This window comes from Tetrao urogallus, assembly GCF_951394365.1.
Source record: "Tetrao urogallus genome assembly, chromosome: 5".
In the NCBI taxonomy this organism is placed as follows: Eukaryota; Metazoa; Chordata; class Aves; order Galliformes; family Phasianidae; genus Tetrao; species Tetrao urogallus.
In genome coordinates this window covers 55,307,254-55,451,432 of record NC_136818.1, presented here as the reverse complement: position 1 = coordinate 55,451,432, position 144,179 = coordinate 55,307,254, and the positions used below count along the sequence as shown (strand labels likewise).

The window sequence follows — 144,179 nt, the reverse complement described above, 5'->3', positions numbered from 1 at the left end:
TCCTTGACTGGGGCCATGGTTACTAATTCATGTCCATGCTGCCCAGCCAAAAGGGCCGTATGTCCATTACAGAATACAGATAATGATCTGTTAAATCATTGCTCTTTCCTTTTGTAAGATTTCCTGTCTGCTGGGTGCTGATGTTTGTAAGCGCTGCAAGGAAAGCAACATTGATTTTTCCTCAGGTGGAGGATTTCAGGATGCCACGTGCCCCTTATTTACTCTTCCAAACACTTCTCTGAGAGCCGTGGCTTTGCACACATTGTAAGCACAGCCTGCATCAATATCCTGAGGGGAACTGTGATTCTTAATTAATGACAGAGTCCTTCTAAAGGTGTCTCAATTAAACTTGTACATCAGGGCATCAGTGTGCTGGGAAATTTCCCATTCCTCTCACATGGAACAAGCTGTTGCCATCTGCAGAAGATACTGACAATAATGCTGAGTCTAAATTGATAAACGCACCACTGCTGGGCTTGTGGAGAGAGCTACCTGTTATACATGCCTTTTCCAAAGGGGCTTGTGTATAATGAGGTCCTGCACTTGCTTTTCAGAGCTGCTAGGTTTTCTAACTGCACTTGTGATCATCATCGAAATCAGAGTGTGCATTTCAGAGGGAGGAAGAAGAGGGGAACGTGGATCTTAAGTTCTGAAATAATTAAAGATGGCTCTGAAAGAGTTTAAAAAAAGATGAGATTGTGAAAATAAGTAACAGCAAAAGTCAACACAGAATTGCTAGCTATCAGAAGATAATGGTGGTTTGTAGCAGTGCTTTTCACCCTGTAACATGACATTGGCGTCGAAAGTCTGGTCTACACTTAGAATTTGCTAGCATAATTATACTGCTAAAAACACCAGTGTAGCTCTGTTTGGACACACTTATTTCAAAATAAGAACATTCATATGGGGTGGAAATACTGGTGTAACATAAGGTATAATTACAGTGGTAAACGTCCCTGTGCAGACAAACCCTAAGGAGAAAAAGTTTGTCTGCTCCATTGTGTGCACTGATTTTAGAAGCCACCTCTGACCCACAGTCTAAAGAAGGAGCACACCCACCCCAAGGACAGGTCCCACTGCCTGCATGCTTCTCTATTTGCCAGTTTTGAAACAAAAAGCTGAATCTTACAGGAAAACTCACCTTTCCACAAAAGTCTGGAAGGAGGAGGTTTATGGCCAAAGTGACTAAGTGACAGCAATGCCTTTGGTCTAGCTCACTGCTTCCTCTTTGCAGCTCTAACGTGGGAACAAAGCTGTGGGATAACTGGGGGTGGGAGAGACGCAGGCATGGTTGGTCCAGGCAGTGCCTTTCCCTCAAAGAGAGAGAATTCTGAGCACAATGCAGCCTGTGCTCCCAGCCTCTGGAGGAGTGAGGGCCGGAAGAGGTTAATGATTGACCCTAACCCACTGCCTGAGAGTGGGCTGGATTGGGGCTGAGGCAGCAGAAATTCCTGCTGACGGGACCAAAGGGGTCACCTACTGATGGACTTCAGCTCTATGCACGCTCTGAAGAATGTCCCTGCTGACAATGTTGCTCAGGCCACTGAAAAGGTGAGTACCTCATTGGGCTGCTCTGCTGCAGGACTTTTCAGCCAGTTTTCCCTTGAAAATGAATTATTTCAGCCACGGAACTTAGGCACTGTAATCCCAAAGGCCATCTGTGAGCAGCCCATGGATCTTCCTGCCAGTGCCTTGCTCAGCCCAGCCCGCAGTGACACAACACGTGGGTTTCAACCACTTCCTTTGCAACACTGCCTCATGGATCTTCCCACCAGGAATGCCATTTCCCTTTGCTAAGCTCTTTGTGTTATTTCAGTCATATCCAAGGAGCTATTCTGCTGTGTGACTCAGCCCTTGAAGACATGCGGCTCCTAAGAGAGGCAGGTGTAGGCTTTTAGTCCCAAGCGTATTGCACCAAAACCAGTAGAAAGTATTAAGAGAAAGGACAGAAATGCTCTCTCTGGACCCAGAGACTTTTTACTACTTATTTGTGCCAAAGGACTCTGGAAACAAAGGAGAGAGGTCACAGCCTGGTTAGAGACAGAATTGGTTCTGCTCAGTGACCTCTCCACTGAGACCTTCAATTGCTCCCTCAGCTAACTTCTGAACAGAGAAAAGTTGTTCTGAGTTCTTCAAATTTTTGGGTAATTTGTTCTCAGAGCTGTGTCTGCCCCCAAGAACTCGGAGGTGTCGGGGAGGCATAGGAAAGAGCCTCTGGCAGAGGGAGTTTTCTGCCTGTGCTCTGGCAAATAGAGCGTGGCGGGACACGGTGAGTGGGAGAGGCCTACAAATAATACTGCGAACATAGTTTTGTGAATTTATCAGTGGAAACCCCTCAGGAGAGAAGTGAGTCACCAGAGGGTTTCACAGCAGGCTGCAGACATCACTCAGCTGTCAGAGAGGAAGCAGATTCCCTTCATTTTACAGCGCTAAGCAAGCGACACATTTGCACATACGTTATGTCAGGAAAGAGCACCTAGAAGGGATGACTGATGCAAGCAAGGCAAAGTTCTGCAAGGGCACTTTTTTAGAGGCCCTCTTACATTTTGCAGGGCTTCTTGACATCCAGAATGCCTCATCTTGCCTCATTTGTTGCCTGCAGAAGGAGCCCAGCTGGAGCACTCAGACTGGGCTGGGCTTCAGCCCCTGGCTGACACCTGTGCTTGTGCTCAGCTGCCATAGGCTTTTATCAGACCAAAGTCACACAGAATATGCACATATTTTTAACATAATCCCTCAGGATAGAAGGGGAAAAGTCTTCTCTACACAGTTATGGCAGCTTTGCATAGCTCCAGGTGGTGAGAAAAATCTAAATTTGCCTTTACAAAAGCAATTGCAGGAGAAAAGTGTCCCATCACTGATGTCAGGCCATGATGAGCACAGCACTCAGACCTTGCTTATTAAGATACTGTGGTTGCCAGGACCATCCAGTAGTTCCCCTGGCTCTTCAAAGGAAGTGGCAATCTCACTGAAGACATTGGCCACTGTTATTGAAACTTCTTGCATAGAAGAGACAAGAAGTAGAGCCATTCCCCACCAGGTGACCCTGTAAGAGGCACCCTGTACAGACATACTTACAGACTCAACAGATAACTTTGCATGGCCACAAACACTACAGGAGCTCTGTCCGAGTCCCTTGTCCCAGCTGTTCACAGCTTGCAAGATGCACAAAGAGCAGCGACTCCTCTTTCTTCAGCTCTGCATGAGAGACTCACAAAGTCACGTCTGTGCAGAAAAGCTGTTCCCATTACACCCTAAATAAACACCTCGACACGATCCTGAGCTGGTCCCCCCCTGCAAGGACAGCAGCACGACCCAGCGCCACCTAGCCACCTGCCGCCGAAACGCGCTGCACCTCCTGGAGCACGAAGTCCCGTGCAGGCAGGAGTCGCCCCTAAAAGCTCGCGGACATCACCAAAACCAACGAGTAAAGCTGTGCTGCCAGCTCTGCCCCCGACGTGGTACAGCAGCTTGGTTTGGTGTTTGTTAAAGGCTTCCTGACCCAGCCTGGCCCCTTCATGTCAGCTCTGCTCACAGACGGACTTTTGTACATCTTTGTTACCAAAAGAAAAGAGATAATGAGGGGCTGTCACAGTTTCAGCTAACTTTCATTTCAGGCTTTGTAATTCCTCTGAATCAGAAGCAAGAAGTGAAACCGTAGGATGGGGGTGCAGTGTAAATCCCCAGATAGATCCAGTCTGGTGAGAACCAGTCTCCCATCACCTCTGCAGTGCGACGTGAGCTACACCACAGCTGGACCTTAGCAAGAAAGTCACAGAATCACAGAATCATAGGGGTTGGAAGGGTTCTCTAGAGATCACTGAGTCCAGTTCCCTGCTAGAGCAGGTTCTCTACAGCAGGTAGGAGAGGAGACTTTGTAAACAAGTCTGAGCAGGAAACTTGGTCGGCACCTGAAGATAGGATGGCTATGACATGCACGGAAGGCGAATCAATGCTAACACACACTAGCAGCTTTCATTAAAGGATTTAATGGTCAGTTTAAACCAATCTGAGTCTGCTTCCTTCCTGCCATATATTGCCATCAGCTCTCTTGTGTGGGTACCAGTCATCATGGGGTTTGGTGCTGTGCCAGACCTGCCTGCTGATCCAGTTGAAAAACAGCCCTGAAAGTAAAATGTCTTCAGGCAGGCAGGAGGCGAATTCTTTCCAGCCCAAGTGCCAGCACTGGGAAGGGAGGTGGCAGGAAGATGCAGCCTGGTGCTTGGGGAGAACAGGACTGCTTCTTTTGAAACAGATCTAAAACATGAATCCACACTCCTGGCAGAGGAGAAATCATTTAGTTCTTAACAGGTGGCTAGTGGTACATACACAAGTGTCCCCACTGAGTACACTTACCTCAGAGATGAACTTTCATGAGAAACATTAGAGATTACATAGAGGAAACAAACTGAACTGCAGTAGCAACATAATAGTACCACCTGTAAAGTCACAGGTCTAGGTGCTGAAAGTTCACTCTGTCAAACCAAAAAATAAATGCAGGTAAAATAAGTGTTTGCTTCATCATCTGCAATCCAGCCTGTTTTGTGTGTACTAAGGCTTCCCAGCTTTGATATGGAACACATCCAAGGTAGAGCAGTTTACTTTAAAAAGTGGCTGAGACAAAAAGTCTTTGGGGATTGTATATATATAAATAAGTGTGTATGAGTGTGTGGGGGGGAGGTGTACAAGAAGAACATAATACACTACACAACTCCTTCTCACCTCACATGAGTAAAGGCTGCCGAATTTTAGTGGAAGAGTCTCAGTGATGTCAGATTTATCCTTTCCATTATAGTGAAAATCAGTGTGGGCAGTTCTGTAGATCTGAGCTGATGTGAAGCACCAGAAATTGGTTTCTGAGTTTACTGATCTGGAAAGACCAAATTTTAGAGAATGTGGGAGTCTAAATGATGCCAGTTAATCACGGATGTTCTGCACTTCTGAAAAGAAATGGCCCAGCTTAGTTCACTGGTCACCAGAAATCAGATGCAAAACATTGTACCCTAAAGCTGCAAGTCGAACCAATACATGGTTTATTGTTTTGCTTCCCAAATGAACGTCATCCTCTTTAGAAGGGAAAGCTGCAAGGTAAACAAAACAGCTACTTCTTTCTGCTTTTTGAAACCATACTTTCAGCACTCACTTCAGAGTCCTGAGCCCTGATGCTCTCTACCCATAGGGCTGAACATAGGGCTTTCCTTTCAGCAAATGATTCAGCTCTGTCTGGATGGTCTCACCTAGCAGAGACATAGCTTAGACGTGAGCCACTCAGGCATTTCCTTTCAGACTGTCAGTACAGATGCCAGTCAGTGCAAGGGGCACAGACAGTTTCTTGCAGTGTGGAAATGCTGCTCCCAAGGAGCTCCGTGGGGGCTGTTTGCACGTTTCACATATCAGTAGGCGCAGCCAAGCCATGAGAGAGTGACTCGGCACGGCCAGCTGTGCTTGTCCCCAGGGCCACAGTTTCTTAACTGTGGGATGTGGATGAAACTGCTTTCGCCAGCCCTCTCTCCAGAGAGACAAGGTAACAGTTCAACTCGTGCCCGTGAACACCCAGGCGATTTTGAGAGACGTGGTTTAATGGCATGGTGGTGGTGGGTTGGTGGTTGGACTTGATGATCTTGGAGGCCTTTTCCTCTTAATCGTTCCATGATTCTATGACTTGCTGGGCTGGCAGAAAGCAAAATGAGACACACCCAATTCAAGTTATAACCAATTGCACATTTAAGAATTTGGCCTTTTGATTTGTAAATGTTTTTTTTTTTTGTTTTTTTTTTTTAATTTGAAAATAATTTTAGGGTAATCTGGAACCTGTGCTTCCCCAAACACTGGAAAATCAGAAACACGGAGTGTCAGCTCCAGCCTATCTCCAGAGGAGAACTTGGTGAGGAAACCACTGACAGGACACAGCATTTCCAGCATGTCAGAAGTCTGAGCAATTGTGGATCACCTCCATGTTATAAGCAGAGGTAACACTGATGGAATTGCTTCTGTGAGTGATCTAAACCCATGCCATTGGAGGAGAAAGGCTCTAGCCTTGATTCTGACATGAAGGTTTGTTTCCATCAGGTCCACAACTCCAAGTGAGCCAGGAGATCTCTCCTAACCACCCATTTAGTTACCAGCCCCTAGCACACCACTTGAGGTAGTGACACAGCAAACTAGCGAGGGATTCAGTGTCACACCATGAATCAGGTAGAGGTTCATTCAGGAGGGCGCTTATTTACAATTACGTCAGAGCAATTCTGTTAGGGCCAATTATTTGAAAGTTACTAAGCAGACAGGCGAGCAAACACAGAGAAAGGCGGACATTTGGGTAGATCCTCTCTATTTAGCAAGAAGGATACAGAAGTATTGGCCTGGCAGCAGCCTTTTCAATATAATAACATCACAGGGACAGGAAATGCATGCTGTTTTCCAGCATTGAATTTCTAATTCTGGCATCTTGCTTCCTTCAAACAGTTTTTGTCTTGTGTGTAGCTGCACTAAAGCATTATTATCTTTTGAAAGCCTGGCTTGCAGCTTTTTGTGCTCCAGCCGAACATGAGCAGCTTTTTGGCTTTGTAAGGAGCAGTATATTATTGCTCTGTCATCAGGGAAAATTGAGAAATTTCTTTAGCGACAGAGGAGTTTCAGAGGGAGAGAGGGAGGAAATACAGCTCTGTAGCTTGCTGTGGGCTCTGCTGGTTTCGTCAGTAACTGTACAGCTCTTATATAATATCTTTGGGTAATAGCCAGCTCAGCCTCACAGAAATGATGCGGTCAATTTTTTCTTTTTTGAAAACAGAGGAGGATTTGAATATAGCTGATAACTTCAGGCAACTGGAAGAAAGACAAAGACAGTGCAGTTACAGTTACAGCTGGCATGCACGGCCTCTAAAGGGAATCTCTGAGAAAGTGATTTTGTCACTGATTCTTCCTTGGCTACAAATGGCACAAGTATGACCAAAGCTATGATGGCTAAGAATCTGAAAACATACTCAGCACACTCCGTACAGTCTGGGGAATCCCACCCATACCCAGCACAGGGGCACAGTTTGCACAGTGGAATGGAAATAAGTATTGCGTTGTACAAAACAGCAGCAGAATTGCAGGAAGCTTTACAATATTACAGCCCTCTCAGTTAAAAACACAACCGAAGGAACCCACATCCCTGATCAGTGTAGTCACACTGGTACCACGCTCCCCTCCTCACATTTCCCCCACTTAGAACACTACACCAGGTGTATATCGGTCAGGCGAGCACCTTGTGGGAGTGCCTGTGACTTGACATGCCAAAGTATTTGGAAATTACTGCATAGCAAGAAACCCAATCTCAGTGAATGCCAGAGACAAAAATACCCCAGCATTGCATCATACCTGCAGTATTATTTATGGCTTGCATATTTACCTAGAGGGAAAAAGGAGGCTCTTCTATTGTGAATTATTATTATTATTATTATTTACTATTTTTTTTTTTTTTAAATTTCAAAATGTCCACTGTTCCAGTGCTGAAAGCTCACTTGAGCTGCCCCTGTTGATGTTCTTCCCTGTTAAAACTGCTTTGGTGGGGTAACTGTCGCTGTATTTGAAGATGGCAATTCCTTTCACTGATCCGTTCAGGCAAACCAAGCATATGGCACTGTAATTTTGGGCTTAATGAGCAGATGACTGATTGGAATAGCCTGAAATCCGTCTCCAATAACTACAGTATCAGTATCAAATTATACTATTCCAGGATATACTGGATATAGATGCTTTCTTGGTCCCTTCAACTGCACCCTTGGCACAACCCAAATCATGTTTGGAGCTGTCATGCTGGCATGTGAGTAGGGTGCAGTGTCATCAGGGACTTTTCAATACCCAGACATATCAGCTGGCACCAGGAAGGAGAAAGGAAGTGGTGAAAAGTCATTCCTTCTGGTGGCATCGAACCTTGAGATTGCATCATGTGAACAAGAACAGCCTCACAAAACCCTTTGTGCCTGCCTGGGGATTTTGATTTCCATTTCTCATTTATGAGCTGCAGCTGAATTTAGTTTCAAGCTATGACATTCCTCTCTTTTATTTGTTCCCATCTATATTCTTGGTTCGTCCCAAATTAGCCTATGGCCCAACCTAGACCATTACAGTCAAGGACTCAGTTATGACCTGTGCTGCAATCAGATCTGGGAACAAATGATTTCCATTTGGTGGTGCTGATGGAAACTGTGCCCCTGAAAACCTGAATCCAGAGAAATCCAGATGGTCCAATCACGGGGTGGGGGAAAGGAGCTGTGCTGGCAGAGCTGTTTCCACGCTGTTGTGTTGGACTATTGCGAGTGCAAATTTCTTTCTTTGTCCTTTAACCCAGCTCACATACACGTTTTTGGTGGGTGGCATGTTTGGCTCTCACACTTATTGTTCCTCTGACTGACAGTTGGCAGAGGTTGGTGGGTGATTTTCATGACAAAAAGGCTTTTGTTTGGTACTCCTTTCCAACTAGCAGATGAGAAGCAAAGACACACAGCAATATCCAATGAACATAGTACAGTTCTTTCCAGGGAATTTTTTTTAAAATCTTTTTCTGTAACAAAAATAGCATTTTCACCAAACTGTACACATTTCTGGAGAACGAATCTATATCTGTATCTATATCTATCTATCTATATATAAAATTGGTGTTACTCCTCCAGAATAAACGTAGATCTTTTTTTCCCCTTTTTTCCCCCTATCTGCTGGGAAGACTGTTCAGTTTGAATAGCTCTCCAATAGAATTTCAGAAAGAAAATGAACAGACTGAACTCAAGTCTCAGCTTCAGATTCCCCTAACAAGTCTAAGCAAATTCAGCTCAGGTATCAATCTTATGAATCCAAACAAAACCAACTTCCCCATAGTGCTATGAAATAGGTGACTACTGCTTGCATTATATAAAAGATTATTCAAATTTTCCTTGCAAGGAAAACTGTTTGCCTAAAGTCACAAGAATATTTTGGTAAAGGCAAGAATAAAATCTGATTTCTCATCTTCCAGTCTGCCTTTTAGGGAGCTGAAACAAAGCAAGCACTCTGGGGATGGAGATACGCAAACTCCAGACCAAACTGGGAATAGGAGGGGAAGCAAATTTGACATTGAGACAGGACAAATATTATCTTCCTTATGGGAACTGTACTGCTAAGTCTCTTTCCAGCAGATGCTGCAGCTCAAAGAAAAAGCTGATCTTTGTTCCTTTACCTTGGAAGTGCTGGGATCCCACAGACAAAACTTGTGCACCAGCACTTCCCAGCCCTTCACTGGCATCCCAGGAGAGTTCTCATCTGACACCAATAAATCCATTCATGCCAGATGGTTTTCAAATATGCATCAGCAAATATTTAAGGTGTGCTATTCCTTTTTAGGAACAACGGTTCTCTACTACTTAAAGAAATGCCAATTAGTGAAGGGATAAAAGATGAACTCAGCAGAGGAGTCAAAGGAGCGTGCGATTTGCTCTGGCATCTCACTTCATAAATCAGTTCAAGATTTTAATGGAGGGAAATGATTCTTTAGCACACTGAAATGCATTCAAGAAAGCTTGATTCCATCCTCCCAGCCCCGGGGGCTGGAGCCCATTGCTCCAGGCTTCAGGACACTGGGCAGTGCTGGCAGCACACCTGGCTCTGTGCTCCTCCAACACCACAGCACTAGATCCAGCCCACAGTCTTGCTTTGTACTGGGGTCCTTGCCATGACATAGTCTGGAAGATATTTTTAAAATCTGCCTTCCTCTGAGCAAAGCTACACAAAATGACTACCTGCCTGCTGAAGGAAGAGCAGATCAGTGATCCTTAATAATGCCGTTTGGGTGAATATTGTTATATTATTTGTCAGGGAACTGACTGGTACTGACAGCACTCTGTTTTTTCAAGTCTGTTTGGGAGGGGCTGAGGACATGCAGTGGGAGGCAACAAGTGCCTCCAAGTGGAAAAGGCGTGTGAACTGCCAGCAGCCACGCTGTCAAGTGATTGATGAAGAACATCCAGGGCTCACCTGCTGAGCAGTGCCTCCAACACTGTCCTGGGCTGAGCTGCCCTGTGCTCCTGGGCACTGTGAGACCAGAATAGAGACCATGCAACACTTAGCAGGGATACCCCTGCCCTCCCACAGGGCCCAGGGTAGCCACTTACTTCCAGTCACTGTTAGAACAGTGGCTTGCTCAGGTTAGGTAAAAAATCCGTCTGTAATAACCTGTCTTCGTTGGAGAAGACCCAGAGCCCCTCCTACACAGCATCTGTAGGAAAAAAATAGATTCAATTGCATTGGTCTCTGAGGATAAGTCCTCAGAATAAAGCCTGGGCCTGCTTAACTTAGCAGGCATTAATACTGACAAGAGTGCAGGGTTCATCAGTCAAGCTAATTTGTTGAACATTACCATGCTGTTGCTTATCTGGGATAATCTTTCCTGCTGGGAGAGCAGCAGCAGGCTCACTCATTGGTGCCCCTCTAACATGAGCTAGCTTTATCTTCCAGCCACTGCTCCGAAGGCACTGTAATGTTTCTGTTAAAAACCAGTCACAGAGAGGGAAAAAACTATACTGGGATCCTTTCTGTTTCTATTCCACGATGCACCAAGGAAGGCTTCTGTTGTCTGTGCTGTAACTGTTTGGTTCCATCAGCAGAATCAGCAGGCATAAGGTGAGTGAAGCAGAGGGGTTGGGAGCAAAATGGCTGTGAATCCTGTTTTTGATAGCCCTCATTTTCATTTGTTTTCCCAATACGCACCTGGGAAAAGAGGTTGTGTGGGAGATTTCTCTATGCCTTCCATCGGGAGCTGAGAAAACTTTTCCTCATTGATTCATTTGTGAAGTTCTCCAGCAAAAACCGCCTGAAGCCTTACACGGAACGTGCAACATTAAAAGAACCCAAAGGTAACCTTCCCTTGACAAAGCCTTCAACAAAGGCAGAGTAAATCATGAGAACAGACTGCTTCAACAGGGCACCATTCATGGCAACAGAGAAGGGGAAGGGCTGAGGGACCATGCATTCGCTGAAGCATATGGTTACCAATTTGCTGGACATACGCTGTAATTCCTGACAGGGCACTGGAGGGCTTTTGGATTAAAGGGTGTAAATCATTGGTTATCAACATAGAATTAAGTTCTATTATAAATGTACAGACTCTAAATATATACCTTTTCCTCCCTGGAGATCTCTTCCCCTAGCTGTACTCAAAAACCACAAATCACAATGTGCATTGCTTTTAAGAAAGAAAATGATAATAACTGTTCACACAGAAATTTTTCCCCTTTGCTGCTTACTTTTGTTGTGTGTGGGGAAGGAAAGAAAATGGGAGTGGGGGGGAGAGGAAGAAGAAAGATAGGAAAGTGTCTTGGGATGTTTTATCCCATAATTTCCACTGGGAGCCATTGAGCACAGATGTGCTTTTACACCACAGCAGCACCTAATTATTTTTCAGGACTGCTGTAATACATGTTTAGGAATCTCTGAATAATAGAACCATATGGTAACATTGTCAGAAGGAGAAAATAGGAACCCAGTAGGCTGGGGGAGGGAGAACGCATTAAAAAGTGCTGGCTGTAAATAGAAAACAATTTGTCAAACAAAGAATGAGGAAAGGGCAGGAATGTGATTTTTTTTTAAGATAAAAATTTTGTTCACATTCTTCAGAAAAGATTCCAAGAATCTTGTTCTTTGTTTCTCAGCCTTTTTGCTAGAGTCGTTCCCAGAACATCTGTCCTGTGAGACTGAATGCAGTGCTATTGCAAAAGTTTTGGAGGACGGAGGAGCTTTACATCAGTGCCAGAGACATGGCTATGAAAAGCACAGGGAGCACTGGATGTGCCTTCGGTTGTGTGAGGTTAGAAAACACCTCTGGAGCAGGCAGCACCCTCAGAAGCACATCCATACAGGAATCTGGTACCGCTCCTCCACAGGCCTTCAGCAACACCATCATTCATGTTCCAGTTGCCAGTTCCAATTCTGAAGCCTTGCCTTTCCCCTGTAGGTGCAGGAAGGCACTTCTCTGCCATGATTGCTGTACAGGACATCCAGGTGTCTCCAGCTTTGCACCCATATTAGTGCAGACTTGAAGCTGGTTTCCTGAAGAAGGTAAGTCAGGACCCACTGAGGGGTCCAGCTGCCAGAGGCACACTGAAAGAGCTCCTTTTGGGCCCAAGAACTTCCTCTTGTGCCTGGAACATGGAGCTCTCATAGAGCTGTGCACGTAACTCTTAACATATACAGAAGGGTATAATCTGATACGTCCATGATGGTAGCAGCTCTACTTTGTGCTGTAATAATGGTTCACTGGGAACCTACAACCTTCCCCTGCTCTGCAGTTCCAGACTACAGAGCACTACAAGATATCCCAAACATTCAAAATCTTCAAACTCTTGCTGGATGAGATTCTCAGGAAGAAGAGAAATGCCCAAGAAAAAAAACACGTTTGGCAGTGAATAAAATCATGCTGAAAGATTACCAAGGCTGAGCTCCATTTCCCTACCATTAGAGACATCCTTATTGCAAAGTGGACAGGTCAGAGCTTAGCTTAAAAGGCAGCCTGGGCCCTAATCTGCATAGCTGGGTGAGAGATAATTTGCATAGGTGGGTGAGAGAACACACACTACAAGCGTGTGAGCACTGGCATAATGGTTCTTTGTCTCAGTGGTTAAAGGATTTAGGGAAGTTTCCCGGATAAACCTACAACACAGCACCAAGCACAAAGGACTCACACACATGCAAGAGGCTTTCTCTTTTTTAACCACTCTGTTTGGGGTTAAGCGACTCCATGTGGTTCTCATGCACACGGGCACTGTGCTGCAGGAAATCCACCAGCTGCAATCAAAGTATCAGAAGGTGACTGGAGCTGCACACAGCAGTGGAAGGAGCCTCATCTGAACAAATGGATGCCACTACAGTGATCACAACGTGCCCAGCATGAGGCTGGGACGGTGGTAATTGTGCAAAGTGCTCTCTATTCATCATCCCTTACCGAAGCTGTGTTTTTGATTGTGTCTTTCAAAAACACATCAGGGCCACTTCTTCCTGGCCCTCAGCAAGATGCAATTTTCTCTCTCCTCCTGGAGAGCACATTTTAATCAACCTGCAAAGGACCAACACATTTAATTGGCCCAAGGAGATAATTTGAAATCTTCATTCCCAGCTTAAGATTCACTCCAAATACACTTTATGAATAAGCAATATAAATGCAGTTAATTTTAGGTTCACATTTTTCCAAGGGGCCCCAAAATCCTCATTGCGGCTATGATCTCCTGTACATGGAAACAACTAAGGTCACAAATGAGAACAGTTAGTCATCTGCCTAAAGCACCAGATCTCTGGACCTCCCTCCAGAGGTCATTCATTGCAGCCACATCTGACTGCAGGAACAAAATTGGAAACTGCTTCCCACACACAGAACCATAACATCACTGATGCAATGGAAAGGAGAAGGAAATACGAGAGCTTCATTCCTCCCTCACCTTAAAGAACAAACAAACACACAAACAAAAACCACAAAGACAACAATGAAAAGCCAGGAGGACTAATGGACAGCTTCTGACAAAGCCAGAAGTGATTGCGCAGTCTATTCAAAAATAACTGCAGATGACACTAAGATAGGCTGCCATCATCTTTTGTTTAGCAAGCTTCAAAGGAATAAGAATAAACTCTTAACACTTATTTCTTTTGTTTTCTTCTAGCTAGCTGCAAAGTAGCTTGTCTGGGCACAGCTAATTACCTTCCCACACTCTAGGCTTGTTTATTCTGCCAAGATTCAGCTTACAACTAGTAATTAAAGCAGTGTAACACTTTGCATAGGCCTGTCTTAATCTTGGCCCACACTAGACTGACCCTCTGCACCGCCTCAGGTGCTGGCTAAGGAAGGTAGTGACCATGACATGGCTAGCCCTAAACTTAATACTCAGAGCTATTACCCTTCCAAGTACTTTCTAGATTGATATTATCTTCCTATTTTTGCATGCTATTGCCAGATTCACCTCCTGGTCCCTTTCACCTCCCTTCAGCAATTACCATTTCATAGAATCATAGAATCATAGAATGGCATGGGTTGAAAAGGACCACAATGATCAACTGGTTTCAACCCCCTTGCTATGTGCGGGGTCACCAACCACCAAGACCAGGCTGCCCAGAGCTACATCCAGCCTGGCCTTGAATGCCTCCAGAGGTGGGGCATCATTTTGCTGATTTTCTCTTTCTCACACTATGACTTCTGGATTATTCTGTTCTCAGATTTAGAGCCTCAGCATTGTTTTCCTCTCAGGTTTTTCATCTAAATCATATTTGTATTGCCTTTTGTCAACACAGGTTGTCAAAAAAAACTCTCCTGTCTTGTCAGTTGTTTACATTGTTGCTCAGGATGAAAGACCATTTAAAATTTCCAGCTCAGCACCAGAAGAGCCGGGCACATTGCTCAGGAAACAAGACAATGCACAAGAAATACATTCCCTATAGACATTCTTAGATGGTAAACTGGAAGTTGCAGGCAACCAAACTCTGTTTTCTTTGTGATTCATGGGGGATTTGCATCTACAACAGACACCCCACATAAGAATAATTACTTGCCTACATCCTTAACAAACCACACAACTGAGAAAGACTTCCCAGATGCATTTTACACGAAAAAGGTTCAAGTGATGGCCTTCTGCTGTGTTTATAAACCTGAACAAGAGGCACTCCTTTGAGATTATAAGGAGAATTTTAGATTTTCTAGCTTGTTTCAGCATTGACTTATTGCTTATTGTTTTATGAGGAGTATCTCAGTGACTGCCAAAGATCTTTTCTGTAGAAATGTCTATATAAAAAGGAGTCATAGCACCCCATGAAATAGTATACATAATTAAAGTCTTGTTGCTTCAGACACAATGAGGTAATAATAATTATATAAGAACAAGATTGTAGACTGCAAATAGAAAAAAGTAATAGGCACTTCGTTTTATTTAAGTTTCTCTATCTGCTTGCAAAGACAGCCCCCTTCTCTAAATAGTGGATTGCTTTAAACTCCATGGCTGTAACACAGCCACCCTAGACAAAATTTAAGGTTTCTGTATAGATAGCAGTCACTTTTAACGATGGTTTGAATTTGAAAATACTAATTTCTTCAGCTCATGAAGGTGACAATTAATTCAGTCTGTGGAATAGTCTCCAGGATGCTGAAGCTGGGCACTTCTACACACTCCCTTGGGATGCTTGGAGCCCAACTGCTCCTGGACCAACTATCCAGCACCTGTTGTGTCCCAGTAAGACAGCCTGAGGCTGAGCTCTGAGAAAAGGCCATATGAAATACTGTATAAGAGAGCCATTTTCAGTCTGCTGTAATGCTAGTGGGTATGCAATAATGGAGTCACATTTTGAATGTGTCAGCTCTGCTTAGCATCCTTTGATGTTTTCCTTTTTGTCACGCTGTTGACTAACCTGACAGTTTAATACAGCATGAAGTGAGGCAACATGATTGAAGAGCTTGAGAAATATTTCACCAAATTCTTCATGATAGAAGTCATCCAAATCCAACTGCTTCCCCTCCCTCCTCTTTTTTATTGAGAAGAGAGTGTGGAGAAATGCGTTACTCAAAACCAAAAAGGGTCTTGAGAACAATTCATGTGCATCCCAGATTTCAGTCATTTGAAAGCTGACCTTTATTTTAGAAAGTTTCCAGACATGAGGGAGAAGGGCAGAGAGAAGCCAGGGCCTTTCCTGTGCTGACAGCACGGGCCCCACCACTCCCCATTGGAGAATCCCCACAGATGACTCACAGATTAGCCTGTACCAATTCCAGTCTTAATTTTCTTTTCTCTCGATTAATCCTTACACAGCTCTCCCCCCAAAATAAAATTAGAGCTGGATCCTCCCCTTTCTTCATTTCCTCCCACTCTCTACTTCAAATACAGCAGTTAAAGCACGATGTCCTAAGACCACCACTTCATTTGTACTCAGTCGTCCACATTTAGGGGCATCGGAAGGAAAATGTTGCTGCCATCCACAGCTTCCAGCCATTTTCCTTGGCCCAGGTTATCCAGTACCAGGACTCTCCAATTCTTTCTTGTCTCGTTACATTTTATATCCTGTGATACAAAGAACACTGGCTGCTAGGTGTGCTATGCTATACATGTTTCAAGTTCCTCTTGTTTTCTTAGCAGTAGGCCTCCTGCTGAGGAACTGTTAATCTTTTCAGCCTTAATGTCACAACTGAAATTGTCTTCTTCAGTCTCACTGGCACTCAGAAATTTTGAGAAGGAAAGAAAGAAACCAGAATACAACTTATTTAGCACTACCACCAAGATGCACTTCAAAACTGCAGAAACGCAAACTCATACACCCAAACCTACCTTTGTTCCCCTCAAACATCATCCTTTCTTTAGCTGGACTTTCTTCATAAAGAAAATTTCACATTCACTGGTTAATTTGCTACATTCCCACTCAGTGCTCTTATGCACACATTTCTGTACCTGTTTGACTTCAGTTAGTGGTCAAAAATGGAGCAGCTTCTCTATAAAATTTTAGCTTTAGAGCTTTAAGAAGGTGCTTATATTCCAGAATGAAATTTATTGATATAAAGACCTCTATCCTCATGCAGCTGCATCTGCTATCAAAAAGATTACACCACACAAAATATGCCCACACGTACACGTACAGCTACATTGGCACAGACCCAGCACGTAGATCAGGCACAAATTTATGGCACTCTGCTTCCCAATTTCCCACTCCACTGCAATGCAGACTTCATGCTCTTATGACTCAGGAAGGAGATGCATTGCTCCCACTAACACTTCTTGTGGAGAAGACTGCTCTGGATATCACATCCATAGGTGTCATACTGGAAGAATTTATGATGAAAATCTTGAAACTTGACAACCTACAAAGCAAGCCTAAAGGCATCACTCCTTATCACCACATCTCTCTGGCCTACAACTCTGAGGAGACAAACTGCAGGCTAACATCATTTAGTTATTCCCATGAGCTGCAGTGTTGGGAACATCCCAAAGCTAGGGATGACAAGAGAAGCATTGGTGACACACAAGGCACAGAAGATGGCTGCAGACCCAATTAGAGCAGGTCTGAGATGGGTTTATGACTTGCCTCACACAGCTCATGGTTTCAGGTTGAGCTAAGGTTTCAGTCAAACTTCCGCACTGTGCTCCAGCCCTGGGGAACTACTTGCTGGTTCAGAAGTCTGGGAGCAAGAGAAACATCAGCCATTGGAGTCAGGTCAGGAATATAGATTGATGCAGCTAGACAACGGGACTGATCCAAGACAGATCTTGTTTCAGAATGGGAAAGCTATAGGGAAGCAGCTTTGCTCAGCAGCAGGTGATGTAATGTCTCTGGAAAGTAAGACGGACAGACAGCTCTGATGAATCCTCTCTCTGTCACAAGGACAAGAGCTGGGGATGGAGGACATCACACAAACGTGGGAAAAAGCAGAACAGAGGGAGGAAGGAACAAGCAGACGGGGAGGAGGAGGTGCTGAAAAACGGCAGGGAACAGCTCTTTCTGGGAGAGAGTAGCAAGGATTTTGCATTGAGAAAAGCTGTCGCCAGTTATTTTCGTACAGATTTTAAAGTTCACCGAACCCAGCTCTGGAAGTTGCATGTTGTGTTTTTGGCTGGCAATATCAACGTACCATATGGAGAAGCCTCAGTTTGAGCTTTACAATATTGTTTGGATTTGATACTGACGTATTTTCATTAGCACATCCACCTTGAATTGTATGTTCTTTTCTTTTGATGGATGAAATAAACCCATGAAACAAAGAAGCAAGACCTAGAACAAAAGAATTGCAGAAGGAAACTCTTCTGTTCTGAATTAAACCTGAAATTCATTGACTTTAGCATCCTGTCACTGACAGCATCTACCCAATATGGTAGATCCCAGACAAGAGGAAGAAGCAAGAAATACTATGCTACGGTAGATACTATAGATGCTGCTTCTCCATCTGTTTATCCCATTACTATTGGACTGCTTCCCTGTTTAAGGGATTTGCTGAACTACTGGAGCAAAGAGTCTAAAGATAGCGCTTATATTAATTGATATAATAATAACTGTAAGGCAACAGCTCCCACCTTCTCTCTGAGAAGATCCTTAGTAGAAAATCATCTAGAAAAGAAATTTGGAATGGATGAACATATGGAGGCTGAACGAAGTTAAACATGTGGAGAACGGTATGAACCCGAGTTCTCAAACACAGAATTTGAAATGACTTTCTGGCTTCATAGGCTTAGCTTTAGGAAATCTCTCCTTGTAAAGCCTTTCTCTTGTTATGTTTTACTCTCCTGCAGAAATTTTGACAAACTTACTTGAAAAGTGTTGGGATTTTGTCACTCAGAACACTGATTCCATGCATGCTGATCTGATCAGAGTGCCTGGCGTCAGCTCCTGGAGACCTACTCTAAGGGAAGGAGAGCCACAGTGCCTTTCAGCTCAGACAGTGTCTGAATGGAGTGAAGAGCAGGAGGAGTCAGAGCAAGGCCACAAGTCTTCAGTCATGGGGACCACTGTCAAGAGAGAAGGGCACCTTAATTTTCAGACCTAGTAGGCAGTAAGGATGCCCATAATTAAACAGATCGTTGTCAGGGGAAACATAAGGGTCCCAAGAAGCATCCTCCGAGATGCACTGAGGAGCTGCAGGACAATAGGGGAAGCCTAGGAAGACCATCGTCATCAGGGCAGTACTAGCATTTGGGTTTCTGAACTGACTGCATTTTGTGGAACTCTTCAGCCAGCCTCTGTCCCTGCATGACGCTTCTCGCTACAGCCTACAGTTTAATAAACTGTACTTTCCTCTGCTAAATACCATCAGCAGCACGAGATCAAGCAGTAGTAAGAGGTTCTCCCACGCATCTCTTCCCCCTTCTTGCAGCCTGTGCTGCACTAAACCACATATTTGCATTTTCAGAGACTGGTTGCCCGAAACGTAATTGAAGACATACAGATCATCTGTTTACAGTAACAAATTACAGTAATTTCACTGAGACTTTCATAACAATTTTACTCCTAAACATGCCTATTTTTCATATGCAGTTAAAACACGAGCAAGAAGATGGTGAGATCAGAAAGCCTGCAAAGATAAAGAAGGAAGACTGAAGTAATCTCTGCTATGGATATAAGAAAAGTGGTACTGAGTGATACACCTGTCTAAGCAGTGTAGATCACACTGTGCAAGGGAGCCTGATAACACTGATCTTGCTCTAAAACCTCTTGAGCATCCCTCCAGCAGTGGTGTCCATACTCTTGGCATCTCCAGCTACTTGTTTGTCATTCCACAGGCTAGAAAAGCAATTCAACTCCTAGGTAGTATTGAAGCCACACAACACAAATTCAAATTGCATTGCTGCTTGACATCTTGGTTCTCTGTAGACATTCACTAGAGGGAAAAGCTCAGTTGCATTCCGTATTTTCAGGCTTTTCCTGTACAAGTGGGGAAAAAAAAGAAAGAGAGACAGCATAGACTCACGTTTATTTGCACTGACTGTCGCAATTAAAAACTGAAACCATGATTTGGAAAACAATCAAAAAGAAATGCCGCTTTTGATGAGATCACTTACATTGACTGTAGTTAACATGACTGATATTCCACCAGCCTGCCTACTTGCTGCTCTGTAGTGCCTCTGGAAACAATTTTCCATCTCTGCTTGTTCTGGAGTTGGAGCAGTGTGAGAGAGACAAAAAGCTGCTGCTGCACCACCACTGTACAGTCATTTCTATTTGTCAGAGCATTTATGCAATATTTACCCAGCTCTGCCTTCTCGTAATCTTTAGAAGTAATTACCATCACAAGCACCACTGAGCTGGGAAGTCATATCACTCTCATCACAGAGTGCACTGAACTGCTGGGTGACCAGGCAACGTCCCCAGTGACAGTGCAGGGCATGGAAAACTCAGGTTTTGCTGTGCCACTCTCACACCAGTTAAGCTGAACTCCGTTCCATTTTCTCTAATGCTTTCAGCATATCCACCAATTTGTTCTCACGTTTAAAGGAAATTAAAACTTATCTGCACAAAGAAAAGTTTTTTCTCCATTAGAAATCACAGCCATGTATGTTAAATCTTGAAAATATTAAAGCCATTCTGGGACCCAAATTCTCCTCAAGTTTCACAAAATGCTTGCATCTCTTCATTCAGTTCTCCCACAAAACGCCTAATTTTCTGGACAGCGACAGCCTGAGTACCAGACAAATTCAAATATACAAATTAAATTAATAAAACTTACAATTTTGTGTTTAGGTCTATTATGCAATCATTGTCTGCAATGGCAACTTCATTTTTGGAGGAACACCAGGAGTGCCAGTTTCATTCAATAAGTATGGTTGTCCTCTCTGAAACCCAGATCTCTGCAAAGCCCCAACCTAATGGAGGCAAAAGAAATCTACTTCAGAGGGGCCAATACAATTTTCTATTTGCATTAATAACTGATATCACATTCACAGAAATGACATCTTCCTCTCTGCGTGAAGATGAGAAAGTGAGACATCTCCATTGTCTTCAAGAGTCAACTATGGAAGAGAAGAAACTGTAGAACAGTGTGAAGCTTCTAAATACAGGCCCTAGTAGAAATCCTATTAGCAGATATTACTGTTGTTAGCAAAATTCTTTACTTTCATCACATGAGAAAGCAGATAAAGCACTGATGAAATTACATAGATTAATGGAAGAAGTCCATCGAAGAAGTCCAGTTCTTTTCACAAAGCTGCTGATCAAGAGGGACAGCCAGAATACATTGCCAACATTGAACTCATAAGCATCTTCCCTGGGCATAACTGACTGCCTCAGGATGTGAAATGTACTTACTGACAAGAATTCTTGCAGCTATAACAAACTGCAAAAAACTTTCTTTATAAAAGAAGGAATAACCTGACAGGACAGAAAGCAACATCTTATAGGAAGATGACAGTTCTGGAGGAAGGATGCTGAATTCTGACACCCAGCTTATAAAGACATGCCTTCACATCTTCTCCTCATGAAGAAACAGGTTGTATTCAGGTGTGATGTAAACACAGAAGAGCTAACAAAAGTCTGTCGTCCCATTTATAAGAAAGATGAATTGACTCAGGAGAAATTCAGTTCAGCAAAAGGGGAAAGTAGTCTCATAAACCCAGCTTTGTCCCTTCAGCTTGACAGATTTCAGTATGTTTTTGAAGCATTTTTCCTCCTTGTACCTGGCCTGGTCAGAAACAAATGCCAGCTGTCCATTTATCAGCTTGCTTGCTTCGATACCTGAGCATTATCTTATAACAATGCCACTTTGTGCAAAACATCTTCATGTTTCAGACATGCAATTGCCACTGCATTCAAGTTCAAGGCACGAAATTTATACCAGATTTCAAACACTCCTCACTCTCAGGAATGGTGTTGCAAAGAGAGTGTTGATACACACAGCAGGTTAAAACAGGCATTGCTCTGCCAAAATTAGTCCCCAAATTTTCATTTGATCCTCGTTTATTTTAGAAGATGCTCAGGTGTTAAGAGAGCACTGAATGCAAATATCGTTCCAGCAGACAGGGCATCACTGTCTATAGACAACAACGTCCATAACAGCCATGGAAAGCAAGAGGCTGTGAATTGTGTATTTCTTCAGGTGTATTTTTACCAGTATCACCTACATGTGTTCCAGTTCCCTATCTCACACCTATCCATATGATGTTTACAAAAGTATGCGAGCTGCTGGTAAGCTCTGCTACCTATCATATTGCAGTTGAAATTATAGATTCCCCTGCAACAAATAAAGGCAGATAAATCCTTAAGATGAGCCAGCATCCTGACAGAACCAGCAAATTGTTCTATTTCTACAGAAATAGCAAACCTTTAAAGAAAGCTCCAGTCCACTCAACAGTTTATTGGCAAGATACTACGTAACACAACAGATGTAGGTGTGCAAGGGAAGCAAACTCATAGCTACATGAAGCATTTGTAGATTTGAAGATACTACAAATGCTTAGAAAAGCGTAACTTGCCTCAACGCCTGTTTAAACTCTTACATTCAGAGCTCTGTTCAACAGAGCATTGTAAGCTACACAAGAAAAAAATAATTACAGCATCATGAATACTTCAGTTAAGAAAGCTAAGTGAATTCCATGCAACTGAAAGGAAGCAAAATTGACTGACATCCCCACGAGCTGAATTCTATTATACTCGCAAAACAGTCCAAAGGCAAACACAAAGCCAGTTCTCCTCCTACACTAAGTATGTTAACCTGAGGAACCTTCCAGGAAAGTCAAGAAAGAATGCATCCATTCATTCATTTATTTGTTCATTTTCTGCCCTAAGACAACCAGCTAAGGAAATATGGCTGGGGAAGAAAGAAACATAAGAACTTTGTACGAGGCAGAACCCTGCCTTTTTACAGCCTTGATAAAGGCCACTATGTGATTTTAGTTGATCTTTAAACCAAAACAAAAGCCAAAACAAACAAACAAACATAACCAACAGGAGGCATTCAAAAATCAGGCTCTGTGTAGCAAGAAAGGGATATGCACAGCTATCTATCCTGCCCTTAGATGCTTCCTTCAAGGAGAAGGGGTTCAGCACAGAAACTTACAGCTGGAGTCACACGAACCTTTTCAGTAGCAGGAGTGCTTCACTCTCCAGATACATTAGGAGGGAAGTGACATTTATAGCTCTACTGAAAACAGAAATAAAGAAAAGCAATGAAGAGACCAGTTGTGTACCCTGCTTTCCTTCCTCTCTTGCCTCCTCCTAGCTCATATACTCTCCAGGAAGAAGGATTTGACTCCCCTTTGACAGCTGGCCTGCCTCTAACAAATGAGACACCAGAAAAGGAAGATTAGGAGTGATTGAGCTGCAGAGGAGACCCAGCTGACCTCAGGCTATCCTAAGGCCTCCCCTCTATTAGAAAAACATGACAGTTCCCAAGGAAGCAAGTGGAGGCATTTCCTCACTAAAGTTCAGGGAAATAGGTCTCATCATGGCTCAAATTGTTTTCGTTTGAGGAAACCAGGACCAAACCCTATCATTGCTGTTTGCTATTACACCACTGACAACAGCTGTGAGCCTTACATATGAGAGACTATGATTCTAGGTAGGAATTTAAAAGTAGTTGTCTCTAACAACTGTATTTTTTCATTTCTTTAGAGATGCATCATTTGAAGATATTTAACCAGTCTTAGGTTTCTTTCTTCTAACGAAACTGAAGCAAGAACTCTACATCATTACAAGAGCTGATGCATTTCAAACCAGATTCACAAAAAACACTCTCATGTCAAATGCTGTGATCGGCTGGGAGAGCTGAGGCACTCTGCATGGCCAAGGAATTCTGTCAGTGTGAGTGTAAATACCAATGGCAAGCCATCCGTGTCGTTATCCCACATTAGTGGTAGTGCAAAATGAGAGCTATGAAAAATGCCAGGGCAAGCAGAGAGATGCTGTGTTCGTTAAGTGTTGCAGATGATAACTAAAACCCATCAGACAGCAAAGTGCTGTGCATTTTCCTTAAGCAACTCAACTCAAATAGCAAATGCGGAACACTCAGGAAACAATTTGAGGAACGTACCATTCCTAAACGCTGGCCTCAGTTAAGAGCTGCAGATCAAAATCTGCTAATGAATGAACATGGTTGGCCTTTAATGCTCCATGCTCAGTGTCAGAATTGGCATAGGGTCAGAAATGTTGTCTGACAGACTGCACAACAAAGGGTGATGCTTTGATTATTATTGATAGAATTTCTATTTTTCTTGTAAGATCCCTCAAGTTTCTTGAGATTTTACCCAGAACCTTTGGGCTACTCAGAGGAGTTGCTCTTTAAAATGCCACGTCTTGAAGCTCTCTACTGTCTCTGCATCCAAGTGGAGTGGAAGTCTCCTAGTAATGACAACTTGGACATCATTGCATGAAGTCATTGAACTCTATACCTGGCTCTTATTAGAAGTGAGCTTGAAGTGGTGAATGTCCTCATGCTGCTATAAAATGGCAGATAACCAGCTGCAAGGTTTAAGTCCTGTCTCATGTTTCCAGCAGATGTGTGGAAGGATCTGAGAGAGTTAAGTGGTGGTAGTCTTTAGTCCAAGCGTGTACTGCCATAACATGCCATGAAATTGTTACCTAGGAATGACTTAATCTGTGACCTGAAAAGTATCCCCCTCCCCAGGAGGGTGAAGTATGCTGCCCAATCAAAGGCTGTCACTCACAAACCAAGTGCAATTAGCCAGAGACATGTTGCTAGATAACAACTGTAATGAACCCCAAGCAGAGACACACCTTCCCTGGCAGGCTGCTATTTGGGCTTGGAAAACAGTTTCAGAATAAATAAAACAAAAACAGAAGCCATCACATTAGCTGCTGATTTTTCACCTCCTACTCAAACACTCCATGCAAATCCATGCTGGGCTCTGTCAAAAGCAAGTAATTACTCTCAATCAGAGATATTTGGCATGGAGGGAGCGAATCAGTGCATTCCTTGGGGTGGGTGGGTATTTTTACACTAATTCAGATAATGGAACTGCCTTGCTGAGTGGGAGAGGACTACTTATTTCCAAGACTACCTCCCAGCCCCCATTTCACTCCATTCCCTGATTTTTAACATACTCCCACTGCTTTATGACTGGTGCATTACACATAACCAGCTCCTGAGCTGACTGCTTCTGGGTAATAGGAGAGAATTGCTCACATTCCAATGTTGGGCGAGTTGATTTTTTTTTTTTTGCACTGCATATAACAACACATATATTACACTGCAACATATTACATATAACATATATTATAGTAAACCACAATTTTTCCCCCTATCTCCTCTCCAGTTACACAATTCAGCAAGGTGGCTGAGAATGCAGGGAACAAACAAATCAGATTACTCTCTGCAGCAGAAGACAGATCTGGCCAGCTTGCCCAGCTGCTCCCAGAAGGTTCCAAGCTAGAGCCCTGTTATCTCAGCAGAAGCCGAGCCAGGACAACTGATGTCTGACTGCCCACAAGGCCTCCAAGCTGATATCCTGGGCTCACAGCTTGTTTGGACACGTGGTAAATTCCTCCTATTTGCTTAAGCTGGAATCTGAATTTCTGGCCCCTTTCACTTCTTGTCATGATAATGTGAGTCAAGGGAGAGCCTGTGCTGTCATGCTAAGATCACTCCAGCTACATTCCTGCCATACCATTGGTACAGGCAGCTTATCCTGCAGGACAGCCAAGACCCTTCCCACTTTCACCTACCCCAAACCTGCCAATTACTGCTAGGATTCATTAAGCTGTGTCTAAACTGATATTTTATCTCCACTGTCTTGCAAGAATTTTGCAGTGTTTTTAAAAAGCTTTTTTGCTAGTAAAATACTAAAAAATAATGTTGCACAAAGTAAACTTCTTTGCTGGTAAGTTGCTTTTGTAATCATGTGAGTACAACCCAAGAAAAAACATCCAAGTAATATTTCAGTGTTAGGTACTGATAAGATGCTCCCCTACTAAGCACACTGGGAGAATTATGTCATGTTATCACTGCCAGCCTCATTGCCTGCATGGCACAGAGATGCAAATGATCTTCCAACAAGCAAGATTTTTTTTATTTTTTTATTTTTTTACTTTAACCCAAGGGTTTCTTTCCCCTCCACCTTCAAGTACAAACTCTCCAGGAGAGAATTAAAGATTTATTTACCCCAGATTGTTGGAGGATAGTATTAGCAAAATCTCCTGGCATTATCAGGGCTGCACAACTGGCAGCTGAGGATGGCTGTGCCATCTAAGGCAAGATGTTCTCAGGGGCTGTTGCTGACAGCATGCTGCAGTATGACAAGCTGCAACACAGCAGAGGTTTTGTAGCACATATTCCTTGCCAGCATAATATTGCCCACCACACAACTGTGTAAGAGCAAATAAATCAGAGGCATATCCAAACCTGAGAGTTCAACGGGGAAACATTGCCAGCAAGCTTCCCCTACGGGATACATTATGTGGTCTTCAGATACATTATCTCTAGAAGTAGACAGCTGGAAGACAGAGAGGAGATATATAAGCCTTTGAGATGCTACACTATACAGATCTGTGATGTTCAACACTTGCTATCATTCCTACCACTGTGTTTTCTCCCCTGTTGTGAATCACATATCTTTCTCTGACACAGGGCGTGCACCAAGCAGGTAGGTTAGCTGGCCAGAGGAAACAAATCTTAGCTCTATGTGATTAATTCTACAATAAGGGTGATTAGTTACATTCTTTCTCGTACCATTTCAAGAGAATGACAAAGAAAGGCAGCACCATCCTATCACTGGAAGTTTATTTAGATTAAGACAGGTGAGCCTGAAGGACAAGCTGGTATTTGAACTCCAGGATAAAGAAATGACTGTTGTGATTTACCAATCTTGAAGATTTGCTTTCCAGGTAAAAGAAGTTAAAGTGAAGGAGGTACAATTTTTCTAAAATCAGCAAGGACATCCCTTAAATTCATCTAGGAATATTGTGCAGGTAAGTCCTCAGATTTTCAGAGAAATACAATTATCTGCTACAAAAAAAGAGAGGAACAGTTATTTCTGAGAGCCTGCTGAAGCATGCAAGAGCAGGGAAACAGGAGGGAAATACAGTGGTGAAAGATAAAAGGGTTTAAATTGAGGTACGCCTTAGGAAACAAAAATTACTCACTTCTCTCAAACGAAGCTGTGCCGAATTTTTCTCTGTTATATATATTTGGGCTTCCAAACCAGTCAGACCTACATTAGCATCACAACACTGAGTCACTGGGCTGACTGACGCAGACACATGGAGCTCTCCAGCTGAAGAACTTCACCTTTTCTGTATGAACAACAGAAACAGGGAGTCTTCCTTTTTTCCTTTTCTTTATTAAATTTTGTGTGTGTGGTTGTTTTTGCTTGTTTCGCTTGCTTATATTTTTAAACACATTCCTCCTCTTAGTAGTATCATCTTTAAAACAGTGTTGTAGTCTAAGTGTTATAACTTAGAATCTCAGTTATCTTCTTGGACAACAACCAACCAGGAACCTGAAAACAAATGTTACCTTCTGTGAAAGCCTGGTTCATTTGAAGTTTAATGCTTTTTTTCCCCCACACAACTTCCCATGAAGTAGCAGACTGTTCCACAGCAGTGGCCATGGGAAAAGCTGCTGCCCAAGTACTACAGTGCCCAGTCAGTGCACATCAGTCCTGTGTATCTTACCACAGCTTAACCAGCCATTTGTCTCTCAAGTCACTATTAATAAGCCCTTCGTCATCCAAGCAGATCAGAGCACTTTGCCATTAAAGTCACTTGCCCATAAATCTAGAGCTTATCACAAGCAGCTTCTGACGTGCATGCAGAGGAGTGAGAGAGGAACTCGGTGAGAAGCAGGCAGAGTGAGTGCACAGATGCATGCTATGCTCTGGACCTAATGTGCAGATCACACAGAGATTCAGCACAGCTAATGACATCTTCCCTTGCCAGCATTAAGGTTCCATTAAGTGATGAATCATTCTGCCATCTGCAAATAGCAGGTCCTCCCCCGTCACCCACCCCACACAGGACAAGGGAAAGGGAAGTTTGAAAACAACTTTCAGCTCTTCTCACTTGTCTGTATGAGCTGCTTCATTGCCTCCTTCGGTGATATCATTGGTAATCTTTCCAGTTCTCTCTCAATAGGATTTTATAACCGTGTAACATTACGCACCGAGACCAGCAGGTTTCAAAACTGCACAAACACCGACATTAAAAATGACAACCAAAATTGACACCTTTGCAGACAGCTGCATAGACAAATAGATGGTTTCATGTTCGTTGCCATTAAGCAAAGCAGCACTCATTTCAGAGCCCAAACTGAATATGAAATATCACAAGAAAGCATCAAGTTGGGAGGCTAGCAAATGAAACTGAACCTAGCTACTTGCTGAGCTCCTGATCGTGATGCAACTTCCAGAGACCATGGAAACCTGGCAGGTCAGCTGCAAAGAAGAGCAGTTTCATTTGCAGGTCAGTGCCTGCCATGTAAGCAGTACTTGGTGGCTGGAGCTCTAAGGCAATATCAAAGCGTAGACAAACAGGGAGCTCACGGCACCTGTCTCCGCAGCTGCCTGTTGACAAACATGTGCCAGGAGCTGCTTCTCTCCCTTGTTCCAAGCAGGCCAAAGACTCAGTCATTGGGACGGCCAAAACCACGACCGTTACAGCAGTGAGTTACTGCTTAAAAGCTGCTGTGAATGTGGTTCCCCAGAGCTTCCTTAGTAGCAGTCCACATTCCACGCCATTCCCATCAGGGAGCTGCTGTGGCTGTTGGACACCCACACTGGCAACCAGTACAGGCAACTGATCCAGATGCAAAAAAAATAAGGTAACTTTTGCTGTGCAAGCAGCATGGGGAACCCAGCATGGAAGCTGCTTAAGATGACTTCAGCAGCACTGCCATAAAAAGCGAAACCACAGCCAAATGATCTGTTTTAACAGTTCCTTTTTTTTTTGTTTCAAGCCAGTTTTGAAAGCTGCAATTTAAACTCCATGTTAGGTAGTATATCCTCCTTTACCATCTCTCTTTTTTTTTTTTTTTTTTTTTTGAACACTCATCTGACTTCCAGATCAAAATGAGACCACTGATGGTCTCCAGATCTTCAGATTAGTTTAGGGGAAAAGAAAAAAAAAAGAAAAAAAAAGCATTTCAGACAGGCTAACGGGCTTTCACTGCTGAATTCAGACTTACAAACGACAGTACACAGCAATCTCTTTTCCCTTAAGTTATCTAAAACCTAAGGCTGCTCCCTCTCTACATTTTTCAAGAATAAAGGGTTTGGTCAGAAAACACCTCCTCACCATGGTCATCCAAGTTCCAACTTCTAAACTTCTATCAAGAGAAATAAGAGTATCACAGTGCTCAACACCTACTGATCTAGTCATCCCTCCTAAATCCCACATGAGGTAAAATAAGAATTGAAACAGGAGAATGGGGCTCGTGTTGCCATTACCAATTTCAAGGGCCTCACACTGAATTGAGCATGACACATACAAATGAGTTGGCTTCCTTGAGCACCTGGAAGATCATTTCTAGCTCAAGAATGACTCTATCAGATTTGGTATTTGTGAAACTAACTTTGTTCTTCTGTATAGAAAAATATCTGAAGAGACAATAAATTGTACACACTATTCAGCTAATGTGTAAATTTATGCATCTGTCATTATGGCATGAAGGTTCTCTTCTTCACTTTGCATCATAAACATCACATTTCTGTTTTGTTTTGGTTTGGTTTTGGCTTTAAGCAGAGCATCATTAAGTGCTTTGCCAAGAAAACTGATTAAGACACTTGTTGCCAAGAAAACTGATTAAGATTTTAACTTGTTTGTTTTTCTAAAACAAATATTCAATTGGCAGCTTTAAGTGGATTACAAATGAACACCTTTAACAATTTAAAAATCAAAGAAGTAAACCAATGTTACCCTGCAAGAGGAAAACAATTACCAATTCATCCATTAGGACTAGTTGGATACATCACCATCCAAGAAAGCACTCAAAGACATGCAGATTGTCGCAGCTGTCCTAAGCAGCAATTAAAAAGAATTATTCAGAAGTACTATCCACTTACTGGCTTAAGCTATCTGGGTTCTTCCACTACTGTCAAGTGAGACAGCAATGCAGTGGCAGGCCCCTGACAGATCCTGCATGTCCACAGCAGGTGGAATGATGACTTTGCAACCTCTGGCAGAAAGCTCCCCAAAACCATCAGGGCCATAGCAGAGAGCTGCGCTCAGAGAGAAGCAACACACTGAAACTTTATTAAACTCTCTGGGAAACTGAAGTTTCCTCCCCCTTCTCTCCTTTTTCCCTCTGCTGCTTTTCTAAGATTCCAGAAATAATGTATTAGTACCATACTCAGTGATTTAAGTTCCTTTTCTTCTGTATTTCATGCTCAAGAGTTTTTTCTGTTTTATTCCTAGCCATCAATGTTCAAATTTCAAGTGTGTTATTGAAGAACAGCTAATCAAGCAACTCGGATGACGCTGTCTCTACTGTCTGATGGAATGAGCACTACATGTTATGGTAGTCATCTCTGAAGCAGCATCCATGTCATCCACATGCCACTGCCATCAGCTTTTCATATGATTACTTCCTTGCCTTCCCTGCCATGTCCTCGATAACCTACAGCTTCTATGCTCTCTCTTCCCATCATATATGGTTTCCCCCCCATAGTCATAACAGCAGATGGATGAGTTGGGGCAGAAGTGAATGAACGTCCCCTTATTCTCTCTGCATGTCAGTACTTTCCCCAAGTCACGATTCTGTTAACTGCATGGCAGTTAAGCTAATGCCTCAGCATTAGACTCATGGGATATTAGTTACATAGGGGGAAGAGGATATGAGCACCAGCAGGAAACGTTAATGTGGCATGTTTAAAGCAAGTCTTTCTATTCTTTTGCACCAGGTATGTGTTAGTAATCAAACAAGATTTCTTATTTATAGAAAAAGAACCGGAAAAAACCCACATTTTCAAGTGACTGTGAAAAACACTGTGAGGAGCAAATAAACAACTTTCTTTGCAACCATACATGGCAGCTCTCCCTCTGGGAAAAGTTTTACTTTTCTCTTCATGATTTATCCACAACTCAAACCTCTACATGCTCCCCACCCTCCAGTGGCTGTCAGTTCACACGGAGTTTTGAGACGTGACTGTCACTGATGCATTTCATGAGGAGACTTTATAATGTCACCTTAATTTTCCACTCTGACCAACTCTCTCCCCCTTAGACTTCCCACAGAGTGAGAATCTGTAAGAAACAAGAGGAGTCAGTCATCTAACTTCATATTTCAAGTGAGTGGCTGCAGCCTGAGCTGAATCAGAGCCTTTGAAATTGAGTCATTTTGTCTAGTTCACTCTAATGTGATAAGCTAGATGGGATAGAAATTCTATATATTATTAACATGGAATTATTTCAAAACATGGAGCTAAGATAAAAGCAGAGTCCAGGGAGGGCTAATCTGTGCCTGGCAGCCCACACTCTAATCACATGCCGATTACTTTGTTAGTCATCTCTCTTCATCAGTGCTCTCAACCCACTCCTGCTCCTCCTGCAGTAAACTTTAATTAACCAAAGAAACACTGGACTTACTCACTGAGAATGGAAAAGCAGAAAAATTGAGGTGCTGAATGGCCTTCATCATAGGGGAGAACGAATTGGTGTGGAGGTAAACTTAACTTTTCAAACCAAATCAGCAGCAATGTCTGCATGCGAGTGAAACAATTTTGATTTTGAAACAATCCAAAACTGAAGATTTTTGTGAAAGCACACAAAATGCCACATTTCTTTCCCTGGCATGCCTTTTAGGATAGCAGTTGGTCTTTTACAATAATTTAAATTGACAAAAAAAAAAAAAAAAAAGGCAAATAAAGCAAAACATGAGTCACCTGCGTGGAGAGTTCAATAAAATCACTGTTCTTCATCTGCCATGCATTATCCCTATTCTGATGGGACAATTGTTAGCTAAATGACAAAAACAAGCAAGTCACATAATAACAATGTTTGCACTTCAGGGTGAGCCTTCAGTTCTTTCTAATTTTAGTAAGCTAGCACCACCCCTACGTGTCATGCTGATTACAACAGCAACAACATCTGTCATGCCACCAGCAAGTAACATCTGAGGTGTTATGGTTTTGTTATGCTCTTAGGGATAATAATTAACCATTGATGGAAAAGAAACCACTTCAGTAGAGCATGATCCTGCTGTACAACTAGTTGAACAAGTTGCTATCACTTGACAAAGAGAATCTGTGATGGAGCGAAGGTTTTATCCTCCTGGATCTCCATCCTTGCATTAGCAGTAGCATTCTTCCTTATGACAGGTAGCATGAGGCCTGGAAGATGAATAAAGGGAAATAAGGTTCTGACTCTTCAGCATTTCCATATCAGTTCTGGAGTGCTTTGCCTAAAGATCCTACAGGGTTATTTCAGCTATTAGGTTAGCACTGGAGAAACAGACTGACAAGCCATAGACTCTACTAGGTTTTACAACAGCAGCTACCATGCCACATAAAGAGCAGTGCTTTGGACTGAAGCTGCCTGTTAGCCTTGCACGCTCTTAAGACATGCAAGACACTGCCTAGTGTCCTGCACCAAGAATGAACCTGGGACATATGCATAATTTGCAGTACCATAGTGGAAAGAAGATTATGTGTACAATAATTCAATCAATATTAGGCAACAAAAGGATGTATGATGTGCTTCAGCCACAACAGACCAAGATCAATTACACAGGGATCCTGTTTTTGACAGTGATCTCTGGCAGAGTTCTGAAAATGACAGTAACATTCAGCGTCATTTTCCTCCACTTGTGGAACTTCTCCTGCCCCTCACCTTGCTGTCAGTTGGCACGTGCTCTCGTGCCTGATCATGTGAGGACACAAAATAACCTAATAAGTAGGTCTGTGAGGAATGAGAGAGTAAAGCTGTACAAGAGCTCACCATCTGGACAGTGCTCGGTACAGAGCTGTCACTCAGTGCTACAGTCACATGCCAAATCAGATCCATGATTAGGAAGCATGGGCTATATTCACAGCTGAAGCAGGGCATATCTCAAAGAATTAATCTCCATTTTCACATACGCTTATCTCAGGCAGAGCTGTAAAAGCAGCACCCTGATCTGGCACTTCAGATGTTACTGCTGCACCCCAAAACAGCAAAATAAGTCTTGCTTCTCCTAAGCACAGTCTGAAAGGCAGGAGATCCTTACCATTAAGGCTCATGCTCTCTTGCAGGCAATTTCAATTTTGCTTTGCAAACTGCTATCTCCCTCCCCTAATCAAAAAACACAGCAGTAGGTGCACTCAGCCACTTCTATATTTCACAGACTAGAAAGAGAATGCCTGTTGTTTTGGCACAGGAAGGACATGCAGGCAGCCGCTCACAGACTTGCTGACCTGGCACAACATTCAGCTGTAACGCAGAACTATTTTCCCATGCAACTCATTGTTAACATTTAATTGCAAGCACTGTAGAAAAGGCTACAGGATTTGGAGAGAGGTTATGGGAAGCAAGGTGTTATCTAGAGTGTTGTTCCATGGCCCAGTGAACAGCCACAGAGAAAGACAGCAGGGGCTGCTCAGCTAGATAGAGGAGACAGAGAAACTGGCACCATGCAATAGTCTATAACCAAGCACAAGAGAGCATCATCATAGAAGCAAGTTTCAGAGCTTCTCTCATGCCCAGTATAAAAGGACATAAAAATTACAGAAATAATAGCGGTGTAATAAATCATGACCTGAAATCCCTGACTGAAGAGGAGTGGCTTTGTTTTGAAGCTGAAGCCCATGTTTTTATGAGTGCTCCCTTTGATTTCTGACATAGAGATGAGCAAATCACATGGTTCAATACAAGCATGTAAATCAAATGCGAATCAAATCAAACTCAACTCTGAATTTCAGGAAAATCACGTAGTAACGTAAAGCCTTTCAGAATGTAAAGAATTGCTGTTTTGCTATCCGTTAAGCTGTGATCTGAGCCTCTCTTTGATTTAGGGTTTTCAATTCAGATATAGGTATGTCTTATGGTCTGATTAACACCAAGAGGTCCCCTCTTCTTTTGGATTGCACAGAAGAGGTGTGGTAACTAAATAATTACTCACTTGTAGAATGAACAGACTCCACATGCCTTCTGTCATGATGCGTTACAATCCTTAAGCCAAAATCACTGATAAATGTTCTATCTAGCATGCCCACCATAGCAGAAACAGAGGAATTCCTATGCACCTTCTCCATTCCTTTACATGCACCCTCATGCCCTGACAGGAGCCCCAGAATAATGACACAACAAATCAGATGTGTAGATCAACAATAAAAGAAATTTCAACTAAGTTTCACAGCCTATTTACTACAGATAAAAATCATGCTTCACTATACCATCCTTACCATCACAACCCACTTCCTTTCAAGCTCAGTAGGACCCTTGAATCCCTTCTGATACCAAATTACTACCAGGAGCTGTAACTTGCCATGCCACCCAGCTGGAACCCTTCTTAGGATATTAAATAAATAAATAAATAGACCCCCACAAAATATATGCCTCTCGATAGCATTCTCTTGATCACCTAATTTAAAATTAACACCCAGCAGCCTAATTATCAGCTGCTTTTCATTTGTACTCCCATTAATTTCACAGCTGCTTTGCAAAGTGACAGGCTGCTGTATGAAGACTGTTCTTCGTTCAAACCCCTTCCATTTATTTCACACAGAATGACGACACAAAGAACTGAAATGCCTGCTTGGTATTTGGCAGATGCCACTTTCATGACACACTATTCAAACAGCAAACTGCAAGAATGACATGATGTTCTAAACAGAAAAGACATTTGCTCTTGAGCTAGTAAAAGTCTTAATTTCCACACATCCCTTCATCTCCTCACTATCCAAAGCAATTCTACTTTGAGCCATATGTTTCAGCTTACCTATCTTGTAACAAACCATGGCTGAAAAGAGGAATGCTGTCAATGCAGCAACTGCTGTTGAGTGGTAGAGGCAGAAGAATAAACAAGCAAGATGTCGGCGTGGCAGGCAGACTCATGGCAGGACACTGAGGCTTTGAAGTACTGTCTTCCAAAACTGATCCAGTTGGAACTCCATCTTGGCAGGGACACCTCTGAAGGAAGAAATAACCTGAAATTACATTTTTGTGGCTTTTAAACACGCTAAACTGACTGAATATATGTCAGCTTTATGCAGCTGATGTTTCAGCTTCTTCAAAATATATTTTCTGACATATTTCTCGTTTGCCAGGGCACTTCTCTGCCAAGCACGTGGGCACCTAAACGATGGAACACAAACCTACACCAAGAACAAGCCTACAGCATCTCAGTTAAGAACATAAATATCATTGCTAGGCAAAGCCAGGCTGATTGCAGACTGGACAGTGAAATGAAATGCAGACACATCTATTATACCCATTAATTACATAGGAATAGCCTCAGTATAACGCAACCTGCCCTAGCTTTAGCCTTTGAGCTATTGTTTATAAATGTGGTTTGTTGAAAGTGGTGCTGTTTTTATGCATGGATTCCTGTTTACTATGAAGCAGGCTGGGATCTGCATACTTGTTTCACGTTTAGCAAGAACTCCCTCTGTAAAATTTTACCTTGTACCTGTATCAGCTGGAACGACTCAAGGATAAACTGCTACTTCATAATCAACAGACAACCTGAGACATTCAATTTTCCAGGGTCAACTAATCAAAATCAGCTGTTCACACCCCACCCAAAAACTTAATTCAGTGCTTCCAACTACAGTGAGAAATCTCCAAGTAATTACATCTTCACAGCAGCCAAACTTATCACCATATAGAAAGAAGTAATTTCTGTCCATTCACATTACCCATAAATAAAGAACCAAGGTAATACAGAATGGGGGAAGTACTGCTTTTAAAGAAGCCATCAAAGGCCAAACCCAGCCCTTGGACTGAGCTGATATTTGTCTACTCCTGAAGTAGATCAGCAGGAAAATGGGATATTTCACCCTTATTAAAATTAGAAGATTCATCAAAGTCACATTGACAGGACAGAGAACAACACAGACAGGCTACAGGGCTGGATAGGTTCAATTTCTGAAGAAATTAGTTGTGTTTAAAGGAGAAAGAATTAATGTGGAGAAAAGGTAATAATCCTTGTCTAAATTCCACCTGGAGTAGAAGATGCTATGTTTGCACACACAGATCTTGGGACTCTGGCAGTTTATAAACCTTAAATGGCCCCACAGTAGAAGATGCAGCCTTAAATACTAACTGGGAGTGAATGCCACAACCTGGACCAAAGGGAGGGAGGACGAAAACTCACACCTGCAATCTCGGGGGTTGGCAGCTAAAAAGCCAAGGGAAAACCTGAAGCCATGATTTTTTTCTGAAATTTTTGGACTGACTCATTTTTTGTTTTGCTGTTAACTTTCAAAGACCAATTGAAGACCTGAAACAATAATTTAAGGAAAAGTGGAATAACCCTAATATCCTTGCAGAAATTTGAGGTAGGATCTGCTTGATTTGGTTCGTATTTTAAAACAAATCAGACAGCAAGTTTGGATCCAGCCTAGGTTCTGCATTTTATTTTTATTTTTAGTTATGCAATAACCAAACTCTAAATAATGTTATTATATAGTATATATATTATATAAATAACTTATTTGAAGTTCTGTTACCAAGTCCATTCAAAAAGACTGTTTTGTCATCCCTTCTAACTGCCCTCAGCCACCACACACAACTTACTGATGATACAAGCCTGATAAATTACAACTGCTGTCGTCATCGTACAGCTCACAGATGACAAAGGAAGCCAAAAGGATGCTTTTACAGATTAAATTGGAGTGAATCAGTTTTTGGAGTTTTAAAATTTAGAAGTGAGAAGCAGCAAGAATCAGGAGGGAACACATGGACCGCAGGCAAAGCACACATTTACTATAAATGATGTTCCCTCTCTTGCACGGCTATAAACATTTGAGTGGTTTATTTTTTGAAGGGGAAAGGAACAGACGACAAAATTAGATTCAGTGATTCTGTTTATTACAGAAAACATGAGGTTTTCATTTATTAGCTTATAATTAGGAGCTCTGGGACCTTTCCTGATAATACGCTTCGCTAGCTGAGTAACAGCATGCGTAGGATTAGTCATGTCTGTAGAAGTGTCCCGAAGTTTCATTTCCACTGGCGTATTTACCTGATCGACGCTCATTTTTCCCTATGAGTTGTAGCTTTCTGAAGTTGTGTGCCTCAGAACCTTCTGCGTCACCTGCCCATGGCTCAGCCCATGCTGGAGCCGCACACACAGCGCTGGGGGAAGGCGAGGGTCAGGCTGCGACAGCAGGCAAGGAGGAAGGACGCGGTAGGGAACGCAGGGCTCACAGCTCTCGCATCAACATATGTTATGTGGGCCACAAGAGAGCAGAGCATGCGTCAGGCTGCCTCGAGACTATTTTAAGCATCAACGGGTAAAATAAATGACTTAGCTGAGCAACCAAGCACCCTCCTTTCGTTATATGCTCCAGCTGAGGAGTCTGAATGCGTGGCATAAGTCACGCGCCTGCCGCCCTCTGCCTTGGGATGTTTCCAGTCTGCAGATGTGCAGCAATGGTAAGATATAAGTGACAAAAAAAAAGTAGCAAAATTAAATCCCTATCAATACCTCAGGCCCCCATGCTGTAAGTCGCCATCTTCATGTAAATCCTAGCAAAACCCCACAAGAGGTGCCAGTAACTGCTTACATCGGAACACCAAATGAGCACCAGTGAGCTTATCTTAGCTATCTCCCCTCACAAGCCTGAACCAAATCTGAATATGGGTGCACAAACAATTAGTTGTGTGTGCTCTTGTTTTCAGAATCAGAAGACAAATTCTAACAGTAGGAGAAATAGCACAAAACTATAAGCAGGACTCCTAAGTGGTTTAACTGTGCAGTAAGCCTTTGAAACCTTAAGGCACCCAACTTTTCTGCACCATATGTAACCTTACATACACCCCAAAAATGGCACAAAGACACAAGCCCCTTCCACTGGGGCCCACATCCTCATGCTAACTGTGTGCTGCTTTCTCCATGGGCAGTTCACTGTCTGCCCAAGGGACATCTCAGTCCTTTGTCTCCAACCAAGTGAACTTCTAACATAGCTGAAGTTAACTCAAATGGAAGCCCATCATAATGGAAAAGAAGGAATAGAGAAAATCATACAGTAAAAACTACTTAAGAATGCAATTCACAAGCATGTTATTATAAGAACAGCCCCAAAATAAGGATATAACCTTTGTTAAATTTTTTTATATGCAAAAGCAAAACATAGTGAGGCAAAGATAGCTAAGCCCAAGCGATGGCACTTAGCTGCTCTACTGTTGGCAGCTTCAAAAACAAATCCAAGCAGAGGCAGATTAGCCTAATGAAAACAAACAGCTCCACAAGGCTGTTCTGGTTTTCTTTGGTGTGTGCGCGCGTGAGCCAAACGTGCATTTAGCTTAGTTCAGTTTGCCCGTGCCATATGCACTATACATTGATTCAAAGTCATTTCTTCCTGCAGCAGAACTCAAATTGTTAACCCCCATCTGCAGGTTAAACCACCCCTAATTTCCTTCCGTCTATTATTTCATATTCTCCTTCCTCTCTTCCTGTTTCTACTTTAAGGATATTGACATGTCAATAATTGGTCTTATTAGACACACAGAGGGTTTTAATGCCATGAAAATGGAAATATGCTCTCTGGAAGCTTGACTGGCTCCAAAAGAGAAGCGAATCAATAGTTACTGGATACTCTGTGCTAAAAACACCTGTATTATTAATACAGCCGATGATAGCAATAGTCCACAGAGACTTGAAGAGTTCCAAAAACAATACTGTTTCCCTGATCAGATCTGTTCAGAAGCTCCAAAGAAATCTAGATGGAGTATTTCCCAAGAGGTTTCACTAAATAAATAAAAAAGAAAGGATTAGCAAGGCTGATCTAATATTTCAACCACTCCGAACCATGGTTTCTGACAACAGCTCCCTCAAGGTTAGCCTTAAAATTATATCACAGCCTAATTTGATCTTGCTTTACATTACTCTGAAATCATGTCTATATTTTATTGAGCTCTGATTCTGTTACTGGTTTTACATATTAGCCAGATTAAATTTTTAAGATGGTTTCATGGTTTGAAAAGCATCATCATCTTCTGGTAGGCAGTTTTTAGTACAGCAGGAAATGGAATTAGGAAAGATCTACTGACTTAATTGAAGACTCCACTAAAAGCATTTGTCAGCTGTGAACGCGCTGCCCTCCCATCTCAGCAGGGACCCGGGGCAGTGCTGAGCACACAGCTACTCTCCGAGCACAGAGCGACTCTGCTGCATGGATGTCTACTGCTGTCAACATCATTTCGGAACGTGCAGTAATTTGGTAATGATAATGATGTTGAGCCTGCTCTCTAACTCCAAAAGGAACACAGGCTCTGGAAGAAAAACAAGTCTCTGTCTTCTCCTCTTTGGCAGTGTACGTCTGAATGCCAGAAGTGATTTAAAAAGAAATTTACTATGAAAAGTCAACTAAAGACGTTGAAATAAATGCTTACCATACTCACTATTCTGGTTTACCAGGTAGTCAGTTTCTTCGTTTTATTACAACAAAAGGGAAATTGTGAATGCTCTAAATCCAGAAATGTTAACATTCTGGGTGTCAGGGATGTCAGTCTGCTTGGAGATACCTCCAGAAAGAGGCAGAAGGCAAAAAAAAATAAGAGACATTTAAGTTTTGCTACTGTGCTTCCTCCCTGTGGCTAAAGGCATCAGCATCGTGACTCACTCCAGGGACAGAGCTGCTCCCTGGGCAACACAACCCCCTCGTGCTGGCTTTGTTCCTCATGCTAGCACAGATTGGTCATTCACTGACACCAAATGAAGAAATTTCCTTATTAGTCATATCTGGATCTATAATACCGGCAAATGATGTTGAAACAAGCCCACTGCTGCTTCAGGTATGCGGCCTCCCGACATTTCAGAGCTAAGTAGTTTCATCAGGTGTGGGAGGGAGGGCAGAAAGAGGAAAAAATGTTAGACATACAGCCATGTTGTGACTCGTGTTGAAGCCATGGAGCAGCACTGCTCGCAGGCAGCTGGGATCCATATGCGGCTTTTCACGTTTATTTGCCTGCTTGGCAAATCCCAAGGAGATTCTGAGACTGATGCTTAAAAAGTTCAAGCATAAAACCCCACCAAGCCTTAAAACCCAAAAGGCTCAGCTTGCACTTCAGCTGATTAGTTGTCCATCCTTGTCCATCCTTCCTTAGGATGTCCCCCCATTACGCAATTAAAAACCACACATCACATCACCCCGACAAACACAAGAACAGGTGTTGATCTAAACATGCTCTGGCCAGCACCTGTGCTGTGAGCGTACAGCACATTACTGACCTGGTGCAAACCTCAAAACCGTGAGAAAAGCAGCCTGCATCTAAATAATTAGTGTGATTGGACACCAAGTTAATTCATTCAAAAGGTACTGCAATAGTATCAAACCAGACAGTCACTACAAATCAAATTTACAAGAGAAGCTTACTCCACTAGCACGGCATGCTAAGGGTGGTAGCAGAGATCTGGGAACCTCTGCAGAAATAATCTCAGGTTTTCTCCAGTGGCAGTGTTTGAATTTCTGACAGCACTTTGCCCACTGCTGGATACAAGCATTTCCTCTATCAATTCAAGAGTTATTTTCCTTGGAAAAAAAAATAATCCCATGAATATAACAAGAAAATTTATTACAAGGGATAATGCCCATTGTAATGGTTGCTGACCACAGTTACTACCTTCTTGTTCCCAATGACAAAAGCTGCTTTTCATTTTAAGCTCTCTCTGCTGGCAATAATTCAGGGTCCACTGCCATCAAACAGTGTGCTTGACCCACTCACCAAATCATGCCAGTAGCCTTGACCAAGGAGAGGACAAACATCCCCATTGATTCTAACGAGGGGACCTCATTAGAATCCACCACCCATCAACAAAGTATCAAGCCAAGCTGCAAATCCTCCCGCAGCCCTGAAGCTTTGGGTCTACAACCACACCGAAGAGCTGAGCTCCCTCCCAAAGGAAGCACAGCATGGGGAATCCAGATCTGCATGAAAAAAAATACAGCATATGAAACTGTATAACAAATCAAGCCCACATTTATTTCCTTTGTAAGTCAGGAGTGTCAACAGCACCCATGAGAGAAAACCTTGAAAGTAAAATTTTAGAAAAGCATCCAAACAAAAGGTTCCTGTCTTTCTGCTCAATGCACAATGAATAACAATCATCCCGGTGCCCAGACGTGTTGATGCCTTTGTGTGAACAAGAATCATGTAGTTAAGCCTGCAGAGCTGCTGTGTCTTAGTATGTTTCTGATAACCTGCAATATCGGTTTCCCCATCATATTAGGATAGATATTGCAACATCTTAATATGAAAGTTAGCATTTGGAGAAATATCCGCTAGTAGCTCCACATGCTTTTCTCTTGCAAGCGACATATAACTGGAAATATTGATAGAGAGTTTTAACTGCTCAAGTGAGACGCCCTCCTCTCATCATTAGCCTCTAAATAATGATATTTGCTTGCCAAGAATCCAAACTGACTTTGTTTGGAGACAGCTGCAGTGACATGCACAACAATTACTGTAAGAGGAATTTCAGTTTCATTTTCTGAGGAAACATCTGCAGGAATTTCAGCTTCCCTAAGCATTGCATCAGGTGTAAGACAACATTACCAAGAACAGGATGTTAAACCACATGAAAGCAGCCTTGCGGCTCAAGTAGTGACTAACTCCATGAAGAAGGGAACATTTAACAAGTCCACTCTTGCAACAAGAGGGGCTGTTGCCACATCTTGCCGCTATATGTGTCCTTCAGAAATTCTCTCACTTAGGAGAATGCGTCTCAAAGTCTGTCAGTAAAAGGAATGATGGAAGAGCTTGGAACAGGGATGTGCATGTTCGGGATGTTATGCAGACCATAATGTTTACGTTGGTGAAGAAAGTACATGGGGCCATGTGAATTCTGCAGCTACTAAAGAATAGCCGGCGTTTCTCCAGAGGTTCACGTGTGCTGTAAACAGCAAAAATAACCCCAGCAGAGTTCACCCCTAGAAATGTTGACTACAGGCAACCTCAAGGTGCTCAGCATGGAAGTAAAACATGGCATGAAAAGTGGCCTTCAGTAGTCATTCATTCTGCTCACATCCTGGTTCAGTGTCAGCAGAGCTTGCCAGAATAACCTCAACATTTCCACCTCTTCTTTCAGATGAAGTCTTTGCTAAGGACTCCTCAAATTCTATTTTAGAGAGAATTCTCCTTTTCCTACTTCCTTTCATTGATACTCATCAGTATTGCATCTCAGCGTTCTTTAAATATTAATTTCCATAATACAATGTAACTTTATTATCCTCTTTTCTACCGGAGGGCAGAGAAACAGAGATACAAATAACCAAAGGTGTCTGAGGGACTAATTAAAGTTCTGATCTCATTAACTTTAGAAGAGGCATCAAATAAATAGTACTCTTTACAAATAAATTAACCTGTCTCAAATTCCTTCATTCTGTTTTTGATGACCCAAAACAACAACCCAATACAGCTTAGGGAATGCCGATGAGGAATGGTGACTGCTGCAGGTCAAGACTTTACGATCCTTCATAACCAGGAAAGTACAGAGTTCCTGAAGGCAATCCAATCCTGCCCCACTGGCAGCAGAATACCTCCAGCTGAGCCTGAGTTCCTTCAGTCAGTTCCCATTGTCAAGTCCCATGGTGGAATCTGCTCTGCATTTACACTCAGCTTTATTTTTCTACACACGAGTTCCACATCGTTCACACAGTGCAGACATTCCCACACAGGAAACTAAACTCCAATCTCTACAGCGGCGCTCTGTTGCCCTCTTGCAAACCTCATTTTCTCTTCTCTCATCTCACTTTCCTTTAAAATGCAACAAAAAAAGAAGCAGAACTTAAAAGCATCAATTTTTTTTTTACTATTTTGACTACACATCCTTGATTGCTGTAAATCCCGTGTTCTGAATGGAACAGAGATTAAGAGGAAGAGGATGAAGGCATTTGATAACGTAATTAAAGACCGTAGCCTAACACACAAGCAGAAGTGGTCAAACAGACGTGAAGGCCAGGTTCATGCTCGGATTTCAGGTGCTTGCTTCGTATTAATTCTCACAACATAACGTGCTTGCATTAACAAAAGACAAAAAGCAAAGTGGGTAACAAAATGAAAGCAAAGTCACCCAAGGAGCACTGCCATTGCAGCACTGACACCAGCAGGGGTGGGTGGGCTCGGGGCAGCAGCACAGACACAGCTGAGGGGGCACTGCTGTCAGATGCCAGCGCAGAGCAGGGGCTGCTGGCACACAGCAGAGCTGCTGGGAGCAGAGCGGAGCTGCTGCCAGGCTTTTGTCTCCTGCCCCCACACCAATCCCTCCGTTCATCACAGCAGCACTCCTTGTTCCATGCTTCCCAGGTCTCTCCCCACACGTAAACACAAAGTACCCCTACGCTGTTCCCATGTTAACCTCGAGTTCCTGCTTCCCAACCCTCCCACGCTGCTGGCTCACTGCTTCAGGCTCCTCTAATCCTCCCAGGCACTTCTACCCACTGCGCTGGCCCTTGCTCCGTATTTCCAGCCTCCCATCATCTTCTCAGCTCAGCTCTCATCCAAACTTCGTGTGAACAGAGGCAATCTCAGCCACAGCCTTCCCAGCACCCTGAGCTGCAGAACCAGCATCTCCAGCAGCCTGCTGAAGGCCCCAGGCAGCCAGCACTGACACGCTCACTGACACGGATGGTAGAGTGCCTCACAGAGAGAAGTCACGCCTTGACGTGGCACATTCCTCTCCATACTGGAGGCTGAAAAACCACCTGACAATCTGCCTGTTGTAGTCCTGATGCAGACCCATCCAACAGACCAGCGCCACGCTGGCAGGTTGTGATTTCCTATGGGAGCCACCATTTTGTCAAGTTTCACAAAGCTGTCAACAGCAGGTGAACAGAAAGCCCAGAACCTCAGGCTCTTCTGGAGCAGGTGATGCCGCAATGGATGCAGGCTTTCTGCCTGTTCTCCCTAATTCTGACATTTTCTTCTTATCTCCACGATGCTCCGCCCTGTCTCTTAATCCTCATTCAATTCTGATTCACCTCTCCCCCTCACTTTGAGTCACTGGGCCTTTTCACTGATGGGACATAATTACTGTAATCATTCAGAGTACAGAACATGTCAGAACTCTCAGTTTCTCTGCTTAGCACCATACCTCAGGTTGGGTACCGGGGTTACAGAGAGTTTAATTGTGTTCAGAGCTGTGGATGCTTACCTAATTCACTTCTCAAACAAACTCCTGTAAGAACAGGTATTTCAAACGCCAATAATTAGGCCAAGTTTCAAGAGAGTGTAACAGCAGAAACAAACAAACAAACAAGCCAACAAGAGCCAAACCATCCTTAAAACAAGAAGAATTTCTGTATGAAATTTCAACTCCACGATTTAGAATGAAGAGACACTGGAAACTCTTAACTTGCTGGCTTGTAATCTCATGCCCAGCCCACGAGCATTTCTTTCTGTAATTCAGTTTTGTAAGCTGAAGCTGCTGAAGTTTTCTGAAGTCTTGTCAGAACCAAAGAGCCAGGGCAGAAAAAACAATTCAGCCCAAACTTTGCAGGAGCAACAAAAACAACGCCTTGCAGTAGCAAATATCACAAAACTGCATCTATGGACAAACTGGATAGCTCTGCCTACAATAACAAACAGTTATACAAATAAACAAAGCAAAACAGAATAACCAGCAATCTCACACACACACACAAACACAAAAAGCTTTGCTCAGAAGCACAGCTCAACTAAAAGGAAAACAAAAATGTCTTCAGGAAAGCAATGCTTGTAATTGAAAAAATAAAAAAAATACTTGGCAGTTTGATCCCGTGGAACCACCCACCAACTTTCAAGCTGGACATGCTGTACTATGACCAGGATAATATCAGAACTTCCAGCTTCTCCATTTGGGCCTACATTTAGATTTTACTTTCTGTGACAAAGGCTGTTTTGTTTTCAAAAGCCACATTTTTACCAGGGACAAGGTCCCAGCAGTCTGTCCATATAAAGCTGAACAACAAGGACATGAAGCCTTCGGGTATGACTGTTTCTGCTAACAGCATGACAAACAGAAATGGTTTTGAGAGAGGGAAGATTTAGGTTGGATGCAAGAGGGAAGTTCTTTACTACGAGAGCGGTGAGGTGCTGGAACAGCTGCCCAGAGAGGTTGTGGATGCCCTCGGAGGTGTTCAAGGCCAGGTTGGATGGGGCCCTGGGCAGCCTGGTTTAGCATTAAATGGGGAGGTTGGTGGCCCTGCATGTGGCAGGGGGTTGCAGATTCGTGATCCTTGGGGTCCCTTCCAACCCTGGCCATTCTGTGATGGTGCGCTGAGCACTCCAGCCCTCACCTCCTGTCTCACCCTTTACTGCTTCAGGATTTAACGTTAGAGAACGCACACGCCAAAAGACTGGATAGATGCAGATGCCTTCGAAAATAAGTTCAGATATCTGTTGCTATTAGTGCCAATTATAAAAATCATGTCAAAAGAGCTGTAATTCTGGTCGGACAACAGAAGTTTCCCGCGATGCCCGTTATCGGGGCTCGCCGTGCGTGCAGCAGCAGCGCCACCTATTGGACAACAACCGCCAGAGGCAGCCCAGAAACGCCCGTACATCAGCTGGTCGATGGCCGCACACCTCCCAGCCAACTCCAGCACAAGCAAAGCTCAGCAAACCTGAGGATTTGCGAAGTGAGGAAGTTCTGCTGCCCAAATATGAAAGTGCTGAGTACAGTCAGAAATGCCCAGATATGGCACAAGCACGTGTGAACTTCTGAACTCTTAACAAATACAGACAGAACAGAATCTTGGCAACTGGATATATATCATTTAAATAGGGCTAACAGGTAACTCCAAACACCGACCATTCCATGAGCTATAAAACATGTTCTTTGAGAACTGTAATCTCTAAGATAGCACGAAGTCTATGTAATATTTTTTCTCCTCCGTATAGTATAAAAGACCTCATTTTGTCAAGAACGAAAAAATACCTGCAGCCAAAAGCGAAGACAAGTCAATTTTAAGGATGTGATTAATTTGTATCTCCAATTTATAAGAATTGAAGATTGGTGGTTTCAAGTCCTGGGTTGTTTTCTTATATGTGGAATCAGATGCTTAAATGATAGCATGTGGTGAAAGAGCTTCTAAAAAACCATTATTGTGATTTGAAGAGTCAGAATTCTAACCCGAACAAGCGCAGCACAGCCCCGCTCCAAGGGTCCCACAGCGCCGCTCTCGGCCCCGCGCATGCGCCTGAGATCAAGGCCCAGCCTCGCGCCTGCGCGCTCCTACTTCCCTCACTCTCACTCCGTTGCGCAGCGATCGGAGTCCCGCTTCTACGCTACGCACACACTCCACCAATCAGTGCCGCGCTTCAGAAACACGTGATCTGCAGGCCGCTCTCGCGAGGTCCGACGCGCGTTGGCCCTCGGCTCCGCCCGCTTCCCGTCTCCCCGCGCAGTCCGGCCCGCGGCTTCGGCGTTCAGGCGGCGGCGGTCCGACGGCTCCCAGCGCGGCGCCCCCGGCCCGGCCCTCGGGCCCCTCAGCGCCCGCCGAGGTAAGAAGCGGCCGCTCGGTCCCTCCCGGTCCTCCCTTGCCGCCCCGCGGCCTCTCCCTGCCCTCCCGGAGGCAGCCCGCGCTCGGGCCCGGGCCTAGGCCCGCGTGCCGGCTGGGCCTCGGATCGGCCTCTGCCCGAGCCTGCCGGCGGCGGCCAACGCAGGCCATCATCCCTGCAGCGGTTCTCTGCGCGGGTAAAGAAGCTGCTCGCCCTGCGTTGCGCCGTCCGTGTCTGAGCGGTGCGTTTCCCGCAGATGTCCGAAGACCTGGCCAAGCAGCTGGCCAGCTACAAGGCGCAGCTCCAGCAGGTCGAGGCGGCCTTGTCTGGGAATGCCGACAACGAGGACTTGCTGAAGCTAAAGAAGGACTTACAGGTGAGGGGGTGGGAGCGGCCCGTGGCTATTCGGTGGTTTTTCACCTTTCCTAGATGTCCCTGTGGCAACCGAAACTTTGGTCGGTAGGTTTACTAATTCATTTTCTCATAACTTGTTGGAATTATGGAAGGGTTGGTTTAGGGGGGAAAGAACAGCCATAGAATTTCCTTAACGTTACAAAATTACAAAGGAAGACAGATGTGCCCTTCATCTGCTACCTGCAGTTTTTTTAAATGCTTGAGCATCCTGCCCTGTAAAAAGCTAAAACCATCTCTGTGCTTAAGGTGCCAGTGTGCTTTCAGTGCCAGAAAGACCACCGGCTAATTTTAAGATAAGTGGGCTTTTAGATTCTTGTGAATATAAAGTTACGTTGCTGTATAAGAAAACAGCAGTACTGTTCAAATGTCGTGTGAGATGCTGCATCCTTTCTGTTGTGGATTGCTTTAACATGATGAAATGTCAAGATGCATAGAACAGCCCAGTACAAAACTGAGAAGCCACTATTCTGTATAGAAAAGCAGCACTAAGAATGATGCATCAACCAAGATACAAGCGGTGCCTCAAGTCGGTGATCTTTAGAATTCCTTTAAATTACAAAGGCTTGCTGCCCACGGGGCACTTAATAGATCATCTTAATGTCCTTTGTTGTACACTGTTAAAAGCGTGTGTATATTTTTATATTTTTAAAATGCACAGCAAAACCCATATGGGATGATATCAACACGACCTCGGCTTTGATATGCAGAGATCATTGATGTGAAAGGACAACTTGCAAACTTTTTTATAAAAGCTTTCTGCACAGAATGGGGAAGATGTTTACACTTTCGTCCCCAAAAGGTTTGCTATTCATATGTTCCACCTTGCAAATGACATAGACAATGTTTTGCAGACTTGATATGTCAACCAAACAATTGTAAAAATGGGTTTGGCGAGTTGTGTCCTGACTGTGTAGCTTTTCTTTTGTTCAGTCTTTTGTTTAGAAAGACTTACCATGAAACTGAAAGATCCTTTTACATTCTAAATAGAGATGCACTTCAGCATTTTGTATACCGAGCTTATTCCTGATTAACGGGATTAAAATAAATATTACAAGAAATTTTTATAAATGTTTTGCTCTTTGCCTTCTGTTTCACTGAAGAGCTTCTTTGGACATCGTCCATGCAGCAAAGCAACAAACTTTGCATTTTGCATGAAGTAGAATTGATGACAGCCACCACCTTCTGTAGTTGGAGATGATGTTAGCAGGTGTTGCACTCTAAAATATCAAGTTCTGTCTGAGCTTTTAGAGAGCAGCTGGTGAGGAAAAGCCCTGACCAATTCACACAGGAATTCTCTGCAGGTCACACTCCTGTGCCAGAGACGTGGCAGCCCGCCCTGCTGCTCAGCTCAGTTGGCTGGACTAAGCTGCTGTGGTTGTCTCTCATTCAAAAGCTTTCATTGAATCAGCTATTCCCTTAAGGACTGCTACAGAACTACCTCAGGAAGATTTTTACCCAAAGTTTGCTATTTTTTGCTTCATGTTTAATGATGCTTCATCAGATTTGAAGAATTCCTGGTGGACTGCTTTCCAGCTGCTCCCATTTTGAGTTCTATCACAAACCACCAACAAATGTGGTGAGAACAACTCAGCACTTGTGTGTCACGCTGCTAGCTTGCGTAGCTGACGTGCTGGTACTCAGTTTACATGTATTTGACATGCTGAGATGACACCCATTTCAAACCATGCCTCTTGATTTTCAGAATGTAGTTAGCTGTATGTTGATTACCAGTTTGAAATTTCTCACCTGGAAGGAAAAATTATGCTGATGCTGTATTTTCTGAACCTCAGAGTCTGTTTTGGGTCAGCTATGATGTTACAGAAGATAGAGACCAAAGTTAAATAGAAGTAATTTTCAGCATGTCACTGTGCTTGTGGTTGCTACCCATTGTGATTACTGTTAAATTCAGAAACAGGCAGGTCCTTAAAACAAAGAACAGAGCTTCTGTTAGAGAGGTGCTGATTAATTAAGACATTAACAGCTGCAACAAACAAACAGGACATTCATTCTGGTTGTGTAGGCTATTGGATAAAAGTGCGCAGAAGGGTATGTTGTGCTTACCTGCTATTTGGGAACTGCTTAGGATCACTTATGTTCTTGAGGAATGAAGAATAGCTTCTTCACCACCTTCTCCTGAGCTAGTCTTAAGTCCACAGCTGAAACGAGCTGTGAGGAAAATTGAGGCTCTGCTGACCCTCACAACAGATTACTGTTTATCTGTAACTGTCAATAACTGAGTTATTTGCTGTTAGTTGGATGAGCTTCAGTGTTTCATGCTGTGATGCTCTTAAGGTGTGAAAAATTGTTATAGTGACTGCAGAGTTTCCTTGCCTTACATAGAAAATTCAAACGTTCCTTTAGATGCTGGCTCCTAAGTATTTGTTAATCCTAGTCAAAATCAGTGGTCTCAGCGTTGGGGAATGAGAACATAATATGGGGTGGAAGTTGGGGGGAGAGGGCTGGCTGTGTGCTCCTGTTTGAGCAAATAGTGCTTAAAGGAAGTGGAGAAATTTGTTAAGCACATGAACTAAAACCAACCTAACACTTGCTGGATTAGTAAGGGAATGCTGACCTGAAATCTTGAGGTCACTGAATGTGGAGAAAAAGGAACACCTAAAATGACTTAAAGAAATCTATTTCTTTAATATGCATCAGAATGCTTTTTAGAAAAGAAAGGGCTTTACTGAGTGTCAGTCCTAGAAAGCACTGCACTCTTCCACCATGGATTCGAGTGCATCAGTTCAGCCAATCCCCCTATTTTTGAATAAACTGAAAAGTGTTAGATTACTTAGATCTGCTACAATTACAGCTGTGTGTTTTATGGATGACTGTATATAAAATAGTCAGCTAGTCCCAGTGCAGAAGGGATGGAAGTAACTGCTGGCTAGACAGAACAGGAGTGTTATGTACAGCAGAGTACAGGAACGTGCAGCCGCGCACACAGAACGTCACACCACTGTTATTTCTTTTAGTTCCTTTCCCTCGAGGCTGTCCAGCTGTATCTTTATGCCTCTAGAATGAAATTGAATAAAAATAGTAGGTGACTTAAAGTTTTATGGAAGGTATGGGGGTCTTTACCGAGATACAGTGAAGCCCATACATCTCTTCTGTAGGTGTGCAGTTTTAAAATATGAACGGCAACAGGACTTGAAAAATTATTCTTTGTTACTTTTGTCTTTTGTAGGAAGTCATAGAACTGACCAAAGATCTCCTTTCTACGCAACCTTCAGAAACTCTTGCAAGTTCTGACAGTTCAGCTTCTGCTCTCCCCAGTCACTCCTGGAAGGTTGGGGACAGGTGTATGGCAATATGGAGTGAAGATGGACAGTAAGTGTAGAAAACTTCTCTAACCGTTACATGAAATAGTTCATGGTAAGAGACTTTCATTCAGCTTGAACTGCCCCAGGGCAACCAGTAAGCAAAAAGAAACTGGGAAAGAACTACAGAATTAGCTCTCATGGTACCCCTTTAATAAAGATCAGTACTGCAGATATAAAGCAAAGAGCTGTGGGGTCATTTCCTAGAAATGCCCTGTTTGTTACTAACCTCACACAAGGACAGTAGCATTGGTGAACGACCATTTATTAATGTAATAAATGGCAGACTTTCATTAATTGATTTTATGGCAGTGTTTCATGAAGGTTTCAGGCTATTCGATTCATAGTATCATATTCATGTGTTTGTAATATTTCACTATCAAGAAAAAATGTTCTCTGTATCTCAATTTGTGTGAATAATTGGAAATTAGTTTTTAACTTAAAATGTTATTTTTTGGCTATGAAATAACTGACTATGTAAAGTAGCTGTGGAATTTTTGGATTTACTCTCTGGTGCACAAGCATTAGAAGTTCTGGGAACCAAACCAGTTTATTCTGACTTCCTAATTTCTGAAACTTTGTAAGTGTTGGAGAAGAAATATTTTTAGTGCCTGAGGTTTTCTCAACTCTTCTTCATGTGGAAGAGAAAACGATCAAATCTTGCTTGTCACGAGCTACCATGTTTTAAAACTTGTCACTGAATTCCCTGAACGCTGTACTCTTGGAATGCTGTGTCTTACTGGGGCTTTCCCCAGTCCCGTGGCCTGCCAGAATTAGAAACAAAATCAAGATTTCTGATTAGACTGCCCAAGCATTAATCATTAGTCTTGATAACTGCTGAGATCATTGCTTCTTGATGCTTAAGGTCAACAGAACCTAATCTTTGTACTTGTGTCCTTTTGGCCTTAAGAACAACCTCTTGGTGTGATCTGTGTTGTCCCTGAAAATGAAGGCTGATATTTGCAAATTATTTTTACTTTATGCCATTAGCTGGCTGACAGTGTAGATGTTGATGGGCTGAGTATTAAACCTTTACTCACATGCTTACAGCCATGATATCTTTACAGGTGTTATGAAGCTGAGATTGAAGAAATAGATGAGGAGAATGGGACAGCTGCAGTCACTTTTGCTGGATATGGGAATGCTGAAGTTACACCGCTGTTCAACCTCAAGCCTGTGGAAGAGGGAAGAAAAGCAAAAGAGGACAGTGGCAACAAACCCATGTCCAAGTAAGTAATATGAAGGCCTAAATCTGAAAGCTACTTGGCTTCACCTCTCCCCCCAGCTATGAGAATTGGCCAATGTAGAATCTTAGAATTATTGTACATTCACATATTTGTTAAGAAGGATCATAAATCAACGTGGCATACAGCGTTCAGCAGAATATTGTGGCTGGCATTGTATGTTACCTGTCCTGGTAAGATAACACAGGACTGTTTTACTCAGATTATGCTATCTCAAGATAACAAATATGTATGTGGGTAGGCTAACAGCCCAGGTGTGCTGCAGGCTGCTCTCAGATCTGGTACCTGGCTCACAAGTCAGTACACTGACATCTCTGCAAAGCTCCTGCCTGTGTCTCTCTGTTGATCCCATCACTGGGGAGATGGGCTTTACTCAGTAGCCTACTGTGCCTGACAAAGAAAAGTATTCAGGGCATTTTTCAGGTTTGAAAGCCTTTGGGAACAAAAAAAGGGAGTAGGGTTTCAGAACTTGACCTTACAGGGTCACTCTGAGGGACATGGTTTTGGCATAGATTTATATGTGAAATTCCTTATCTTCAATGAAATAACTTGTGCTCCTTTCCTTCCACCCCTGCCCAATACTGCTTAGTCTCTCAGAGAAGTTTTGACTTTTCTCTCAAGCTAGTTATGTTTTCCAAACGCTCAATGCTTCTGAAATGTAGAAGTGCCAGAAGATATATCTACAGTTCTGGAAATAAATTGGCTTCAGTCCCATGGGTTGCTGCATTTCACATGGTCTTTATCAGGTGGCCATTATTGTTATGCCCAAAATACATAAAGGAGCATTGTAACACTTTAGCATGGAGAGAATTTTTTCCTCCCAGGATTTGACATAGTTTACAAGCTTTGTTTTATGTATTTACTTAAGAATAACTGTTGTGCATGCCCTCCTTTCAGAGAGGTTTTAGTTTCTTACAGGATACTCTACGAATATAAAGACAGAGACACGAACATAAAGGATCTCTTTTTTTCCTATCTTCCAGAAAAGAGATGATAGCTCAGCAACGGGAGTATAAAAAGAAAAAAGCTTTGAAAAAAGCTCAGAGAATTAAAGAACTCGAACAGGAACGAGAGGACCAGAAAGTCAAATGGCAACAGTTCAACAACAGAGCATATTCTAAAAACAAAAAAGGCCAGGTTTGTTTGCTTTTTGTCTATATGTCAATAGTTAAAGATCATAGAATTCTGTGCAGTAACTTGGGAGAGGGGAAGAAGGTGTTTTTAAAGGTAGTTTGTTCACCTGTGACTTATTTGAAATGTGCAGTTGGTTATTTTGTACTTTCAAGGCCTGGTTTTGCACTGGGTGACTTTGGGGTGTTCTTATGAGGCTGAGCTCCCACTTACCTCAAAGAAGTGGGTTCACGGTGAGTTGCAGTGCAGCGTTTGTTGGAGTTAAGATCCCGAGGCCTATCTAAACCAACAAAGTCCTCTTATGTTTATGATGCTGCACACATGGCAGTACTTACTGTGGACTAGGAAGCACATTGCAGAGAAGTTAGCAAGGACATCCTGCAGCTTTACTTAAACTTGTGTCATGGCTCAGCCAAGAGAGCTGCTAGACGTGGTGCTAAATCTGAATTCCCCCTTACAAGCCCGTACCTTCCTTGTAAGGTGGTCCCTATTGAATTGCATTCATTATTGGCTCGACCCAAGGCTGCGAGGGCAAAGATCCCATCCAGCATATTCCAGCCCTGCCTCTTCTGCTAATAATGTCAGAGGTGAGTTAGCCTCTGGAAAGCATGCTTGCCTATAGAGTAGGAAGCTGAGGGTTCTGAAACGCTTCAAATAATAATGGTTGTCTGTTTCTAAAAGCGAGTCAGTCATCATTGAGAAATTGTATTTTCTCTTCCATTTGCAGGTAAAGCGGAGTATTTTTGCTTCCCCAGAGAGTGTAACTGGCAAAGTTGGAGTTGGAACATGTGGAATTGCAGACAAACCTATGACACAGTATCAAGATACCTCTAAATATAACGTCAGGCATTTGATGCCTCAGTAGCAGGGGAAAAAGGTTGAACTTCATCTCTGCAGGGCTTTTCACTTATCTTTTTATCATTATATTTTTCTAAAAGTAAATTATTTGTTGGCACATAGCAAGTAGTCCATTTTGTCACCATCACTTTGGCTTCAGCTGATATGAGCCTTAAATTTCCAACTATTGATTTGACTCTCCTCTTCATTTTTTTTGGTGGTTGCATTAAAACACATTCTGCGGGTAAATGCTTTCATGAACTGCTGCTACCTTTTATGCTAAAGCAGTAGTTATTTGAAAGTTTGATCTCCGGATTCTTCCATTTGTATGGATACTAAAGTTTTTTTTTTTCCTTAAGAAAAGTGGTGGTATAAAAATGGCACCTATAAAGCCTCCCTCATTTCTGTAGTCACAGTGCTGTCTGCTGGTCTCAGTGACAAGCTCTGTGTTACAGAGCTGCTGCAGCACTGGGAGAAAGATTACATCATAGCATGTAAGTCATGTGGAATTACAAAGGAGGTTCTAAATTACTCCCTTACAAATCCACTGCAGATAGTACAGCTGTAAATGAGGGCAGGACAGGGCTGTTGTGATTTTTATCGCTAAGTATTATTCATGTGCTAGAAACAATAAATCTGACTTTAATTCCAGTCTAAATTTCCTGTGCTAAAAGTAGAGGAGATCTTTTTCTTTAATAGTCATCAAATTTTAACAGGAAGTTATTGAAACGTAACCAGAACAACATAGGAAGAGACTTCAGTTTCAAAGAACAGAACTGTGCTTAAAGCAATGCCCCCTTGCCCCAGGGATTAGAGGTGGGAGAACTGGACAGTTATGCTTTGGAAATGTCATCACCTCCCCTCTTGCAGTTTTCAAGCTTAGAGTTTTGATGGTATGGTCACAGACCTTGAGCAGACAGTAACATCTCGTGTCTGGGCTGCCTCCATCTCGTACAGTAGTACTAAAGCATAGCAGGTATGAATGCCTAGATCCCACTTAGTTGTGAGTGAGTGAAGGTTAGTCTCAAGTTTCTGTCCGTAAATAACTGACTGGCCCTAGTGTTCATTGTAACTTCAGCTGTCTTACAGTGCTGCTGAGCCCCTTCAGTTCTATTCAGGAAGCCACGTGTAAAAGCTCTTGCTTTTTTGTATTCCATGTGATTTGCCTTTCTTCTGTTATTTGTCTCCCACTTACGGTAGTGGTGCCATCTCTGAATCTGTAACGTGTTCAAAGAACTTAATGGGTAGCCCTGTATACAATGTAGATATTATTTTTGTAAAATCTAGGGCTGAGTTAATGGACAAGAGTACATCAGCTGTTTCTCCCATTAAATGATTAAAGGGTGCATCTTGTTCATTAACCCTGACCGTTATTTCCCTGTATATTATGTTAATGTAGCTCATTTTGTAATTTGTTACCTAGATCAGGTCACGTCAGCAATTGTTGATGCACTGATTGGTGGAGATGTCCATCAGTTACCTGAGTCACAACTCAAGCTAAACTCTACAACTGGTAGTTTAGAATCCATGCATAGAAAGAAGTTTTCCCTATAATGGGAGAAGGTGATTTTTATGAATACAAAGTGTGTTAATTTCAGTTTTGTATGTTTAACTTTTATTAAATAAAGTGTTTAAAATCTGCTGGATATACTTGTCAATATAAGTCAATATAGTATGAACATAATATATGTGTGGCTGGGCACATAAATAATCATGCTATAGGTAAATGTAGCATCTGCAGATGCTACACGGGAGAGATGGAAAAAAAAAGTGGGTACAGAGAACATGAAACTCAAAAGTGAATCAAAAGTAGGTCACTAGCAATGCAAACTCAAGTAGATCCTAATTCCTCGTCTTTGCTGCTGGTTGGAGGTAGGTGTAAACTTTCTTCTGCCTAGAAAAACACTCTTATTTAAACTAAAATAATCTGAGGGAAGAGCCCACTGCTTTTAGGAGAAAGGGTTTGTACTGTACCTGCACCCTAAAGGCCATGTCTCAGCTATGCCATTGGTAATAGTTCTGCAACATTTACATCTCCTTGGGGAAAGTCACCTGTTGTCTTTTACAGATGGCTGTGAGAGAGGTTCTGTGCTGCTTTCACTAGGCAAAGGAGCACTTCCTCAAGGTTACACAAAAAAGCACTAAAATAGAACTCTAAGGGAAGGCTCATTTGCCTTTGTGGGAACTATCTGATCAGTTTTTTTTTTTTGTTTGTTTTTTGTTTTTTTTTTTAAAAAAAAAACTTTGGAGAAAGAGATGGACCACATGCTATGTATGCTGACATGCTCATCTTTCAATATATTAAGTATAATAATAGATGGTCTATCACAGGACTGTTAGCTAGTTCTGTAAAGAGCTTATAAGTCACCAGAACACAATGGTATGTGAGCCTCCCTTCTGACAGCCCAGCCCAAGTGACAGCCAGCTGGTTTCATGGGCTTTGTGCTGATCCCTTCCCTTAAAAAACTAGGGAGACTCAAATACAGTTGTTGTGACTTGATACAGGAAAAAAACCACCATTTTCTTTGAGTAACTTAGTGACCTTTTATGCTGTTGGCTGCCTCGTGAACTTTGCTGCAGGTGGGCACTGGAAAGAAATGCTAAGTAAACCTTTGATAAAAGCTTTTTTCCCTAAATGCCTTGCCTACACCAGCTTGTGGCAGTTCTATCACTGTGGCTGGAGTGGCCTGAGCTATGGAACAGAGAGAGTGGCTTTAAGACCACTTGTTTAAACAAACAACATCAAAACAAAAACCTAAGACTGCTATCTTGCCCACAGCTGTTCCTTGTAAAACTAGGTTACGTGGCTGTTTCCTCATTCTGCAGCATCGAGTCACTTCTCAGCAGGACTTTCAAAAACAGGAATCGTTAAGCAATGCCAAAAAAACCCTCCTTACTCTACAAAAGCTGAAGTGACCTGAAGTGGTTTCTGACACCCAGCCTTGGCAAGCAGAATAAGCACCTACCCCTGTGCTAGCACCTCATAACAGACAGTACTTTAAAGATACCAAAATGAAGGAGGAAAAGTTTGCATTAAGCATAGGAGTAAAAAGAGCAGAGGCATTTTGGAAAAGTATGTCAGCATACATATTTGTTTCTTTACTGTCCAAGACTAGCACTAGAGGATGTCCATCTCTTGCTACAAAAAACAGTTTATCCAGTACAGCTTCAGTCTTGTACAGACTGCAATCTGCTGAGGAAATTAAGACAGTGCAAATCTGAGACTCGTAACTTACTGCCAGCATTCAGAACAGTCCTAAGAGTAATGATTTTAAATGCTGTGAATGTTGCCATTGTATCAGTTAACATTTCTTAAATTAATAATTTTTACCAGCATCTTAATATGTTCAACATAAAGATGTAAGAGAGGATTTATACTGACCAATGCAAGTTTCATGGTCATGGCAATCCACTGTGACTGTTGTTTCACTTATTTCTGGAGCTGTTTGGCCTCCGAGCTGTTTGTAAATACAAAGAAGGAGTTTGAACTTAAGCAATTACAATTCAACATGGGACAAGTTTAGAAGCCAAAAAGATGGTAAGTTTCTACACTTCCTCTACTAGCCTGAGTTGGCATATTGGCAGCACTTTGTGAAACAGCCACTACTGTGTGTCTTTTGCAATTAAAAATGGGGTTACTGAAAGTGTTCTTGGGTCAGGCCCAAGGAAAGTACCGCTGCTGTGCAGGTGGTACTGCTCTGCATTGCACTGCTTGTCCAATCTTTATCTGATCTTCAAAAAGCTTCATTTAAATCACATTGCAAAAGAGACAGAGATGTTTGCATCATAGGTATGGTAAACATCCATGCCATAGAGCCAAGCTAGCTACATATGACCTGATCAATTAAACAACTTCTCTTGACTTCAAAGGTTCTGACATTTCAGTGAAGGCAGCTACACAAAAGCACTCTATTTCCTGTTGTAAAGGAATGATCTTTCTGAGCTGAACTCACCTTGCTATGATTCTTTGGTCCATACAGAAGTGCAAAGCTTTCCCATGATGAATGCTGATGGAAGATGTTTGGAAATGTCTCACTCTCACCTAGATTGAAAGATGATACTGCTTCCCAGAGAGAAATTCTCAGTGAGAAATCAAGTGATGTAGGCTTTAAGCCTTATGTTCTTAACAGACCTTTTGAACATTCATAAGGCAATACTGTTCTGTATAGTCGACCACTACTCCAGAAAAGCAGAGAGCATTTCTCTACCAAACTTTCTAGGAGGAGATCCAAACCAATTCATTGTTTTGAGGCAAACTGCTCTGAAAAGGGGATAAATTGAAAGCATTTCCAAACCTTAGCAACACTTCAGCACAAACTAGATCACCGGTAGTCTGTCACGGAATGAATTACATGCAAGTTCTGACCAGCAGCCACACTTAAAACCACCATAAAGTGATTTATGTTCATTTGATGACACGCGTTTTTGCTGCATGTTCCTCAAGATGGTAATTATTCATTGCAGGAATGCAGCCCTGCTGCAACATTCACAAACTCAGTGGACATCACAGAGGGGGCAGATTGCCCACAGCTGACAGCACACACACGGAGCGCCAATCCAGCTCACTACTGTTTCTTCCACCAAGAATCATGGCAGATGAACAGATGAATGCTACATCTGTCTTCTCCCAACCTACACCTGTCATTATCACTTCATGGAGGAGGCACGTGATGGCTAGCTGGAAGGAGATAGGAAGCCAGTGTCCTCCAGATCCATACATACAACAGTCAGATCCATATGATGAAACACTCCAGAGAATCTTACTGCTGAAAAATCCCAACCTGGGAACATCCCCAGAGGTGGGATTAGCACTATTACCAGTGCTCAGAGCCATTCACTCATTATTCCTCTCTGCCTGATTTCTTAGCTTTGTTAACACCACATCTCCAGCATGCAAACACACCTCATGGCTTCACAAGCGCTGGCTGGAACCATTCTTCACTCCCTAAAAATGCGCTGAAGCCACTGCCCTCCCTCCACCAGCTGAAGACTGATGTAAACCTCGTGCAGTGCTTTGATTCCTCTGAGTAAACGTCATATTAAAATGAAACTTCCCTGCAAGACTGCAGCTTGCAACAGACTATAATCCACATTTTATGGATGAAGACACGGAGGCAACTAGGAGTCAAACGACTCGTTAAAGGCCAAATTCATCAGCTCACCCCACCAGCTCACTCTGTTAATCAGGATGTTTGGAAGAAAAAGTGGATGTGTGGAAACGTTCAGCTGTCTGCTTGGTCCCACTGAAGTCAGCATCGAGCCCCTTTAAGCAGCAGCATGGATTTTGGATTTACATTTGGCCTCATGACTTATCAGCAGAGGATCCCGACAGGCAAGTTCATGTGAGCTCCTTCCCAGTGGGGCAGCGTTCACAGAACAGCACCCTGCATGTCGAGCCCAGCTGCCAGCCCTCCTCCCTGCCCTTCCATCACACACACAGAAGCACGGCACTAAGGAGGGGTAAGAAAGGTGACCTGCAAAGCCCCAGCCTCTGTCCATGTCCCAGAGAGCAGCTGCTTCTTCCCAAGGCAATCCTTAGGCTTCATGTGGGTACCACAACCAAAGGGAACAACTTTTTCCTGTGTGGTAGGACAATGTTAAAAATATCAAATATTACCCATAGCCTTAACAGTGGTTAATATTGAAGGCTCTTCTTGAAAACATTTCACGCCTTTGGCCTGCAGGGACATCTGTTACAGCCCCACACAGCCAAGTGCTGCAGGCAATGCGTGCATCATCTTTCCATCCAGCTCTCAGATGCCTCTCCTGTACCCCGAGGAACACAAGTCTCTCCAGACCTCTAAAACAGCATCCTCCCTTTGGAGAAAATTCCTCAGCTTTGGTCAAACAGAGCACCACCACAACAGAAATGGTAAATACCATATATTTAGTAGTACTTAGCACAACCATAGCACCAATACCCACTGCTTCTGTATTCCTACCTCTGCCTAATAATTAAACACATCACTCCTCTTTTCAGAAGGAAATGAGCAGCAAAATCAAGGCTCAGCACAAAGGTATCATCATTAGTTAAACATTTCTGTACGTGTAGCTCCAAAGGGAAACATTGCGTATGCAGTCAACCACTCTTCTGCCTGATGTTCATCCTCCCAGCCATCACTTAGATCTATCAGCCAATTTCAAGCACGTTTGACAGCACATCAGTATTTTCAACAGCATTCATTTTCTAGATACCTTGTGCAGACTGAAGAACACAGAGGAAGAGAGATGCACTCCTCTTCCCTGAGGGTCTGCAGGACAATTCAGAGGATTTATCTCAGATGCAGAGGCGTTTCAGTCACTATCAGAGCACAGAATTAATCACTCAGCAGAGAAATCTGTCCACAGGACAAAGCCCCAGGAAAACAAACAAAAAAAAAAACCACTACCGTTTTTATTCTGTTATTTATGGATTCCCCCCCCCCCCCCTTTGTTAATATTAGTAGTGCCCTCTCTAAATTCAGAATAAATTGCTGTAAAAACAAAACAAAACAAAACAAACAACACAACCTTCCAGGAAGTTACCTGAATTTCTCTTTCTAGTGACATAGAGCTGGTGCCAGAAAACATATAACAATCATAGCTTACAGTGCTGGGGAAAACAAGACTCTTCCAATTAGTGAACAAAATGGTGAGGCCAAGTATTTCTTCAGTTTCAACAGAGCAACACAAAAACATGGGCTACAAACAGGGAGCAGAGAACAAAGAGCAGAAAAGGAGAGGCTGGAGCTCAGAGCCCGGTAACAGACAAGTAAACAAACAGAATGAAAAGACGACGACAAAACCTGGAAAATGATCCATGCGTGCAGTCAGCACGATTCCTGTTGACCCACAGATTTCTTGAGACAGACAGATTTGTGACCACCTTCCGTCAGTGACATGCCTCTAATGGAACGGACATTAAAATGACCTTCAAGTGACAACTCATCACAGGATAACCGTGACAAATGCAGCCAGATAGTCATCTCCACCTTGTGTGCAGACACAAGATGACATACTGTAATATGCTTGTGTCAAAAGAAGGAAAATGCCGGATGGTCTTTTTAATGGGTTTGTCCGTAGCAAAAGGACCCATCAGAGATGTAATTTGCAGAGGGAAGACTTGGCAGAACGAGCTTACGAAGGAGCTGAGTGTGTGCACGGGTGGGTGTGCTGCCTAAGAAAGCACATCTGATTCTGTTTCATAGGAAGAGGCACCATGTTCTTGTAAAATTACCTAGGGAATAGATTTAGGGCTTCTGTTACACTCCAAACATAAAAGTAGGCCACAAAACAATAGCATACAAGAAGAAAACCATAAAAAGAATCTCACTCTATTTTGCAAATATAAAAGGGAAATGCGACTCCATGCCCACATTACGGCATTACTCCGGGTGAAAACAATCTGGTGGGTAGACATCTAGGGCCAATAAATCTTGCTCTATGGATTCTCTTAAAGCTAAGCAGTACGAAGGACCATCTCGGCTTTCAAAAGATGAGAAACTTGTCCTTACAGAAGTCCAGGTAAATGTCATCAGTTGCCCTTATGTTGTCCACAGATGCCACCCCACCACTGTAGGAGGCCATCAGATTGGTCAGGCACGATCTGCCCTTGGTGAAGTCACGATAAACTCATCTCTCCCTGCTACATTTTCCCCCAGTATCTGCAGCTGATACCAGACTCCTCCAAGCCCACAATGGTATAAAACGTGGGAGATACTGGCCCTGTTGCATGCAAGCAAACATTTCAATCACATTTAATCCAACCATAGACGCATGACAGTTTTATACCAACTAAGAGAACAGAGCAACTCCTGAACTTCAGTATTTCTCAGGTGTGATAACTCTTTCCCCAGTGGCCATTTAAAACAAACAAGAATAATAGGAAGGAAGAGGTGCTGAGACAGCTAAAGAAAAAGGCTGTTAGATAAGTAATTCCCACTGGAATTCAGCTGCGCAGCACCAGGGCTGCCAGTGATCAACACTTTCAAGTAGAGTAATAATGAATAAATGAAGTCAGGCTTGCTAGAGCTGAAGATTCCTCTTCTTCATCACTACCTCAAACTCCTGTCATTCAGAGGTTATATGGGCCCCAAACAAATCTGAGCAGCACATTCTTCTTCCAAAACCCTTGGGCCCTATTAATTAACCTAGCACTCAATTCAGTCTGTGACAGACTCCTGTTCCTTGCAGGTCACCTCCCAGAAGGAACAACAGATGTACTGAGCCACTGTATTACACACACATAAGTGAAGATAGATTTAACAACAAGCAACCTGATCCAGACATAATAAACAAATTAAAAATAATTAAAAAGAAAAAACAAGCACACCAAACAAACAGAAGCTTATAGCCATGGAAAGATTATTTCTCCACTCAAGGGTATGTGCTGTGCCTCTTACAGGGGATGACACATTTTGAGAAGAGCAGGGAAAACACCAGGATAGTTAAACACAGGCAATTCATCGTAATGCACAACTCGACAGCAGAACCACTCCAGATCTTCTCATCACGGGATCAAAGGGCACAAGAAGAACAAAGTGTCAGCTAAAGTGATACGAATGACCAAGATGGAAGAACACAACTCAATTCAGATACAGAAATGTTTAATGGCGTTAAAGTGCTACTTTAATGGGGACCATATGCTAACATTTAAACACAATTCCACTGCACTGCTAAATATGGTTGTTTTTATTTATTTTTTTTTTTATTTTACCTTTTTGCCCAACCCTACCTAAAACAATAAAATAAAGTCTAAAGGACTGAAATTAACAACCCATTCAAATCAGCAATAAGTTATGAATTTTATAAAGCATTTTTTTCCTCTTCTTTTCTTAGTAATGAGGGGTAGTTAAATTACTTAAGGATATACAAAGTTTCAAACAATGCCATAGGTGAGAACTCTATTAAGGTTTTTAAAACTTGGAAAATGAAATAATCCTGGCCATTAAAAAGACAAAAAATAAAAAAGCAAAGCCCTCAAAGTGCAGGTTAGAACGCTCGTCTCTGAGAAAATTAGAAAACATTTGCTAGAACAGCTCTTAACAGCACCTGCACAGGTGTGATGGCAAGGCCCTTGGGAACAGGACGTGCAGTCAAAAACATTACATTAACGTGAGAGACGTGCTGAGCTTAACTAGGTTAACTACTGGACTGGAACTTCAAAAGTCAGCAGAGGGAATGATTCTAAAAAGAAATTTGAAGAAACCCTCACCAAATCTGGCCTTCTGCAGCTAGCACAGCCTCCATCCACTGTGTGCACGGCAAAAAGCATCTTTGCATTTCATTGGGTCAAGTGCTTCATCAAAACAGAGATCTTCTCGTGGCATAAATTCATATAAAAGACATCTAAGGTTTTGTATGGACAAGCTCTAAAAAGACGCATCAGACTTGGGGTGTTTTCTCTCCCAACACATTTACAAATGTTTATCAAAAAATCTCATCAAATAAAAAGGTCATAGTGGCTCAGTATCTGGGCATGACTTTCTGGCATATCACCTCTTCTGTGTGCTGGTTTCTTTCTGTCCTCAGTTGGCTGTGTGCCGGCGTATGGGCACGCATCTACCGGGAGATCTGCTGTTGGTGTCACAGCCTGAGGCATGACACAGCCCATGAAGTGCTGGTAGATTACAAGTTGTACCCCTTGCTTTAGCCACGCGTCAGAGGTACTTACTTTTTAAATGATGTCCAACAGAAAGCTGAGCTGAATGGTATTCTTTCCTGAACATCTCTTTGCTGCCCCTCTCTCTGGGCACAGAATGAGACCTTAATATTATTGTTGATGTTGTTATCCCTAGGCTACTTATGTCCTCAAAAATTTCCTAGTACATTACAACAGCATTGGATGGTGATAAATTGTAGGACATGGTCCTTTTAGGACCACAAAAGCTCTTCAGAAGGGCCTAAATTAGGTTGTTCAGCCTGAATGCAACATACAAAATTCTGACATTTCCCAGATCTCATGACAGAAAGAGAGGGATGAGTCTCTAGTATCCTCTTTCAAACAAATAAATTCAAAACAAAGTGTTTTGTCACTAAGGTCTATATCCAGGTCCCACAGAAACAAATGGTTATCGCTGACTTCGATGGGACTACAGTTTGGTCTAACTTTTTGCCAGCAGGAATTGGAATTGGTAACGTGACCAAATGAATATGTGAGTTTCTTCCTTTACCCAAAAGGTTTTATTTACAGGTCTCTCCAGGACTCGTTGTCAATGCGTCATTTCTGAAAGAGGATACCGGCATCTAAGACCCACTTTGATCACCCCAGTGAAATCATTCACCCTGCACTGTCATCTCACTTGGTTCTAGGAAGCAAACGAGAGCTTGACACTGGCGCTGGAGTAACCCTCGTCACTCCCAATACTCTGCAAGCTGCTGTGATCATCAATGTCACTGATGCTGGTTGTGCTGATATTGTCCACTTCTCCATGGGAGAACTCTGTGCTTTCAACGTCCACTTCAATCTCTTCTAAAAAAAGGAAATGAGAGAAACACACACACATTAGCACCACAAACACAAACACCTGCTCCTTTCAGGTCAGCAAACTGCCAGGACTCCCTCGGTAGAGATGAGGCAGCAGTCTGGCAGGAAGACTTTCAATGCTCTTTCCTTGAAGTGAGGTAGGCTATGGACATGATTTATAAAAAGATAAGCTACCAGCCTGCAGTTTTTCTTAGGGAGTTTGCAAAGGGAGCATGCAGGCCACATTACCAGCATAGGTGGGCCACCCATGCACTGAACTTGTTATTTTATCTCTGTTCTTTGGAACTGTATCACCCCAGTGTTGGGGAAAAAAAAAAAAAAAAAAAAAAAGAAAGAAAAGGATAAAACAGAGCATAAGAGAGAAAACAGAGCATGAAGTTAGCCTTGTACCATGCTACTTGCTTGGCATCACTTTCTGAAAGCTGGGATCACAAATAGAGGGCATTATCATGAGGATTTGGGTTATTTTCTGATGGGAGAACTAAAAGCTTAAATCTCTTTTTGTAAGAAGGAATTAGAAAGCAGTAATCTAGTCAACCAGGCACCTTGGTTTCCACAGCATTTTAAAATTTTCCTTTTTTTTTTTTCCCCCCAAACTGTAGATTCAAACACAAATTACATAGGGTGCTTGGCTGTCAGTAAGCATTGAAACACCTACTGTGCCTACCTAGGATCCACAGCTGACATGTTTCAAAATAGAAAATTATTCAAATTAATTTAGCTATTCAGATGACCTCTATCCAGTTTTAATTGAGATGAACGTATAGGAAGCTTGGAAAAGAAAGGGAGGTGGTGGCAGAATGATGCCTGGAATTTTAAGAGTCAATTTGCTTAGTTCTGTTTGTGCTTGGTTACACCACAGTAAGCCTGAAAACAGGAAAATACACTGAAGGGAATGAGAAGTTAGATGTCGTCTTGCTGCATGCTTTTTTGATGCCAAAACATAAAAAAAAAAAACCAAAAACCACATATATTCCATCTTTGACAACAAGTATTTGGCTACCATCTTGTGACCACAGCCGTTAATGTTTTTGTAAGGAATGCTTTCACTTTTCAAAGAGCTCATTAGAGAACAGGTCACATTAAATGCCATAGGAACCTGTATGAGTTGACAAAAGCAATGCTTCTTCCAAACTATTTAATTAATGCAAAAGACAAAAATTTTCATGTATGCTATAGAATCATAGAATCCCTACAATTGGAAGGGACCTTTAAAGGTCATCCAACTCCCCTGCTGTGAACAGGGACACCCACAGCTCTATCAGGTTGCTCTGAACCCCATTCAGCCTGATCTTGAATGGCTCCAGGGATGGGCTTGCATCACATCTCTGTGCAATCTGTTCCAGTGCCTCACCATCATTCACCATAAGAGACTTTTTCCTTATACACAATCTAAATTTCCCCTCTTTTACTTTGAAACCATTTCCCCTTATCCTATCATCACAGACTCTGCTGAAGAGTCTGTCCCTTTCTTTCTTGTAGCTCTCTTGTAGATACTGAAATGCTGCTATCAGGTCATCTCAGAGCCTTCTATTCTGCAGGCTGAACAGCCTTGACTCGCTCAGTCTGCCCTCGTAGGAGAGTATGTGTGTGTGCACACGTGTGTGAGCAAAATCAGTAGCCTAAATACCAAAGGTCACAGAGAAGGGCATAGTTGAGAGACAAGAAATGGATCTGCCTCGTGCTCCCTCCTCTCAGAGCTCTGGAGATTCACCAGCAATTCAGAGACACCCACCTCGCTCAGAGTCTGAACGATCAGAGGAAATGGTAGATCCAATGCTGTCCATTCGTATTCGCTCTATCTCCTGAGGACCCTGTAGTTGTTCCAGTCTTCTCTTTAGAAATCTTTGTTCTCGTTCCAGGTTCTCAAGCTGGTGTTGGCTTCTTCTCTCGACCTCTTCAAGTTTCTGACATGATTAAATACATCTCAGTAACAAGTTTCATCCTTTTATCTTTCCCTCCCACCCCTACTGCCCAGCCACCTGCTTTATTTAAGACATTTTGAGATCCTGAAAGGATTTAAGCTGAAAGAGCACTGAAAGAAGCTGCCTTCCAGGTTCCAGAAGCCTCTCTTGGCAGTTTCTACGCTACCTCTTCACAACTTTTCCAGTTTCCAAATCCAGATAAATCATGTACATTGGTATCAAAAGGCTCTGAAGACAACGCCTCTCTAAATGAAACTAAGTGTAGCAGCTTGTGGGTCATTCTGCACAGGTTCAGCCACCTGCATTACCAAGAATGTCCACAAAGGGGCCTCAATTCCCTTAACCAAACCAATCTACTATTCGTTATATCTCACTGTAACATAAAAACGTGCCCTGGGAGCTCTGCATTCCTTGCTGCATGGTTTAGTAGGATTTCTCAGAAACAGTTTTCTATTTAGTGAGTGATTTACATAACCTACTACAGATTTCTTTGATCACAGCTGGGAAATCTACCAGGGCACTGTTCTTTGTTTCCTACAACAAGCACATTGCATAAGGAGGAGTCATTTCAGGCTAACCCCGTCCCTCCAGCAGTGCTTTTTCTCCTTCACCACCCATCCTCCCTCCCACTATCCTGAGCTACGACAAAGGATTCCAGCTCTTTCCAGATACTGGCAACGTTGTATTTTCTTTTCATGTTTCACTCTGCCAGAAGTGAAACTAGAAAAGTGCTGGGCTAGCTGGCTGCTTCACGTATGAAACTTCAGTAAGCCAACCCTGTCTCACACTCTTGAGGTTTTGTGCTAATGCTTCAGCAATGGAAACTTACTAGCACAACAGGAAAAAAAAAAAAAAAAAAAAAAAAAAAAAAAAAGAAGCATTTCCCATTAAAGTGGAGTTACTCAGCGGTAAGCATGTTTTTCTTCTAGGAGCTTCTGCTGTCAGTGGCTGACCACAATACAAAACAAGACCTTTAGTCTAATCAAACATTTTCATAGCTAACGGAGTTCACCGTGGACTCTTCAAACAACGTGGCCTGCCGTAATGACTAACAATTAAATAGGGGGCAACACTTACCTAATACATCTATATATTAAACAAAGGTGCTAGTATCCTTTAACACAAAACCATTCTCAGCAGCAAGAGAGAGCAACCGAATTGCACTTCCAGTCAGATGGAAAGAAGCTGGGAAAAGCAGCTCCTACCTTGATATGTGCTTTGGCTTTGTTCAGCAGGCCAAGCGTTGTGTGCCTGGTGCAGTCTGGTCCTAGTGGTATCAGAACTTTTAAGCGTTCTAGACACAGGCGGAGGTGAGCTCGGCTGCAAGGGGAGAAGAGGATCAGAGTTAGCTTCCAGAAATGCAATGTCATTTCCTTCTCTGTTTCCATTCTGTGAGCCACTTTTCATATTTCCTTCCCTTCATGCATCACAAGATTCCCCACAGGTGCCAGGATGAACTGCCACTAAGCTATTTACACTGCAAACAGCATCTGCTCACCAATACTTGCACGATTGCTAACCCCTGACAGACACTGTTTATTCTCTTGCTGTCTGAACTGATAATCTGATTCAGTGGATGAACTTTGTGCAGACACAAGGCACAATCTGTACTAATATCTTAGGGGTTGCATTTCCCTCGGCTGCTTGCTGTTGTGCTGAGAACTTTGTGAGAGCACTTTCAAATGACTGCTACCACTGCACACTTGTGCACTGTCAGTTCAGGGTCAGTTCAGGGACATGTGCTACGAACCAATCCAAGCAACATTTCTAACATTTCTTTACACAAAATTTGAAAGAGCAAAGAACAAAACTAGTCAGCCTAACACACCCAAACAATCCCTGTTGGCAATTAAATGGCCCCAGCACTGCACTGGGCCCAAGTCTGAAAGGCTGCTGAGGTGCAAGGTCAGAGGGAACAAGAGAGCCTGAACCCCTCCTCTGGGCAGCCTGCTGACCTTGTATCGCATCTCCAAAGAGAGTCTCAAGCACAACAGCACTGCTGATGGTTTGAGCCATTTTCCGCAGAATGTGATATGTGGGGAAAATGGTTTGGGCAGCAGTGGCAAAGCACATCATCCTCAGGCTGCACAGGAAAGGCGACCCTACAGATCCTGCTCTGTATCGCATATGCAGGAACAGACAGTAGATTTATGGAAAACTATCAAGCGTGGGTTGCCTTTTTCTCCCCCTCCCTTTTTCTTTCTCAGACATTAATGATTTATGTTTAAACTTGTCATCTCAATCAATAACACAATGACATCAGCTTCACCATTCACATGCAAGAAACACCAGTGGAAAAGAGTCCTGAAAGCCTATCCCAACCCCTGCTCATACACAAAGAAACCGAATCCTAGCCTGATCCAACTCAATACAGGGGGAAAAAAAATAAAGAGCATGGACAGTTCATTTCCATTTGTTTTTCAAATTCACTATTTCTCCCAGTTTGAAAGGGGTGGGGGAGAAGAGTCTGTAATCAGGCAATTATGTCAGTGACAAGCAAGGATGATTAAGGGTGGAAGGGTCAGGGGTTTTGCTGATGAACTGTCAGCACAGAGGAGTGTTTGCTAGCAGTGCTGTAGCTGGGAGCTCCTCAGTATTTCTATTATAAATCTCTTTACAAAGGGTCCAGCATTCTGTCTCAAGAGGAGCCACAGGGCTGCGTATGACCAGCAAAGCCCTTGAAGAACATGAGTTTTTCATTAAACATTAACAACAAGGAGGGTGAGAGCGTCATAATAAAAATAAATAAATAAATAAATCAAACAACAGGAAAAAAAAAATCATATCAATCTCATCTCTCCCTTCTGCAGACTGCTCTAGGGCAAACTCTACTAACTCTATTAATACTAAGCACATATGGCTAACATGAGCTTTACCTTTTTGGTTTTTAGCTACCTAGAAGCTCATCTTCAACATGCAGGCTGATCAACAGGAGCTGCGTGCGCCCACTGCAGGTGCTTTGTCCAATGTGGTCAGCAATGGAAGAGCAGTGCTGCTTTGCTGGCACTTGTCGTCCCAAGTGACACCAGGCACTGCCTGCTGGCAGAGCAGGGACTGAGGAGCAGGGCCAGCTCCATTTCATAGGTACAATAGGAAATAAGTTTGGGAAATCAACGCCTGACCAGTTTCAGGTTTATCACGGTGCACTCCTAAATGCAGAGGGAAACGCACAGTGCATTTACAATCTGAGCCCAAACACTGGGTGGAAGGGGAAGGCCCTGCACCAGGAACCGTGGTTCTAGGAACAGAAATCAGCGCTGAGTAGGAATGAGCACAGACAGGATTGCCCAAAGTTAGGCGGATGGCACTGTGACCTGCTGTGTCAAAAGGGTTATTTTGTGCATTTGGCAAAATCAACCTTGTCAGGCATCTGAAAGCTGCGTGCAAAAATCCAACCATTTAAAGAGAACAAATGCTGAAACTCTAACTGGATTGGTCTTGCTTCTGCCCCAGGACCACAGCACATCAGAGAAAGCGGCGGCACCCTGCAAACAGGGGCTGGAAAGTGAGCTCCAGAGCCTTCACACTGAGCCATCACATGAGTGTGTTGCTTTCCAAGGCTCAAAAGCATCAGAGCAAACTTAGCAGAGCCTGTTTCAGGGTGAGAGCAATCACAAGCCTATTAATCTTCCTTATCAAGTCGTGTAGCTGTACCTGGGTAGCCGTAATCCCAGAGTCAGGCTATAACAGGAATGCCTTTCCCACATGCTTACCTACAACATGGCTTTGACACCACTGCAGGCTCTTGCCTGCAATGAAAATGCCAGCATTGTGCAGGCTCCAGACAGAGCCTGCCGGCTTTCCATGTAAACCTCTGGGTTATGCCAATATTTGATGCATCTGCCAATATCTGGAAAAACAAGCCTAAATGCCCATATTGTTATGTAACAGAGAAACAACACAGGCTGGGCACAGAGGGCTGCTGCCTCTCACTGCCCTGATCCCAGGAAGAGAAAGGAGGACAGGAGAACTTCAATTCTAGTTCTTCAACTAGAGGGAACTGACCCACAGCGAGCCATGGGGGGCTGCTGATGGGAGAGAGGGCATCAGCCTTTGAGACAACAGCTCTGTGGCTGTGTGCTGGGCACATGCTGCTCTCCCCTTTCCACCTTGTGCTGTGTGACAGCTTCTGACTGTATGTGAAGCACCTACTTCCAATAGCCCCCTCAGTTCTCCTCCAGCCTGAGCCCCTGGCCTCTCCCAGAGGAGCCTAGCCCTTGCTCCACATTGCCCCTGCTTGCACTTGGCTTTGCTCGGCTGCAGAGGGCTGTAATTTCACAGCCTGCTCTCCTCTGTGGCTCCCAATGACATCATCTTTTCTGATTATATAAGGTACTGGGAGGAAACCTTTATTTCTGCATGCTTTTTGCTCATAGCTTCAGCTGTCTCACTGCACAACCTGCATCCAAATCCCACTGCGGAAACCGGGCTCCCCACTGCCTGAATCAAAACTGCAGTGCAGGAAGTGGTTTGGGTGCAAATACATAAACAAACAAATAAATAATTAATCCCCATTTCCTTCCCCCTACTCTGCCAGAGACATTTCTGAGGGGTAGCATTAGGAGTCAGCTCCGCACCACAGCCTCCCCTGTGTCTGGGGATTGCCTCGCCCCTGCCCCACAGAGCTGGGGGCATAGCTCCAAGCCTTGTACTTGTTGGCCACAAAGGGCCTGGGAGCCCACCTGCTCTCAGTGCTCGAGGAGCCTTTTTAGGGACAGCACTGCTGAGCTCAGCCTCTCTGCTTGAGTTGTCTCTCTCCAGATTGCAGCAGTGACAGCACAGCCATCGGGTTCAAGCAGATACACAGCATCCCTTGAATCTGCTCAGTACCCCTTGGAGAGCCCAGCCCAGGCTAACTGCAGCCAAATCTACCAAGAGATCTCGGTTCCAGTCAGATTTGGGCAAGTCCCTGAATGTGAGCATCCCTGGAGAGACTGCAGCTGTTCTGCTGGTACAGGCTGGTTTTTTTTCTCCCCCCCCCTCCCCCCCCCCCATCTTCTACCATTGGCAGAAGCAATGGAAACAGAGAGAAGAAAGTTTTTCTGCCTAGAAGTCATTAAACCACGTGCATGCTCAGCTCTGAAGCAGCACTTTACAGGACTCAGCACTACCCTGCAGCCAGGAGCTGCTGAGAGACTGTGCTGAATCAAGGCTGGAGCATGTGCAGAACACACACAAATGTGCACAGGCACACTAACACAGACACTGCCCATCTTCAGAAGATCAAGCCTCCCTCCCAGCAGGAGATGACCAACAGCATTTCAAAATGCTGAATTCCAGTTCTTATATGTTGAAAAGAAGAGCATCTGAGGGAAAAGGAAAGCACTTCACAGATATTTCTGTACTATGCCTGCAGGTCTATAGGGCCGAAATTCAACAATCAATTTCAGCTTGTGCTCAACATTAAGGATACCAAAGCTCAAGGCCCACTGAAGCGGGATCAGACACCTGATATCCAAGAGAAATTTATATATGTATATAAAATAAACAATACAAAACCAAAAAACCCCAAGAAGCACTGAAAGCATCAGCACAAGGAAGATCCTAAGATGAAAAAGAATATGGTCATCCTTCCCCTGCGCTCTCTTTCTCTTCACCTTTTCAAAGTCGAGTCCAATTTAACCCTGAAATTAGAAACCACAAACTTTGTTTAGATTTCAGAGCTAATAGATGGCTTAAAAAATTCAGAAGGGATCGCTGGTTAAAGAAAACAATTCCTGGAGCGACGCAAGTGACCCCACATCAATAATTCATTGGACCAGAACGATTTCAAGATAAAAGTAATGAGAAACACATGCAGAAACTACTGGACAGGGAAAATGGGGGAAAATACAGTTTCCTCCCATAAACGATTCACAGGTCAGAAACTCGCTTATCTATAGCAGCCATCACAGGACAACGGGTTTTGCCATGTGCTCATCTCTAATCCTTCCCCCGTCCCCAGAAGGATCTGACCCCTGCCTTCACGTCTCCAGAGAAGGAAGAGGAGATGCTGCCAAGTGCCTGAATCAGAAACTGAAAGCCAGGCGGGCGCTGGGGCAGAGCCTGCGCTGCTGCAGAGCGTTATGTAAGCACCGTGAGCGCTGCGCTGCCCCAGCCTGCAGCAGCACGCACCGCTCACTGCGCAGCACCGCCGGGCGCACGCTGGGAAGGAAATCTGCTGCACAACGGCGCTGTAAAAGCCCATCTTCTCCACCTGCGCTGTGCAATCATTCATTCGGTCGGATTTTCCATCAGGTCTCTTTACGGAGTTATTTGTGTTTTGGTGCTCACTCCAAGCTGAACACAACACTCGCTCACCGCCTCTGTTCCCTGCCATTCCTACCCACGGCTCCTCAGCGTACATGAGCGTTTGTATTGCAAATGTTAATAAACTGCATTGTGAGAAAGTAATGGGGAAAAAAAAGCCTCCAGACTTTTTTTTTTTTTTGTAAGCCTATCATTCGGAAGAAACAAAGAAATGAAACTTGAGTAATGATAATAAAAAGCCTTGACAACATGCTGTACATAGGGATTCAAGGGAATGAAAACATTCTGCAGGCAAAATGTTCAGCCTGATCTTAACCAGATCAGATCTGTGTGCAAATGCTGAGAATTAACATGCATCTAACTGTGCTCTCAAACCAAGGGCAGACGAAAAAGAAACCACAAATTAAGAGACCTGTAATTAACAGTATTAATAACAACAGCAATAATAAAACCAACAAATACATTGAGGCAATGCAGCTCTGCCACGTAACACGCTGCCCGACAGGCAGGTAACTGGTGCTGAGTATCTTGAAGCTTTTCCCTTTGAACTAGAGGGCTAAAGACTACACATTTAAATTAATACCATAATAAAGTGACCATCTGTAATCCCACGACTCCAAAAACTAGGATGCTGAAAAGAGTGGCAAAAGAAAAGCACTGAATACTGGTACCCACAGTAATAAAAATGATGCTGAGAAAATATCCTTTCGGAAGGTGCCTCCTCTCAGCTGTTTGCTAGCTGACTGCTCATCCTTCCCTAACCTCTCTCGTCTTCGGAGGGGCCAATGAGAGAGGCTACAACTCAGTAGTAAAAGATCAAGCATAGCAGCCTGCACTTCGCAATGAGAAGGCGATGACAGCAGCAGAAGTGGCCATCTGCCCAGCAGAGGAACTGAGGTAAGCAATGCCTGGCATTTTCTCTCACCCCTTCATTTTCACCCAGCCCGAGCACCATGCTCTCAGCGCCTCTTCATCAGTTTCTCCTCTCCCCTCGCAGCTTCCCTACAGCTTTCTGCCTTCCTTTGGAAGGCAATAAAACTTGGGCAGTTGTTAAGAGACATCAAATAGCAACAGATGCTCTCGAGTCTATTACAATTTATCAAAGTTAATCTCCCCCTGAAATTATATATCAAGGGTTCATTATTATTGATCTTGGCCATTACCCACAAAGTATTTTTTAATCCCCGGTGAATCTAATTAACTGAACTTTGGCCTCACGTATCACAATACACAGCGCTGCCAGATAAATCCCTGTCGGGCTCAGCTGTGCTTGCAACTGTCCTAAACCCTGCAGCCACCACAGACTGTAAATGCTCCACGTCCCATTCACTTTCTGACCTATTTGCTGCCAGTACGGTCACATCCAGAGTCTCTTGCACGAGAGATCATTTGGCACCGACTTTCTGATTGTGCTCATTCTCAGTGCTGCAAATATCACAGTTTCACTACCTAGCAATAAGATATGGTCACAGTCCTGCATTTGTCTATTGAGGAACATGCAAAGCAAGCCTTAAACATCAACGTGCAGCCCACTCCAGTTAATTATAAATAGTCTGGTCTAATAAATCTCCGGCTTTCTTAAAAGGCAGTTAAAAATAGAGCCTTGCTCTTGAAATAGCCAACGGTGCCCTGTGCCCCCGTTCCCACTAATACTGGTCTAATCACCGCCGGGGACACGCACTGCACTCCCGCATGGTGACACCGCTCTGAGCAGAGCTCCATGCCACCAACGTGCCCACGGAGCAGCTGCGTCGGCCAGCAGCAGCCTCACTGCAGAGGCGGCAGTAACCTGCTTTGCTGCGACCTGCGGATTTTCAGCTTTACTGCTAGAATTAGGTCAGCGGCAAAGATAGCCGAGATTTTCCAAACTCGCCCGCTATTCTTGATTGCGTTTGGAGGGTTTCCTGGCCAAGCACCAGGCCTGTGGAAAGGATTGCCGAGGTATTTTGGGCTCTCGCAGGGTTTCTGCAGTCAGTGGTTGAGAATTGGAGATGCTCGCACCCAGAATCCCCAGCTGCCTCCTCCAACGCCGCACACCGAGCTCTCCTGGTGGGACCCACCTTGCTTCGCAGGCATGGTATGCCTGAAGGCACGCTGCTAGCACCACGGTGGGAAGAACCTGAGATATCAGCTGGAGAGCAGCCCATTCCTAACCTAGACCTCCCTTGGGGTCTGCAGCAGCAAAGGCACAGAGAGACCTCAAATCACAGAATTGCCAGGGTTGGAAGGGACTCCATGACTCCATCATGAATCTCCAACCCCCTTCCACATGCAGAGCCACCAACCTCCACATTTGATACTAGACCAGGCTGCCCAGGGCCCCATCCAATCTGGCCTTGAACACCTCTAGGGATGGGGCATCCACAACCTCTCTGGGCAGCCTGTTCTAGCACCTCATCATTTTCTCTGTAAAGAACTTCCCCCTTGCATCCAACCTAAATCTTCCCCCCCCTCAACTTAAAACCATTTCACAGCCTGGTTTTTCATAATACAGAAAAGACCCCAGACTTTGGTGCCCACTAAATATAGTCAGGCTTTAAGCTAATGACACCACTGCAGCTGGTGTTGCAAGAAGCAAGCACTTGTTAAATATAAAGTTGTCCATCAGTCAGAGAGCAAAGGATGCTGCCAACTTACTATTTGGGAAAACACCTTTCCTCTTTCCAAAATAATGAGCAGGAACATGCCAATATCAAGAATACATTCTGTGTGGTGCCAGTTGTTATTAAGATAGGACAGAGCTTTTCCAGCATATGCGTTTCTTTTCTCATATTGTATTCCAGTTTCCTCACCTCATGGAAGCAAAAATAATCTTAATTCCTAACAAAAAAGAAACATTCCAAGAATATAACTGTATGCAATATTTGTTTACACAAAATCTTTTACACCCGAAGGAAAGCATGTGCTCTTCATCTAACACCACTCTGCACTGTCAGAAATATTTAAGGAGTCATCAAACGGCCGCTGTACCTCTCAGGTACAGAGTGCATGCATCTGGAACAGAGGAAGCAGTGCATGTAATTTAACCTTGTAAAATTATTGTAAATTTAACCTCAGACTTCCCAGGGAAAAAGAATTAGCAGTCAAGGTCGTTGTAGGATATGTGGTTGGACAAAAGCACAGTAAGTAAGATGGAGAACATAAGAGACCCTAGCACTGTCCTTCCTATTGGATATATATTTTTGCACACAAACAACAGTATTTCAGAAGCCTAGGAGTGAGCTGGCATTAAGCACCAAGCAGCTGTAATTGAAGTTAACTCCACGTGCTGCTCAGCAGGAAAGCCTGAACAGAGAAAGGCGCTCCCAGCATTACTGCAGCAGGTGGGCTGTGTGCTGAGCTCGCACGCTCCAGGAAAAAAAGGGGCCTCTGAGAAGTGGCATCAGAGCACAGAACACACCTTGCTCCTGCTCACCCCGTGTCATGTGCTAACACAAACTCACCTGCTAACACTGTTCTTCCAACAAGGAGCAGGGCCTATCACCAGAAGATTATCACTATCTGAAAATTATATTTACTGCAGGAAAATTATAACAATGTAAACTTCAGAAGAAAAAGCAAAACCAAACTAAACCTGCACCCTGCCCTTTCCCTTTACTATCTCTGACACCTTCCTTGCATTTTCTTTCTCTTCTCTGGGTATGTCTGAAAGCAAAAGTATGCAGGACTGCTCAAATCTCAAACAAGGAAGAAGCACAAAGCTGGCCACTTGAAAACTATTTCCTTGGGCAAGCAGTAAAACAGAGTACATCTGTAAGAAACAAAAATTGCTCCAGTGTTTTTTCAGCTCAACTACAAAACCCCTAATGCTTCCAAAAGCTCAGTCGCTCTGTTACATGCAAGACATTCTTCCTAGTGCAATCCTAGCTGAAGAAGATCAACAAGACCCCTGCCTTGCTCAGCAATGCCACAAACAGATATAGCTATTATTCCCCCAATCCGAGAACAGCTGCAGATGAGTAAACTAACATTTGTGGGAGGATTACTGCCTGGCGCTTGCTCACCCTGTGTTCTCCCAGCAGGAAAAGTTAGGATCCCACCTGGGAACAAATCAAACACTGGAAGGTTTGTGGTTTGTTTTGGAAAGGAAAAGGGGAAAAAATTAAAAAAAAAAAAAAAAAAAAAAAGAGGAGGAAGAACACCCAGCCCTCTGGTGTTGGGGGAACTGGTTTCCATTTGCTCAACTACCAGGCCAACATTAAAAATACAGCCACACAAGCTTACAGAAATACCTGCAAAAGCACTGCATTATCATTGCAACCACATCAACATTCCTTGTTGTTTTGTAGAGCTAATGATCTTCACAGGGCCTCATGAATTGAAGCATTAATTAGAGCTTTGTGGTCAGATATTTCCTACATGTTGTCCCATCCTAAGATCACTCCTTTGTTTAAAAAAAAAAACAAAAAACAAACACAAACAAAACAACAACAACAAAACCCAACCCACTAGTTTTAAAAAATAGCAATGGGAAGAAAAAAAAAACAAAACCAGAAAAAAAAGAAAACCAGAAACAACTAACAGGATTTTCTACCAACCATTCACCTGGGAAGAGGCAGCAGTGGGCTGCCTCTCGAGAAGCAAAAGGCATCTCAAGAAGCACAGACCGTTCACTCTGCCCAGTGCTACGCCAACCAGGAGCCTGCAGAACCTGCACGCGTTCTCATGAAGGGTAAAGCTGCAGCAAAAAGGGGCCAACATTTCAGCCCTCCCCACATTCAAGGAAGGCTTTGTAGCAGGCAAGATGCTGAAGTGAGAGTTGGGAGAGCTGTGTGCAGCCAGCCTGCGTGACCCCAGGTAAATCCCTCAAGGAACTGAAGCATGCACCACACATCCACAAAATGGAGCTAAGCCTAATTCCTTCACGGGGCATTGCTAAGCTAAATCCACTCTTGTTTTTCAGGTGCTCACATAGCTTGGAAATGACACTGGCGTTTGGAGACAGCAGGACACTTTGGAAAGCTAATTCATTCAGCTCTCTCTGCTAGTCAGCAATATCCAGAGAACAAGATGGCCATGTTTTTCAGAATGAGTCCATAACCCCTCATTGCTTCTCCCCAGATATGCAGCAAAAAATCTCTTACAGCTGTCCCAAGGAATTCCTAAAAGGGAATTTCAACAGAATTCAGAGCAGCCAAGTCTGAACCGGGACTATGAGGTGAAGGCTGTACTGCAGACTTTGCAATCAAACAGTCACAGAGCTTTTTATTTCTTTATAACATCTAGTTTCTCATGTCCCGCTGTTAATCTGACATGCCCAGATTATGACTTAGGCCCCATAAAATAAATAGATCAGAGTGCTTCAGACATCGCATGATCATAAAAAGAAAACTAACAGTTCTTTCCTGTGTTTTAAATACAGATGTTGCACTACCTTATGCTTGGGATCCGCTGTGGGGACAGAAGGCACCACACTCCCAGGTGCTGGGATTTAAAAGTCATTGAACATCACCAGAATTGCACTGAAGAAACTCCAAGGGAACTCAAGCCTCCAGAGGGCCTTAGCATGCTTTCTACAAGTACAGCACAACACAGATTTCTCTTCTCCCCCCTTAGCAACCCCTTCACTGAAATACATCCCCATATGTGCTTCTCCCAATGAACACCAAGCCTGTAAGCTGCTTTTCCAAGCCAACAAAAGTTTAAAAGAGTTCATGCTGTCCAGAACAGTATCTGCATTTTTTCTTAGGGAGTCGTATTACACAGAATATGCTTTGGGGACATAGCGTTCCCAGGCACTTTCCTACTTCTTTTGGCATTAAAGTTGCTCATCTGGGTAGATGAAATGGCAAACGTGTACTGGGAAAAGGGAAGAGGAATGCTGGTGTTTTTTCCATATTCCCTTATCTCCTCAGAATTCCTCTTCTGGCATCTAGCATTTATTATTGCTGTGAAAACTGATGACTATATTCAGCATCCAGGACTCTTCCCACTGAACACAGAGGCACTCAATTTCAGGTGTTTTTTCATTCCTAGAACAATGCTGAAAACATTTTCTTAATTAAATATTAGGAAAAGCTTTCCAGTGGTACAAGCAGTTGATCGACGCAATTTGGCTTCCCTAGGCAGCCTTGCTGTCAGAAGCTTTTAGATAACGTTAGATAAGCACCTGTCAGGTAAGGGTTCAGATGGAGCTTATTCTCCTCTGGGGCACCAGATGAACTGTGCAAGCCTCAACCCCATCTCTGACAACGTCGTGAAATGCTCTGTAAATTGGAAGGGTGCAGCTTCCTCTTTTAGGCATAGTTCTGAGCCAGCTGCAGAGGCACTGCTCTGAATCTCTGGAAAGCGAAGGGGAATTTTGTCTCTCTGAGCTACAGCTCTGGAGAGAGAGCAAGACTTACTCTGCAATGGCAGCTCTCGCTTCTGTGTGCAGCTGAGAAGGGGCAGTGATGCCATGTGTACACAAATAGGCAGCCAGAGGGAAAGAGAGAACCAGGAGACATCTGCAAGGCAAAGTTTCCAGTACCAGCATGCATCAAATCCCTGCCCTACAGGTTGGTGAGGATAGGACAGGAGAAAGCAAACACCGAGAAGCTCTGCAGATGCTGTGACAGCATTATGACTTATAATTTTCCAGATCAGGTTTGGCTGAGGAAGAATCAGCTGAAGAGAAACGTGCACTACAGCAGGTAGCAGGAAACAGGAGGGAGGTGCCAGGAAGCAGAAGTCACAGCAAGCAGTGGGTCATCAGCACGTCCCAAGCTAGATGAGAAACAGAAGGAAGCAGGGGGACCTCAAAGATGCTGGCAGCATAGTCTCAGCTGCCACTGCTCTCACTCCTCCTTGCCTACTGCAGTTTTTATTGCACAGAGAAGAGCAAAGATCCCCCCAGTCAATGGCAGAAACTAGCTATGCTGCTAGCACCCCTGCTAGCTTCTCTGCATGCAGTTCAGCAGCTGCAAGCAGGCAAAAGAGCAGCCAGCTCTGAGGAGTGCCAGGATCCAGGCTATGAGAACACTGGAAACAAACACAGATCAAAGGGAAAAACCACGCTGTATACACAGCTGGGATTCTGCCTTCCCCTTTTAAAAAGAAATGGGCACATAGATTTTAACTGCAAGCTCTTTGTGTGTTCTTGCACGTAAACTGGGTGCATCTGTGCAAGCGCGAGCACTCACCCTGCATTTGGCCTCCTGACATTACTGAAATGTAGCTAATGAATGGCATTCTCTGAGCTGCATGGAAGATTCCCACACAGCTGGGCAAACTGTGACTGGGCAATGCACAGCTCAACCTGCCCTGAGGAGAAAGGCCAAGTAGGTGGGAATTAAAGACAGGGAAGATACAAAGCAATCTCTTTTTAACCTCTAATTCCTGCTACGCAGCTCCCATTCTCAGAACTCAGAAGAATCCCCCCTGAGTATCCAGAAGGAATAGTACCCTTCCTGTCGAAGAAATCAGCTTCGGCCTTGACAAGTTACAGTGAATTACCCAAGTGTTCGAGAAGTTGTGCCTTCAAGTAGCACTGGGAAGTCCCTCCTGAGAGAATAAGATGCAGGACATACCACCCTGAACCTCCAAGGTCATGGAGAGCCTGAGCAATCCTTCCTGCATAATCCAGCTTTGAGTAGAAAGAGAGAAGAAACGCAGCACTGCTGCAGATGAAGTGTTGGCAGCTGTCTGCACTCGGGTCCTGAGACACTCTGGCTAACCAGAATCTTCACAGCTGGGGTCAATCCCAAGGTCCTCAGGGTTCATCTCACCTCTGAGCCCTCCTGCTCTGTTCCCTTTTTCTCCTGGGCTGCTCAGAGAGAACTCTACCCACACAGAAGCACCAAAATAGATTCTGACATCACTCCTGTCCACATACTCCTCTAATAGGTATGTGTTTTTGCTAGCCTTTACTCTTATAAAAAGATGTTTGCCCTTCCTCTAAAAATACATCCACTTATTCACATGCAAGGGTGGCACCCATCAACACTCTCTCTTCGTTGGGGAATCACGCTCTGAACTGGACAGCAGGGCATTGAGTGCAGGAGTCCTTGGCACTGCTCTCTAAATGATCATGCACAGCTATAGCACTGCAGGGACAAGCAAAGGGAGCACTGGGTACTCAAGCAAAGGAGCAAGTATTTATTTGAAGGTCATTAAGAGCTGTGCTTCTAAATGATTCAGATGCTTTTAAATATTCCACCCTAGCTCAGCAACCAGTCGCCCCAGCGATAGCAGGCTGCACTTCACTTTGTAAGCATGACTAAGTTGTGTGCAGCTGTTTACTACCTGCCGTGATAAAACCACACCCCTATCAGACACAGCGTTATCAGCTCGGACCACACATGAACTCACTGATACTACTCACGGACTCTGTTGAAGTAACCCTGCATTTCAAGCTCAAGTCCTGTTTCCACTGGAGGTTTCAGTGCATGAGCTTTTTGTATCAATTTCTGCTGTGCCTCCACCTTTCCCTCAGCCCCTGAAGGGCAGAATTTCTTCTGTATGCAGCTACAAGATTGCTATGCAAGTGCTACATTCCCTCTCCTGCCTCAAATTCTGCAATGCCCATCTGTGAAATCCCCCATTCGTAACAATCCCTTCTTCACCTTGAAAATTCTGGTTCTCAAACTCCTGGGCAAAAAAAATAAGTGCAAAAGGCATCTGGCAGAAGCTTTTCATTTTTCTCTAAGTTATGCATGCTGCTTTCTGAACACATTCTCAAAGGTAAATAATTAACAGGCAAGAGGGACAGAAAATCTTATTACAAAGCTAATGGAAAGCGATGCTTAAGCAGCAGTGTATACATAAAGGGTACCCTCAAAAGACAGCCATTAATTTTTTTTGATGGTCTATTGGGCAGAAGACCTGACTCATGCCACCATGCTGAGATCCAGCAAATCCTCAGCATTCCTCCCAACTCAGAGGAATCCCAAAACTTTCTATGAGACAGTCTGCATCTGGCAGGTTAAATGCCACCTTTCTGAAGGGGGATACTTTCATTTTGCAAAGGCACAGCAAGGATTTACCAAAGAGCAAGCAGAAAGAGTGCTAGATATAATCTGTATTTCTACACAAATTCAAGCTCTCAAGACACACAGGGAGGCAGGTTATGATTCCCCTGGGTCTCCATGGTGTCTCCCCATCGCTATGTTTTGGCTTGGCCCTGTCTATATTATCCAGTGGTTTTATGGGAGGGGAGGGAATTCCTGACCCTCGGTTGCACGCTGCCCATTTAATTGTTTTATGGCTGTCTCATGTGCTCTTTGGGAGGAAACCTGCCTGGTCTGTTTGCCCACAGCTATGCAAACTGCTCAGCACTGTTCGCAGCCAGGCAACAACCACAGCAACAGCCAGGCAAAGCACTTTGCTTTCATTTCCCAGGCAAGGCTGGGAAAGTTTGTTGCACACCTGCTCCCAAATCAAGGGGCTAAATCATACAGCACAGAGCACTGCCACTCTCCTCCAACAGCAAAGGTACTTCACCTTGTGCCACTCTGCTCCCTCCAAACGGGAGGAGCCTCAAGGGCAGCCAGACAGCATCACTCAGCATGTCCCAGCCCTGGGCAAGGAGTAGAGGCACGTGTCTAGCTCTTTGCCTCCCCTTATTGAAATAGCATAAAAGGATACAGATTCTCAATGCTGTAACATCCACAAAAGGAGAATGTGAAAGTTTCCTACCTACATTTCCTATTCCACATGAAGTTTTCCTTTGCTTATCACTGGGCTGCATGGGATATGTTGCTAGACTACCTTAAACACATGCATCAGAAACAGATACAGATCATCACATACGCACAGCTGCGGGCAACAGCAGCTTCTATCTAGCTTCTATCCCAAGTGTACAAAGTACTGAAACTTACAGTCAACACGTAATCTGCCTCAAAAACTACTCCTGTTACCTTACCTTCTCGAGGACAGAAAGTCCCTGAGTGGTATTCACTAATAATGCTTTCAGGCCCACGAGCAGCAGTAGTCACTTGAACAAGACAAGTTGTTGTATCAGAATTACTGGCTCTCAACACTTCAACAAACAGCACTCCATGAAAAAAAAAGAATTAAAAAAAATAACAACAAACCTGCAAAGTCTCCAGAGGCACATTTGGGAGAGATATGGCAAGTACAGTACCCTGATGTGACTGAAAACTGAGTTAAGAAAGCTGAATGCTTAACTTACTACTGAAGACCAGACTCTTGGCCTGGTTCAAGCTCAGTGGTTACAGGGTGGATTTGCCTGGTCTTAATTTTTTAAGCACATCCATAAACAAACAGAGTCGGTTCAGCCTGAAGAAAAACCCCAACAACTGTGGCAACAGCCCCAAGTAAAATGTGAAGAACGCATATTTGGGAAGAGATTGAAGAACCAGAGCTGGCAATGACAGCCTCCAAATTAGATATCTTCTAAGTACATCTGACTGCTTTTATTACACATCCACAGAAGCGACCAGACCCCCTTCTGAAGCTCTGAAACAGGAAAAAGCCTGTAAAGTACTACTTGATTCCTCTTTTATTCACTGCTCTGGAGACTGCAGGTACAGGATGCTGAATGCCAGAACTCAGCCAGCAAAAGCAGGGAGGCCTTGCCATAAGAGTATCCTTCTTCTGAGAGCGGGGTCTCCATTCTGGCAAACAAAAGGACAAATGAATTCTCAGCATCGAATCATTCCAGCCAAGGCCAAGCAGACTGTGCTAACATTCCTTTCTATACTCTGGGGGGGAGCACACCAGAAAGTGTCCCTGTAACACATCCCAGTTGAGACGGGGTTTGTGATACTGTGTGAGAACTGGCATACGACAGCATTTTTACTGTGCAACATGGCTGAAACAGTTTGCTTTGAGATAGTTTATTCAAAATAGTAGTATTGTTCTTTTTCCTCTTCCTTCTCTATCTGCTATTGGATTCATAGGGGTAGCGGAAAGATCTGGGAGCAGAAAGGAAGCCATGCAGGCATCGATTCCTCAATGCATTGCTTTGATTTTTTTTTTTTTTTTTAAAAACAACAATAACAACAAAAAAGCCCAAATAAGCAAACAAATACTGAAACTTGAAATTCTAATATGAACGCTGCTGAAGAACTTCCAACAAAATGAAGATTGCTTTGTTTCCTTTGAATTTTGGCATGGAAACTAACTTTCCCTTTTCAGCAGCTTTACTCAGTTCAAGATGTTCTGCTGCTCAGCAAATGTGAAACAAAGCCTTTGCAGAGTTTTGACTCTAAGTGAATTGCAACATTGCTTTTGCACAAGGGGACACTTTGCATGAACAAGTGTGGGGGTCAAAGAGATCAGATCCCAGTCGCAGCATCTGACTGCTGAGTTCCTGAAGCAGTGCAGGAAAGTAACAGCACTGTAGCAAAAGGCAAAGTGACACTAAACAACCACGACTGAACCTGAATGTATGCAGGATCAACACCTCTCTGATAACCTTACTCCACAAACTAGACTTCCCTTTCTGAAGGTTAAACAAAAACAGGCATGGTAGTGTAAGTCAAACCAATCTCTTGATAGAGTGGAACATCTTTCAGCTCATTGAAAATTGTTGGTCCCAGCTGAAAATGAATACATCTGTCATCCAAACAGCAGTTGAAGACAGCTAGCTACCTCCAGCTCTTGTTCCGTGCTGGCCATGGAGACAGCAGGGCTTAGCCTCAGTTCCCACAAGGAGCAAATTGGATTGTGGCACGCTTCGACCTTTGGATGTGTCAAAAAAAGATGCATGCTCAGCTGCGTTGGCCATGTTTTGACTGCAGGGAACATCACAGGTTCCAAGCTTTATAAATGTGGAAAATAATATGTACCATCAACGTATGCTAACACGAAAACAAAGACCACTCCAAAGAACAAATGAAATTTACTGGATTAGTTTCTTGTTCCAGCTCTCCTGGATAAATAGCAGTGAATTCAACACCACTTTGATTAGTTACTTCAAGACAAACACTGATCAGATTGCCTTGGCAAGCACACATAGCACAACAAAAGCACAATCAGCCCTGTTTACTCAGAGCCAACGAGGATTCACTACACTTTCATTTCCCTTCCCTCCATCTTCCAGCCTAGACAGCACATCCACACTATTTAATACCCTAACTATTTAAATGCAGCAGTGCACTGTGTTCTGTAGTTAAACGCTTCCCCCCCCCCCCCAGCTGATACAGACACACTCAACAAGCCCCTGTTCTGCAGAAAGAGAATCAGATTGCACCATTGCTGGGAGCCTCAGAAAGCCCCATGTTTCAGTGCAAACTGACCCAGGTCATGATTTTCTCCCCAAAATTCAGTAGGTTTTTCCTTTATCTTATTTGCTACCTGAACTATGTAAAATAGGATAACTGTCAGCTTTACATGAGAGACCAACTTGGAGAAATCCTCTGCATTTAACAGTCTGTCTCATGTTTAAAATGAGAATGTGTGGGGGAATCACAGAAGACAGAAGGAAGATCCAGATAAGAGTCAGAAAGTTTAAAAACTACAGTACTTGACCACTGCTGCACATGTCTTCTTTGCTTTGTTTCTGATCATCTCAAAAGAGAAGACCTTACAGCACTTTACTTTATGCTTTCTCAATAAGCTCACAACATTCCAACTTGACTTAGAAGTAGATTTTTTGCTCATTTTTTGTTTTAAACACGTTACCTCTTGCAGAGACCAAATCTCCGATATATCTGAATTCAGTGGTTGTCCCAATGTCTTTCCATCCTCAGATCTATCTTTTGAGCTACATTGTTACCAGAAGCAAAATCTCCCCCAATAACTTGTTCCTCGCCCAGTTACTCAGGTTTGTCTCACTTCTTTCTACTATATTATAATGCAATCATCACTAAAACAAATAGGTCAATTTAGAATATATAGAAAGACTTAAAAACAAAACAAAACAATCTGATCAATAGCTTTGTAGACATCTCTCATTCCACCAGGAGATGCAACTTGTCTGACAGGCATCCCCACGTTGGTCTACCAGAACTGCCACTTCACAGAAGAGCAGAAAAGCCACTCTGTGCTGCGTACCTTCTCCTCGCACCACACTGACCACATCCTTCCAAAACTGGCTTGTGTCTGAAACGTTCACAAGCAGCAGTTCATTCTGCTATAAGACACATGCACACACAAATTAACTTAAGCCCGAAGTTTGTTTTTTATACCTTTTGGAGAAAATATTACACTATTAGAGTTTGTATTTCACTCACTTGCTTTACTGTGTTTTCTTTCAGAAAACGATGGGGGTATTGCTTAGGAATCAGTTTTTGGTAGGCATGTTAACATACTAAGAAGTACTATTTTAGTTATGCCTTGCAGCATACAAGAAACACAATTCTGGCTTAAATGCAAGCTATGACTCATCCTGGGCAAAGGGAAACTGTAACACATACCCATTAAATAAAAAACACAAACAATTTTCCAACATGAGGATTAATGACAGATAATAACTACAAATTAACTTCAATCTTTCATAAATCAAACAAAGCCCCTTATATAAACGTCACTGCAATCTCTTCAGACAAAAAAAGAAAAGAAAAGAAAAAAACAAAAATCAGTAACACATCAGAGCAGAGAGAGAAGTCACTTCAATATTACAGTTAGCATTCAGCACCAAATCAAGCACCTCCTTAGCAGAACCACTCCAGTGCTTACGAAATGTTTCCATACTTAAGGGGCAGCTTAAGACATTGCTTTAGTTTTTGAAGCATATTTTTAGTTACTTTTGGACAGCAGGAGTTAGACGATCCTTCAACCTGATGCACTGAAACTTCATAGCTCTGCAGAACCGAGACCAAGTTACAATTGCTTATTCAGAAAGGAATAGGAGAGAATTTGTGGTTTTGCACTCATCTCCTGCTACTGCTTGAAAGAAACTAATTGTTGAAGGGGTTAAATCACAACTTAACTGAGTAGAAGGCGGCTGCTGTTCACAGACAGGAGGGGGGGAAAAAAAAAAACAGAGACCTAATAGTGGACAATTTTGAAAATTACAGTGTGTCAATAATGGAGATAACAGTGAGACTCAGAAGGAATAATCTCAAATAATAGGGAAAATGAGCACCTGCCAGTCACAAAGCCATTAGTATCTGGGCTTTTATTTTTGCCACAGTTAAGTCTGGAGACACTGACAAACTTAAGAATGCTGCAAATAAAACAGTGAAAATCTAACTGGGAAGCAATCTCACTGACTGGGAAAACACTGCCATGGAGTTTGAAAATAAATGTTTCTAGTACAAAACTCACTGCCCAACTGTTGATAACAAACACTGCAAACCCAATACAGCCACTTTGGGGTCTGGCTAAGTTTGCCCATGCTACAGCCTGATCAGCTGCACACATCTGTATTAAAAGATCTCACCCACAGAGTTTGAAGCTCACTGCCTGCCCCGCAAGCGTGAGAACAGAAAAAGATGGTCACAGTTCCACACAGACTGGGCCTATGTGAGAAGACTGGGGTGGTACAAGCAAAGATGGGGACAACTGTGCTCTAAAGCTGCGCTCAGGGCAAGCAGCATTTGCTGTAACAATTAGATATGCAAATAAGTACACTGAAAATTAGTGACGGTTTACTGTTGTCATGGAGAAAAAAGCAACCTCCATTCTGGGTACAACCCATTTTCCTTCTTTTGCTGGTGAATAAAGCTGCAGAGAGCACTGGAAAATCCACGGGCCGACACTTTTTAGCAGAACCCTACCTGAGGTCAGAGAGGTCAAGGCTCAAGGGAAAGCAACATAACTGAAAAGACAATCTCCCTGCATCACCCTGGAAAGGCAGGGCCACGACAACTCTGTAGGCTACCTCCTGTAGGAGGTACAACCACAGTCAGGGAGAAATCACCCACAGAATGCGACACTGCTGCTTAGAAGGCCCAAATGCATGGGAAACAGAGGGCAACATGGTATATACTCAGCTCCAACTCTCTTGATGCTATATGGGAAGATCCTGCCTGAATTGAAATACACAGCTGGCCATCCTTCTAATGCCCCCATCCCATCATATGAGGGCTGTTAAAAGGAAAGAAGAGGCAATCAAGTAATTTAGACTCAGCTTTCCCACCCTGGGGGCTTCTTCACAGGAGCAGCTGGCCAGAACACTGCCTTTGTTCCAACAGCCACAAAAAAACACAAACACTCCCCCCCCTACAAATCCCTCAGAAAAGCCACCGTAAGTTTATAATGGAAACCCTGACACAACCTTAACTATAGCATCCTGAATGGAAGGCGATAATCTGATATGTGTGTGAATTAACTCCCCTTGTCTCAATGGTATTTATCTTACTTTAACTCCTGTTACAAAAGGGTTGAGTCATATAGCAGAGCTGGCCAAGTGACCAGAAGTGCAAGCTTTGCTAAAACTCCAGATTCAAGGATAAACAGGCTCAATCCTAAAACAGGTTAGAGGAAAGACTCTCCACAGGCGTGCTGCTCACCAGACCTCAGAGCCTCTGGACAATGGCATTTGCTTCTGTGCTGCAGAGATTATTACAGCCCAGCAGAGGGGCGGGAGGGAGAGGGTGCAGAGCAAATGGGCTCTGCCCTTCACTTCATGGTAACACGTATTACCCTGGGCTCAAGAAACCTGATCCCGTAGCAACCTCATGTATGGAAAGTGCCCCAATCAGATTTCACTGTGTCAGGAGAAGAACAGTATTTACTCTGCATACAGATTAGTCACAAAACTGGGTCACTTCTTGCCTTTTCAGATAGCAAAAAGAAATAAAAACAAGGCTTCTTTTTCAGATCTTTTTGTGTCTTCCTCTCAGTTTTAGAACTATGTGATGCATGGTGGTCATTCACAGCTGCCTAAGCAGATCAAACAACACCTGCGTGGTAAGGTTAAAGCACACTGCACTCACCAGGCTTCATTTCTTAGAATTTGGCTCATTAGCTACTTACCGGTTCTTTTCTAGTTCGTTGTGCGTAGACCTGGAAGATAAACAAAAATTTGGATTAGCCACCTTTGAACTACGGTGCTGAGAATTCACTCACTGAAAGCTGTACGCATCCCCAGTGGTGTATCTTAGCAATAAAGCCAAACAGCCTCCTACATTAAAGCCCATAGGTATCACCCCCCAGCCTCACTCCCTGCTGACAAGATTCCTCCCCTCCTAAGTCTATATTTACCTGATATGTACAAGTCTGGTGCTACAAAATGCAGCCAAGAGACTAAAAAGCACACAAAATTCCATAGAAAAGCAGTGATTAGAATAGAGGTCCAGAAACAGCCATTTCCAAATTATTCTGCCTCTGCTACCAGCTCAGTCCAGGGCATATCTTTGTTCAGTGTCCCTATCTACTCTGTAAAAATACTGCCATCATCTGCTAACACAGGAGCTAGTGGTGCGTTCATTTATGCACATTAAATACTTGGGGACCTTCCAGCAGCACTGGCTCTGTAAGGACAACCCCCGGAGACCTTCAGCAGTCACATGCTGGATTTATCAAGCTTAGTAGAACTCCAGATATGGTCAGCATTTGGGCATGAAATAGGATGACCAGCAGCACCATGTTTGCAAACATCAGCAGTGCTGAGTGGTACTTTTAGGATGCTTGGAAACCCCTCTGGGACACAAACAGCACTGTCCCAGCAGTGGCTTGCAGCACAGTGAGTGACCCTACAAGTGGCACTGAGACCATTTGACAAAGGAGGAGGCTTGGTCTGTATACCTGCTTACAACTTCCCCATTTACAGCTCACAGCTTGAAATTGAGACCAAGTAGAAACAAAAGGGAAACAAGCAAGTCCGTTCTCCTGTCTGTGATGACTGCAAGAGTAGCAAAAACAACCTAATCAAAAATACCTAAACTTAAAGCCTTTCAGGATTTCTAATCTAACGGTGTTATTAGAAACCTAGGTGAAGTTGTTGAGGATTATTTAAAATAGCCATTTACCCAGCATTTCCCTTTAACAGAAGGTCACCTTAAAATAAGAGTAAAAGGAGCCCAAGAGCTTAATAAAAAGGATCTATTTTCTGTAATTTGGCATCACATTTCTTCCGGAGCTCTGAGAAGATTATCCTCTATCCCCCATCTGGAGAATCCCGCAGAGAATTCTACAATTAGGGAACTGAATGGAGGATGTGCTCCAAGGGAAACCCTGTCATAATTAAATGCTTCTCTAAAACCAGGAGGGAGGAGCACCTAACAGGTGCCAGAACCTTAGTGAGGATGACGTGTGTGTGGATGCCTGCAAAAACCAACGCAGTTGAGTCTCAGCTTGCTGAGCCTGAGAGCTGGGGGTGGATGGAAAAAAAGAAGAAAAAAAACCAACCACCAGAGCTCAATTGTAGGACAGAAAAAAACACAACAAAAACTCAAGAGTACATCTGAGCAATGTACAGCAGCATATAGGATGTTCCTAAGGCAAGACAAACTCCTAAAGTAAAGGAAACTCCCAAAGCAACCACTTTCACCTGACCCGTCTGAAAACAGGAGGTCCCTTAGGAGTGGCACCTCAATTCAACACAACACAAATTCAGTCCAGAAATTTATCCAAATCCACGCTCCCCAGAGGGGCTAAACCACCCCTTCTCCACACATCTCGGGTGCAAATCTACACACTGGTGGCTGAGCTGAGGCCACCAGGGCCAACATGTTCTTTGGAACACGTTTATGGATCTTATTTACTGCACGCTCCTGCAGGAGACTTTGCAGCCTTCTTGGCTATGGCATTAGCAGTTATAAAGCCAGAGATATGCAATGGCTTGAATTCCTATATTATTTCGAGCCAATTATCAAGGCCAGCACTGAAAGAACAAAGTTTGGCCCACTGCTGTGAACAAAATTAAAACAGCAGGTTCTCCATACTCCTCTCACATATGAGACTCTTTATTACCTATCTGCCTTCTGATGAACAACACCACTGAGAGGGGTCAGAGGCTTTTCACCAAGTCAGGAAATTTATGCTGTGACTTTTAACCATATCGGTGACAGGGAAAAAAATTATTAAAAAATCACTTCCCTCAAATGCAGCTACTACTGCAGCTGTAAGCAAAGAAAAAAATCTCAGCTATGCTGAATAAATCCTATGGGAACGCTGCCTCTCACCTGCCTATGCTTTGCTTAATTTTACTGGGGACACTTGGAAAAATTTAATCTTTCCTTTCAACCAAGATTAGGAAAAAAAATTAGCACTGCTCTCCAGCACCACCACCACAATTCACTGCCTCTTGTTCTCTGTGCCAGTTTCCCTTTGCTCAGACAACGGATACAGAAAAACCCTCTCTCTTCTCTGTTCATAATTCATTTTCTGTAGCTTCTGATCGAGATTAATCTTCTCCCCTTCTTTGGGGCTGCACATGTTACTAAGATTTATTTGGAGTTAAACAAGGACAGCATTGACTGCGAAAGTGGAAAAAAGCATGGGAACCTCTATTGCCACTGCATTAGAAAACAACTCAAATAGGTACAGAAACAAACGTAGCTGGCCTCTAGCTGAGATGGTCTCATCAACCACAAGCCCAGAGAGCATCACTACACTGAAATCAAACTCCATCCCTGAGGCCACCACCAGCTCTCTGAGCAGGTTGACCAGCACAGCTGTGAGCCATTGCAACACACAGGAAACATTCGGGTCACTCTTACAACAGCAAGGAAATGGCGCACGCAGTGCGATGTTGCTCTGCTGCTGCTGATGGTTGGGCACTGTTTGTGTCATGCAGTAAAATGAGGACACCGCTGCTGAGCATGGAGTAGAACAGGGCAAGCAGGTCTTGCCCTGCCTGCAAAGCTGAAGCCACAGCCATGCAGACACAGACAGGAAAACAAAAGCTCTCACACACACACACACACTTTAAAAGCAAGTTTCTACAGCAGTCAGTTCTTTAATAATAAATTCAAACCATCCATATTGGTAACTCTCCCTAAAAACTCAAGTGTTACGTAAGGAGGAAGAGCCAGCTGAATGCATTTTGAAAACAGCTCAGGAAGAGATCATGAAAGACTTTCAGAAGCTTAACATGAAGGAGCCAAGAAAACAACAGAAATAGGAGAATAGTTCCCACTACATTTTAAAAGACTAAAGCTGTAGGAGAGGAAACTGAAGTTTATCCATCTCTACCCCAGATACCTCGAAGTCCATACAAAATAGCAAGCAAAAAGGAAGCACTTGTAAGTCATGGCAGTTCAAGGTCCCCACGAACCAACCTCTTTGCATGAGTTACTGTGATTATCCCTGCAACATTGCTACCCAACGTTGTAGCAAGGTGCTGCTGAAACACTGAACTGCCTCAACTCCCTCAGTGAGGCACTGCAGATCATTGAATGCTTTACTTCACTGTCTTCATTTAAATAGAATCCCCCCCTGCCAGAGCACAGGCAGCTGAAATTTCCCCAAGCACAGGTAAGGCAGCAGAACAGCGTCAGGGAGGAACAGGCTCTAAAGAGCAATGCATTAGTTTGTCACTTCTCTACTGTAATTAAAATCATAAAGCTGCCACATGACATTAAACACAGCTGACCTTTGTGTTTTACACATTTGATATTGATAAACAGCCCAACAAATGCACTGGCAGCATATCTGCATTTTGTTTTGATGTCTCACTGAGGTAACTTTCCTATAGGGAAAACACAACAACGAGGAGTCCTGCAGTGATGGCACTGAGACCCAAACCCTGCCGTGTGCTCACAACCAGCCTTGCTCTGGGTGTGCCTGGCCCCAGGGCAGCTCAGGGGCTGCATTTCCACAACACACGTCCTTAATCCAACACAGAACCAGTACTCATCTTCCAAGTAATATCTAACTCACTCCACCACACTCTGCTTTAGCAAGAGGTTAATCAGTAAACAAATACTCCATCTGTCTGCAAAAACTAATGCACAGTTACCTGAATCTCGTTTAGCAAAACAGAAAAAACATCCAGAGCAGGGCAACCATTTTCTCTTATTTCATTCTGCCCATGCAGTCATTTCTGCATCATCATAAAAAAAAAAACAAAACAGCAAAACAACCCAAATCTCCCCCATTCGTTCTCCAGGCCTTTCCCACATTCTGCTTCTGTTGACCCCCATTCACTTGGCCACCAACTTCCCCTCCAATAAATGTCTTCTACCATTCTCCAAGCCAAAAATCAAACTACCCTTGTGGAACCAATGAACTAAGGTACTGCCCTTTCTTTTATGCAAGTCTTTTCACAGAAAGGACTGCTATTAGAAGCAGCCAGATGACAGGACAAAACAAACAAAAAGGAAGGCTGATTAATTGCTTTGTTCTTTTCCACATCCACCTGTGTCCACAAAAGCAAACCTGGCTGAAGAATCCCTGTGTTCTGCCAGTTGCAAACAACACTGGATCAACACTGTGAGCTATGTATGAAACTAAATGCACAAGTTGCAGGCTGGGAAGCCTGCAGGAAAGCTCTGAGAGCAGCGTGGGTTGAGGCTTTCAGCCCAATGGTAGGGCAAGTGACAGATAAGTTCACAGCTGCTGCACGAGTCAAATCTTCCTGCCAAGGCAAAGATGAGCAAAGGCTGTACCTGAGGGAGCTGTGAGTCCACCTTGCCTGGGGGAGTAACCCACCACAAGTACCAGCCTCAAGCCCAACAAGACTCACCTCAGCCTCACTTAACAGCAAATTTAACAAAACATTCCTTTGCAAGCAACACAAACACAAAAGGTATCTCAGTCACTGCTATTCCATGATCCTCCTACGCTGTCTGGCCTCGATGTCCAAAGAAAAAGCTTCTCCACGAGGAACTGAAACAAGGAGACAGAACAGGCTGTTTCACCTGCTCACTGACGTCAGTGGAGATGCACCAGATTAACCTGGCCCCAAATTCTGGCTGGTCTTTCTGCTGCTCTTAGACTGACATAGCATCAGATTCCTCCCAAGGCTCTGATCAAAGCTGTTTTCCCAGGATCAAGTCAGACAGTTTCGCAAGTTCACATTCTCAGTCTCCAGCAGAGAAGGGGTCACAGCCATCCTGGCATCTGTTCCTGTTTTTTCATCTTTGGAAAAGGAGAAATGGCCCCACCATGTTTGCATCCCAACAAGGAGAAAAGAGCTCCTTCACGTGGTTCACAACGACTGCAGAAAGTCGCCCACCTCTCTGCTTCTACATAGTCTTGGAAGCCTCCTGCAACACTGTCAAGCACTACTTCATAACACACGCAGCACACACTCCTCGAAGAAGTGAAATCCACGCAGCCTTTCTCAGTTTGGAACCTACTCCCATAATCACTATTTCTGTTTGTAACACTTTGGGAATTAACTCTTCCCTGACACTTTCTGTGCAGGAGGGACACATAGCATGGAATAATGTTCCCAAGGCCACCCAAGAAACCAGTGGCAGGGTACTTAACCTCATTCCCTAAATGCCAGGTTGCAGCAGGGGGTTGCTTTTCTCTGGCTGTCCCTGTTAGGTGACCCCTAACAAGGATGTCCTAGTGCCACCTGACTCTTGGGTCCAAGTCAAAGCCTGACATAACCATTGTATGCAGCAAGTAGAAAAATCCCCAGATAAATCAAACCTAAACAAGCCCTCATGTCTTACTCACCAGCTGCCAAGTGAACCGGCCCTACTCTCAGCCACCACTGGATAAAGTGACAGAGAATCCCCTGAGGAGCATGCTGTCCTACTGTCACTTCTTCTGCTGCCTCAGCACAAGGAAGGAGTGACAGCTCTCTCTAGGTGAGCACCACAAGCTTCTCCCAGCCCCAAAGCTGGGCTCATCAGACTCCAGCAACATCCCAATTTAGCAAGGCAAGGTGGCTCACTGCAGCATATGGCTTTGCCAAGCCAGGCTACCAAACAAGAATACTGTTTTGCATTCATTGCTGCAGCCTGAGGATCAACAGAGATGCTCCTGCTTGCTTCCTTTCCAACTCTACAGTCTGGGAGCCACGTGCTGTCATGGCCCTTCTCCTCTGCCACCTGAGACCTGAGGTGCAGAGCCTGGTCCTAGCTGTGGGAAAACTGCCCCATTGCATACACTCCTTCATGCAGCACCCTGCGTGGCCAAGAGGAACTGAGTTTGCTGAACAAGCAGCTATTCAGTTTTTTGTTTTCTCCTCATTGTTCGATGTGTGGCCTCGAGCCAAGCCCTGCTCTGAATACAGAACCGGTGGTTTTCTTACAGACTTTACAACAGTCTCACCAAGAGCAGCTCACAAGTGTGTTTACTGCTATGCATCTTCACTTCGCAAATGGAAAGCCAAGAAATGGGGAAATGAGAGTTGCAGGTTCTCATTCCCTCCAGTGCCTTTAAGAAGATCCCCAAGAGTTTTCTGAGCTACTTTGTAATTTCAAAGCACAACTCCCCCTGATGCTCCCTGTGGCTGAGCATCATCAGCGCTTTTGCAGCTCAGCTCCCAGGTTCATACCTTGGAAAAAAACCACGAGATGAAGAATACGCTGTTTGGTGGACTCCCTTGACAAGACAGGCTTCAAGTGACTTGCTGAATGTACACAGGAGTGCTGACAGGGGTTGGGAGGGAAATAAGTTCTATGCGCTATTCACTGCTTTGTTTGCCTGCCTTCTAATTTCAGTGACAAGTGAATAAAGTTCTACAGAAACCACCTCCTTCCCTTCTCAGCCCACAGTTAACCACATCAGAAGGGGCTGGTGCATGCATAGCAGACACAAAGGCTGACACATAACCCATCTGAGCCATTTCAGTAGGGAAACCCTATCCCACCTCCCTTGCACGTGTGACAGCTGACAACTTCTGTAAAGACCTAAAATTTAGTCAAATTACAGTAGATTCTCACAGTTCAGGAAAAAGTGATTTCCTTATTCTCACCAAGGCAAAATTATTCATCGTGATCCATGACACAAAGGAGCACGAACACAAAAGCAGATTCTTAATTTTAAAAATACTGACAAAAGGACACAACAAAGAGAAATATCAAGTGGCCTCACCATGGCACCTCCAGGCTCCATAGTGAACAGAGGAGAGGAAGGCACCAAGTGAGGGCAATGAACCAGACATTTCCTCACACCACTGCTAGTCTCCAGGTGCTACCAGGCACAGCATCCCTACATGCTTCCCTTCATGATCACCATAAACAGATTACAGCAAAATGCATTGTTTAAGTAGAATGATGCACAGAGTTTGACAAAGCAAAGACTTCACCCAACTTCCACTAGCACCTTAATATCCCTGCTAATGACATTTTCTCTGTTGAATATTCAAGTATACTGGAGGGTAGATAAGAAATCAAAATGATTTGCAGAAAGAGGACAATGACACAAGGGCTATTTTCAAATCTATCTAGAAGACTCAGGTTCCTAAGTTCTATATTCTTTCAAATAGTCACATGCTCCAAAACACTGATGCTTCCTCCTGAGAACAGGATTAAAAAAGCACACGCACTACCCCAATGTACAGATGGTGGGAACCATGGAGGGTACAGATGGTAGGAGCCATGTAGGTTACCTGATGTGCTCACATCTTGCAGTATTTCAGTGGCAGACTTGGGAATGGATCCAAGGGCCCAGCACGCCAGCCCTTTGCCTCGTACCGTGCTTCTTCCCACACACAGTGCTGCCCTTTTGAGGAAGATGGTCACATCCAGAAACCGCTTCAGAAATGTCATCTGCAGTGCTAAAGTCTGTTTGGAGAACACGTTCCTCTCTGCAACCTCTTCTGACCTAAGGAAACTGCCTTCAGGTGCACTGGGGAAAATGAGGCTTTTGGACTAAAATGTCACCTGACAGAAACTGACTTTGTTTGAAAAGAAACTGATGACTTTTGTACAGCTCTAGGCCAGGTCAGATTTCCTTCACTATTCAGACTTGTTAGTTATCTCCCATGTTACAATGACACTGCTGCAACACAGTTCCTGGAGATGAAGGCAGGGAGAAGAGTACTTGAAAACAGGAAATACAATCACTCTTCTGTTAGCCATAGGTTGTCTTCAGGAAACTGAAGCACAAAGACTAACGTGGACTGTAGGAAAACCAGCAAGAGAACCCCAATGTTCTCTCAATTGATCATGCTCATCTACTGTCCTGGAGATCCATCAAGAAAGGCTCAAAAAGTGAGAAAGCTTGTTTTTCTTTCTGTTCTTCCAGTTCTGGCTCACAAACAGCAGAAACTCACAAGAAGGCAGCAAGGTGGTACCTCCTCAGATGACCAGACTGTTTGTGAAGCAGCTCAAACTGCTGCAATTTGCAGCATAACAGTTAAAGGCAACCCAGAGCTGGTGCCATGTCACCTTACACCATAGTCCTTTACATCATGTCCTTGCCAGAGCGGCAGAGCAACGGCAACTGGGGTAGCAGTCAGTCCCAATGTCTGTTCCTTCCCACAACTGCTAGCACTTGGTTAATCCCTTCTTGATGGTGTAAAAAGTGGAATGGAGAAAAACAAAAAGTTTTCAGAAGACAACTGAGTATTTCATGCAGATGAACTTTAATAAAAACCGAGGCAAAAGTGCAGCTCTTAATCCATATGCCTACTTGCCACAAAGGAAACAGTGAATTACAGACAAGCAATTAAGATAATACTGAAAGCCGTCAAGTCTACTTCAAACTGGATTCATGAAGCAACAGAACTGAAGTGAGATCACATTCCTATCAGAGAATGGAAGTACAGTAGGCAGCACAGACATGAGAGATGGGAACATATCCAGCAGGATGGAAAAAGCTGGACTGTTCCCTCCAAGCTGAGCAAAGGCAGTGTCTCACAGACAAGAGATCCCGGCAATAACCCGCCAAGTGCACAGCCCCAGTCTCTGGTCAAGAGAGTCCAAGATTGTCAACAAAAACAATTACTATCTTTGTTGGTTCAAAGCAGGCAGGGAGCAGTAGCCAACTCTCTCAAGAACAAACAGAAGTCAGTTTTTGAATTTGGGCAGAAGTTGGTCAGAAAGGATCAGGAGATAATCAACAGCAGGAACTCCAACAAACAAGACAATTAACTTAGCAGCATGAGGTGAGAAGATGTACTGGACTGTCTGGGTCAGAAAAAGAAAACGATTTTAATGCTCCACCAGGAGCAAGAAAGGAAAAAGCCACTCTTACCCACAGTGAGGGAGCAGATGGGAACAACACTACAGGTGACAACCAAGCCATTGTCAAGTAAAGGATCGGGTCAAGTTAAACACCTGACACACGAGGAATGCTACCTGAAGTAGGGAATTGACTGTACACTAAATACAGACTCCAGAAACAAACGGCCAAGTAGGGACCAAATATCCTCCCCACCATCCTCAGGCACCAAATCTCATTAGAAGCTGGAACTAACAACCTTAATGTTTCAAAAGGCCATAAGCACCAAAAGCTGCAGTTCCTCATCACTGTGTCAGAACTGCTATCAGTAATGCAAATCATCCCACGCTGTCTGCAGCACAGCTCTGCCTGGGTAGAATGCTGCAACATGAACACCATGAGCCCTGAGTAACAGGCCCACTGCCCCAAAACAGCACACTTTTGCAGAGACCTTCCCTAAATCTGGAAGGACAAAGGGATTATAAACCTTCAGCCACAGACAACTCAGCAGACAGATGCTGCAGCAGTAAATTACAGCTAGGTTGCAGATAACATCAACAACTGGGCCTGCTTCTGGTTTACACAAAAGCCTCTTTGCACAACTTTGACAGTTTAAAGAACAAATTACATTTTACACCTACTGAACGTATCAAAATCCTAAATTCAGCCCAGAATCACGGGGAACACAGTGGGTTCCACGTCGGGAACTGTTCTATCAGCCCTACTACCGATACTGCTGATTCAGAGGCCCTGTCCCACACTAAGGAGTGGGACTAATATTTCTCAAGTCATTTGCTGTACTTTCTGGAAAACTGTCAGCTGTAGTACTGTAGAGCCAAACATCACTGAGAAGACATTGCATGCAGAGCCTCACCTACACTGGGTAATTTTTGTCTACATCACTGGCAGAATCTCAGCTTCTGATGCAGATTGGCAAAGACAAGGAAAAGCACAACGTAATGCCAGCAGGTTTGGAAGCTCCAGTATCACTGTGGCTTGCCTGTCTGTGCTTGCAAACTCCATCAGTGCAAATTACATCAATTGGGCAGATGGGATGTGGCTGAGGTCTGAAGGAGCTATGATTGAGTACAGCCCTCCTCACCAACCAGCTCCAACCAACCACAGCCTGGTAAAAACCTAGAGAAGTAAGAGGATTTTAAGGGGTGATTTGCCTCTCGTGCATTCAGTGTAGCTGCGCTGTTACACAGGCTCCTCTTTGACAAACAAATTTCAGACTGCAGCATGCACAGATGCTGCAGTCAAATCACACTCCAAAAGATCATTCCTCTGTCTGTGCTACATGCAGGTAACAGTGGGGGACCTGAGCACAGCTTATCTTGCCAAATGAACTAATGAAACAGAACGGACCTGCAATCCGCTTTCCCAGCCTAACACTTAAACTATCATTATGCTTTCCCAAAGAGAAGTCATGCTTATGCCTAACTGTTGGTTAATTCCTCTTATTATCTCTATCAGGGAAGCATACCTTAACAGCTCAGTCCTGTCCAGTTTTCCTTCCTTAAAAATCCAACAGATGAATATATGCTCTCTACTAGAAGGCAAGACCCCGCTCCCCTCACCTCCTCCACTTTTACTAGACAAAATTTCAACAGAACCACAAAGATTCCAGAGAGTAATCTCACTGTTGGTACATTACCAAAATGTGGCATAAACCAAAACGTGGCACAACGAATCTCATCCACCCTCTGTATCACACATGTAGACTTGTACCACACAAAGACAGCCAAGTCCTGAGCCATGCATGAGGTGTGAGGCAGTCTCTATCCCCAGCATCTTACACAAAGGCCAAATTCTAACCCACCTACACACAGCAAGTCAAAATTTAACTCCCACTAGCTGTGGAGTAAGTGTGATCCAGCGTGAGAATAAGCAGATTAAAAAATGTCCCCAAACAAATAAATATTCAGAAACAAACAACTATCTATAGAGGCTGGGGGGGGAGAGGGGGCAGTGAATCTCCTCTGACAGAGAAGATAAAATGTATTTAAAGCTATGCCTATGCAAGTGTCCACCAGCCCCCTGCTCCTCCCCTGCACAGTGCTCTACGGTAGCACAGCACTGCTGTTCTGGTAAATCAGGTTTTCCTGTGCATCAGACACCCAAGGCTGACTTGCAGCTACACATGCCACGTTCTTTTAGCTTCTGCACCCGTGTCTGTGAACCTGTGGCACATCAAGTCATCACCTGAGGCACACGAGGTACACTCTGCACACCATCCTTCCACAGGGATGCTATGTGCATATGAAGCTTAAAACCAGGAGTACCTGAGGGTTTAAATGGCTACAACCCCCAACCCTACCCTCAAAAATCAGCTTCAAAGGTTATGAGAGCGGAGGGTTACAAAGATTCAGCACAAAACCAAGTGATGGGATTTAGAAGCATGAAAAAAAGACAGTTTTTAATGGGATAGAGGAAAGCAACAGTATAGAAAATGAGAAACTGCATCACTAGAACAGTCAGACAGGCAAACATGCCCAGGCCCTTAAGACCTGGAGGCCACCAATTTCAAAACACCTTTGCCTTCCAGCTGCAGATCTCAGGCTCTCCACACAACCTGCTACTGGGTTGTCTCAAAGACCTTTGGGAAGCAGCCTTAGACAAAGGAGAGGATAACAAGAAAGAGGAAAATGAAAGGAAAAAGAAACTGGACAGAGATCAAACCCTCCCAATGGAGCTGAGCAATAGCTTATTTGTGTGCCCTTAACCACACGAGCCTACTGGGAGAGCTGAGGGCTCCTCACATCACTGGAAGAGGGCTTAGCACTTCCCCAGGATCGGATCAAAAAGCAACAGGCTTCTCTATACATCTGAGAGTCTAAAAAAAATGTACAAAGAGCAATATGATATTGGAACATAATTTCAGATTCTCTTATAAATCATAACTTTATGAAACCACTTGTATTTTGGGTGGAAAAAAAAAAAGCCACAAACCAAAACATTTGGCATCTGCTTAATTATTTTTCAAAAAGTGTAAGTATGAAACCAGCCTAATCACAGCCATAACAATCTTACTGATAACTGTCTATTTAGAACTGCATATGGAAGAGTTTGAAAGAGCAGTTTTCAGTAACAGTCGATGTATCCACAGAGCTGCACTCCCAGAACGGACTACTTAACTTTTCTGGCTGGTTTTTAGAAGCCAGCTTCTGTCTCAGAAATGCCTTCAGACAGAAGAAAACTAAATAAGCGATACCATATGTTAAAATAAATCACTGCTGATTTTTAGCCCATTCCAAAAACCATCAGATATTCTTTTCAAGACACAAAGTAAATTGAAAAAAATAATAATTCTAATTAAATACGGGTTGGCTGATTGGCTCTTTTTTTGTTGTTATTGTTGTTTGCCTATAGCTGTATTTTAAATGGGATATTTCCCTTGTTTATTAGAGACTCCAGATCACAACAGCTGTAGTTGATCACATATCCTTGCAGGTGGGTCATTCTCAGTACCTCAATATCTGCAACTAAAGCCAAGACTGCACATCTTTAAACGCATTCTGGTTTTAAAATCACAGCACACCATGCTAGCCACTAATCCCCAAAAGGTCTTTAAAATGTGCATGCAAAATACTGTGCATAGATATTAGGTAATGCTATGGGATGGCAGAGAGGAACCCAGGGATCAGTTGCACAATTGGAATAAACAAGAGGAAGGTAGTGAGAACCTGAACTAAAATAATTTCATTTTTAAAATGCAGTTACATGAATTGGAAATAATGAAACGATGCTTTCTGTCTTAGTTACACACTTCTGCTTGGGTAGAAATAAAACCATTTTTGCAGGCACTGTGAGACCATCCTTATTTCTTTAAGAGTAAGATTTGCTCTATCAGTGCCATCCAAAGGTAGGCTGCCTGCTCCTCAGAACTCTGCAGGTATTTATGCCATGAGAACAAGGAGCCTGCTAGGAAGAAATGGCTGTCATTGCACAGAGCAAAGGGAAATATTTGGATTTAATCTAGAAGAACAGGTAAGTACTTTGAGTCTCATATTCATGGCTTATTTGGTTGAATAAAGACCAGCAATGACACTCAGGTGTCTCAACTGTAGTTTGCCTCGGTTGCACAGGAGTCTTAAATCCTGTGCATATTGCTCATTTAGAAGCATCATTTCTGTATGCTAATTAAACATTTTGAGGTAAAAGAAATCTAAGAAAAATCACACACCTAGGTCTGAAATGCAAGTTTTTCCCTCATCAAGGGCTTGATGTTTATTTCAAACTTCACTAGACAGAACCTCCCAAGAAGGGATGACTATTTCAGAAAACTATCTTATACCTGCAGTGGGCCATCAGGGCAGCCTGCATCTACAAAGCATGGAGTAAATGTAACATCCTCTACTGCCTGTTTGTGCCTGAGGCCCCCCCATAAGGGCACACCTTCCACTTGGGGCTGGGCAATGTGAGGGAGATAGCACCGAGAAGTCCTGCCTGCATGTGGAGCTGGAGTGCTCCTGGGCGAGGCAGCAGCTGCTGGGGGATGTGCTGTGCTTCCTCCACCACACTCAGAATGAGCTGAGAGGGAAAGATTAGCCCACCCTCCTAGATACCTTCTGCAAGGGCTCCTACCTGCATATTGAGAAAAACACCTGGTGGCTCCAGAACCAGTGAAAGCAGCTTGGAGGCATCTGATGGTGCTGCCCTCCCATAATTCCTGTAAGATCAAGCTAACCAACTCCAGGAGTGCTTGGAGCACAGCTCTGTGACTCGCAGACCTTCCTGAGCATCAGGTAGGCTGACTTGCTCAGCCTCTTCCAGAGCCTGATGTAGAAGTCAACCACCCAGGGTGACCACACAGAGCTGCATTGGTGGGATTCAGCTGGTGGCAGAGAAGAAACATCCTTCTTGGGATGATCTCCCCAGCACAGCAGTCAGTGCTGTTGCCAGTGAAATCATCAGCTTTCACCTTGCCTTCTCTGTCCACGAACTGGCACAGCCCAGGTGGCCATTTCACAGAACCTGGCATTACCCCTCTCAGCCGTGGCTGTGCAGGGACCATGCAAGAGGGGCCCTGGCATGCTCACTGAGGGCAGGGTGGAAAATCTGCCCATCCCAGACACACCCTGGGCACTGGTGCCACACAACTGAGCATACTGGACACACAGCAGACATTGCTCAACAGGCAGTGGGAATTGCTTCTGCACATTTTCTCTGCTGCCAAACCACATTTTGGGAACCTGTCTTCGTGCAACTGAAGATGATGTCGCACGGAGGCTTGCAAACAGAGAGGCCTGCTAACATTTAGGCAGTCACCACTCAAAATCTTGGGAAAAGTCCATTACCTCTGGGAGCTCCAGCCTGTGCTAAGATGCCAACAAATTGTTTGTTTGAACAAATGCTCTGCCTGTGAATGTCTGCATAGAACTCTGAGAGGGAACATGGGCACGGAGTGCTGAGTGCACCACTGCCACACAACCATGGAGCATTTCCAGAAAGAAACAGACTGACAGAGGTTGTAAGGGACTTCTGAAGCTATACTGGGGGGCCATAAGAAAGAAGAGGATAGACTCTTTAGCAGGGTCTGTTGTGACAGGACAAGGGGAAATGGTTTCAAACTAAAAGAAGGGAGATTTAGATTGGATATAAGAAAATAAGTTTTTACAATAAGAGTAGTGAGGCACTGGAGCAGGATGCCCAGCAAGGTGGTGGATGCCCTGTCCCCAGAGACATTCAAGTCCAGGCTGGAGGGGGCTCTGAGTAACCTGATGGAGTTGTAGATGTCCCTGTTCATTGCAGGGGAATTGGATTAGATGATCTTTAAAGGTCCCTTCCAACTCAAACAATTTATGATTCTGTGATACAGAGCTAAACAAGGCTAACGCTCTACTCGGCATCACACAAAACACACTGCAGTGATTCTGGAGGCATCCTAAACTTCACAGTTGTCACTTCCCAGCACTGCAGCCATCTGGAAGGCCTGCCATCTCCTACAGCAAGTGCAAGCTGCTACGACTTGTGCTAACAGAAACTTCCATTTCCAACTGTATGTATAAGGTCTGAGCTCCCCAGAAAGAACCACTCAGATCTCTGCCTGGAGCAGACCTTCCTCAAGCCAAAAGATGGCGCCTACCAATTTCATACCAAAAATTTCATTTGGTGCTCAACACTCCTTGAATAATGAAGGTTTTAAATAAGGCTGGAAAGCATCATTTCTGCCTCTCTGTTACCCTATCCCCCTCCCCACCACAGATTCGGTGCAAAGCTGCCCTGAGAGAGCTGTGCCTGGGGGCTCTGTGCTGGCATGCCTGGGAGCTCTGTGCCAGCAGGGCAGGCCGTACACCCACATCCCAGAGACAGGGAGTGCTCTGCATCCCTTGCTAGTCCCAAGGCAACAGGATTCAGTGCTAGGAAGCTCCTGAGGGGTGTGTGTGCTTCCAGCCCTCCTCTGGAGAAGGGCAGGTTGCCATGACAAAGGCCTTTGAGAAAAAGAGGTGTGGGATGGAAAATAACATGCAAGAAACCTATGAGGGAAAAACATCTCAATTCAGCATTTGCTGTCATTTCTCAACACAGAGTGATTGGGATTTGGGTTCACGGGAAATAGGAAATGACTACAACTGCTCTCATATCAGGAGAGGGTGGGTGAATGAGGCAGGCAACACAAACAGGCAGCACACAGTGAGTCCAGGGTGTGATGATGCAGCAAGGTGTCCTAACATCACTTCAAACAACCTTTATTATCAAATGCTGCTAAAGCAGAATCACTGTAAGCAAAGACACCTTCCTCTACAGCTTCTTTGGTTTCTTTTCAATAGCCTTAAGAAAACTTTAATCACCTGAGCCACCTGCCACTATTTTATGGATTGTATGAGCCCCACTAAAGTAAACGCAAGCTTGCAATTGCCTGTTCAAAATCATACTTTGTTTCTAAAGTTTCCCTGTGCCAGAAATCCTCAGCACTGTCCAAATAATTGCAGAGAACAGTTCCAAAAAAAATCCTACAACACTAAACACACCATCAAAAAAAAAAAAAGGACATCAACTAGAGGGGAATAGCAGATCCCTTCACAGCACTGAGTGATAGGCCTAATCCGGTTGTCTCTTCTTGATTTAACAAACCAAGAAATATGGCATTGTTTAATAAGCAATGTGTCAAAACCATGAAGTTCTACAATTACCAAGCTATCAGAAAGCTGGGAAATCCCACTGCCCTGAAAGCCAGAGTGAAAGACAGCTTCAATTTCCTCAACTGAATTTTTAACACATTGCATGTAGCAGCCAGTCATCTCCCTCTCTCCCATTTGTTGTAGGGGATCCATTTCAAAACATCATTTCCTTGCTTCAAGTCATGCCTGTCATTACAACCCCAGAGCGCTCAGGTTGCATGCATGGTATCCCTTAAGAGCAGTGACTTCTGGGTTGGAAAAACATCAGCTGTACATAATGGGAATAGCTATTGCCTATTTCCTCCCTGCACCCTCTGAACAATCTCCCTATTTCTCTTCTCTCTGCAGCATCTGAGCATTGGCACAGAGTCAGCTGGCAGTGCCGCAGATACAGCTCCCCTGTGTCCCTCTACTTTAAGTGCTACGCATCCAGAAGGGATGCTGTGCCTGTGTGCCCCAGCTCTGAATCCCCCTGCACTCACATTCTCCCCATTTTCCTGGGGGAAAATTTTCTCACCTCTCCCAGTTTCCCTCTTCAGCTCCATCCTCCCACCCACCTCTGCACCCACACTTTCCTGCCCATGTCGTACCTGTTGGCAATACTTGCATTGCTGCCACTGCCGCTGTGTTTCCTTGCCCGGCTCAGCCTCCGCGTGGGCTTAGGGTCTTGTAGTCCAGGACTTGGAGCTGAGGGGAAGGTCGAGGCATAGCCATGTTCGCACTCTGCACAAGAATCAACAGGCAGGGCATAAAAAAGGGGTAAAAAAAAAAAAAAAAAAAAAAAAAAGTCAGCTGGCAGGCCTCACCACTGACCCGTCAGCCTAACTGTGGAAGCCCTTAAGCACAACAGCGCAGGGAAACACAACTGCTGATATATTCAGAGGGAAATGGAGCAAGAGGTGGAGAAAAGAGAGAAAGACAGTGTAAGAGCTCTGCCAACCTCGCAGGAAGACCAACACATCTCCAATACCTGAAAGTGTCAAAAGAAGCCGGGACAGCCCAGACTGTGCCTTGTCTCTCCTCCTGCTCAAGCTCTGAACCGAGCAAATCAGGCACATTTCATGCTGCAACGCCAGGACCTCCCACCCCATCCTTCCTGTCCAGTGGGAAACTTTCCAGCCAGCCCCTGCTTTTCCTTCCAGAAATCACATCCAGCTCGTCCTCCCCTTCTTGCCAACCCCCCCACCTCACCCTCACCCCAGCCTCAACCTCTGCTGGAGGATCAACCGCCAGCTCCGATCCCCTCAGCCTCTCTCACCCCTCCGCGGGGACTCCTGGCCCCGACCCCGCTCCCACCACAGGCGGTCAGCCCGGCTCCTCCCTGCCATTACCTCTCTCCCTCCGCTCCAGATACTCGGCCGCCTCCAGCAGCCGCTGGATGTTGATCAGCTGCACCTGCTCCATGGCCCCCGGGGCTCCGGGCCCCCCTCGGCCCCCAGGCTCCCAGCGGGGCGGGGCGAGGAGTTGCCGGCTTCCCCCTGAACCCCAGCCCCCTCACATCGACCCCTCTCTCCCCAGGACGGCTCTCCTCAGAGGGGCGCGGAGATGGCGAGGACGCCCGCTCCCGAGGAGGCAACGAAGCGAGGCCTTTCGGGCCGTCCCTACCGCTCAGCCTACCGCCGCCCGCGCCTCGCTTCGCCCCCCGGCCCGCCCTCGCCCCCTGCCGGGCTCGGCCCCTCCGCCCCGGCCCGGGCTTACCCCCCCCGCCGCCCGGCTCTACCCCGCGGCCCCGCCGGGACCGGCCCCTCCGTCCGCCCCACCCGCCTCCCCCAACGCCTCGCACCACTTTGTTTACCTCCGCCGGGCGCTCACGGGAAGGGGGGAGGGGGGCGCCGCGCCGCGCCGCGGGGCTGCACGGGAAATGTAGTTCCGAGCCGCCGCGGGGCGCTGTGCGACGGCCGCTGTGTCCGCGGGGGGACGGCGGGACGCGCAGCCCGGCCCTGAGGCGACGGCGGCGGGAGAGTGGGCACGGCCAGCCGCCCGCCCTCCCTCGAGCACCGCCGGGGCTCAGGACGCGGCCGGGCCGAGAGGCCTGCGGTCACTTCGCGCTTCTTCTTGAGGCTTCCGCACGTGGAAGGACAGAGAACGGAGCAATAAAAGAGCAAAGAGAGGCTGCGTCTGTAGAGGCGTTAACTAAAGAGAAGCTGCCGTGTTTCCAGGGCTTCTGAAAGCACCCTGAGGTGCGCGACCCGTGCCCCAAGCCAACGTGCTCTACAGACAAAAGAGCACAGACAGCAGTCTGTGTGCCTGGGAAAGCCGGCAGGGTGTCTGAAGCACCACGCAAATAGGGCACGCTTCACCTGGACACTGCCACACCTGCATGGTGCATCCCACTCTTCCTGATCCCCCAGTACAGCACTTCACATCCCAGCTTCCACACCCAATCGCCACCATTTCTGCAACTGAATTTTGCCAACAACTTTTAAGGCTTGCTGGAGTAGAGCTTCAAAACCTGTTAGCGTGCAACTGTATGACAACCAGTATCCAGAGTACTTGATCAAGACACTCAGAATCAAAATACAAGTCTCAGGCAGATACCAACCTACCAGAAGAGCTGTTTGGTCGGGCTTACTTTTCACAGGTCTGGACCTTTAGCCTGTGACCAATGAAAGGTATCAGGAGACTCATGCAGAGTTGCAAGAGCTGACATGAAAGAAAACCAAGTGGATTCAGTGTACTTAGCTTTTCTTTAAATATTTCACTGATTCACTGTTTCTGAGCCTTCCACGGAAAACTGCAGGCTTGCAGCTGATAGAGGTATCCAGCCACTATTCAGCTCTTACAGAAACCCTGTCATCCCTGAATCCTGTTTCTCTTAAGATGGGACAGTCCTCTATCCTGGAAATGACTAACAGCGCGGATTATTAGGAGCACACGTTAAGGCTCAAATTTGAGCAGGGAATACTCATGTGATCTTTGGAAAAGGACGCAGGTGCTCTGCACCAGTGGGGTTAGAGCAACAGCATTTCTGGGCTCTAGCTCGACTTCCTGCTTCCAAAACCAGGCAGTCGTTTGCCTTCCAGGATTAGCAATAATACTAAACATCAAACAAAACAAGAAATACCCACCATGATGATGAAGCTCACAATCACTGTACTGCAACCACCACTGCCAGCTTTCAGGTGGTACATGTGGAGATATGTGTTTCCTTAAAAAAAGGAAAAGCCACGGCTGGGATACAAAGGAGTGATTTAGGAGTACATCCGTGAGTCAGCCTCCAGGAGCCAACGTTCAAGACACAAAATAGAAAAGTACAGAGAAGAGGGATATACGCATATGGTGAATTAAATCAGCACCAGAATGAAGCAACAGCAGGATCAGTTCTGCATGAGATGATGTAAGATCAGCTCCTCCATGCACACATCAGCTCAGCTTCCGCATCTTTGTTTCTTAAGTAAATAATGCACGATTACAAAAATCTGTGTGAAACAAAGACAAATTCGAGAGTAAACTGGGATGTCTTCCCAAAGAAGGAGCCTGACGGAGATCAGCCAGCCAACCACAGAGCCACAGCTTATCTGCAAAATCTGTCAGTTGTCATCCCAAGTGGCAGTGCGGGCAGGTCAGCCTGCAGAACACCAGAGTTGTGTGCGGCAGAAACAAAAGTGGGTGGAAAGTGAATGGCACGAAGACGCCTGGTGCTATTCAACTACCGACCAAAAGAACCCCAAAGTCACATTTTAAATGGGGTTTAGCTATGCTGGGGAGGGGCTTAAGGAAAAAGTATTTTAGGAGAGAATGAGATCATTTAATTTAGTGGCTCCGAATGATCTGTAAGTACAGTTTTCTGATTATAAGTGCTTGCTGCTTGGCATCCCTTCTGGCAGCTGTGATTCACTTTCATTGTGTGTTCTGCTGCTTTGCCCTTTAGAAAGGGGCTTTTTACATTTTATTAAATGGCACTTCGGCAGCCCTCCATTTCCAGCCTTAATAATGGATTTGTTAATCTCCCTGATAGCCTTTCCCTCCTCCTTAGCAACAATTTAAATATCCAGGAAGAAATCTGCAGTGCAGAAATCAATTAATATTTACATCTGAAATGCTGCTGTGTTATTTTATTCAAGTAAAACAGATGTGGTCTGTTTTGATTTTCATTTTTATTTTTTAACCAGTACCACAATCACTGGCATTAAAGTAGCTGCTTCCATTGGGGGAATCTTCTAGGAGCTTTCCAGAAAATTATGTTTTAAGCTTCTCAAAACTGCAATGGCTTTATGTTTCTTTTCTTTCTGCTCTGCAGGAAGGGAAACTGAGGTGTAAGCAGCATAATCACTGCATGAAGACGCCCTCAGCTAGAGGTAGAACAAGAATACAGCTCACCCATCAAGATGCCCAACCCTCTGCTTTGGGCACGAGGTTTAGAAATAACATGGTGCTTTGCAACCTGGAAGTTATTTTCAGTAAGGGCGATACCTTTAGTTGAACTGCCTAGTTTTCCATCCCTTCTCTGGCTTCTTCTCAAACAGTCCTACCTCTAATTCTTTGTAACCTATGGGAGGAACGCGAACATGGCAACAGTTGCAGGGTTTGTTTGAAGGTGGGCAAAGGAAACGCTTGCAAATTCTTAGCCTTGCTTTCAAACCCTTCAAAATTAACACCCCTGCAACCAAGGCAGGAACAGAAGTATCCATTAGGAACCATTTTCTGCTGCTCTCAAATCAGTAGAAAAAAATCCACAGAGGGTGTCAGATGAGAAAACTTTTGGTGACAACAGACTCACAAAACTGGTTTTTGGTATCCAGGGGAGCAGCAGCTATGACATACCCGAATATCCCACCTACCAGCACACACTGCAACAACCACGTCTCCATTCCCCTACTTGACACTCTTCCAATGCTTGCAATACCTTATGCAAGGGTCCTACAGCACCTATAGGATATGGCCTCATTTCTCACCCAGGAACCTTGTTCTTTTGCAAGGCACCAGATAATCCCTTTCAGCACTCCCACTGGCACTTGGAGCCCATCGATGGGGAGGACAGAATTTTTTCACAGCCAAACCACCTGGATATCCAAGAGCTTGAGTGTGAACAAAGCACGTGCTGTGTACTCTGATCCAAAGACTACCCTCTGCCAATGGGTAAGGCAAAAGCCAGGGAGGAGTGTACTCACTGCTCCAGCCTCTGGGAGACATGCTGCTCTGTTTTCAGACCTGAACCGTGCCCCAGTTCATTCCGAGTCAGTGACTCAGTCACTTGACTGATCCACCTACAAAATTCAGTAATAAGGCCTCCCTCAAGAAAAAAATTAATAAATAAACAGCAAAACAACATGCACACGATGGGATCTGTCAAAGGTAGGATTTTCCAGACAACAGCAGAAGACACTTCTCTGCCAGCCTGAGGATGCCCTGCTGCCAAGGACGTGATCAGTTCTCAGCAGTGCTCCTGGCACAGCCCTGCAGCTCTTGCTCTACCCTATCATTTCTCCTGCTGTGGCTTCCTTCTGAATTTCATGATGATGTACAAACAGCACGAGTCAAAATAACACAGCCTGGAAGTAGCTGACACATGAATCACTGTGGCCAGGTTATGAACCAGGAGGAAGGAAGGGAGCGTATTGTAAGTTGGAAGAAAAATATATAAGTGAAAGAGGTCTGTACTGCACCATATTGCATCACTGTAAGATCCAAGACCCTCCATACTGACCTTGAGCCATGTGTTCAGCTCTCACTGACCTTATGGGAACCATCCTTTGGTTTGTCAGAAAAAAGACCCTCAAAAATGCATAGACAGTAGAAGGAGCCACAAGCTGAACACAGTGTTGACTCACCCTCAAGGCTCAGTTTTTCTACCTTTCAAGCAGATTTATTGAAGAGCAAAGGACAAATCTAGAGTCACCCATTTGTTATTCTTGGTCAGAAGGTCACTAAACATAGACAGCACTTGAAAGTCAGACAGCAAAGAAAATCTGCCTGTCTTTTTGCAGGGACCAAAGTCCACTGTCCTGTACACACACACCTGTGCTAAACTGAATAAGGACACCGCTGTCACGTTGGTTTGCTGGCCATCATGCTTTTGGAAGAGGATGTGACAGCATGTCTGCCTCTGCAGTGAGCTCAGCACATATACATACCACATCTATTATAGATAAGGCATCACATCCAAAGAATTAACCATGTGCTTATGCAACTTGTACTGACATAAGCAGAAGCCTGTGAACACACAGGTAATGTTTGGCACATACCAACCCCAGCTGAATTTGCTTCAAGTCCCTCTAATAACGCCTCCCAATTCCAACACTTCAGCTGCTTCTACACACTGCTATGCAGGCCTTGTTGTGAGGTGTATTGCAGAGGTGATAGATACACACCACCAGGGCTGCCCTCAGCAGGGCTTTCATTTCTGAAAACAGCCAATGTAATTTTTCATGTGCTGTTTCTATTCCTTTGATACCAAGCTCAGATTTCTAGAAACAGGTCATTTGGAAACCTGTACATGTCAGTTAGCAACGTGTGTTGGGATTGGGTTCCACGGTCTAGGTATGGAAGCTGCCTCAAGCAGGCAGGCAGCATTGCTCCCATTTCCAGCAATGAAACTGGAAAAAGGATTCAGCATTATCTTCGTAGATAAATACTCCATTTTACCCAAGCATTATGACAATAGGATTCCATTCCACCCAGGCTCTGTACTATAATCCACTACACTGTAATGCACTTCTGCTGCCGCACCACCCAGCCACATGGGCATGGTGCTGATGGGTTGATTGCTGGACTAGATGATTTTCTGAGGTCTTTTCTAACCTTAATTATTCTATGATTCTATAATCTGAGTGACAAGCAGTGCTATCCCATGGGGTCATCACTGCCTGCAGCTTGCCCAAAGCCACAACACCAATCCCAGACAGCACCCAGTACTTCACTGCCTTGTCCCCATCATGTGCACAGGTCAGGTGGGGCCAGACACCTCTCTGCCAGTCCTGTTTTCTTCAGGCCATGTTTCCTGGGGGCAGGCACTGTCACTCCCCATGTGTACAGCATTGGTGTAACTCAGTGGTCACATCAAAATGCAGCAGAGCCTTGCCGGGCACCAGCCAGAACCAGCAGGCAGCAGGGAGCACGTGCCCAGCTCAGCCCCAAGCTTTTGGGGCTGCTTTCCTTTGTTGCTGCTAATTGCCAGGTAGGAGCCTATAAAGATAAGCACGGAGCCATTATCCCCGTCTGGCAGCCGGCACGGAGCGCACGGAGCCATCGGTGTTGCTCCAGCAGCCAAAGGGCAGCGGATCCCGGTGCGATAACCGGAGCTGAACACACGGCTCTCCCTGCAGCAGGACCAGGTATGCACTCAGGCCATCACCCTCCCACTCCTGCAGCTATTTTTCCCTTTGAATCGGTCCCGTGGTGTTCAGGGATTGTTTTCCAATTCCAGCAGCAATTTTCTTTGTTTGGGAGGCAACACATCAAAGCCGCCCGTTCACCGCCGTCACGTACCGCACCGCACGCTCCATAGCGAGCCCTGGGCCAGCCGGGACTGTTCGAATCAAAACGCCAAGGTTGCAAATAAACACTGAGACATTGTGCAGCATCTCCTGATCGAGGCAAGGAGTTCCCTGCTATCAGCACGGCTCTCCTAAGCGGAAGATGGAGAGAAAACAAGTGCCGGGAAGGGAGCTGGTTGGATATTACCGCTTCCTCTCAATATTTGGCAACAAAACCCCCATATCCCCACGTGCTGCTCACGCAGGGGAGCACCATTCCCCATCTCCAAACACGGAACCTCATAAAACCATGCATTTTTAAATAAAATGCGTGAAATGTCAGATACTCTTGCAAGACAATGGCAGAACAATTCTGTTGGCAATCTCCCCCCCCGCGTGATTCTGACACATCCCCTTCAAGCTCAGAGAAGAAGAGGAAAAAAAAAAAAAAAAGACAAAAAACAACCGGCGGTCCCACAGTGATCCCCAAAGCACCGCTGCTCTCCCAGGCGCAGCGCTGAGCTCCGCCCGCTCCTCCATCATCTCAGCTCTCGCACCTCCCGGCCGCTCCGCTCCGCTCCGCTCCCCCAATACGGGGCTCTGCGGGCTCATTACGAAACACCGATTCGCATGTGAGGGAAAAAAAAAACCCACAAACAAACAGCGAACCAACACAACAGCGCTATTTCTACTTTCGAGAGGAGAAAAACAGCGTGGAGCTGATGGTGGAGAACAAGGGCTCGCGGTCCCCCCCACCATTGCGGCTGTGGGGTCTGTGCAGGGGCAGCCGCTCCTGCACCACGGGGGCAGCGACGAGAACTGTGCGAGAGGGAGAGAGGAAGGGGGGGGAGCATGGGGGGACGGCGTGCGCCGGGAATGGGAGAGAAGAGGAAGCTGCGCGTATTTCGGGAAGAGTGAAAAAATAGTTAAATAAATAGGGGGAAAAGGAATAAATAAATAAGAGGAAAATAAAAGAGGAAAAATAGGAAAAAAATAAATCGATATGAAATAGGAAAAAAATAGGAAGAAAAGAAAAGAAGAAGAAGAAGGAGAAAAAGAAAGCAGCCTGCGTGTGACCCGGGGACACAACGGCAGCGGCAGCCCGGGCTCACCCCGCCGGGCCGCCCCGCACAGCAACGCGTGACGTCACGGGGGACCCCGGCGTCGCTTATTGGCGGAGCGAACACCCGCGGGCACGCCCCGCTGGAGGTCTCCGCCAATCAGCGCGGCGGGTTGCCTCCATGTGCGAACCATGTGGCTGCGCGGGGGCGGGGCGCCGGCCCGGGGCGCAGCGCAGCGGGGCCGCTCCGCGCAGCTCCGCGGTGCGCGCAGCGCTCCGCACGCTGTGCCCGCTTTGTTCCCAGCGCGAAGCGGCAGCCTCCGTCCCGCCGCCTGTCAACCCTCACTCTCACTGTGCGCACCGCTTCGTGAAAGGCAACGCGCATCCTGCGCGCCCGCGGAGCGGGAGGCCGGCAGTAAGGCCGGCTGCTGCCCCGCACCGCCGTTCGGCCCGCGTGGCCGGCCCTGCCCTTCCCGCGGCGACGTGGCGAGCGCGGCCGTTTGCCTACGTGACTGCGCCCATGCCCCGGCGGGGGGAGCGCGGCGGTGACACCGCCTCCTCCCCGCGGCCCCGAGCGGAGACCCCCCTCCCGTCCACCGCCTGCGGCCCCGCCGCTCCCCCCGAACTTTACACGGTGGTCCCACGACTGTCCGCCGCTCGAGGCGAGGGGGCCCGCAGCCGTCCCAAAGTTTGCGCGGTTATTTATTTCCCCCCTCCCTCAAAGCCTCCCGCGCGCACTCACTTTTATTTTCCTTCTCGATCCGCTCCAGGTAGCTGGCGGCCTCCAGCAGCACCTGCACGTTGTGCAGGAAGGTATCCATCCCCGGCCCGGTGTTAAAAATGTCCCCCAGGGGACACCGGGCCCCGCCGGCCTCCCCCGCCGCTTCCCGCGGTTCTCTCCGCGGCCGCCCGCGTTTCCCCATGCCCCGCCGCAGCCCTTCGGCCCGGCGTGTGCGGCGGAGCGTGCGGCCGTGCCCGTGTGCGGCGGAGCCCGAGCCCGGCGCCGCCGCGGTCCTAGCGCTGCCGCCGCCGCCTCCTGCCGCTCGTGCGCTGTTTTCGTCCCGAGGGCGGCCGCCGCCGTCCCGCCCCCCCCACACTCCCCCTCCCCGCCCCACGCTCCCCGTCAGGGCGGCCTGGCCCGTACGCGCCTGCGGAGTGCGAGCGGCGGCCGCAGCGCTGCTCTGAGAGCAACTGCCGGGCTCGGAGTGGGGCTGGGGTGCAGGAGGGGGCACCGCGCGTCCCTGCTGTGCCCCCTGCACCTGCAGAGCCCGCAGTGCCCCATGTCACCCCGTGTCACCCTTGTCACACTGTGTCACCTCTTGCCATCCCACGTTACCCCTTGTCACCTCTTGTCACCCCGCGCTGTCCCATTGTCACCTCTTGTCACCGCATGTCACTTCCCACCCCCTCATCCAGGGATCTACATCCTTCTCACTCAGGGACGCGGGGACTGTCATATCCCCATGCAAAGCTTTCGGTGCCACCACGTCGCCAGGGTCTCCCGTGGATCCCCTCAAGACATAACAACAGTGGTGTGACATCACATCGCTCTGAATGATACCCCCCCCCCGTGGCCCTCAGCTGCTATCCCAGCAGTGCATCCATCTGCACGTTACTGAGCACTAATTGATGCTGTGAAGTCACCGGGACCTGAGTCACTCTGGCCAAACAAACCCCTTGGGCTCCCAATGGCAGGGCTATTTTTAGGAGGCATGGCCACAGCATTTCTTCAGCCACACGTATGTCCCGGGGCACGTGCTGGAGCCAGGGTGGCTCCCAGGCAGTGCAGCGTGGCTGTGACTCTGTGTCACCCACTTTGGCCCTCCCATGCCACTCACTGGTGGCTCATTGGAGCAGGGCTTTCCGTGCCGTGGGCAGCGTGTGCTGCTTCTCCCCGCGTGACAACTCCAGGTTAAAAGCCAGAACAATCAGAATTTTTATTCCCTTTCCTTTTAGCTCAGTTCAAGATGTCTTTTGGTCCCGAAAAACACGGTGGTTCTGGCCAGCTCTGAGCCCCAGTTGCTGCCTCACACCCTCAGTGTCCCAACTTTCCTTCTCTGAGTCTGCTCTTGGCTGCTGGATGCAGAATGCTGAACTGCCTGAGCGTGCTCTGCTTCGCACATTGTTAGTGGCCCAAAATTCAGTCCCCATATGGATATGGGGAGAGCCCAGGAAGAGGTGGACCCTCAGTGGGACCTGGGCACCTGCAGGGACGTGGGCTGCCCAGAAGGACGGGATGCCAAGGTTCCAAGGCAACCAACGTCGGAGAAACGGGGCAGAAATGAGTTTCCAGGGGATGTGTGCTAGGGGGCACAGAGGGGCATTTCCACAGAAGTCCTCCCCACCCCCACCCCCCCCCCAGCATTGCCCACCGGGCACCTTGGCTCGCCACATTCCTTCTCTCTGCTCCAGCTGCAAAAAGGAAGGACAGGACAATCAAGAATTGAGGAGGCCTTGCTATTTCCCCAGTATCACACACTCAGCAGTCATGGTCCAGCATGTCACTGTCTGCATTTGCCTTCTCGTTAACGTTGTTTAACCTTTGAGCTCACACTGAAACTTCCTTGCCACCTCCCCAGGTGGGTGTCCCCACCCTCAGACACTGCACAGCACTGGCTGACGGTGCAGGGTTTAGGGGCCAGAATAGCTCTAGATTTTGGTCAGCAAAGGCCCCTGGGTGCACCTGTTCTCTCTTTTGTGGCTGAGACCACTATAATCCTTTTATAAAATCCCACCTGCAGCACACTGCTGCCTTTTGGAAGGATGAACCTGTTTTCCATGCGATAATCGTGTTGCTCATCTGTCAAGGGCAGACATTCCTCACTGCTCAATGGCGATAAAAAGATACAAAAAAAACCTGTTGGAGGACTCTCACATCTCTCATTTTATTTTGCCGTGGTTACTGCGCTCATGGACAAGCGATGCAGAGCTCTGATGGATCTGGAGTGACCAACTCCTAAAGGGTCCACCTTGCTGCTGGATAGCCCACACCAGGAGAGGAAAATCCTCGGTCTGTGCTAAGGAACATGGCTACGAGAAACAACATTTCACTTGAGAAGCCTTCCTTTTGCTACTCTGACACTGACCTTTTCACTTTCACGTTGCACTCTTACCCCTTTTGCCAGCCTCCCTGGGCTTTTGGCTGTGGTTTCCTGCAGGATGCCAGGTGCTGGGGTTCAGCCACAGCCTCTGTCCACCTGTCCTGGGGTCACTCTGTCCCTGTCCCTACTCTAACTCCAGGGCAGTAGCAAGTCAAACACAGATAATGAGCTCCCAGCCTCAGGGAATGGAGAACGAAGCACTTATTGGGATGCCCAGTGTTAGCTATGGGATCAGTGCTTTTCCAGACCTTGGCGTAGTTCACTTTTGGCTGCACCTGGGCAGACAGGCAGGGCCGAGCCTGACGTAGAAAGGCTCTTAACTTCCTTCCCAGCTGCCACGCAGATTACGGCTGTTTCACCCCAGTCGTGCTGGCTACACTACTCGTTCGGTCACTATTTAATTGCTTCTCCTTCACAACGCATTGGACAGGGTGTAATTTGCCACTGCTGGGCAAACAATACGGATTAACGTGCTTTGCACGAAAAGGCCATAGAGCAGGGAAACATCGCTATCTGCTTCTGCTCTCCTTCCCAGCCAACGGCTCCAGACATGGGTGGGGTGTGAAGCCACGTCTCGGCCCTCAGGATCTGCATGGCTGTGTGGGCCCAGCGGGGCGAGGGAGTTCAGAGCCCAGGAGCAGGCTGTGCCCTGCCTCAGCCTGGCTTAACCTGCATTTATGGCTGTGTGTAACGCAGCCGTGTGTTATAAAAATAGGCAGCAATGGATAACGCTCAATACTGATACAGACAGAAAGGCAGTTAGATAGATAACTGGGCGGATTTTAGTGTTCCTTAAATATTGACACAAACCAAGCTATCAGACAGCATCACTTTTACAGACCTGCAAATGCCCAGACCATAGCAAGCAGATAGCTGTGTCCAGCCTGGCACCAAGAGCAGAGAACGTATTGTCTAAGTTCTGTTTTCCAGATTTGAGGCATTGGTATGCCTTGATACCAGGGAGCCACATGGCCATCACAACTTGAAGGGATGAGGAGTGGGCTGCTGGCCGGTGGCTCTGATGGATTTCCCCTTTCCAAGAGGTGGTTCACCTGGTTCCAGTGCTGGCTGTGCTGCTGCCACCCCACAGCCAAGCTGCAGATGGGGCCGTGCAGCACCTCGCTATGTTGGGAATAAGAATCAGGACATTAAAGGTGCTCAAGGTCACAACTGAATGTTAAGATAATGTCACGGTCTCACCGTTGCCTGCAACCACCTCTTGTACCCACAGGGACATGACCACATGGGTCCCCACACCACCTCCTCCTCCACACGCTCCCAGCTCTGTGCCCATGTGGTTGGTGTGGTTCTGCACATGGATATGAGCAGCGCAGCATCTTCACAGATGTCCAATTGGCTCTTCCTTGCAACAGAGATTTCTCCAATTATTATATATATATTTTTTTCTGTATACTCAGTAAGCAAGCCACAACGAAGGCCTGAACCATGTCGGCACACTCAGGGCAGATGCCACCACGAGCACCATCTGGCTGTGTTGGTACCACTCTTTGACTCTGTGAACTTTTGGCCTTTGACTCACATTACCTTTGACCTTTAGGACCTTTTGACCTCTGCCAACCCTTGACACAATGATATTTTGACCCTTGACCTTTGAATACCCAGTGACCTTTTGATCTTGGATCCCATGGCTGTAAACCCTGGGAGCTTTGACCTTGAGGAATCAGTGCTGAGGGTGCCCAGGATGCAAGCAAGGGTGAAGCATGTCAACTTAAGCACCTGATTTTAGGTAATGGAGGAGATATCTTAGTGATGTGCCTGATGAGGGGTCCAAGAGGGTCCCCGCAGTCACGTGCATCACAGGGTCATGTCTGCTCAACATGGATGCACAAATATCAGACTGAACCATGGAGAAAAAAAATCTTCATCTGCTTCATGTGAGTTTGAGCCATTGGTTTTCTCTCCCTGAGCTGACCCTGTGCAAACACTGATCAGGAACAGGAAGGAGAAGCTGGAGAAACCAGGCCAGACAGACTGGAAAGGAAGTTCTGCTAAACACATGTAGAAAAAACTCCTTGCAGCCACCATTTCTGGTTTACGTGACTTCATTTACAGGCAAACCTCAAGTACAAAACATCTGACAATACACTATTTTAAAAGTCAAACACATTTTCTTCTCTCCTGGAGACAACACAGGGCATCTGCCTCTTTAACCACTGTCTATCTACATACCCTACCCTTGTCTGGTTTCCCCTGCACAACAGCAACAACATTAACAGCCTTTCCCTTCCCAAGGCTGGCCAACACAGAAGCATAACTGTAACGAATCAGCACAGAAGTCTGACTTACCCAGGACCCCGTTTCCCACAGAGATGTAAGGAAGACACTTGGAGAGAATGCAGAGTCAACACCTTGCTCTCAGCCTCTGACAGCCTGCAACTTGTTTTCTGTGCACATGTCCATGGCTAAACCCCGAGATGAAGGGCATCAGCAAAGCTCTGCCCCAGCACCAACGCACCCAAAGCTGCATGCCCCCAGCCATGTGCCCCTGTTTCCATGGTGCCTTACTGCTTCCACTCCAGCCATTCTGGAACGCTCAGAGCCCCCAGCCCATGGGTGAGGTTGCTAGAGAGAAAGCATTGGGCAACAGGATATTCTTCTGTGCAGCAAGCTTGCACGTGCAAATATGTACACATTTTTAGCTCCAAAAACCATTGAGCTAAGAGGAGAAGCCCTGCCTCCAAGTTACATCTCCTTCCATTTCTGGATTTTGAAATGAATCAATCAGAAACAACCAGACCAGCAGACAGATGTCAGCTTTCATCTTGCTGCGCTGGAACTGGAATAATGCCCACCAAATCCCCACCAAAATACTTTCTTTGAAAGCTCTTTTGTTAACAGCTTTCCAACTGCAGGCAATGGGTGCAGCAAACGCGACCATCTGATGCCACCTAATGGCCATTTGAACGTCCGGTTTTCGAAGGCTGTGTTTGACTTCGGCACTCAACCCTTCAATACACATCGCTTCTGCAGATGCAGAAAGACAAGAGGAGGAGTGATTAACTGCAAAGGGACTTGGAGAACCCTGCAATATTCAAAGGTAGTGCGCTCAAACACTGCCGCAGAACAAGGCTGCAGGAAAATCCAAGTTTCTGCCTTATATTCTTGCAGTCTCCCAACTGCTGCTGGCTTTGCAACAGAGATTAGAAATTTTGGCAATTGACTTTGTGACTTTTATATTAGTGAAGTGCTTTTCACTTCTGCTGTGCAAATTTGGCTGCTCTGTGAGGCAGGAGGCTACGCATGCTGAGAACCACTGTTGCTAAGGAGTTCTCATATTTCCTGGATGACCTGTTTTCTACCGAGCAGTACACAGTGTTTTAGAAGCCTGCGATGGCCAAAACAGTGGCAAACTCAACTTTTGCAAACTGAGCACTGAGAGAAAGCAGCAACTCACGCTGCGTGCTCAATGCTGTGCAGTAACCCAACTAGTGAGGCAGGAAAATAATGGTCAGAATGGCCTTAACCACAACTTATCCTGTCTTGTTGCAGCATCTAGAGACAGCTCTGAAGTAAATAATGTTTTGTAATTTCTAAGTGTGGTTTATAGACTCTTGGGAACGATGAAAGCTCAGAGAAGATTTCAGACATGCTAAGCCCCGCAGTGTAAGCTGCTCTGTGTTGGAACTGCATCCATCTCCGTGTAAATGCAGCACTGTAGTTACTCCTAGAGACAAACAGTAGTAAAAAAAAGTTACTTGACTCTTCAGATCTATCTAAAATGCTGAATCAGAATTATCCTCCCCCATGGGAAGACTGAGTTCACGCAACTGTCACCAGACGCAGAGGACTGGAGTTTGGCTTTCTTGCAAGCAAACAAAAAGCTGATTTGTAGACAGACAATGAAAACAAGAATTTGTTGAGGTTCTTAAAGATGTTTCACGTTGTTTGTATAAATGTAAATGCTTAACACTTCAAATTCTGCTGCCTCAGAGGCACTGAGGTGCACCATATGCTAGCAGGGCTTGGCACAGTAGCCTCTGAATAGCATTGAAAGAAAAGATATCCTACAAAGCATTTCGTTTCCCTTACTAACATGAAGGAAACAGTAATTTCCACAAGGTATTTCCCTGACACATCACCGAAACCACCTGAGCCCCGCTTCTGAGGCTGTCAAGCTTAAGCTCATGCTTAGGAAGCAGCCAGACAAAGCATGAGGAGAAGTGGCAGCACGCCTGGGGTTCAGACTCTTGCCTGACAATGCCACGTTGTTTATCACAAGCCCATTCTCCTTCATCTCCAGGATCTAAGACAGAAAACAACAGCTCTCCAGTAAGACCAGCCAATTTTCCTCCACAGCTTTCAGAATAAACCCCAGAAAACTCATCTTCAGAATAAATTCTGTAGCAGTAATGTACGTAACCAAAGCATCTTTCTACAAGCAAGAGATGCAACAGCACTGTATAAACAAACGGCTGCTTCACAAAACACATCTATTTAAAATACTGTTTATTTGTGATTTAACATTAATTAGCATTACATCTATGAGCAATTTCAGATAACATTTATATATTTTCCACAGGACACAAGAGTTGGCTGGCTCATTCTTTATGCCAAAGCAAGTAAATAGAGGCATTAGCAAAAGGTGCAAATAGTTCACGGTTGCATTTTAAAAAATATTTATGCACATTGCATTCATTTAGATATATTTTTAAAAAAGTTATGAAAAGCGTAGTTCACAGGTTACTGTCTCTACATATGTTGTAATACAACACAAATAATGTAGAACATAAAAAACAAAGTAAGCAACTGAAAGTTTCTACTATGATTAAAAACACTGATTCCAGTATTTAGTGATAGCTAGAAAATTGTTTCCAGGATCCATTCCAACACTGCATTATCACACTTACACAGTCAAAGCTAACCAGCCCCCAAACATGCTATATCAACATTTGTGCATGCCAAACCACTCTCCAGCCATATTTAACAATTATATATTGTATAATATTTCAACTGGTAATTTGGGAATCACACGGATCTGTAAAATGCACTTCCTATTGCGATGACTGATTTACAGACGATTTGACACAGCGAAGAAGAACCTATGTTAATTTCTATGTTTAGTTTGTATTTACAATACAGTAAAAGTAATAAAACGACAATATCAGTAAAAATGAGCAAGTGGCAGCACCACCGTACCGCCCTACCCATGGCACGAGGCTCTGGTTTGTTCTGGGTTCATCCAAAGGACAACACACATTCATGAGACCCTTTTACAATTCAAACAAAGGTGAGGAAAAAAACAACAAGTGTTGCACTCTGCATGAATCCACACAAATTATTTTAAACTTCTAATGTGGAAATGTCACTTTGCTGATTTAATAAAAATATCCCACAATTCATATCATATATTTAAAAAAAATAATCACCAAACTTTTACTTTCTCTGTCTCCTCCTATTTTCTCACTGTTTCACTTCCCTTTTAACAGCTTTGTTTCCTTCATTTGGTTACGTTAAGAGATTATTTTTCTTCATTCATTAGCAATACCATGAGGAAAAAACCCAACACAGTAAATTTTAAACTTGAATCCAGTTCAATGTTATACGTTTTTGTCTTCTAATTTCTAAGTCCCTGGATTCCTGAATTATATTTAAGTATACTCTAAACCAAGCGTTCTTAAATACACTCTACTATTTAATGCCTGGTTCACATGCCTATAATATTTTTATACTGAATGGTATACAAACATTTGAACATATAAAATCTTCTTTTTGTTTTGCAGTTAAACTAAATTATCAATGTTACGTGTATAAAATCCCCCTTCTTGAAAAATAAGGGTCTCCCCCTCCCCCCAACAGACAGAATAAAAAAGAAGTCTTCAAAAATTATATTTCACTACAACGAAATATTTGGCAAAGAAGTTGTCAATGAATGGAGCTCTTTGACATTTTGAATAATTCCAAATAAACTTTCCTCTTACACAGTTTTCCCCCTAATATTATGTGCCAGTGTATAGTATTTCTATATGATCTAATCTTAAAAAAGATTTAAAGGTGTGCTGTTAATACGCACCCGCCCAAACAGGGGTACAGAAACATAAAGCAGATGGTCAAAAATCACAATACAAAAAGGTGTGATCTGGTTACCAATTCAGACAGCAGTTGTTTGGTTTTTTTTTTAAAAAGAAAGTTATACGATCACCCAACAATAACTTTAATAAAGACTTAACTGTACTGAAAATGTCAAGGTCTGCAAAATACCTCGGGCAGAACTTGTTGCTGCATACTGAGATGGTATTTCATCTCGCTATGACGGTATTTGAGCACCTGCCAGTGTAGTTCAACATGAAACTAATGAATGTTTCAAACCCTCATAGCGATTTCGGACTCAGGTAAGTGAGAGATGAATTAATTTTCACTTAATATGAAAGTCTTTTTTATTTATTTTTTTGTTTGTTTGTTTCTGTTTTGTTTAAAGCAAAACCTCTTCCAGTTCCTCTTTGTTTCGGTTAAAAGTCCAGTTACTGCACACCCCTAACACTACTCTGTTAATGGTCAACTTAAACATCTAAAATGTGCACCACCTCCTCCCAACAGAGCTGCACTTACACTTCCACTTTCTCTTTCTTTTTATTCTTCTTCAGGAAAGATGGGGTGCGGAATTTCTTCTTCTTCTTCGACGGGGATTTGGAAGGTGACCCTTCAGGGGACAGAGCCTCTTCTATCTTTTCAGAGCTTTTAATGGTAATCTCTACGCTCTCCACAGTACTAGTGGTTAACTGACTGACCCTCTTGGTGAGGTCTTCTTCTACATCGTGTGCATCTTCCTTGCCATTCACCACCACCACAGGTAGCTCTGCAGATATTAGGTTGGCATTCTGGGTGTAGAGATCCTCGTGATTTTCTAGAGAACAGATAATTTTACTGTCATTGAAGTGCAATATCATGTAAAAAAAAAAACAACCACCAAACAAACAAACAAAAAAAAGCCAACCCCAATCTTGAAACAAAGATGAGAGTCTGGATTGCAATCCAAAGAATGAAATCCAAAATGCTAAGATGTTGGCTTTTCTCCTTTATATACCTGTTGTAAACAGACCTAAAATGTTACCACAGGATATTGGACTGAGGAAGCTAAACTCACCTCTACCAGGCGCATATGCAGGTGAAGCCATTTACAGTATATTACACAAACAATACACAGATACACAGTCTCAAGCATACTTGCAATTACATTTTACTCCAGAGACAGGTTTACAAAAGTGTCATCATTCCATGTAGAAATCTTTGGAACACTGCCCTTCCCAAGTGCCTTCTTAGACCTTTCTGGAAAAGCCTCAGGCAAACATATGACCTTAATCATAGAATGGCTTGGGTTGGAAGGGACTCCATGGATCAACAAGTCCCACTCTCCTACCACAGGCAGGGCTGCCAGCTGCTAAATCAGGTTCTAGATCAGGTTGCCCAGGGCCCCATCCATCCTGTCCTTAAACACCTTCAGGGATGTGGCACCCACAACCTCTCTGGGCAGCCTGTTCTAGCTCCTCACCACTCTCTCAATAAAAAACATCTAATCTAAATCTCCCCTCCTTCAGTTTAAAACTGTTCCCCTTGTCCTATCACTATCTACCTGCGTAAAAAGTTGATTTCCCTCATGTTTATAAACTCTCTCTAAATACTGGAAGGCTGCAATGAGGTCTCCCCATAGCCTTCTCTTTTCCAGGCTAAACAAACCCAGTTCCTTCAGTCTGTCTTTGCAGGAAAAGTGCTCCAACCCTTCGTGGCCCTCCTCTGGACCCTCTCCAAAAGCTTCACATCTTTCCTGTGTTAGAGGCTCACAACCAAAACCAAAATATATCTATTTCCTTCTCCTCCTTATTAAGTAAAGTTCAGTACATCGCATGTTATTTTCCATTTGTGAGAATTACGTATCAGAAAAACTTGGGAAAGGCAATTTACGGGATAGAGTCCCCACCAGCCTTTGGGAAAACAAGGCTCTTTTTTACTTATTCAATGACATAGACGCATAAAGAACTCAGCAAAAAAGCAGATGACTCAGGTTATGAGAGCCATCAGCATTTTAGAGAAACTATACAGAATACCTTCTAATTTTTCTGGGACATTTTGCGGGGACTGAGTTTGTGACTGAATTTGTGACACAGATGAACCGTCATCTGAGAATAATTCCTGTTCAGCATCTGTAGGACAAGAGTTTGATTAGTAGCCATGCAGAAGTAAAAACAAAGCAAGCATGTCAGTACAAGTGGTACAAGATTTACAGCTCTGCTAGCATTGTGCTCTTTATACTGACAACATTAAGAAGTTACAGTGCACAGTTCAAATTACGTAGAATGATAGATTTACACGTTTCATCTGCTAACAATCTTTTTATATTAGTTCATTAGTACAAAGCACAAAAAAGAGGGAAGGTTTGCATTCCATTGCGTTTCACATAGCATGCCCTGTGGTTTTATCTAGCCTTAAGTCACACACGCTGCTGATAGAATAGGCTACCATGCTATACCCCTATGTGGTATATAGCAAAGTTGGTTTATTACACAATACTAATGAAAAAAAAAAAGCACAGTAAGTGATACTGTCTAAAAAAAAAAAAAAACAATAATGAATTAGTAATTTCCTGCACAATAGTAGTACTGGATAAAAGATGTAAAAAGTAAAAGCAGATGAGTCTAGCACATTGGGAGAATAAAGGAAAAATTAAAGAAGCAAAGATCAAACATCTTGCAAAACTTCTGGAGGTAATAAATTACAAACACGAGCTCAAAAAGCACTGGAATTTGAAGGCCAGAAAGCAGAGAATCTATTGACAGAGCTGCACCAAATGCAAAGCAGCACAGCATATTTTTTTTGTTCTCAGGGAGAGCTCAGCGGGTTTTTCCTGTGAATTCTGACACTTGAACTGGCATAAAACAAACCTCGAGATGACAAAGATTTTCTTCTACCTTGTCACATTTTTCTTAATTAAGTGGCAAAAAATCATTTTCAGAGAGTCAAGTATTCATCATGTATCCTTTAGATAACAGAACTTCCACAAGTGCAGAAGGTTACAGGTTAGTTTACAATCATTATCATCACAGGCGGTCACAGCTCAGCTGGACAGGATCCTCAGCAATGCAATCCAACTCTGAAACTAACTTCAAGGAGGACAGAGTGAATGATGGGCTTTTCCATGCTAACTTATTGTACAGTTCTATGAAAAAGATCATTATGTTACAGCATGTTTTTGTCTTTCACTGCTTTAATTTTAGCATGAACTAAATTAAATAAAGAAAAAAAAACCAAAAGAATTCTACTTCCTCAAGGAATGACTGTTACATTTTAACAGTAGATATGAAATATAAATGAACTGATGATAGAAATGCAAACCCCAACCACTGACCTTCCAGCCCTAGCTGCTTGCGTTCAATTGTTTTCTTGTACTCTTCCAGTTCCTTTTCTGTGAGATGGCTGAACGGGTTGGGTGGTGCTGGTGGTGCGTGCTCATCATCTTCAAATTGCATTGGCTGGGAGAAAGAAAACCAAAAACTTAAAAGTTACAAAGAAAGCAAGCAGCATGCACATGGCAAATAGTATGATGACTCCAAACCTAAAGAGAGAGAATACAGAAGAAAAAGCAAGCAAAAAACAGCAAGGCCAAAGTTACCCTGTTTAATGGACATTTACACAGTAACTATAAATCACAATTAATTCATAATGGCACAATCACTATTTGAGTGGGTTTTTTTGTTTGTTTGTTTGTTTTTGTTTTAAATGCAGGGGAACAGCTTCAAAAGAAACGTGTACCTCAATAGCTTAATATTCAGGGACTTAGATTCTCTTCAGAAGTGAAAATTTTTCAACAATAGGGATTCAAATGTAACACTTCCTATATTTTTTTGCAAATGCTCCAAGTATTCTAGGATGTTTCTGTGAGAAAGTTGCTGTGCTCATGCTACAGTTTAGGAACCTAACTGGAAGACGTCTTCTGAGATTAAACTTATAATAACAAAATTAAAATTATACTCGTATTCAGAGACAACTAATCTGGAAAATATTCTTTTTGACTGATATAAACATGCAAACTCTGTATCACTGCAAAAGAATATTGGAAGCCAAAATGAAGAAATAAATGGTTGCCTAGAGAGGCGGTGAACACACTGTCCTTAGAGATGCCCAAGGTCAGAATGGAGGGGCTCTGAGCACCTGATGGAGCCACAGATGTCCCTGTTCACTGAAGGGGAGTTGGACCAGATGGCCTTTAAGGGTCCCTTCCAATTCCAACAATTCTGTGCAGTAACTCACGATTGGTGAGAAACTTAAAATTATTGAATGCCAACTCTAGTTCAACGTGGTTTGTTACATACCTTACCAGAGATATCCATCTTAAACAGAATTAACTATATTCTATTCAAGACAAGACTGGTAAGAAACCAAAAACCCTCGCTCACTCTCACTCCATTAGAAGCTTGTTTCCAATGACAGCTGTCTTCTGCATGGTCCCATCCCGCCTTTTAAGTTCATGTCATTTCTGAGCCTGAAATGATTTTCTTTAGCAGTGAGTTCCACAGAAAAATGAGAAGTTATTTTTGGCACTGTGCAATGCAAATCCATCATTCTGCAGCTTAAATGGTCTTAGAGAAGGCTCCCACTACAATATTAAAGACAGGTATGTCTATTATGCATATCTCCATCTGAAACTAACATTTTATACCTCTGAGATAAAAAAAAAAAAGCATCTACATGAATAGAACACATTACACATTCAAAACTTGGCATTAAAATTGCCAGTTCTAACTAAGTATTTAGAAAAAAACAGCCCAGAAGTGAAGCCTGAAAGAAAGCAAGGCAAAATAACCCAAATACACATAAATCAGTGAATTATGCCCTACTCACCGGACTTGGCTTTTTATCCACAACGATCCCAGCAAGCAGCTGAGACTGTGGTCCTGCTGTCTTCAGATCGTATCGATTTTGCTCCCGAATCTATAGAGAGACAGACCAAACATAAATATAAACAGAAAAATAGATCAGATACAAACATTACACAGTAGAAAAATGGGAGTCAACTAATGAGACAGTGAATTCAGAGAGTCTTAAAATCACTGTCTGGAACTTGTAGTATTAATCTCTGGATGACCACAAGATGCCTTGCCAGCCCTAAGGAAGGGAGTTGTTCCTTCTGACTCCAGTTCAATCCCCACAGATACTGATAGGGTGCTTTCCAAGGAATAAAAGATTCTGTAATCACATGGAAAGCGTCCCAAGTATCTGCTAGCACAGTAAAGCCCAGGGTGGAGCATTTGGTCAACCTAACAGTGCCTTATGTGCTGGAAGGGAAAAGCAGTGAGATATCTGTGATTACAGAGAGGTCCAACAATCTTTCATTTTCTTTTCTTTTTTTTTTCTTTTCCTTTCTATTGCCAAAAGGGAGTGAAGTGGGGCAGAGATACTCCAGTTTAATACATGCTAGAAGAATTAGCACAGAGCAGAGCTCGCGTGAGACTGAATTGTGCTGCATCCAATTTACAGCAATTTGGTTCATGCTGGCACCTAATTATCCACTAAATATAATGTTAAATGATGGGGACTACCATTTCCAATCTATCATTTCCAGAGCTAATGGTCATCATTCACCAAACTACTGCATTCAAAATTTATATGTACGTAGCATATACATACACAGAATTCATGTAATCACATGTTTAAATACAGGCTTTTTAGTGCCAAAATCACATCAGAAACTTCCTACTAAAAAACAGAACACTTGAAAATGTTAGGTTACTGTTACACATTATTTAACAAATAATTATATATAGAAATGGTACAGTTTTACTCATTACGCATCCTTTACCTTATTTCTCTTTTCCAGCACTTCACTGGGGTTTGTGTTTAAAGGAACAAACTGGTTTGGATCTTCAATTTTGATTGGTGTTCCTCCACTAGTCTTGGAAGAGTCATCAGCTTTCATCCACTTAAAGGAAAAAAAGAATTGCACAGCATGATGGGGATGGACATTTCTCAGTGCTGTTTTATGGCTAAAGAGAAGTAAAGAGGAGCCTTCCTGACTCTATTTTCAGTTTCACATGACATCCATGGAATACCCCCAAATCCTCACAAGTTTGTATGCTTACCCAGGGAAATCTAAGTTGCCTTGAGCATGTACCACCCAGATCACTTTTAATGAACACCAAAACACACTCCTGTATAACACAGTGCTAACTACCTACTAATGAAGCCGTGTTCAGAAGGCATCATGCTTCCTATTCATTGATCTCCTGGTTCCAGAGCTCATCCATCCTCTCTCCTTTCCTCATTCACCTTCCACCTCTGCTAATCACACATTCTGGAGCTTTATTCCTCTGAAGCGAGGTTTCATATCTTGTTGAGGAGATTTCTCCCAAACACAAGTGCAGAAGCTTGCTAGCCTGCCAGCAGGAGGAGCTGATGCTTTACGGTTGTGCTGTGCAAATGGGATCAGGACAGCAAATAATGTGCTCCTCAGCCCTGCAAAATAGGTGCTGCTCTCCAGGCTGGAAACAGTGGAAGCAGGAGGAAAAGGCTCAATCACCATGAGGAGTAACAACAGCATACTCTTTAGAGCCTGTTTTTAGCAGGCTCACAAACAGGAAAAGGATAGTCAGTGGCAAATCAGACCTTGTAGAGATGAGAGCAGCTTACAGGTGATTTAAAACCCTCCTATATTTGGTGGATAGTTTAAGACATAAAAACATACAGCAGAAAAATTATTTTCTGTCTTAGGAACTGGAGGAGCTCAATGCAAAGGCAAAATAATTGCTTATTTCTTAACGTAAACGGTTGCTCTTCCAAAGAAAGGCAATGCCCAAATTATTGAGGGCCATTAGTACTGATGTCACTAAACCTCCCACAAACCTATTTCCTCCTGCTTCATTAACTGATTTGCTAATCCTGTTAAAGAGGTCTTGAAAAGAGCTATGTGCAGTCTGCTTTTTCCCAAGCAGTATAAAACCAGAACAGCTGTCCTAAAGTATTGACCCACCGTGATCTTGGTCCTGGGACTTGCTTCCCCATTCCAGGACTCCTCAGGCACATTTACTTTCAAGTACGTGTTTGGGGAGTTCAGCCATCTTGTCTTTTCCCTCTGTTGTCTCTGTGCCAGGAATTTCAGTGGGGAGAGCGGGACTGCATCGTCTTCAAAGGAAAAGGCAGTCACAGTGGCTGGGATCTCAACGTCACTCTTATGTCTGGGCTTTTCCCTGACTAAGGGTTGTCTGTAGGCATAGCCAGTTCTGTATCCCTATGGAGAAGGAAAAAGAAAATAATGATAATTTAAGAAATAGAAAATTTTTAAAAAATTGAAAAAGTAACTGAAGAAGTAATCAGGTTTTTTTGTGCTGTCCTACATGCCTTGGGTTGAGAAGTTGTTCTACCTTCATTTTCAAACTCGCAAAGAAACCAGAAAGAATCATTTGCCATACAGCAGCTGATCCTACACTCAGAAGCTTACAAAGGCTGCCCGGATGTTGCCACGAGTGTGTTCTCACCAGGTTGTCCAGCATCCGCATGAGAGCTTCAAACTCCTGCTCCCCTACTTTCCATTTTTGCTGTGAAGACATATTAACTCCTCCTCCTCCACCTGCTGCCACACCATGCGTGAAAGGCTTGAACTTCTGCAGATCCAGTAGTAGGAGATTGTCTATCCCGCCTGCTCCAGCTAATGCATGAACCTGAAAGACATCAATGAGTGTTATTTCACTTGCAGACATGCTTTTGGATTCTCTGCTTTTCTGAATAAACAAGAGAAACACAAATGCCTGCTGCAGTATGTCTCAGGCTTTCTTCTGTGTGAACATATAATATATAGCAGGTGATTCCTACTGAAAGGATGATAATGTATGCTAATTACCACACTCTAAAAGGAGTGAACTCAAACACAACTACTCAGAATACCCTAAGAAAGTCTTTTTTCATCACACTATTAAACATTTTTTTTTAAATACACATTTCAAAATGAATGAGCAATTCAACTCAACATGAATGTCAGGGTGAGGGAGTGCTATTCATTCCTCCCCTCCAAACACATACTTGGGAATGTGACAGGAAATACATAAAAGCAAAGTGATGAAGTTCTGGGGATGGGCTTAAGCCCCAGTTATGGAAGATGAAGACAGTTATGTATTCTTGCTCACCTGTGTTTCACAGGCCAGTTGCACGTTGAAAATATAGTGGAATGCTTCTTCCAGTGTCTCTCCTAGAGCTACAACACCATGGTTTCTCAAAACTAATACCTGGTAAATGAAGACACTAATGTTAAATGGTAGAAACTGTCACAGGACATGAAAATTGCCTTTGGGAAGCTTGAATGAGGCTGAATACCTTGCAACTGGGTCCAAGTACTTTCTGAAGCTGAATTCTCTCTTCCTGATCATCGAGAGAACCCTGGTAGTTGTAATAAGCAACATCTCCCAGAATCAGGGCCTCCTGTGATATTGGAAGGATGCCGCACTTCATAGACGAAACCTATTTCAAGAAAATGATGTATTGATAATTAGGGGAAAAAAATTAAACTCTTAAAACCCACAACATAACACGCAACTCTTAGCAAACTGTGACTGCCAGAAAAAGAGACACTGCATAGTGAGAAAGTTGAGAAATAGTATCTTTAGGCTTTCACTACTCTAAGTTACAAGAGGGTGACAGAACTGCTGCTACACAACCTTAGCACAGATTGATGACAGGAAAAGACAAATGAATCCCAAGTGAGTTTCTGTAAATTTTATCCGCATTTAATTTTCAACACAAGCAGACAAAATGTTTTTTCCTTCTTTCCCATACTTACAATTTCAAAGAACGTGTGTAAAAGAAGTTAGCCATTCCTTTGTTTGTCTGTTGTCAAGAAATATTTACATATGTATTTACCTATTTATCTCAAATCAACGATTTCAAGCCTTCTTACATTTTTATAATTGTTGTATGGACCATTTTAATTTATATTTTATACATTTACTTATATTTTATATATAATCATATTTTAACTGTAATTTCTCAGTAGCGGAATAAATCCAAACTGAGCACAACTACTAATTAAGCCAGTTAAAATGGAGTTGTGTAATATAAATGATGATGCATACAGCAAATTATATGGTCAGAGATACTATAAATGAAGCCTGGATAACTATCTTTAGTTTCTTCAGCCTGAGCACAATCATATCTAAGCATCAGTTAATTACCATTCATTTCACTGCAGTAGCCCCACCCTCTCTGATTTCACAGCAGAGTTTTATTTTAAAGAGAAAAACAACAACGTGGAGCTTTGTTTTTTGCTTTACAAACAAAACTAAAACCGCCACAAGCAATGATTCAGCTTCAGAAAGGTGATCTAGGTTCATAAGATTAACCTGTTGTTTTTTTTTTACTCTTCAAGCTAGGAGGAAGAAGACTTACAGCTGCTGTTGCAGGGGTATGTATGTGTATTATACACCTGACGTCAGGGCGTGTGGAATAGATGGCCACGTGTGGACTGAATCCTGCATTGTCGATACTTAGAGTTGTACTGCCCTGGTCAACTACATCTCCCAGGATGTTTACCTTTATCTGGAAAAGTCAAACAAATGGACAACATTCAAGAAGTCTGCAACAACTGCAATTATTTGAGAACTTCCCTCCCCTTCTTACTTGATACCAAATTTTCCCCATACTCTTCAGACTTAGAGCATGAAAAAAGGAGAGCCACCTGTGTGTCATTATGCCATTCTGCAGACATCAGTAGCATCTGGAAGCCCTACCAGGAAAGAAGTAAAGACAAAATCCTGGTACACCATGCACTCCTCTTTGGTCAAGCTAATCTTTTGCTTAAAAGAAAGTCTCAGCAATTTGCAAACCAGAATCATAACTGGAATGGAAACCAACTATGAGAAAAGATCTGGTTCAACCTGTAAGAATATTGAGCGTGTTTATGTAAGCCTCTTCCAACCATGCAAGAAAGAAAAAAAAGACATCTTTGATATTTTCATGGAAATTGCATACAACTACAGATCACTACTGACAGCCTCTCGTAAGGGAGGCAATCTAATTCCTGGCATTTTAAAAACAACTTTATAAACACTTTCTAAACTTTGACTATGAAAAAAATTCATCCAATAAATTTCCAATAAGAATATTAAATGTGCAGAGAACATACAAATTTGTAGAAAAATTAAAATAATAATTCCAGGATCAACATAAAACAACAGGAGCACATTAGGCAGTGTGTTTTTATTTTGGTTTTCTATTCCCTGCAAGTCTATTGGCCTACCAGTCTTCCAACCAATACCCCTGCCACCTCTTCCAACTGGAGATAGCATCTTCATAGATATGAACTGACATGAAGAAAACATATGGCAGCATCTATATCAAAAGACACATGATTTTACAGCTACAGGATCGTAAATACCAACCTGTAATTTTACCTCGTTCCTTCGTAAGGACCAGGGAAGATTATTCAACTTTACTTCCCCATTTATAAAGATAAGAACTGATTCTACTGACACTACTCCTACAGAGTGATTTCATAAGAATTACCAGATTGTCAGGTTCTAAACGGTTGCTGCTACACTGAGGCTATTTAATGAGTACCAGGAGACAGGAGAACAAAACTTTGCTGCCGTGCATTGATGTTGGAGACAGAGCAACAGAAAGCAAAGCTATATCCAAAAATAAATAACCAGAACAAAGGATGCTGCTATCTAAATAATTAATCAGCTTTGCATAGGGTGGGTAAACATTAAAAGCAACTACAATCAAGCAGTATGATTACAGCTAGGTCCATTTTAGTAGCCACAAGAGTATTTCAGAAAACAGGTTGAGCCTTGGTGGTGATGTGAATGCAGGTGAATTACATACCAAATTGGAAGCTGAAGCTTCAGAAAAGGACAGACCTCTGGGAATGATTAGAATATGATCATGTTCTTTGCTTACTCTGACCTGAAACAGAGGGAAAAAACAAATTGGATTACCAACTTATTTCTGAATTTATATTATCTGGGGGAAATTAATGTGACTGAACAGTAAGGTCCCAAATCAACATTCTCATTCTCTGAAATACTTACAGTGATGTAGGCATTTGGCAGATGTGCCCACCCAAACAAGTCAGCCAGTCTGTATAAACTGGCTAATTTGCAACGAGTAAGTTTTTCCCCCTTAACAAACGAGGAGGTGTCTATCCCAGGTAGATCATTGATGGGGTTAATCATTCCATGGCCTGAAAAACATAAAAAGGTGGTAGTCAATCAATTAAATACCTCCCAGCTATGTCGTGATCTTCCAGAAGTAGTGTATTTAAATTGTCAGCAGAGCAACACCAGCAACTATTAGACTGTATCTGCACTGCTGGGACTTCTAGGGTCTTTACTGAAACCTCTGTCACTGCTGACTTTGCTTGCATGAACATCTTGCAAAGGGGTATTTCTCCCCTTCATGAATGCACAATACCCCTTTGAGATACACTGCCTTTGCTTAGAGGGAAAGTTACTACCAGGAGCGAGAAAAGGTTTGGGTTTTCAACAGCAAGAGAATGCACACTTTGAGATTAATCACCCTGCTCAAGTCCCCAGGTAACATCAGGGAACAGCTGGATCTGCAGGACTGGCTAGAGACATGGAGATAAGGCACTCTGAGCTCTCTGTCGTTCTTTTCCACTTAGTCTGTTGTATGAACTCTAAGGAGCCCTTTGGAGACCAGTTCTCAAAAGATGCTGAATGCCAACAGCTGCCACTGTGCCTCAGGCTTGTAAGCTCCCATATCAAGAATTCCACCCACAGTGCTCAGGCCAACTTCAGTACTGCAGGACTTGGGAAGCCTGGAACATCCCAGCAACATTTTTGTAACTACAGCACATTCTAAAAGTGATTTTAAACTCTGGGAGATATCCGGATAACAATTCAGTTTGGCTGGCAATTCCCCGTTTTCACAACTTATATGCAAAAGTAGAAAAATAATGTCATGTCTTAGTTTACGCTCACATTAAATTTCACTGGAAATAGTAAAAACAAAGAGAAAAAGTGGCATTCAAAGGCACATTTCACTTACTGAGTGAAGATGAGGAAAAACCTGCAAAAGAGCTTGCTGTAATGTAATCAGCAATCTGCTGTAATGCAAGCAGCCCAGTTGGGTTATTGCCTTTCTTCATCTGTTCTTGAATAAGGCATTCCAGATCTTCTCTAAAAGCCTGTGGAAACATTTGAGAATCATCAAGGAAACCTGGATTTGATAGAAGTAAGATTGTTATAGGTGGGGCTGGTAGATCTGCCTGTTATTAATGTTACACGACACTTCCCCTTAGACCTTGTTTTTAGTGCCTATAACTCTGCCAAACTTTAATCATCTGATCTAAACTTTGTATGCTAAATATTAGCAATTTATGGGCTAGAGGGGAAAGAAGTTTGGTTAACCATTTCCAAGAAGAAGACAAGGTAAAATATATTTCCGCAAATGTCTGTATCAACAATTAAAGAATTAAACTATTCGCCATAGTTTTGAAGAAGTACTTCAAATCTGACTGGGATATGTTGCTTTTAGTGCTGGCTATTTTTTTCTTTTAAATTCAGTAATCCCTCTGAAAATCCATCCAAATTTGATAAAGTTATAAACACATGGAAAACTGGAGTTCATCCACGCTCAAGTAGGATTGCAGACGTGCAAAATCTAGAAGGAAAGTCTACTTCTTTCTTTCTCCTCGGGGGAAAAGCCCTTCGCTCTTTCCCCAGTATAAAGCGTCCACAACCCCAACAAGATAAACTCATGCCAAATACATTATAAGAAGGGTTTTCACTGTATCAAATTTCATATACTTAGCACTGTGGACCAAGCCTGTTCCTTCCAGAAGGCAGATGAACCACCACTCATAACAAGTGCCAGTCTTAGGACTACTTCAGTCTTGATGTTTCTAGACTAAATAAATTCCGTTCTTTCAAATTTTTCTTAGTGGCTTTGTTTCCTAACCCTCTCATTATTTTTTTGGCAGTATTCCTGTAGCTTTTGTCTGAACACGCAGGACACAGAGCTGCACATACCACCAGCTAAGGTGTATGGTGAATGCTCTTACTGGTTCATTCCAGAAAGACATTTGGTGTCTGTACAGTGCAACTGACTCCTATTATAACTCCAGGCTACTCCCTTCATGTAATTGCTTCTTACAGTTTGCCTGCCTTAGTAATTATTTAGTCTCAATTAAAAAGGAAAAGAGTTCTGCAAGGCCAGTGTAATTTCTTCACTGAATTTTAATTCAGTTCTCTTGGTTGGGTAAAACCCATCAGTTCCATGACATTCCTGTACGCTCATGACTGCTGTTGAACCGAGTATTGTTACCACACTCCCCAAAATATCTGCAGGACTCTGCTTGACTTGGCCTTTCAGATGGCCATCCACAGCTACATTTAATTTTCAAGCACAGGCACTGTACTCTTTTCTCAAACAGTACAGTTTTCTCACTGGGATCACATGCACCTGAGACTTGCCAGATGCCCACAGATAAAGCCATATGGAATGACTGTGAGGTAAACTGCTGTATGGGTTTCTTGGTGCAGATGGGGTGCATGTAGAATCCCCACCAAATAATTCACAGCCCCTTACTGGTCTTAAGACACATGGGCAAAACCTGATTTTTCTCTTCAGTGTCTGCTGCAGATAAGATCTATTCATCAAGCCTAGGGAAAGGTAGGGGAAAAAGGAGAAGAAAGGGGAAATTGAGCGAAAAAAAGGAACCTAATGGGGACCGGGAGGAAAGAGGTGTGTCAGCACTAGAAGCCCATACGGGTAAATAATGGAGGTAATTATGCGGGGATAATTGCTAGCAAGGTAAACAAACATTTGGGGAAAACAGCAAGTGGTTGGAGAAAATAACCAGCACCAACAGCAGTAGAGAAAGGAGGAAAGAATAGCAAGAGGTTTGGCAAAGAATAAGACAGCTCAGTGGGAGGAAGGAAGATCTCTAGACAGAAGGACTCCCTGGGGGAAGGAGTGTTATACAGTGAGGGACTGTACGGAGACAGAAGTGAGAGTAATGGCTTAAGAGTTAGAAACAGATGAACAATACAAATGGAGGGGATGGAATGCAAAGCAAAGACTGGAATACAGTGAAAACTTTGAAGAAAGATTAATGGAACAAAGTAAGAAAATTCTTTGTTATGGCATAGCCCAGCATCGCTCCTTCAGCACTGTGAGCATCACTTGGTGTCTCTCACCCCTACCCCTCTGTCTATCTGCAGGTAACTGTGAAGGCTTCTCCCACCCACCCAATTCAGCTCCAAGGATAGTCTCTCTTAATGGTGACTCAAGGTGCTCAAGATGCAGAGCAGGACCACCCATTTTCTCACACAGTGTGCATCTTCCTCAGTCTGGAGCCTGAACATGGCCACAAACCCAGCGGTGCTGGAGGCCAGATGTGCAGCCATGTTTCTTACTGCCATGCACATAACTTTTAACTGCACCACACTTGTCTCTTTCCCATGCCCCATTTAACACACAGTGGTTGGTCCACAATAGAAAATAAATTCAGTATTTTTCCTCTTTTCATAGCTCAGCACATAGCCCTGTGCTTTATCTGCATGCCTTTCATACCCTGTTGTGATGACAATTATTATTTATCTGACAAGATTTTCTCTGGGGCAGATAATTACCATAAATCTAAATGCTTCACAAGCATTAACTTGCTAATCCCCAAAACATGCCTGTAAGGTGAAGCAGGGCACTGTCATTGCTTTTACAGAACAGCAAGGGTGCTGAGGTCCGACAGTCCCACTGATTTGGGATATTCACTGTGAGATGCTCAGGGCCTGATTTGCAGAGCACTCGGCAACATGTAGCTATTCACATACTCAATGCCCAATTCTTGGTGAAGGCTGGAGCACAACTCTGAGCGTCTGACACCCCGGGGCTGAGTCTCAGGGGAACAAGCTGGAGACACAAAGCCCAAAACCCAGGAGGCCATGCAGTATTGCTAGTGTCAGTTGGAATGAGGCGCTGAGGCCAGAAAGGAACCTGGGTGCTTCCTGCACTGCAACCAAAGTGGCTTACAGCACTGGATGGGGCTGTGAATAACCTGATGTAGTGCCTGATTTAATGGCTGGCAACTCTGCCCACAGCAGGGATTTGGAACTACATGATCCTTGAGGCTCCTTCCAATCCAAGCCATTCCATGATTCTCTGACATTCAGACACGTGTGATCTCTGTGTAAGATATAGGGATTTCTCATGTAACCAAAAAAAAAAAGGATTTTGGTGACCGAACAGCTCACAGCTGCATACAGAAAGGATCCAAAGAGTCCAACCTGTATGTTTTACCAACCTGCCTGGAAGAGTACAATAACCAGAGGCACTTTCTTAGCCTTTGCACATCGTATTTCTGAGCTTACAGAAAGCTTTAGAACAATAAAACAATCTCACAACAAGAGATTTTGTGGCAGCTTACTTCACTCTGTTCCTAAGCTTCACAACACAACTGCTGCTCTGCTCTCAGAGACCTGCCAGAACCAGCCATTACAGAATCACAGAATCGTAGGGGTTGGAAGGGATCAGAGACCATCAAGTCCAACCCCCTGCCAAAGCAGGTTCCCTACACCAGGTTGCACAAGTAGGTGTCCAGGTGAGTCTGGAATATCTCCAGAGAAGGAGACTCCACCACCTCCCTGGGCAGCCTGTTCCAGTGCTCCGTCACCTCACTGTAAAGAAGTTCTTGCGCACATTTGTGCGGAACTTCCTATGCTGCAGTTTCCAGCCGTTTCCCCTTGTCCCGTCTCCACTCACCACTGAAAACAGTCCGGCCTCGCCATTCTGCCCCCCACACCTTAGATATTTATAGACCTGGATCAGGTCCCCTCTCACTCTTCTCTTCTCAAGGCTGAACAGACCCAGTTCACTCAGCCTTTCCTCGCAGGAGAGATGCTCCAGGCCCTTCACCATCTTTGTGGCCCTCCGCTGGACTCTTTCCAAGAGATCCCTGTCTTTTTTGTACTGGGGAGCCCAGAACTGGACGCAGTACTCCAGATGAGGCCTTACCAGGGCAGAGTAGAGGGGGAGGATCACCTCCTTTGACCTGCTGGACACGCTCTTTTTAATGCACCCCAGGATGCCATTGGCCCGCTTGGCCACAAGGGCACACTGCTGGCCACCGTTGTCCACCAGGACACCCAGGTCCCTCTCCACAGAGCTCCTCTCCAGCAGCTCATCCCCCAACCTGTACCGGTGCATGCAATTATTCCTCCCTAGATGCAAGACTACACTTGCTTTTGTTAAACCTTATCTGGTTTCTTACTGCCCAGCTCTCCAGCCTGTCCAGGTCTCGCTGAATGGCAGCACAGCCTCCAGGCATGTCAGCCAATCCTCCCAACTTCGTATCATCAGCAAACTTGCTGAGGATGGCCACTCATCTCATGGGTGGCCACCTCATCAAGGTCATTGATGAAGGTGCTGAACAAGACCGGACCCAACACCGACCTCTGAGGAACACTGCTAGTAATTCCAGCCCCAGTGCTCTTTTCTCTTAGTGGCTCACCACATGGCTACAGTTCTATGGCACTTTTTCTTTCTATTACCGTGATCTATTAAGACAGCAGAGACAATGACTGGACAATATATTTCATCCACAAGTAACCCTAACCCTTTATTTTCAGATTCTGCCATTCCAAGATATAGAATTACTCCTCAAATGTTCCTAAAAGAGGCCCCTGCACAAAAATTCTACCATCTCACACTCGGGAAGGCTGAAATACTCCTTTACTCTTGTTTATAATCTGTATATAAGGAAATTGCACATTTGTAGTCTCAGAGGGGCCATGTGGAAGACAGAATTCATGAAATTTATGTCAGTATTTGCTTGGGAGGAGATGGAGAAAAACAGTTATCTGTGTTACATTAAATCATTCTCAATTCAGCAAGGACTATAGAAAGGATCTGCAAAAACATTCACAGCAAATTCCTATTCATTGTATCCAGACTTTTTTTTTTTTCCTTTTCAACTTGTCTGAGGAATGTCTATTGCAGGAAAAAAAAGATAGCATAATGTATTTTGGACAACTTTTGATGGAAAGATTTATTTTATTGTTATTATTCTGCCGCCTGCATTATTTTCATTCTTCTGATCTCAGTTTTGTTATCCAGAGTTAATGCAGTAGTGTCTCTTACACACTGAGGATACTACAGGTGAGGATCTGTGGTTTAACAAAGTCGTTGATGACAGAACAACAAGCTTTCCTTAAAAGTAATTTCAGGAACATCAGAAAATTGGGACAATCCAGGGCAAGTATCATATAGGCAGATTTGGGATGAATGGCAAAGTTAATAAGTTGAAATATGGATACAATACAATGAAGTATGCTATTTACTACATGCCAGTGCACAACAATAATATCTAGCAGACAGCAGTCTTCAGCGCCACACATGACTCTATGTATGTTTCCATACTTCTATTAACTCTTCTTTGCTTCTCTCTCTTTACTGCTAAGACTGTTCTTCAAGAATCCCAGGCCCTGGAGGTAAGAGAGTCTGGGGAGAGGAAGACTTCCCCATTGTCAAAGAGGATCTGGTCAGAGATTGCTTAGGCAAACTCTACGCACACAAATCCATGGGCCCCGATGGGATGCAGCTATGTGTGAGTGCTGAGAAAGCAGAAGTGATTGCTGAACTGCTCTCTGTTTTCTTTGAAAGCTCATGGAGAATAGGAGAGGTGCCTGAAGGCTGGAGGATAGCCAATGTCACTCTAGTCTTCAAAAAGGGCAAGAAGGAGGAGCTGGGAAACTACAGGCCAGCCAGCCTCACTTCTGTTCCTGGAAAGGTGACGGAACAACTTGCTCTGGATGTCATTTCCAAGCAAGTGGAGAAGAATGTTATCAGGAGAAATCAATGTGGATTCACCAAGAAGAAATCACACTTGACCAGGCTGGTAGCTTTCTATGTCATGACCAGCTGGGTAGATGAGGGAACAGCAGTGGATGTTGTGTACCTTGATTTCAGCATGACTTTTCACACTGTCTCCCATAACATCCTCATAGGTAAGCCTAGGAAGTGTGAGATAGATGAGCAGACAGTGAGGTGGACTGAGAATTGGCCGACTGGAAGAACTTGGATGGTTGTCATCAACACTGCAAAACCTAGTTGAAAGCCTGCAACTAGCAGTGTTTGCCAGGGGTCTTGTCTAACAGCTTCATCAGTGACCTGGATGAAGGGATAGAATGCACCCTCAGCAAGTTTGCTGATTATACGAAGCTGGGAGGAGTGGCTGACATAGCAGAAGGCTGTGCTGCCATTGAGCGAGACCTGGACAGGCTAGAGAGCTGGGTAGAGAGGAACCAGATGAGATTCAACAAGGGCAAGTGTAGACTCCTACAGCTGGGGAGGAACAAGCGCATGAATCAGTACAGGTTAGGGGCTGAAGTGAAGGAAAGGAGCTCTGCAGAGAAGGACCTAGGTGTCCTGTTGTATACCTGCACGTAACCATCCCCCATGCCAACACAGCCTTCCTCGACTGAAAACACCTGACTGGCATTCCCTTCTTCTGCAGAAGAGCTTAACCCAACTATCACACATCAAATGAGTGGCATTTACCAGGGCTTCCATTATATAGCATTCAGTGTAAAACCACTAAAGAGAAGGGCTCTGATTTTAGGATCCAACCCACTGAGAAGTAGGAATCTACTTCTGGAAGTACAGCTGCAGCCGCAGAGGCCTGGTTCTGCTGTAATTCATGGGACCATAACTCCCACTGCCCACCAGTGACCAAGAGGCATACTGCAAGGAGAGGTATTCCAAAAGCAGACACCGCTCCAGCACAAAGCAGCTAGTTGTCAAGCGGAAAGGTCACTACCAATTTCAGATGTAGTGCTTGACAAGATAACGCTGACAAAGGAAAAACTGTACTGTCAGATGAATGAAAAACTATGTTACTCAGCTGTGTATGCTCAGCATTGCTCAATAAAGAGCTTCAGCTCTGGGATTTATTTCTCTGTGCTGGACCAGCACCCGGTTTGCATGGAGAACAGCTCTCAGTGCGGAAGCTGGATGGGACAGCAGGGGGGAAAGGAGCAGCTTATCTCCTCAGAACCATCACACACCACAGCACGAACGTCCCCGTGACTCAGGAATGAAACACAGGGAAGCTCTGCCTCACTGCACGAGCTGTGAGAGATACAGACATGGCAGCTGAATGTGCATGTTGTGGTTTTGCAGGGGCCACATGCTCAGCTGGATGTGGCACTGCAGGAATTTCACTGCTTCTAACACTCCAGCCGCTCCTTTGGGTGAGGTTAGGTAGGCACACAGCCTACAGCCCAGGCACAGCTTTCATTCACAAAGCTGTTGATCACACAATTAGCTCAACCTGTTTCTAATACCATAAAAGTAATTTTCCAGAAATACATACAGTCATCTTCCAAACGCACATCACAAACTCAAGCAGCTTAGATGCTTAAGTCTCCTGTCTTACACATACAAAGGCTCTCTGAAACTCAGTGGTGAGGTACAGTTCTGACTCATTGAATTCCATTTAGCGTAAATATGAGCTGACAGCGTAAATGGGGGCTTCTAAGAATCGAAGGAACATTTATATGTATTGGTTGACAACTGTTTTTCTACAGCCAACAGAAGCAGACAACTACAATAACCCACAGCATGCACTGCTATTTCTGTTTTATATATATATATATATTATATTATATATTATATATTATATATATTATTAATATATTTATATTATAAATAATTAATATATAATATATAATATAAATAATTAATATATATTATATATTATATTATATATATATATTTTTTTTACTAGAGAAATCTCTGTATTAATTTCTACATTTTGGTAGACAGCTCTCTGAGGACGTTAAGAGGTAGACAGACTCATAAGTATAATATAAGTCCATAAGTAAGTACTATCTGCCTTTTTGTTTACTATTTCCATAGGTATATGATGACATTTAATGACTCAACAGACATAGAAACAAAATGTAGAGAAAAAGAACTCCCCTGTAAACAGAGAAGAGGACTGCTGCAGGTCACCTGCTAACAGCCCACAGCGATCTTGTAAGAGAAAAAAGCACGTTGCTATCAAGGATAGTAAGAGCCCAAACTGATACCTCAGCCTACAGAACTAGACGAGATATGCGAGATCCCTGCTCAATAACAGCACTACTGCATGCCTAAAAGCAGCAGAATAACACAAGAAACCCTTTAGCTTCTTTTGCCCGCTTTCGATCAGAGCACATACACATGAACTATATCTTTTAACAGGCTATAATTCAACTTCTCCACGTACAAACACACACACATGCACACACCCTCTGAGTCCAATCACTACCACGATAAAAAGTTTTAAAACTTAACTGGTGTTTTGTTCCAGAGAGCAAGCGGACGAGAAGCAAACCAAGCACTGTGCATACAGCGGCTCTGGGAGGAAGAGCTGCACCGCCAGCAGACTGCACAACTGCACGGCCCTGCAGCAGCAGCAGGTGCCCCGATGGGAGAGGGTGGAGCTGCCCACAAAAAACCGCCAGAGAGCTGCAGCTGGCAAGGGGAAGATAAGGGCAAGAGGAGTGTTTGTTAGCTCTATGAGGAGGAGGGGACAAAAAAAAAAAAAAAAAAAAAAAAGGCTTTGGCATTCTGCTAAGAGACGGGCTTATTAATAAGCGTGAGGAATTTGGTAGAGTTGCAGTGATCTTTTCATTTGCAATGAAGCATGTGAGTACCTGGGCTAGATGGAGTGACCTCAAAGATGCTCCAGGACTTAAAAATGAATGTAGCTAAGGAGGCCCTTTTAACTGTTGCTCATTTTCTGCACTGCAATGGCATCCCCCCTTCCTTCCCACTCACCAGAGTGACTTGGTATCTTTCATTGGGCAGAATTCAGAAAACCAGTGAATGGAAGAAAAACAGATTTCATTACAGTGCATTTTATTTTACAATTCCACATCACTTACCTACAGAATTAAGTCTGATTGTTATTTACAATTAACAACTTTAAATACAGATAGAGCCATAGAAAAGGCTCATAAGCCTTGGAGTGTGTCAAGAGGACAACCAAAGCTATAAAGGGTCTGGAGCACAAACCCTATATGGAGCCATTCAGGGATCTGAGGCTGTTCAGCCTTGAGAAGAGAATGCTCAGGGAAAACCTTATCACTCTACACAACTCCCTGAAAGGAGGTTGTGGCGAGGTGGGGTCAGACTCTTCTCCCAGGTAACAGTGATAGGGTGAGACTGATGGCCTTAAGTTGTGCTGGGGAGGTTCAGGTTGGTTATTAGAAAAAAACTTCTCAGAAAGAGTGGTGAGACAGTGGCACAGGCTGCCCAAGGAGGTGGGGGAGTCACTGTCCCTGAAAGTGTTAAAGAACCATGGAAATGTGGCACTGAGGGGCATCGATAGTGAGCAGTATTGGTGGGTATGGACTGGGCTTGGATTAAATGATCTTAGGGGTCCTTTCCAACTGTAATTATTCTATGCAAACTCATCAAGAAAAAGGAGGATGGACTTAACTGCTTAATTATTTGAATGATCTACAGGATATAGGGACAAAAATCACAGCATGATCTGACAACCCCCTCCCAAGAAGACAAAAACTTCAATTCAAGCAAGTCAACAACACAAAGATCAGAAATATGGAAGGGGAAAAATACGTATGTTCAATGTGGAAACCGCTGACATCTGAAAACCTTAGTTCTAACTAAATGGAAAGCTGCAACCTGGAAATAAGGCAGAAGTCAAAGGTAATTTTAATTTCCAGTGTAACAGAGTGGAGAACAGAGGAGCAAAAATTTAAAAAGCCATTTTGATGATAGTAGGGCAGGAGACAATTGTGCAGTTCCCCAGCAGAAAGTTATACAAATGTCAGGGGAGCCTGAAGCCAGCTGGGGGAGCTGCAGAACGAGAGGCTGCTCCTGCAAAAGGTCCTATAGGAATGGGACCAGACCAAAGGGATAGAATGAAATGCTAGCAACAGGAAATACTCCTAAAGAATCAGAAGGGCTTTTTGCCTGACGGGAAAGAGCAGTGCAAGCCAAAATAAGAGAGCAGCTGAAAGGACTTGGATATTTCATGAAAATGAACTGCCTCAGAAGGGCGTGGTGGTGTGAAAATACTGGATGTCCATCTGATACAAACCAAAACAAGCCAGACAAATGCACATCCCAGGAAAAAAAAGAAAGAAAAAGCTAAGTCAGACAAGCTGGAGGCTGGGCACATGCACACCTGTGGGCAGAAAGGACATGAGGACATTTGGTTGAGAAAGCCAATTTTGCAATACGGATGGGTACAACTGAATTATTGCCATTATGTAACAGCAATGTTGAAGAATCATTATCCCGATTGCCTCCTGTGTTGCACAGAACCAATCAGCACTGTCACAGCCAGCACAGAATTAAAGCAAAGCATTGGGAGATCCTGCAGGCCAGCTTCCTCTCAGGCTAAAACCGAACAGGCTCCTAACACCTGAGTGTTTCATGAGCAAAGACACAGTGCACATTCAGCGCAGCTTGACAAGCCACAAGAAACTTTCCTTTTCAAACAGAGGAGAGATTTAGTTTGGATATAAGGAAGAAATTTTTTGCAGTAAGGGTGGTGAGACGCTGGAGCAAGTTGCCCATCCTCAGAGACACCTGAGGTCAGTCTGGATGGGACACTTGAGCACCTGATGGAACTGTAAGTGTCCGTGCTCTGTGCAGGGGGTTGGTACAGATGGCGTTTAAGGCCCCTTCCAATTCAAACAATTCTAGGATCTTACGAAAACGTAAACCAGGCATGCCAATAGTCACTTTACAGCTGTTTAGCATATAAAGACAAAACTGTTTTTAATTTCAGAGAGTGAGATAGAAAATTAAAAAAAAAAAAAAAAAAAAAAAAAAAGCATTTCCTATTTTGGATATATTACAGCTGAAGTATATTAGAACCACAGAAAGCAAAGGAAGTAGTCTGTTGCAAGAAAATATTTGTTCCTAAGAAAAGAACGATGCAATACCCAAGTGCTCTGAATCTGCAGACATTAATGAAATAAAATCATACAACTTCATGTCCAGTGGTATTTCTGAGTGCTATCAGGCTCCACAAACCTATCTGAATGTCATTGCTTTCTACTG

At 44.1% G+C, this 144,179-nt stretch overlaps 3 protein-coding genes across 3 annotated transcripts in view; 1 reads left to right on the top strand and 2 right to left on the bottom strand.

Annotated features, from left to right (window-relative positions):
- Positions 1 to 46,273: 46,273 nt before the first annotated feature.
- SMNDC1 (survival motor neuron domain containing 1) lies at positions 46,274 to 52,988 on the top strand (the record flags this gene model as incomplete). The annotated part of the gene is made up of 5 exons (XM_079535755.1): positions 46,274 to 46,393; positions 49,616 to 49,758; positions 50,816 to 50,977; positions 51,976 to 52,129; positions 52,851 to 52,988. 5 exons carry the CDS (start codon positions 46,274 to 46,276, stop codon positions 52,986 to 52,988), a joined length of 717 nt encoding a protein of 238 aa, XP_079391881.1.
- A 10,258-nt stretch (positions 52,989 to 63,246) lies between these two features.
- MXI1 (MAX interactor 1, dimerization protein) lies at positions 63,247 to 104,970 on the bottom strand (the record flags this gene model as incomplete). The annotated part of the gene is made up of 6 exons (XM_079536591.1): positions 63,247 to 63,410; positions 65,161 to 65,332; positions 66,556 to 66,670; positions 87,407 to 87,436; positions 104,157 to 104,289; positions 104,898 to 104,970. The coding sequence occupies 6 exons, from the start codon at positions 104,968 to 104,970 to the stop codon at positions 63,247 to 63,249; spliced, it is 687 nt and encodes a 228-aa protein (XP_079392717.1).
- Positions 104,971 to 121,705: 16,735 nt separating this feature from the next.
- ADD3 (adducin 3) overlaps positions 121,706 to 144,179 on the bottom strand; it is a gene marked incomplete at both ends in the record, with an annotated part of 25,538 nt that continues 3,064 nt past the window's right edge. Inside the window, 13 exons of the mRNA XM_079535996.1 lie at positions 121,706 to 122,004; positions 123,203 to 123,298; positions 124,501 to 124,624; positions 125,994 to 126,083; positions 126,952 to 127,071; positions 128,119 to 128,376; positions 128,624 to 128,806; positions 129,269 to 129,367; positions 129,456 to 129,599; positions 130,524 to 130,673; positions 131,961 to 132,041; positions 132,167 to 132,318; positions 133,146 to 133,284. Of these exons, the coding sequence (XP_079392122.1) occupies positions 121,706 to 122,004; positions 123,203 to 123,298; positions 124,501 to 124,624; positions 125,994 to 126,083; positions 126,952 to 127,071; positions 128,119 to 128,376; positions 128,624 to 128,806; positions 129,269 to 129,367; positions 129,456 to 129,599; positions 130,524 to 130,673; positions 131,961 to 132,041; positions 132,167 to 132,318; positions 133,146 to 133,284 (1,935 nt within the window). The remainder of the gene's footprint in view (positions 122,005 to 123,202; positions 123,299 to 124,500; positions 124,625 to 125,993; positions 126,084 to 126,951; positions 127,072 to 128,118; positions 128,377 to 128,623; positions 128,807 to 129,268; positions 129,368 to 129,455; positions 129,600 to 130,523; positions 130,674 to 131,960; positions 132,042 to 132,166; positions 132,319 to 133,145; positions 133,285 to 144,179) is intronic.